Source organism: Eublepharis macularius, chromosome 6 (genome assembly GCF_028583425.1).
Source record: "Eublepharis macularius isolate TG4126 chromosome 6, MPM_Emac_v1.0, whole genome shotgun sequence".
Classification (NCBI taxonomy): domain Eukaryota; kingdom Metazoa; phylum Chordata; class Lepidosauria; order Squamata; family Eublepharidae; genus Eublepharis; species Eublepharis macularius.
The window spans coordinates 262604-384499 of record NC_072795.1 but is presented as its reverse complement, the minus strand read 5'-3'; the positions used below and the strand labels follow the sequence as shown (position 1 = coordinate 384499).

General features: G+C 47.5%; 1 protein-coding gene and 1 long non-coding RNA gene across 3 annotated transcripts; one reads left to right on the top strand and one right to left on the bottom strand.

Annotated features, from left to right (window-relative positions):
* Positions 1–228: 228 nt before the first annotated feature.
* On the top strand, positions 229–64712 carry MELTF (melanotransferrin). The gene is made up of 16 exons (XM_054984175.1): positions 229–473; positions 2718–2872; positions 27259–27358; positions 33731–33913; positions 35044–35194; positions 43431–43498; positions 44526–44713; positions 46415–46595; positions 48504–48655; positions 51919–52015; positions 52412–52606; positions 54247–54403; positions 56684–56751; positions 56838–57025; positions 60771–60969; positions 63768–64712. Exons 1-16 carry the CDS (start codon positions 425–427, stop codon positions 63836–63838), a joined length of 2202 nt encoding a protein of 733 aa, XP_054840150.1. The 5' UTR covers positions 229–424; the 3' UTR covers positions 63839–64712.
* On the bottom strand, positions 63350–68079 carry LOC129332876 (uncharacterized). 2 transcript variants are annotated; one of them, XR_008597346.1, is made up of 3 exons: positions 67517–68079; positions 64649–64841; positions 63350–63660 (listed from the first exon to the last, which is right to left on the bottom strand). It is a non-coding gene; the product is annotated as an uncharacterized LOC129332876 (long non-coding RNA). The 2 variants fall into 2 exon arrangements; XR_008597347.1 differs by having other exon boundaries at positions 67733–68079.
* Between the last annotated feature and the right edge of the window lie 53817 nt (positions 68080–121896).

Sequence of the window (121896 nt, the reverse complement as noted above, 5' to 3'; positions counted from 1 at the left end):
AAACCCTGTGAGGTCTCCACAAGCCAGCCGTGGCTTGATGATGGCACACACACACACACACACACACACACACACACACACACACTGTCTACAGGGGCATGGCATGACTTGCGCTTTTGGGTTCTCAGTCACTAGGTGGCACTGAAGTCATGACCAGCTCCCAGACTCCTTCCAGCCACTTCTGGTCTTCTACCAGAGGTTGCATTTCCCTCTAAGGCGGTCATTAAGGTGGCCAGAGACTAATTTTTTCCTCTCCCTGCTGACGCGTAGACACGCAGAGAGACGACAGTGCTTCTTTTGCCAGCCTGGCTTCTCCCAAAGGAAGTGGTCTGGAGAGGGACTGTGTAACCAGGGCCCTCTGTAGAGCTCGCATTCCTTCGCAGAGAGAGAGAGAGAGAGCGCGCAAGTACTGCTGAGCGCTGCCATGAAGCACTTTGTGCCTGCTTGTGCTCTTCTAGTCTGCTTTCCTACAGGTATGTTCTAAATAAAATAATTGCGATCATTTCTCTTTGCTCTGGGGCAGGAGATACCTATGAAGATGTGACAGCGGCCTGCTATATGTTCTGCTGGAGATGTTGGGTGAGGTTGGGCCAGAAGAGCCCATTCTTTTTGTTTAATTTCTGGGCTTGGGGGGTTCCCTTCCACTACAGGGTTTTTTTTTTTTTAGCATTGCCTGCTTCCCTTTGATGTGTTCTCTCACAAGCTGACATGCAGGAGGAGAGGGAAGCAACTTTTCAGACAAGAATGACTAAAGAAGCCCTTCTGGATGCCTCTGCCCCCACGCTCAGCTGCAGAGCAACACGCTCAGCAATTCAAGAGTGGTAGCAGCGCCCGCCTCTCCATCCTGTTGGGAGTCAGGGTCTGGGTCCCTCTCCAGAGCAGTTGGGTTTCCAAGGCCAGACGGGGCTGGTTGCTGCGCTTGCTGACTGCTCTCAATCCATCGCTTTAGGGAGGAGGAGGAGGAGGAGGAGGAGGAGGAGGGAATGGGATCTACAGGGCCAGCCTCTCCTCAGAGGGTGCCGAAACGGTCCCGTCATCTACTGTTAGGGGTGGGAGGCTCACATCTGGGCAGATGTTGTCAAGAATTCTGTTTGTGAAGCTGCCCCTCCAGATGAGCTGCAATTGCCCATCCCCATAAAGAGTGCACAGAAAATGCCTTCCCTTCCCTGTGAAGAACTGAGAGGCAGAAGAACTTGACCATTCCCCCTCTGCTCTTTGGCATGAGTCTATTTCACCGTGCCTCTTTCTCATACCCACATCCAGATACTTCGTTGGAAGATTCCCCATGCCCAGGTAATAGCAGATATTTGATATATGGAGGAAAGTATAAGAACAGCAAACCAGCTACCGCTGTGGGGGGGGGGCACCTGCCTAATAGCTGAAAATAATCACTGCGTTACAGTGATAAGGCAGTGCCATATGAAAGGTGAACGGTGAGACAGGGTCTCTGCCCTTAGGCAGAGAGAATATGCTGTTCCCTGTGACGTGTGTGAATGCCTTTGTGGAGCATCCTTCAGCCAGCCAGGTTGCGTGGGCTGAGTTCTGCCAAACTCCTTGCTCTGTCTGCCTGGAGGCCTGGGGTAAAAAGGATTCTGTTGGTTGTGACCCTGACTTGGCCCTCTGATGCAGAAGGTGTCTTTCTCATGCACACACACATGTGCATGCTTGATGTGTGCTAAGCTTTGTGCTAATGCCCTCCACGCAGCTGCAGGCTGCCAGGCTAAGGAAAGCTACAAGAGGGCTCCTCCGAGTTTGGAAAGCTACCCAATGAACAAGAAAAACCTCGGCGGTACACTAAAGAGAAATTGAATACTTTTTTTTTTAATTGTGCAAAGTGCCAAAGTACTAATGGACATCATCCAATAAATATTATATATAAATATCCTATAATTACATACAAAAATATATATATACAAATTCAATCAAAAGTCCAACCGGTATAGCTTCACCTCACGGTGGTTACTTGCAGTTCACGTTCTCCAGCGATGCAGTTCACGTTGCCGGCAACAGTCCGTCGGATTACTCAATGACCTTGAGATGTTATGGTGTTGGAGTAACTTGGATAATATAGTTATGAGCCTTTGAAAAAGCCTTTTGCCGAAACGGGATTACAAGCTGGCAAAACCTGTCAGGCTCTTCAGCCACGTTTTTGGCTTCCAACTATAACCATTAGACCACATTGTCTCCTGGAAAGACCACACAGAAACCAACACAATTTACAAGAGAACAACAACAAAAGGATTGATTCATTGTGAACTGCATCTCTGGCGGTTTCAGGTAACCACCCTGTGGTGTGGATATTTATATATAATATTTATTGGATGATGTACATTAGCACTTTGGCACTTTGCACAAAAAATTTTAAAAAATAATTTATCTTTAGTGTACGTCCGAGGTTTTTCTTGTTCATTGGGTGGCTGTCGGGCTAAGACAAACACAGAGTTGGTTATCTGAAGAAGCGGGAGGATGAGACTGGCCCGGGTGGCTCTCTGGAAACAGGTCGAAGGCTTGGAAGTGTTGCCCAGGAGTAGCAGGTGGTTGGAGCACACCCAAGGGTCCCGCCAGATGCTGTCCAAGGAGCCTGCCAGCTGGGCATGGGAATGGGCCTCACTACCGCTTGGCAGTGGTCTCAAGCTCTGTCCAGCACTGAGGCCCAGGCCTGGTCTGCTGCTGCCCCGCTGATTCCTCACGGTATCACTGCTGCTCTTCCTTTCCAGGCTTTGCCCTGAGCCTCCTGCGTTGGTGCACGGTCTCTGATCAGGAGCTGGCCAAGTGCAGCGACATGAGCAAAGCCTTTGCCAAGGCCAACATCCTTCCCTTGCTGGCCTGTGTGAATGGGGGCTCAGCCAGCCATTGCACCTCCATGATCAACGTAAGTCTGATTTAGTTGGGTGTGGGTTTGCGCTCAGTTTGAACAGCAAGGGGACTGACAGCCACTCTTAATTCCCAGGGACTTTCTGATCCTCCCTCTCCTTCATGCTCTCACACCATGTATAGTTTCTTCTTATATCTTAAGGTATTGTATTTTGGGATCTCAGCTAATTAAAGAAGCTCCAGTTGATTACGCACATCTCTTAGCGAACCTACTGGGTAATCACTTAAAGTTGTGTATTGCCAAAACTTTGCTATTGGTGAAGTATAATGTGTGTTAAATTGTAAATTACCAGCTGTTTTAAAGAAGAAAAGGTGGTTCTTTTTTAATTCCCTACCACAGATACTCTCCAGAACCGAAACTGCCTCAAAAACCAAACAAGTGAGCACACCCACATTTGGTAGCATCACCCAATGAGCTGCCCCCGCTGGTCAGTCAACTAAAGCGTTCTGTGAGCAATCCACTGATTGGCTCTCTCAGCCCTGTTGTGATTCGTGGGGGGCTCAAAGGCCTCTCTTCCCCCCTGAAGTTCTTCTTTATGACAAGTATTCCCTGATGGCAGGGAGGGCCCCACAGAGAGAGAGAGAGAGAGAGAGAGAGAGTGTGTGTGTGTGTGTGCGCGCGCACGCGCGCGCGCGCGCGCGCAATGGAAGTCATCTTCTGTCCTGGGCGCTCTCTGAAGAAGCCTCTGTGATTTTGGCACGTGGTAGTCTGAGGCCTGGTCCAAGGTGAGACGGAACCTGGAGCACCTCATTCCTCCCCAGGCATGTGTCAGCCCCTGGCAGTTAGGCTCCTTCAACTGCTCCACAGTTAACACACATTTGTTCCCATTGAAGCCACTTTATTAGAGATCCATTCAGTTCAGGGTGTTCGCACAAAGGTAGCAATTGGCAGAAGTGACAATTCAAACAAAGGCATTACTAATTATAGGGAAACTTCCCACCCTTTGGGTCCATTGACATTCTGGCGCAAAAACCCAAAGAAGTTACTTGGGAACTGATTAGTTTAGGCTAGCCAGAGTACAAAGTGAAATTATCCCAGTCTCTGGGAAAAGATACATCGTTCATTGCTCGCAGCTCGCCTTCAAGGACACTTGCTAGAAAAGTGAAAGTAAATATTTTCACCAGATAATGGAGAGGCCCCACTGGCTCTCCTGCATTTCATGTTAGCAGTTTACACATTCTCAGATGCCACATACAGTTTACAACTTTAGCCAAACAGTAATGATCAGCACAAAATGCAGAATACAATATTGGCAGGTATGCCGGCACACATGACAGCATGGATCCCATCAAGGTGAAGAGCCAGTGGATGTGCCCAAAGCCTCTCTGGCATTTGGGGGGGGGGTTGGGGGTTGGATGGAGGAGAAGGAAGCAAGGGTGTGGCAGGAGAAAATGGCAGGCAGGCAGGCAGGCAGCCATCCTTCAGAACCCCTGAGATACAAAAGCCGCCTGTAAATATTTGTTTATGTTATTTATAGTCCAGCTTTCCCTCCCGATACTCAAGTCAAGACAACCAACAGGACGGGACATGCAGCTGCTTGGACTGCAGAAATCTGAAAACAAGCAGAAGTCTAAAACAATGCATAACATTTTAAACACGACACATTAAACAGTGCAGGCATTGCACTGTAGAAGTATACTTACAGCAGCACAAATATGTTCTATACACAGTAGTATAGTCTGCAATTCCTAACCTTTTACCCAAGCATCTTTCTGAACCGTTTCCAAACAGCACAGTACTATTACCTGTATAAAAAAAGCCCTCCAGAATAATTCAGTTTTGCATAGAAAGCCAGGAGAGAGGGAGCATTCCTGAGCCCTTCAGGCAGACGATTCCATAAGGTGGAGGGCCGCAAGAGAGAATGCACATGGACAGTCAACGATTGGTTTTTGAATGAGCAGAGTTGTCTTAGCAGAGCATAGGGAGAGAGAGAAGAGAGACAGTCCTGCAGATACGGGGATCCAAGGCCACGAAGGGCTTGGTATGGGACAGCCAAAACCTTGGATTGAGCCAAGTAACTGATGGGCAGCCAGTGGAACAACTGCAGAATGAGAGCCATGCGCATATTGTGATCATCATCAAGCTGCAGTGTTTTGCACTAACTGGAGTCTCTGAGTTGACTTGGAGGGGTGACCTATGGGGAGAGTGTTTGCTTTCAGCCCTTTGGTCACAGCAGTCAGGCAGTGGTTCACAACCCCTTCAGCATTATGAGGGGATTTGGATACTGAGCTATAGATCTGGGTTTCATATGCACATAGATGGCCATGGATAGCGATATGTGCTTGATATTACTCTGTGTGTGTTGGCTTTGCGTCCGGTTAACTGAGGAGGAGAGAGAATGAGACACTAGCAGGGCTTATTCAAATGAGGCTTAAATAATTAGTGCAATTAGCGGATTGCATTTGTGATGCCTGTCTTCCTCTGCATGTTGTAGATGCAATATTGGGCTTCTGTGTATGGAGCAGAGAAGGCTGTTGTGGAGCTAGAGAAGGGCAGAGCCACAAAGCAGCTTCTGTGAGCAGACGTGGGCCAAGAAAGCTTTCTCTAGCCAGCCGGTACAGACAGGTCCCTTTGCTTTGCTGCCGCCGTGTGCTTTTTCTGTGCTGTTCCCAGCTGCTGATGCAAGGGAGAGAGAAAGAGAGACAGCCTCTGACTTGAGAGACGGGCCTTTTTGGCCTTGTGTGCCCCAGAACCGGACAGGACCGTCAGCTGTGAAATGCCTGCAGAAATAACTCAGCCTAACCCACAATCAAAAATCCAGGCAGGAGGTACTCAGAGCCGGGGCTGCAGGAAGCCTTCACTAAAGGGTGGGGTGAGGGGGGGGTCGAATCTGCCACCCAGCTTCATTAAGTGTGCCGGAATTCTAATATTCAGGCGAGGCTAATGGGGCTTCCCATTCCTGGTGATGGACTCACGTTTCCTAGTTTCTTAGCTGTAAACTCAACCACAAATACTGATGATACTTAAAAAGCTCTGAACCCCAAATTAAGCTTTGGACCACCTGAAACCATACATCCTCATGGGACCCTCCTTTGCACTGGTGTCCTGTCCAAATGGTGGTTTTAGCACAAACTGCTTCAAAGCAGCTGCCCCTCGAGACAAATGGGGGCAGGTGCCCCACACAGCAAGCTTTAAATCGTACACCACCAGACTTTGTGTAGGGGGCCCTGCAGGAGAGATCTGCCCCGTTGCCCTGCTCAAAGCCTGGTTGTGGCACCCAACTGGGGTGCACTAGGCACTGGATAAGGAGCTGGGGCAGCTGGCCCTGTGCTTGGGATCACTGCTAACAAATACAGTGTTTGAACCCGGTCCCCTTTTAGCAGCCACCTCAGAGCTCCAGCCCAGAGCCAGGAGAGGTTTGACTTGAGGTGGTCCAAAGTTCTTTAGGGATGCAGAAGAGATGCGACTGCCTCAGTTCCTTCTTCAGTTCATCTTAGCAACATAATCATAGAGGATTCCTAAGGGCCTCCTCAAATGGAGGTCCTTGTGGCTGGGACCAGGCTTGGGACCAGGCCTTCGAGTCTTTCAGGTATCATCGATATTCATGAATAGAGAATTAGAAACAGCAAATATGTTACCAAGAACTAAATTGATAAAGAACTAAAATTATAAGGCCAAGGAAGAAGACGTCCCCTCTAAGCACCTGTCTTCGCTCATCTGCCACCTCTCTTTTCTATACACCCGACTGCTGATCATCTGGCCCAGTCCAGCCTGCTGCTGTTGTCAGCTGTTCTCCAAAATCTCAGGCAGAGAACATTTTTCCTACCACCCGAGATCCTTTGTACCAGGGACCTCCAGGGTTGAACTCCTAGGGCCTCCTTGCAATGCAGACAGCCCTGCCCCTGATCTGCGGCCTCCCCTCAAATCCAAAATTCCCAAGATGTTGTTTAGAACAATTTCTTTTAAAGCTTTTGTTGGAGGACACAATTCTCCAGTGCAACCTGAGGGCTGTGCAACCAGTGGGGGGGGGGGAGGATATTACATTCTGCTCTGCTGAATCAAAACCACTCTTTGGAGGGCTTTACTCTGCAACTCCCTTTTGAGAAGGTGTTACTCTTTTGCCCTTTTGAAGGTGTTAACCCTGCAGCTCCCAAGGGACGTATTTAAAAGATTCTGTGAAGACTCCTTACTCTTCTTGTCCTGACTAGGACATGGTGCTTGTGAGTCATGTCTGTAATCATTAACAAAGGCACTTCTCTCTCTGTATTGATGAAGTACTGATTGGGAAAAGATAAACCCTAAATTCAGGACAGCCATGACTCAGACACAGTTCATACATTTGCTAAAGAAGCTGCAGAGTTTGGGATATACACAATTCTTTTCTCCTCTCCAAACCCAGTAGAGGATTTTTCCAGCTGGCAAGCCCCTCTCTCCTTCCCACTCACGGCCCTACTGTGGTCTGCCTAAGTTGTCTGATGTTTTCCTATTGCAAGCCATGTCTCCCCTGCATCCTTGGGTTCTGGACTTTGTCCTGCAGCAGTAGGGAGGGGAGGGGAGGCCTCCACTTCTCTCAAGGGCTGCCTGTCACAGGCACATTGCCACACTACAGCACAGCCACCTCTCTCTCCCAGATAAGGGGGAGCGAAGTGCAATGCAACTTTCCCCAGCTGCCCCAGGCCAAGGACAGGTGCCCTGTTCCAAGAAATCACCATTCTCCGAGTATCCTGACATTCATACCCCCTCCTGTTTGTGTCTTTCACGCTGGCTGACATAGCAAGAATTAAAAGCAGCGCAAGACTTTTTAATCCACCCCCACAAATGAAGGAAAGCCTATCATGTGGCAATTATCCAAGCTAGTCATTCATTTGCTCAAGTTTATTCCTATTCCTTCTACTTAAAAAGCCATCAGGACAACTTACAGAATAAAAAGTTAACACTCACATGTGATAAATAAGCTACAAGTAGATTAAATGATAAAGCAACGAAATCATAAAAATAACAACAAACAGGACTTCCGGTTTGGGGGACTTCCGGTTTGGGATCCATGGAGGTCTAACGCAGCTCTAATCGTGGAGCTGACCGGGCTGCCGTTTAAGCGGCCAGCGGGGCAAAATCAAGCTCAAGCACCTCAGGGCGCGTTGATCTCGGGCGAGGGGGGGTCCTACGCAACGGATCCTCTCCCAACCCTTGAGGTCCCACCCTAAGACAGGTCAGCTATAATCTCTGCTGCAGTCCTGGTGCCAATGCGGTTGGCATAAGACCTACAAGCCCAAGCTTCAACAGGGGAAAGAAGAGTGGATGGGAATCTAAGATTGAAACAGCGATTACAACCCAAGGAAAGTGAATGAGAAGATAAAGATCACTATCTCTTGAAATGGGACAGATTACTTAAAGTAAAGAAGAATTAAAGTAGACTTTTAAACTGCAACAGACTAAGTATAAGGAGGGGAGGACCCGGCAAGAATTATATTAGAAAAATGACTAAGTTAAATGAAGTTATTAAAGAAATTGGACTATTGTTTTGAATACCTGTGGCTATAAGGAGATATCAGGCTGTGAGAAAGTTTCACCATCGCGAGAACTGCTGTGGGAAGTCGGGAAACAGGAAGTACGTAACAACAATAGAGTTGCTGGAGAGAAGCGGCCCTTGCCGGAGGGCAGGAAGTAGGGAATCGCCATCTTTGAAAGGGGAAGAGCCGCGGCTTCAGCGAAAGAGGAAGTAAGTCATATTGGATTACAAAAACCATAGAGGAACCATAGAGAAAAGACACCCGACATTTTGGACTCTTTGAAAGTTTTTTTTTTTGGAAAGACCGGGACATTTAAACTAAAAGGACATTAAATTAAATGCCACGGAGCTAAGGAAGAGAGCGGACTCGTGGGAGCGAGCCAAAGCAAGCCCCATGATGTCGAAAAAAGAGTGGCAATCGGCGATAGAGAATCTGGATAAAAAAACTTTTAGAAGTGATTAAAGAGCTCAAGGACATGAAACCGGAGTTGGTGAAAGAGGTTAAAGAGGTTAAAGAGACAGTGAAAAATGAGCTGGCAGAAGTGAAGAAAGGTATGGAAACAATGCAAAATGACCTGCAGGGAACACAGCAAAGAGTCAAGGTAGTGGAAGGCGCGGTGGAGAACTTAGCAGACACGCAGCGAACAGAGATGAAGGCGATGAGGGGGAGAATGGCGGTTGCGGAGAGTAAACATATGGAGAAGCAGCTGAGGTTTCGTGGCTTGCCGGAAGTGGAAGGAAAGACAGCTCAAGGACAGATCACTGAGGTGTTAGCTGAATACCTGGGGAAGGAGGAGGAGGAAGTTGTGGCTATCCTAGATGTGGTATACTGTGTAAATTCAAGAATCGCGACCCAGAGGAAACTACCAAGAGATGTGATTGTGCAATTCACAACCAGAAATATAAAAGAGAGGATTGTGACTAAACAGTTTCAAGATCCATTGGAGATTGATGGCAAGACGATTATTATCATGAAGGAATTACCCAGATCGGTGTTGTTAGATCGAAAAAAATATAAAGCTCTAGTTTAGATCCTGAAGGACATGAAAATAAGATACAGATGGGAACTACCAGAAGGAGTGTCCTTTGAATTTGGAGGAGCGAAAAAGCGCATTAGATCTGAATCAGAGATGGAACAGTTTATAAGGGACAATGAAAAGGACTTACCAGCAACAAGATTATGAATATGGAGTGCAAAGTTTTATCTTGGAATGTAAATGGACTTAATTCACCGAATAAGAGAAAAAGTATTTTCCACTGGCTATTAAAACAAAAATGTGATATTGTGTGCCTGCAAGAGACTCATATTAGAAAGCAGGATGTAAAGTATTTAAAATTGAATAAATTGGGCAGTGATTTTGTAGCGGCCTCCAATAAGAAAAAAAGGGGAGTGGTATTGTATATAAAAGAGGAGCTACAGCCAAAGTTAGTGATGAGAGATGCGGAAGCCAGATTTTTAGCAGTGGAATGTATATGGAATTTAAAGAGAGTATTGGTGATTGGAATTTATGCACCTAATGGAGCAAAAGAAAGCTTCTTTGAGGACTTGAGGAAGCAATTAGATGAACTTTCCTATGACCAGATAATTCTTGCAGGAGACTTCAATGGAGTGACAAACTTGGAATTAGATAAAAAGTCAGCAACTGCACAAAAGAAAAGAGGACTATTACCAAAGACGTTCTTTGTATTGACGCAACAGGAAACTTTAGAAGATGTATGGAGAAGACAAAATCCCAAAGGCAGACAATATACGTTTTTCTCCGCGAGACACTCTACGCTATCAAGAATCGATATGATCTGGGCCTCAAAAGACTTAGCGCTTTGGACTAAGGATGTGGAAATAATGCCTATGGTAGGCTCAGATCATAATCCAATTATGTGGAAGTTGGGGAAAAGGAGCAAAAGGAGAGGATGGAGAATAAATGAGGATTTGCTGCAAGAGGGAGAAAATATGGAGACGTTGAGAAGAGAAACAAAGTTTTTCATACAATATAACATGAACAGAGAAGTACCAACCAATAAGGTATGGGATACCTACAAGGCAGTAATTAGAGGCATATTAATGGACTTAAACGGAAGAGCCAGGGAAAAAAAAGAGGAGAAGAGACAGGAGATCACGGAGAAAATAAAAGCCAAAGAAATACAGTTAAAGAAAAGACCAGGGAAAAAGAAAATCTACCAGGATATTAAAATTCTTCAGGAACAGCTGACAGCAATGAATAACAAAGAATTGGAATGGAATCTTAAGAGAATGAATCAAAAGGCGTTCGAAGGCGCAAATAAACCTGGGAAATATTTGGCATGGCAATTGAAGAAGAGAAAGGAGAAGAAAATAATAAATAAAATCTGTGAGGACAATAAAGTGTACCTGGAACAGACAGCTATCAGCAGAGCCTTTTATAAATTTTATGCCAAATTGTATAATAAAAAAGAGGTGAATAAAGACTCAATAGCGACATATTTGGAGAAAATGAAGCTCCCAGTAATTTCGGAAGCTTGGAGAGATAAATTGAACAATGAAGTAACAGAGGAAGAAATAAGAAAGGCAATACAGTCAACAAACTTGGGAAAGGCGCCAGGACCGGATGGACTTACAGTCAAATTTTACAAGGTAATGGCTAATGAACTGGCACCATTCCTAAAAGATGTGATTAATGGTGTTTTAAAGGATCAACGGATCCCAGACACTTGGAGCGAAGCCAATATATCACTGATCCCTAAAGAGGGGCAAGATTTGACTAATGTGAAAAATTATAGACCTATATCGTTACTTAATAATGATTACAAAATTTTTGCGAAGATACTGGCGGAAAGAGTGAAGGGATGGCTTTCTGAAGTTATTGAGGAGGAGCAAGCCGGTTTTTTGCCAAACAGACAAATCAAAGACAATTTAAGGACAGTTATAAATGCTATTGAATACTATGACAAACGTTGTGACAAGGAGGTTGGTTTCTTCTTTGTGGACGCTGAAAAAGCGTTTGACAATTTGAACTGGGACTTTATGTTTGCCACCATGGAAAAGCTACAAATGGGAGAAAGATTCATAAGAGCAGTAAAGGAAATTTATAGAGACCAGAGTGCAGCAATTCTGGTGAATGATGAGGTGACCAAGAAATTGACTATAGGTAAAGGAACAAGACAAGGTTGCCCGTTGTCTCCACTGTTGTTTATTTTGGTTTTGGAAATATTGATGATACAGATACGAGAAGACAATGCAATCCGTGGAATAAAAATAAAGGACTTTTCCTACAAGGTCAGAGCATTTGCGGACGATATAATGCTAATTGTGGAAGATCCAATGGAGAATATGCCAAAAGTAATAGAGAAGATTAAGGAATTTGGAGATTTGGCAGGATTTTATGTAAACAAAAAGAAGTCAAAGATACTATGTAAAAATATGACTAAACAAAAGCAACAACTATTAATGGAAATAACAGACTGCGAAGTAACGAGTAAGGTGAAATATCTGGGAATTGAACTGACTGCAAAGAATATAGATTTATTTAAAAACAACTATGAGAAATTGTGGACTCAGAGCAAGACTTGATTAAATGGAATAGGCTGAACTTGTCATGGTTGGGAAGAATTGCAGTAATTAAGATGAATGTGCTGCCAAGAGTGATGTTTCTGTTACAGACAATACCAATTATCCGAGACTAAGCAGTTTGAAAAATGGCAGAGGAAAATATCAGATTTTGTTTGGGCAGGCAAAAAGCCTCGAGTGAAAATGCAAGTGTTACAAGATGCAAAAGAAAGAAGCGGAATGCAACTGCCCAACCTAAGACTTTATTATGACGCAATTTGTTTAGTGTGGTTGAAAGATTGGATGACGCTGAAAAACCGGAAATTACTGGCCTTAGAAGGATATAAAAAAATATTCGGATGGCATGCATACTTATGGTATGATAAAGTAAAAGCGGACTCTATGTTCTTACATCATTATATTCGGAGAAGCCTATTCACAACTTGGAAGAAGTACAGAAATTACCTACAAGATGGAATCCCCTCATGGGTGGTTCCATATGAAGTAATAGATCCGAGAACTGTCGATAATGAACAACAGTGTTTAACATACAAGGAGATAACCCGAATGGAATTTTCTAAACCCAAAATAAAGACGCAGGACGAGTTGTCTCCAAATTACGATTGGTTTCAGTATAGACAGATCAGAGATCTTTATAATTTGGACTGTGCGAAGGGAGGGATAAGAATGGAGAATTCGGAATTAGAACAGGCACTTTTACAAGAGGACAAAAAGGAAATCTCTAAGGTATATAAAGTGCTGTTGAAATGGTATACTGAAGATGAAACAGTTAAAGTGCAAATGGTGAAGTGGGCTATAAACTTTAATAAGGAAATAACAATGGAGGCGTGGGAATACTTGTGGAAAAATACATTGAAGATCACGACATGCACCAATATCAAAGAGAATGTCTACAAAATGATTTATCGTTGGTATATGACACCAAAGAAAATTGCGCTAGGGAATCTGAACACGTCTAATAAATGCTGGAAATGTAAAAAGCATGAGGGATCTTTGTATCATATGTGGTGGACTTGTGAGGTAGCTAGGCAGTACTGGGGGGAAATAATAAGAGCAATAAGCGAGATTTTACAATTTCAAATTAATAAGAACCCAGAACTCCTGCTACTGAACTTGGGAATGGAGGACATTCCAGCACAATATAGGACATTGCTATTTTACATGACAGCAGCGGCTAGACTTTTGTACGCGCAAAAGTGGAAAGTGCAAGAAGTGCCAACTAGGGATGTGCGTTTCGGCATTCAGAATGCCGAAAGAATGCCGAAATAAAAGTGTTTCGGCTTCTTTCGGGGAATGCCGAAACGTTTTGGGGAATGCCGAAACGTTTCGGGTAGCCGAAAGAAAAAAGCCGAAACGTTTCGGGATTCTTTCGGCTTTCTTTCGGCTTTTCAATGGGAAAATGCCTCCGTCTTCCCGGACGTCTGGGGGAGGCATTTTCCCACCGAATAAGCCCAAAATTAGTGGGGACCTTCCTCTACCCCTTCTCTAACAACCACCCAAGTTTCAGACAGATTGGACTTTGGGGGGCCATGTTATGGCCCCCCAAAGCAGGTCCCCCCATCCTCCCATAAGAAAGCGAAGGAGCAGCATATTGTTAGCATGCTGCTGCTAATCTTCTTCATTATTTCCTATGGGGAAAAAATGAAGAGGCAGGCTTCCTTTGCCAGGGGTGGCATTTTGCATGCAAAATGCCCCCTCACCCTCAGGGGCCCTTCTCCCACCCCTCCTCCCACCCCCCACCAAGGCTCAGCCTGCTCCCACTTGGGGGGGCATTTCATGGCCTCCCCAAGTAGGTGCTCTTTTCTCTACCACTGACAGCTGGGGAAGGCTTGTCTTGCCAGGGGTGGCATTTTGCATGCAAAATGCCCCCCAGCCCTCTGGGGCCCTTCTCTCACCCTTCCTCCCACCCCCCACCAAGGCTCAGACTGCTCCTACTTGGGGGGGCATTTCATGGCCTCCCCAAGTAGGTCCTCTCAGCCCCTAAAGTCCAACCCTTACAGCCCCACACAAACCCAATTCCCCCCCAGCTGCCACACACAGACCCAAATCCCCACATTAGCCCCTCACAGACCCAAATCCACCCCCACCTGCCCCACACCCATAACCCCAGGAACAGGCTGGCAAAGGCCAGCCCTCTCCCTTTGTTCCCTATGCTGGGAACTTCTAAACTCTCTTTCCCTGGGCAATTCTGCACAGCCCAGGGGTGCCACAATGGTGGGCACACTTCTGAGTGCCAGCTGGTCCCTGTGAAAGAGCACCTGAACCACAGACACCCTCCCTCAAATTCCCCCACCACCTACAGAGATGGCTGGCCAGCCAGCCCCATTGTTCCCTATGATGGGAACCAACTGCACAACAAAGAATAAAACAAGAACAACACAAAATAAAGTTTTTAAAAAATTATTTTCTCCCTTCCAAAGTACAAGTAGGCAAAGCATTATGACACATTACACCAGCAGTCCCACACACAGAAAAATAACACAACTCACTTAACATCAGAGAATCACAAAGCACGATTCCTGTCAAAAACACTTTATTTCTTGAACAGCTTTAGGTTACACAGCAGGGGGGAACACCAAAGGGCATGGCAGCACTATCTTACACAAAAATAACACAACTCACTTAACATCAGAGAATCACAAAAACACAATTCCTGGCAAAAACACTTTATTTCTTGAACAGCTTTAGGTTACACAGCAGGGGGGGGACACCAAAGGGCATGGAAGCAGTATCTTACACAAAAATAACACAACTCGCTTCACATTAAAGAATCACCCCAAAAAATTGCTGTCAAAAGAACTTTATTTCTGTAACTGCTTTAGGTCACACAGTAGGAAGGCACAACAGAGCAGGAAAGCAGTGTACTACACAAAAATAACACAACTCACTTCACATCAGAGAATCACACAAACACAATTGCTGCCAAAAACGGTGAAGTGGGTTGTATTATTTTTTGTAGTACGTTGCTATCATGCCCTGTTGTGCCCTCCTACTGTGTAACCTAAAGCTGTTCAAGAAATGAAGTGTTTTTGCCAGGAATTGTGTTTTTGTGATTCTCTGATGTTAAGTGAGTTGTGTTATTTTTGTGTAAGATACTGCTTCCATGCCCTTTGGTGTTCCCCCCTGCTGTGTAACCTAAAGCTGTTCAAGAAATAAAGTGTTTTTGACAGGAATCGTGTTTTGTGATTCTCTGATGTTAAGTGAGTTGTGTTATTTTTGTGTAAGATACTGCTGCCATGCCCTTTGGTGTGCCCCCCTTCTGTGTAACCTAAAGCTGTTCAAGAAATAAAGTGTTTTTGACAGGAATCGTGTTTTGTGATTCTCTGATGTTAAGTGGGTTGTGTTAATTTTTCTGTGTGGGGGACTGCTGGTGTAATGTGTCATAATGCTTTGCCTACTTGTACTTGCCTACTTGTACTTTGGAAGGGAGAAAATAATTTTTTTAAAACTTTATTTTGTGTTGTTCTTGTTTTATTCTTTGTTGTGCAGTTGGTTCCCATCATAGGGAACAATGGGGCTGGCTGGCCAGCCATCTCTGTAGGTGGTGGGGGAATTTGAGGGAGGGTGTCTGTGGTTCAGGTGCTCTTTCACAGGGACCAGCTGGCACTCAGAAGTGTGCCCACCATTGTGGCACCCCTGGTCTGTGCAGAATTGCCCAGGGAAAGAGAGTTTAGAAGTTCCCAGCATAGGGAACAAAGGGAGAGGGCTGGCCTTTGCCAGCCTGTTCCTGGGGTTATGGGTGTGGGGCAAGTGGGGGTGGATTTGGGTCTGTGAGGGGCTAATGTGGGGATTTGGGTCTGTGTGTGGCAGCTGGGGGGGAATTGGGTTTGTGTGGGGCTGTAAGGGGTGGACTTTAGGGGCTGAGAGGACCTACTTGGGGAGGCCATGAAATGGCCCCCCCAAGTGGGAGCAGTCTGAGCCTTGGTGGGGGGTGGGAGGAAGGGTGGGAGAAGGGCCCCAGAGGGCTGGGGGGCATTTTGCATGCAAAATGCCACCCCTGGCAAGACAAGCCTCTCCCAGCTGTCAGTGGTAGAGATGAGAGCAGAGCACCTACTTGGGGAGGCCATGAAATGCCCCCCCCCAAGTGGGAGCAGGCTGAGCCTTGGTGGGGGGTGGGAGGAGGGGTGGGAGAAGGGCCCCAGAGGGTTGGGGGGCATTTTGCATGCAAAATGCCACCCCTGGCAACACAAGCCTCCCCCAGCTGTCAGTGGTAGAGATTAGAGCACCTACTTGGGGAGGCCATGAAATGCCCCCCCCCAAGTGGGAGCAGGCTGAGCCTTGGTGGGGGGTGGGAGGAGGGGTGGGAGAAGGGCCCCTGAGGGTGAGGGGGCATTTTGCATGCAAAATGCCACCCCTGGCAAAGGAAGCCTGCCTCTTCATTTTTTCCCCATAGGAAATACTGAAGAAGATTAGCAGCAGCATGCTAACAATATGCTGCTCCTTCGCTTTCTTATGGGAGGATGGGGGGACCTGCTTTGGGGGGCCATAACATGGCCCCCCAAAGTCCAATCTGTCTGAAACTTGGGTGGTTGTTAGAGAAGGGGTAGAGGAAGGTCCCCACCAATTTTGGGCTTATTCGGTGGGAAAATGCCTCCTCCAGGCGTCCTGGAAGACGGAGGCATTTTCCCTTAGAAAAAAGCCGAAAGAATGCCGAAATAATGCCGAAAGAATCCCGAAAGCCGAAAGCCGAAAGAGATTCTTGTTTCGGCTTTCGGCTTTAACGATAGAGAATCTTCTTTCGGCTTTCTACTTTCGGCTATAGCCGAAAATTTTTGGCTTGCACACCCCTAGTGCCAACTATTGAGGACTGGATTTATAAATTGCTGTACATGGCGGAAATGGAAAAAATGACAAGGAAACTGAGAGACCTTGATCCAGGACAGTTTAACACGGATTGGGAGAAGCTGAAACAATATTTAGTGAAGAAATGGGAGGTGCGAGGAGAACTGTGGCAGTTTGAAAATTACTGAAATACAATAAAAGTAGAGGGAGGTGACTTTACCGGGGGGTGGAGAGATAAGTGAGAATTTCTAAGCAACTATTTTATTAGACTATTATATATAGCATTAAGTATTATAGGTGTTATTATAAGAATTATAATGATAGAAATTAACTAACTATAAGGATAGAAACTAATTAATTTCATTTTTGGCAATAATTGTATAATGGAGATAATTTTATAATTGCAATGAAGAAATTTAAGCAAGGTGGGAAAATATATATTAATGTATAGATCATGTATTAAATTGATTGACTTAGTTTGGAGGTATATATGGGTCAAATTGGTTGACTACTTTTGGTGGATAGTTGCATAAAGGAAGAATTATATAATTATATAATTAAAGCAGTACGAAGATAAGATATGTAGAAAAAGTAATATATAGAGTATAAGTTAAATTGGTTGACTTATATTGAATGTACTGTTTATAGAAGTATCTAAAATTATGCTAAATGAGGGATAAATTGTTTGTCCCATATTGAAGATGAGATTATAAAATAGAGTATAGAGTACCAAAATTAGCTAAATGATTATTATTAGAAGAAAATATGCCGAGAATGTATTATTTAGTTATGCATTATTTAGTTGTTAAAGTAAGTAGGAAGACAGAAGGAGCACTGTGTTATATAGATAAGCTTAGAAGAAAGTGAAAGTTTACGTTTGATAGATAGAATAAATTTGAAATGAGTAAGGGAAAAGGGACAAGGGGTTGGAAAACTGTTGGAAGTCAACAAAAGGGGGGGAAAGGGAGGGGGTTAGAATTGGAAAAATTAAAGGAAACCGATTGTAATGTACAATTTAATGATATCTAATCCAATAAAAAAACTTTTTAAAAAATAAATAAATAACAACAAACAAAGCTAGTGTGGTGTAGTGGTTAGAGCGGCAGATTAGGGCCTGGGGCAGCCAGAGTCATTCCCCGTTGCACCATGAAAGCTTGCTGGGTAACCTTGGGACGGTCACATGCTCTCAGCCTAACCTACTTCATAGGTATGTTGTTAGGATAAAATGGAGGAGAGGAAAACAAAAATTTGGGGGGGTCCCCACTGGGGGGAAAGGAGAAGTTTAAATGAAGTCAAGAAGGAGCAGCCGTTAAAATACATCCTGCAGCCTCTCCAAATTTAACTCAAAACCATAAATTCAGCCATAACATTCTACTTCAGGAAAGGAGTAGAAGCAAAGGAAACAAAAATACAACATATGTAAACTAAAACCTAACTTACATATAGACATAGAGCTACAAGGAACCTCAAGGGACATCTAGTCTAACCCCCCATACAAAACAGCAAATTCACAGCTCTCTCCCCCCGCCCTGATTCCCCCATTGACCCTGTTCTATACCCAGAGGAAGGCAAAAAACCTCCAGAATATCAGGCCCATCTGGCCTGAAGGGAAATTCCTTCCTGACTGCAAAGCAGCAATCAGCATCGCCCTGGGCACGCAAGAAGGGGCTGCGAGAGCCAAGCGCCGCCTCATCCCTTCTGGCCCTCCCTCTCACAATCTGCCTAAATTCATATTGAGCCATAGAACCAGCCTTGCTGCCAGGTGGCCACCTGGCCTCTGCTTAAAATCCTCCAAGGAAGGAGAGCCCACCTCCTCCCGAGGAAGCCTCTTCCACTGAGGGACCGCTCTAATTGTCAGGAAGTTCTTCCTAATGTTTAGCCCTGTGCTGTTAGCCACAGCTTAGAAGCTTGTATTAGCTCTATTAGAAATGTGTGTTGCCTCTTTAAGGCTTTGAATGATGGGAATTGTAGTTTACACTCCCACCAACGAGACGAGGGATATTTGAATCTTTAATGACCTTGTTCCTGTTTTTAGTGTGATGTTTTACAACCGCTCTTCCTCCCTTTGTCTGTACTGAGCTTCTCCCATGAGGAAGGGGAAAGATGACCACTTTTACCGCACCTTAAACAAACTACTGCTATAACACACAGGAAGCATCCTTCTCTTGGCTGAACTGGAAGTTGGTTCTGGGTCATTTGCAATGGAATCCCTTGGGTCAGCAGGTAGCTAAAGAGGAGTGGTAACCTGGAACTCCAGGATAGTAAAAGCAGTCAAAGCTTCTCTCCCTTCCCCTAAAGAGGAAAAGTGCAAAGGGATGGAATTTTAGAATTCCCCACCCACCACAGATTAAGTCAGGGCGTGAGAATTACCATTCCACATACCACGCACCTATGTATCAGTATCACCTGCCCCTAGGGGACAAAGGGTTGGAAAGCTGTTGGAAGTCAACAAAAAGGGGGGGGAAGGGAGGGGGTTAGAGATGAAAAAATTGGGGAAAATTGAATGTAAATGTGGAAATAATGGATTCTAACCCAATAAAAATTTTTCAAAAAAAAAAAAAGTATCACCTGCCCCTAGGAAACGAGATCCAGTGTAATGTCAGGTACCTAAGGTTAGTGAGGTGCGTCAAGATAAGCCCAAAACTCTTGCTTTAATTTTAACCCAGTGTTTTTGGTTTCTTGGTAGGAAAACAGCCAACTTAGTTTTTTTCAGACTGCCCCCCCCCCAAGGACCGTCTTAAACTATTTCAGGAAGGCCATCAGGAAAACAAAATAAAATAGAATTATAAAGCTATTGAGTGGATATGGCTACAAAGGGTGATCTTAAAATGTATCCATTTAATGTCAGAGGAATGGGTAACCCTATCAAACAAAGCAAATTATATAAGAGAATCACATCCAGATGTCAATGCTTCAAGAGACACATAACAGTTGAAAAGAAAAAAGATTATTGAAACTTGGATATGATGGGCCACATTTTACAGCACCAGGGAATAGCAAGTCAAGGGGAGTAGCAATTGTTTTCTCAGCAGCGCTGCCATTCCCAAAACAGGAAATAATTAGAGACCAACAGGGTCACTCTATCATTGTAAAAGGACAGTATGCAAGTAAAACAATTACATTGGCCTCCATTTATGCACCAAACGAGAAGCAAATTATGCTTCTAAGGGGTACATGTAAAAAGTTGGACAAATTTAAGGAGGGGAAACTTATAATAGGAGGAGGCTTAAACTGGACTCCTCATACAGACTAGTTGGATAAAAGTGGTAATAAAAACATCAAGGAGAAAATAGGAGAACAAACTGGAAAAAATTCTGCAAGAATTTAATCTTATTATCAGCCTGGAGATCTGATAATCCACAGAAAATGGACGTTACATATCATTCACAGAGACATACCATTTTATTAACTAAACCAAAATCCAGAAAAAATACAGGAAAGTATACAAAACTAATTTAAAGAAAACACAACTGAAGGGATGCCAATGAATGTCATATGCGATTCATTAAAACCAGTAATAATGGGGATATGTATTCAAGAAATGGCCAGATTAAAGAAGAAATCTAACTGTGAAAAATTTAAGTTGCAGATAGAAATAAAAGTGTTAGAAGCAAAACATTAAAAAAGGATCAAAAATATATGACAAATTGGTAAAGAAAAGGAAAGAATTAGACACTATTGAGAAATTGCTGTATGTAAAACAGGATCATTATGAATTTGGCAACAAGAATTCAAAATTACTAGCAAACGCTCTGAGAAAACAGAAACAGAACAGCAATGATTGAATGTAGTAATAAAAAATACACAATACAGAACAAATAGCAGAACAGTTTGCTAAACATTTTGAAAAACTATACTCTTCAAAGAATCCATCACAAAAAATGATTAATACTTTAAAATGTTGCATATTCCTGAACTGAGGAGTGAGCATAAGAATACTTCAAATAAGCCAGTGGAAGGCAAAGAAATAGATGAAGTAATAAGAAAATTTAAAAATGGAAAATCCCCAGGCATAGGTGGATATGGCCCAGAATTTTACAGACAAGTTAAAGATTTGTTACTACTGCATATGACAGGTCTATTTAACCAGGTAATGAAAGACAAACCAGCACCACACTCATAGGAAGATGCAAGAATTATAGTGATTCAGAAACCTGGCAAGCAAATTGATCAACTAGATTCTTACTGCCCAACAGCATTATTAAACCAAGATGCAGAATTATTCCCCGCAGTCCTTGCATCCTGAATGAGCTCCATAATAAAATATTACGTCTTTTTAGACCAGTTGGGATTTATACCTCAAAAGCAAACAGTAGATTCAGTACACAGAATATTAAATGCCATCTATATTAGTTAAAAAAAAAGAGACACCATTAGCCATCGTATCTCTAGATGCACAGAAAGCATTTGATCATTTGGAATGGGATTTTATATTTGGACTTTTAAGAAAATTACACGTAGGGCAATATTTCATGAATGCAACGCAATACAGTCAGTTGATCAAAAATCAAAAGCTAGAGCGCGAGTAAATGGATTTGACTCAGAAAGCTTTCATCTGGCTAGAGGAACTAAACAGGGCTGCCCTTTACCACCATTGCTGTTGTCATCTCACTAGAACCTTTGGCAACTGCCAGAAAAACCAATTAGTGTATTAGAGGGCTAGAAGTAAATGGTCAAATAACACAATATGTTTGCTGATGAAGTGGCAATATTAATGCCAGAATTGATGAGAGAGATTCATGAATATGGAATAATAGCAGGATTAAACATCAATGTTAAAAAATCTGGAGCATTATATATAAATATCAAACCTAAAACTATACAAAATTAAAAATGATTTGGTATTCCAATATTTCATAAATCTTTCACATTTCTAGGTGTAAATATCTCAAAGAATTTAAATAAACTCCAGCAACTAAGTTTTACCCAGTGATTAGACAAATAGGAAAAAATATTAAGAGATGGGCCCAGATACATTTGACAATTACTGGCAGAATCAATGCTATTAAAATGGTAGTGCTGCTAAAATTAAGCTATCTTTTTTAAATACTTCCCATATCTTTTTCAAAAACTTCCCATAGCTAGCAAAACGGCAAAAGATACTCACTAATTTCATTTATCAAAGTAAAAGACCACGATTGACAAAGGCCCTCAGACAAAAAAATTGAACCAAGGGGGATGGGGAAAACCTAGTACAAGTAAATATTATGAGGCAAACCCATCAAAAACATTGATAGCATATCTGGAGGCTACTTCTGATAAGATGTGGGTGGGTATGCAAGCAAATAAGGAGCACTTGAAATCAATTGGAAAAAACTTTTCTCACATAGGTAAAACAGAAGAATGGAAAGGAAAAGGCATTTATAGAATGAGAGATCTTTATGAAAATGAATCTCCCCTTATTGTAGTACAAGGGAATCCCAACGAATTGGATCCTTCTTCATCAATTATATTATCGAATTGTGAATTCTACAGTAAGCTGAACAATAATCAGACAGATGACCAAATTTGAACAGATCTTAATGCAACGCATGAACAGCACAAAAGGAATAACTTCCAAAATATATTCACATTTAATTGAAATAGATACAAGTATTTTAAATGGATTAAAAACAATTTGGGAAAATGACACAGGGATAAAAATAGAACAAAATGCATGGGAAAAATTATAGATAACTCAAACAAGGACAACAGAATCAATAACCCTCACGGAAAATTACACCGATGGTATATCACCCCAGTACATCTTGCCAGAATAATCAACACAAATAATGAAAACTATTGGAGAAATGGTAGTCAGCAAGGCGGCTGTATCCACATGTGCTGGTCATGGCCAGTAGTGTCAAGATTCTGGGGAAAAAATCATAGAGATATTAATAGAAATCGAAAATATCACACGGCAGGTTATTTTTTGCCACACCAGCATTGGCCCTATCTGGGGAACAAAATCAAAAAGCGTCATCAAAGGGGCTGATGGTGTTAATGCTGATGGCAGCATGTAAGCGTATAGCGAAGTGCTGGAAGTCGGTTGACTCTTTATCAGTGCATCTTTGGTACTCTGAACTATGGCAAATTGCAATGGCGGAAAAATTGACGTACCAACTCAGAGTTGTCAAAAATAAAGCTAGAATGTTGGAGTTTTGGGAAACGTGGCAAGACTTTATTACATATACTAATCAGAAAAATACCCAACACCAACATTTATCTGAACCCTTCCTCAAACTGAGGAAAAGAGATTAGATTTGTAGTATACATGGAAATACTCTAGAAAAGGGGGGGGGGAATACATTAAAAATTTCCTCTCTGAGTTCTATATAGTACAAGATAAAGTTGAAAAGTCCTTCATTAATAGGTTGATTCAACATTGCCTGTTTTATTTCTCTCTTTTCCTTTTATTTTTTCTCTTAATTTTTTATTTTTATGTTTTTTCTTTTATCATATATAGTTTTCTTTTTCTATTCCCTTATGTAACTCTGAATGTTATGTCTGTAGTCTAGAAGGTGGTTATGTTGGGTGTGAAATTTAAAGCATTTGAAAAGAAAGGCCGTCAGGACAGGGGAACTTTGTGAACATCCCTAGGCCAGCTGAATACCATCTGGACAGTGAGTCTCTCTATACAAGGCACTATGGCGCAAGTTCATCAAGTGTAGGGAGAAACAATGTTAGCTGGGAAGCGTAATTTAAAAAGACAGAGCCAGCTGAGATCGCTCCTCAAAGGGTTTGTTAATTTCATCTTCGCTTTGTCAATTTCACTTCTCCAGTCTAAAACTGGGTGGGATCACAACCAGAGGGCAATGAGGAATGGAAATGGGCTGGAGCTGCCTTCCAGAGCCAGGTTTGGACCTGGAGAGATTATAATGGGCTGAAGTTTCCCTTCTGGCATTTCACAGCCCCTTCACACAACTCCAATATATAGCAAAGCCTTTGCCCTGCCGCTGGCTCTGTCTTTTTAAACTACCCTTCCCAGCTACCACTGCATCTCCTGATATGTGTTCTTCACATGTCAGATGTCTTGAGAGAGACTGAGTTCATGTTGCAAGTAAGCCCAGGCATGACCAGAGGCTCTTCTGACAAAGTGTGGGGTGGGGAACATGTCTGACATCTTAAAGTCTAGGCTCCTGTTTCACTTCCTATTGCAATCATTTAAGACTGGGCGTGGCCAGAGGCACAAGCCAAAGAGCCAGTTTGGTGTAGTGGTTAAGAGCACGGGACTCTAATCTGGAGAGCCGGGTTTGATTCCCCACTCCTCCACAAAGCCAGCTGGGTGACCTTGGGCGAGTCACAGTTCTCTTGAGCTCTCTTAGCCCCACCCACCTCACAGGGTGATTGTTGTGGGGTAATAATAACACTTTGTAAACCGCTCTGAGTGGGCATTAAGTTGTCCTGAAGGGCGGTATATAAATCGAATGTTATTATTATTGTTATTATTAAGGCATAGCCCAGTGTAATTTTATTTGTGTTTTGTGATGTCAAGTCGCTTGCAAGTTATGACACCCTATAAATGAAAAACCTCCAAAATGTTCTATCATTGACAGCCATGTTAAGGTCTTGCAACCAAAGCCAAGGCTTGTTTTATTGAGTCAAGCCTTCTCATTTTGGGGTCTTCCTCTTTTCCTACTGCCTTCCACTTTTCTTAGCATTATTAACTTTTCCAGAGAGTCTTGTCTTCGCGTGATGTGGTCAAAGGACAATAGCTTCAGTTGAGTCATTTTGGTGCAGCGGTTTAAGAATGGCAGGACTGTAATCTGGAGATCCAGGTTTGATTCCCTACTCTTGTTAGAAGCCAGCTGGGTGACGTTGGGTCAGTCACAGCTCTTTCAGAGCTCTCTCAGCCCCCCACCCATCTCACAGGGTGATTTTGTGAGGATAATCATAACACACTTTGTAAACCACTCTGAGTATGGCATTAAGTTGTCCTGAAGGGCAGTATATAAATTGAATGTTGCTGTCGTTGTTGTTGTTTAGCTTTCAGGGGGAATTCAGGCTTGAGTCGATCTAGAACCCACTTATGTCTTTTTTGGTAATCCCTTACATCGGTAAAACTCTTCTCCAAAACCAGGTTTCAAATGGATCAATTTTCTTCCTGTCAGCTTTCTTCACTGCCCAGCTTACACATCCATACATAGTAATGGGGAATACCATAATATGAATTATCTTGATCTTGGCTCACAGCGACACACCTTTAAGGACCATTTCTAGTTCCTTCATATAGATGCCTTTCCAAGTCTCAATCTCTTTCTGATTGCTTGGTTATAATGGAGACATTTTGGTTAATGATTGAGCCAAGGAATAGAAAACCATTTAACAATTTCAGTATCTTCACTGTCAACCTTAAAACTCTGTAATTTCTTGGTAGTCATTACATTTGTCTTCTCGATGCTCAACTGTAATTCTACTTTGGCACTTTCTGCTTTAACCTTCATCAGTAGTCATTTCAAGTCTTCACTATTTCCTGCCAGTAACATGCTGTCATCTGCTTATCTCAAATTATTAATGTTCTTTCCACCAATTTTCACTCCACTTTTTTCTAGATCCAATCCAACTTTCCTTATGATATGCTCTGCATAGAGGTTGAATAGGTAGAGAGATAATATGCATCCTTTGCCAATTATAATAACAATATTCGATTTATATACTGCCCTTCAGGACAACTTAATGCCCACTCAGAGCAGTTTACAAAGTATGTTATTATTATCCCCACAACAAAACACCCTGTGAGGTGGGTGGGGCTGAGAGAGCTCCAGAGAGCCGTGACTAGCCCAAGGTCACCCAGCCGGCTTCAAGTGGAGGAGTGGGGAATCAAACCCGGCTCTCCAGATTAGAGTCCCGCACTCTTAACCACTACACCAAACTGGCTCTCAAATTGGAAACTATTCTGTGTTCCCATATTCTGTCCTAATAATAGCCTCTTGTCCAAAGCACAGATTTGCACATCAAAACAATCAGATGTTGTGGACCCCCCCCCCTTTAACACCTTCCATAGCTTTCCACGATCCACACATTCAAAAGTTTTGTTGTAGTCTATAAAATATAGGCTAATTTTCTTCTGAAATTCCCTGATATGTTTCATTAGTAATTTTTAATTTTCAGTATGATATCTAGTGCCTCTTCCTTTTCTGAATCCAGGTTGAATATCTGCAATTCCTTGTTTCACGTATGGTATGAATCTTTGTCATAGAATTTTGAGCGTCGCTTTGCTTGCATGAGAAATTAATGCAATGGTCCAGTTGTTGCTGCACTCTTTGGCATCACCTTTTCTGGGGACTGGAATGTGGCTTGAGCGTCTCCAGTCTCTGGGCCATTGTTTTGTTTCCCAGACCACGGTTTGAATTAATTAGCTGCCAAGAGGTCCAGGAGAGTTAGCAGGTCACACACACCCTGTCCATCTCCTGGCGTGTTTCATCCATCCGGACAACTGAGGCGGCTTCAGTCTCGTAACCAGGCCTGAAAGATTGGAACAGATCCAAACAATCCGCTTGGTTCTGGAATCCACTCATTCAATCACCTCCCTCAGGAATGGTACATTTGAGACTAGGGGGCAGTTATTCAGCTCTCCTGGGTCTAGAGAGAGAGAGAGAGAGATGCACCACTGCTAGTTGCCTCAAGGCAAGAACGAACGCTTCCTCTCCCAGGGAGGCGTCTCCTGGCTGCCCAGTCCAGCAGCCCCCTTCCATCAGATGTAAGCAGCCAGGAGGAGCAAAGGCGGGTCTCAAGCAGGTGGCGGGTCTCAAACGTCCAAGAATCCCGCCCCCACCCTCAGACTGGACAAGCTGAAGTGTCGATGGCTTTAAGAAAGGATCGGGCCACTTCACAGAGGAGGCATCCCTCAACGGCCGCTAGCCAAAAGGGAACTTCCATGTTCCGAGCAGTTAACTCTGACTCCCAGGGCTAGGAGGCCAGGTCGGGGGAAGGCCTCGGCCTCTCTGCCTGTTTGTTAGCCCCGCAGGGCTGCTGGTTGGCCACTGTGTGAAATAGTATGGTGTGCAGCAGGGCTTTTCTTACATCCTTACGAGGCTTTAGTGCAGAGGGCATTGGGGAGGGGGGGAGGCCCAAACAAGCAGCCTCCGGGAATGCAACACCAAGGCCAACTCAGCCAGCTGAGGCAGGAAGGCTGTGGGGCAGCAGGGCAGGCGGCCCCCCGGCAAGACCCCCACCCTCTCCCAAGAGCCCAGATCAGATGCACGAGCAGGGTGCCTGGAAAGGGAGGTGGCACCCCCAGGGACAGTCAAGGCCAACTCTCCACCTGCACCAGGCCTACGTGCCTGCCTCATACAAACCAAAAGTCTGGCAGGCAGAGCTAGGGAAGCCCGGCCCCGTCCTCTTCAAGCAGCCTGGTCTCCCTGAGGCACCTCAGGACCACAGGTTCACCCCAGCAGGCGGGAAGCTGCTTTGCCATGGTGGTTGATCATGGCAGAGTCCGTGAGCTTTGGCTTCATGGGGTGCCCAGAAATACCTTGGCCTGGATGTGCTGAATGACAGGGCCAGGAAAAAAGACACCAACTTTACTTTAGAATCAATTCTTTCTCATTCATATGTTCGGAGGGAGACTGTTTGTGAGATGCCAGGGCTTGGCGCTTTGTCCTTAATACCCGCTTCTTTTGCACACAGGCAAGCTTGGCAGATGCAGTAACCCTGGATGGTGGCGCCATTTACCAGGCTGGGAAGGAGTACAATCTGAAGCCAGTGGTTGGCGAAGCATACGGCCAAGGTAAAAGGCTCAGCCCAGCGCCTTTCCCCCTTTTCCAAGAAGACCCCCAGCGTTAGCCTAAAGGATATGGGTACTGACAGCACTTGGGAGGGCCAGTGCTGTCACACACCCCTGGCAGGAAGCAATCCCTGCTGGTGATTTTTATGCTCCCTGAGCTTTATCGAGACACTTTCACACAGCTTAACATGCTGCTGGTAGCAGCAGACTATTCCTTATTTGCTTGTGCCCGTCATTGGGAAAGCAGTGAGAGAGACTCATGTCACATAAGGCAGCAAAAGAATTATATTCCTTTGATCAAGGATGAGAGGAATATAATATATACTGGAATAAACTCACTGTTGTGTTAAGTTTTATTTCTGAATTGTACAGTGGCAGCTAAAAGCCCTCAGAAAAAGCATTTTTCTCACCGTGATTTCCATGTTTGGTTATTACTCAACAGAAGCTTCTTGCTGAATATTTATGTATGAATGAAATTAAGTCAGTGATAAAGAATATGAAAATTGGCAAATTTCCAGATCAAGATGAGTTGCCTATTGAAGAGCACAAAACCTTTTCAAATGTTTTAATTCCAAAATTTGAGTCCAGTCCAGTCCCTTGCCGATGTGTTGTGATGCTTCTGTTAACCATATACTGACCATGCAGCAGCTCACGTCCTTCCTGTGCTGTGCCATCTGCACGGGCTCCCAGTGGAGTTCCAGATCCCGTTCAAGGTGTTAACCTTGGTGTTTAAAGCCCTTCATGGAATGGGACCTGCATACCTGCGAGACCGCCTCTCCCATTACGTCCCCTGCAGGGCATTGCGCTCTGCAGACAAGCAACTCCTGGTGGTCCCCAGCCCAAAGGACATCCGTCTGGCCTTGACCGGGGCCCGGGCTTTTTCTGCCCCGGCCCCAGCCTGGTGGAACACTCTCCCGCTGGAGATCTGGACCCCACGAACCTCTTTCAGTCACCCACCGGGATGGAAATGATCCCTGGTTAAGAACTCATGTGCTATTGAGAAGGGTGAAAACCTCAGTGGATTATGCAGAGCTCCACAAAGTCCTCTCCAGACTGGGTGAAAAGGCAACATCACAGCAAATGAGCTTGTATGTAAATGTCAAGTAATGCACAGTGAGGCAAAAAATCTTGACTTTCCAGATAGGACCTGAACTGGTTGTGACTGATCAGGAATGGTAGACAACTTGATGAAAATGTGGAGTGGGTGTCTGGCAGCAGTGGGGAAGTCCATGCTACAAATTACCAGGAAAAAGACTGAATAATAGCATGGTCAATAGTGTAGTAACCTTGTATAGACTTCTGGAGCGGTCCTGTTGGGAATAGCACATCCAGATCTGGATGCTGCATCTCAAAAAGGTATCACAGAATGGGGAGAGGTACAGAAATGAGCCCGCCAATCAGGAAGTGGGAGAATCTCCCCTGTGGGGAAAAGCTAAAGTAACCCTCGGAATGCCAGTCATGGGGCGGGGCACGGGGAGGTGTGGGTCTCCTTGGTCAGTGCTTCTAGTGACCAGCTACATATTGTGTGAGCTGCAATGGGCCCTTAGGGTGTGAGAGAGAGTAAATAAATAAAATTGTTAACAAACCTTTGTCCTAGGGACTCTTGAGAGATTTGCAGAGTGAATGTCTTTGTGGCCTGGGACATTTTCTGTCTTGCATAGCCTTTCTAATAGAGCCTTTCTGTTATTCTAATAGAGAGCTGGGCTCTCCTTCTTTGGAGGTTTTCAAGCAGAGGCTAGATGGCCACCTGACAGCAGTGCTGATTCTGTGAACCTGGGCAGATCATCATGAGGGGGAGGGCAGGAAGGGCTGCATCAGGGCTTAGTTCTCATGGCCCCTTCTTACATGCCCAGGGTATGGCCGATCGCCACTTCGGGGTCAGGAAGCGATTTCCCCCGGGCCAGTTCGACTAGGGATCCTGGAGGTGTTTTGCCATCTTCTGGGCATGGAGCAGGGGGGTCACTGGGGTGGTCGGAGGGCGGGGAGGAATTGTGAATTTCCTGCATTGTTGAACTAGATGACCTTGGGGTACCTTCCAAACCTATGATTCTATGCTTCTATTCTATGACATCAAATGGCTGAAAGCAAACAAATTGAAATTGAGCTGAGACAAGACAGAAGTGAAGGCAAAGACTTTGGAGGATGTTGTACTGCGCACTCGCAATGGTGTTTGTCTCTCCCTCGTACACTCAGTAAAGAGCCAAGGGGTTATACTGGATCCAGAGTTAGTGCTAGAAAAGCAAGTTAAGGCAGCTGCAAAAAATGTTTCTACATACTCATTCTAGCACGGAAGATGGCCCCTACCTCAACACAGCTGATCTGGCCACTAGGGTTCCCAAATGGGGTTCAGAATAATACTGGACCCTGTTTGAGAGGGCAGGGGTGGCACTTACCTTAGAAAAAATAATTTATCACGTACACATGCAGCACACACACACACACTCCTAACCTGTATGGTGATACCACTAACTGAGGTGAGGCCGTCGCACCAGCCTCATTTCCGGGCGCCCAAGCTGGCTGGCTGCTCTTGCGGGAGCTGCATAGTTGCAGGAGGCCTGGCAGGAGCGTTGCGGAGGCTGCTGGGGCTGACTGGCCATTCCTGCCAGGGCCACGCGGCTGCAAGAGAGCTGTAGAGGCCGCGCGGGTTGTCACATTCAGCGCTTTGGTCTAGCATATCTGCAGGACCGCTGCTGCCAGCCCTTGCTGACAGCTTTTGAAGAAAAAGCCTCTCTGCGGGAAGGCAACAGGCAAAGCAGGACTAATGAAATCAAGCCCCACCAGTTCGGAAGAAAGAGGCACTCTCCCTGTGTTATCTGGCACCTGGGATGCAATCACTGGCCATCAGTGTAGTCTGGCTGTCAAGTGCTCGCTTGGGATCTCCCATTCAAGTGTTCCTGTTATTCCCAAAACTACTGCCACAGGAATGACTTGGTGGCATGCCTTCAGTTTTACTTACTTCCCAACCAGACTTTTTGCTAAAAGATTTTCTCTGTGTCATTTTCTAGTATGTGCTTTTGGATCAGAATTACTTGTCCATTTATGACGGGCTGTGCAGGTGCACCTGATTATTTTTTATAAGCTAATAAGAGCTGAACGATAATTTTGATAGTTTTAGCTGTACAAATAGTTTTAATATGATTTCTGTGGAGCCTAACCAGCTTGGGTGAGGAAATCACCTGCTCTTACTCCTTTCTCTTGCTCTCCCTCCCTCCCTCTTTTCTGTCTCTGCCGTCTCTAACACGAGTAAAGGCCACCTCTCCCTTGCCCCAGTAAGCTCCCGGCCCCGCTTATTATTTCCCTGCAAACCAGGTTATCCCAAATTGTCCTCAGAAATTAGCACTTTTGGCTAGCTAAGACTCTCAGAGGCCGTGGAATTAAGAGATCCCAATCCGACCGAAGGCAGCGGCTCCTGACCCCAACAGGTGTGTGTGTGTGCCCAGCTGCAACCCTGAAAGCAACCCTGGGCAGGAGCCCTGTTTTCTGGTCGCCTCCTTGACTTCTCGGACCATATGATGTCTGGGATGGCAGGAGAGAGGGGGGGGGCATGCTTGATACCAAACTGAGACACGTCAAGGTAAGGCTGCAGGAACAGAAAAGCTGACCTGCTGAAAGGACGGTAGCCATGGCAATAATCCTATTCTTCGGCTTGCTAAAGGTCATCTTCGCAGTTCAGGCCATCTTTAAAGATCAGAGTTTGCTGGGCAATAATTTTCCAGGACCATCAAGAACTCTGCTTTACAATGCAGAGTTCCCTGAACGAATTAATCATAAGGCTAGGACATTTGTCAAGTCAATCAAGCTGCTACCCAGTCTTTGTCCAACAGGCCTGATCTGGTCACCCAACAAGTAAACAAACCGTGTCCATATTTGGAGTCCTCTTTACCTTGAAGTTCAAACCTCCCAATCTGGTCCAAAGTTTCTAGCCTGGGCCCAATCCTGTCACAGTACAGAAAATGCCCTCCTCTCCATGCAACTAGAGGTGCAGTAAAGGCGACGCTCAGGCCCCAAACATTTGTAGTTGGTTTCTGGATATCCTACCTGCTACCTCAGCCTCAGGGCTGACTTGCCTTGGCTGAAATCACTTGGTCCCTCTGGCTGTCCCCAAGACTGCAACAGTCTCCCTCCCTGCACACTGGATCCTTCCTTCCTTCCTTCCTTCCTTCCTTCCTTCCTTCCTTCCTTCCTTCCTTCCTTCCTTCCTTCCTTCCTTCCTTCCTTCCTCCTCTTTATTTCTACGCAGACTAGGAAGGAAAGGTGCCTCTTCGCTCCCTATCTTCAACCCCTCTCTCTCCTTGTTTTCCAGTTCACACTACACCACACACACACAGAGCTGGCATTCTGCTTCTCTCTGCTAGTTAGACGCCCTAGACACTCGCTCCTCTTCTGACCGGTTCCCCATTTCCCCCCACATCTACACTTCAGGCTGAGAGGTAACTGTGGCTCCAACTGGAACGGGAATGTTTTGGTTGATATTTTTGGGGTGTTGTTAGGACATGCTAGTTGCTTTGGTTAATATTTACTAGTAGGAGAAGTTCCTCCACCCCCTTCCTACTATTGTGGCCAATCCCCCAATAAACTCAAGCTTCCCTTTTAAACCTTTAAAACCTGTTTCTGCTGCCCTTTTCCTGCTGAGCCACTCTCCTCCCAGCCGCCTCATGAGGTAAAGATCCACGTTCCCACCCCCCCAGCACAAACAAGCAAGCAAGCGAATTCCCCATGCCTGCCTGAATGTGCAAGTTTGCAGGGCTGTAGTAACGCTGCCCCTTTCCTTATGTCCTGCCGCTGCAGCTTTGCTCATCCAAGCAGGGCCTTCTGCACGTACGCAGGCACTCTCTGTGGTGGGCCCGGCCGCATGGAATGGTTTGCCTGAGGAGGTCAAGAAAGCCCCCATTCTCCTGACTTTCCACAAACAAAGCAAGCCTGCATTATTCTGATGGCTTTTTACTCAGATAAGAGGGCTGTACTGTAAGGAAGCTGCCTCAGGAAGGAGATAGGGACCATAGACTTTACGACTGCATATTACTATGTACTGTCTGTTGCTGTGGGTACAGTCCTACTGAGTAGTTCAGTGTTGGTTAATGTGCCAGGCTTAGAATTGACTGGGCTCTGTTTCAGCATTTCTTCAACTCTGTATTGAATTTCTGCCAGTATTAAATCTTTGCAAATTTGCATTTATAGACCCTATTATGCTGTTTATTGAAGTGTCCTTGAAACAGACTGTACTAAGTCACTCTGTGTAATCTTCCTTGAGTCTCAGTGAGAAAGGTGGACTTATTAAAATATGTAAATAAATAAATTTATTTCACTGTACATGACTGCTATGAACACACACACACACACAGCTCATGACTCTGGAGATCCCTGGTTGTGCAGTTGTCGTTGGCTCCTTTTATTGGGAATGCTGGCCCTGCCAAGGGTGGAGGCAGGGAGGGGGGAGATGCCCCAAAGAGCAAACGTGGAATCATCACAACAAATGGAGCCCCACTGAAAACATCGACTTGTCTGATACATGAGAGCGTAGGGTTGTCTTAGAAACAGGTCAGTTTCTTTGCATGTTAACTAGCTATGAATTTTTTATTTCACTCGTCCTCTGAGGCACTCGGAGCATCATGCGTCATTCTCCACTCCTTGATTTTACTCTCACAACAACCCTGCGAGGCGAGTTAGGCCAAGAGACAGTGTCTGGCTCAAGTTTCCCAGCGAACTTCCACAGTAATGTGGAGATTTGAACCTGGGTCCCTCAGATCATAGTTCAACATTTTAACCCAGGAGTTAACAATCTTTTATCATTAAAGAGCCGAACTATGTCAAAATTCAAAGCAACACAGAGCCAGTATGAGCAAGCCTGTTTGCATAACTGATAATATACAATGTTATTGATAGTTGTCATGTTCCTTAGTAATCTATAAAGTATAATCTATAGTTTAAAAGTATAAGCTATAATCTAGCTTCTGCAAGACTTTTATCAGGAAATGGCACACGTGTGGTCTCATCAGGACTGAGAAAGATACAAAGGCTCACCCTGGGTGATGGTTTCAGTGCCCTGGTATAAACCTGCAAATGGTTCTCACTGAGAAATGCCTGGCAACTCTTCCCCGCTATCATCTCCCTGTCGGTAAAGCTTCTTCAGAAACCTCTTTAGTCCCATTCAAGTCTTTGCTTGGCATTCCCTTCACACACTGGTTATTCTAGCATCCCGCCTACTGCTCCAATGTGCTTTAACTTTTCTTTGTTAAAGAGCCATCATTGGTTCTGTACCGACCCAGGTTTGGCTGTAGAGCTGTAGGTTGCAGACCCATGGTGTCGGCAGGAGTACAAATGTTAAGGCCTAAATCATGCACTCAAAAGGTTTCCCTCCAACCTTTCTCTGTACAGATCTTGGCACCTCCTACTATGCGGTGGCTGTGGTGAGAGCACATTCCAGCTTGACCATCAACAGCTTGAGGGGAGCCAGGACGTGTCACACCGGCATCAACAGAACAGTGGGATGGAACGTCCCCATTGGCTTCCTCATGGACAGTGGCCGGATGGCAGTGATGGGATGTCAAGTTCCACAAGGTGAGCGTTGGCTGGGCCACACCCTGCCCTGCAGAGACAGGCTTTGTTCTGCACCCTCAAACCTCCACCTCGCTGCTCTGAGTGGATGGGCAAATGTCCACAGTTTTCATTACGATTTGGCTGATACTAAACAGTTAAGGGGGAGGATATTCTGCCTATCTATAAAAGCTCCACTTGTTTCATTTGGGGTCCTTTGTGTGCACTGCTAAAGGTTGCAAAAGACCAATTCACAGCAGCCAATTCACAGAATCATAGAGTTGGAAGGGGCCATACAGACCTTCTAGTCCAACCCCCTGCCCAATGCAGGATGAACCTAAAGCATCTCTGACAAGTATTCGTCCAGCCTCTTCTTGAAAACTGCCCATGAAGGGGAGCTCACCAACTCCCTAGGCAGCTGATGCCACCTTTGAACTACTCTGACCGTGAAAAAGTTCTTCCTGATATCCAGCCGGTACCTTTCAGCATGTCATTTAAGCCCATTGCTTCGGGTCCTGCCTTCTGCTGCCAACTGGAACAGCTCCTTGCCCTCCTCCAAACGACAGCCAAAGCCCCCCTTGCAGAGGACCATCTTCAGCACAGACTGGGGCACTGCCATACGCTCTACTGGGGGCCCTCCCTGTGCAGAAGGCTGCGGCTAGACTGCTGGGGTTGGGGCCAGCTAACAGGAGCAGGTGACCCTGATAGTTAGGGCAGGTTCTCTGGAAGGAGTTGCATGTGGGTGAGACAGAGAGGACCTGCAATGTCAGGAACTGGCAAGATCTTGGCACGAGCCACCACCTTAGGCATTGAGCGAGAATCCCATCAGGCCTGCCTGCTTGTGCATTTGTGCTGGTCTGGAGCAGCCGGTCTGGAGGCCTCTCACTCCCTGATACGCTCTTCGAACACAGCCCTGCCTTGGCAACAGGCTTTTGAAGATGTGAGACAGAGCGTGGCAGTTGGGGCCCCTGTGGAATGGGGCTCCTTGGCTGGTTCCTGAGAGCAGACTAGGAGCTGGGCATTCATGCTGGTCGGGATCTCCTGAACAGCAGAAGGCGATCACTTCTTTAAGATGAATCCACAAAGTGGCTTCTTAAGCTGTCAGTTTTTCCCAGGGATGTTGTGTGTCACTCCAGTCCATTTTCCCCTTCCAGCTGTTAGTGAGTATTTCAATGCCAGCTGTGTTCCTGGAGCCCGCGGGGACAGATACCCTCCCTCCCTCTGTGACCTCTGCAGAGGGAATGGACAATGGAAATGTGAGCCGAGCCCCAAGGAGCTGTATTATGACTACACTGGAGCCTTCAGGTATGGCGTGGGGAAGTGGAGTGGAGTGGGGGGGGCACCAGCTCCTTTTCTGCCTCAGTTTACACTGCACTCACCGTGGTATCTAAGCCTGTTGCTCGAGGCTTTCTTGGGTAGTCTGTGTCTTGCTGAAGGGCATCACCTGTCCATGACCAGTGCTTCTGAACTCAGGGGAAGGAAGGTGAGAAAGGAGGGCCCCTGCAGCTGTGCTTGGCACTGACCACTGGCCCCACGGAAGCCAGGAGCGGCAGGCTGGCCCAGGTGGACTCTTCCCCGCCCTCCGCTTCCTTCCACATGCCATTCGGGCTTTCTACCCGTTCTGCTGTTCTCTGGGCCTGCTGTGGGATCTGCACCCTCGCCTAGCGATGCCCTCCTGTTTCCTCAGCCCCTAAGCCTGACCCTCTCCCTCTTATGTAGAGATTGGGACTCGTGTAGGTGGTTGGGAGGAGCAAAGCATCTACTTAATTTGCATATGCTGTTATAGGAATGAACAAAGCCCCCCACCTTTTAAAGGGAGGAGTGCGTGTAGCGTCTCTGTTCCCTGTAACCTGGGTGGGTGGGTGGGTGGGTGGGTGGTGGGGCAGGAGGGCTGTTCGTTGTGAGCTGGGAAAGGGGAGCATGGGGACCCCTTTGGAAGTCTGCTTGCGCCTGCTCCAAGCAACTGCCGTATCACTGGGAAGGCCTCAGCTGAAGAAGCCGCAGGCAGGTGCTGCCACCAGAGCAAGTTCTACTGGACTCTCATCCAGGCCTTTGCCGCTGAGCTCCTTTCTTTGGGTGCGGGACTTCTCTCCGGATCCCTCTTTGCCGAACTCACTTCCGGGGCTTGAAGTTGGCTCCCAGATGGTCTCCTTTTGGATTGGGGCTGATTGCTTCTGGCGTGGGCTCTCCTTGTCTCTGCTGATGAACTGAAATGAGCTCTGAGATCTTTTCAGATAGGTGGCCTGGAACATAGGGACTGTGGCGCGCTGCACCGTGTGCTTACGGGACAGCAGCTGCAGGTCAACACAGGCGTTAGCTGAGATTGAACACGCCAGCTCTGCACTATCCTTTTGGAGATGCAACGATCCAAATTGTGCACAGTACCAAATGGGACTGTACACAAGGGCGATTACAGCCGTGCAGAAGGCAAGGTGATCGATCACCTCTGGCATTGTACCTTTGCACCCTGACTCCCCTCTGTTGCCACACCTCCCCCCCTCCCCCCGCCGCCGCCGCCCGACTGTGGGATAGGAAGGCTCTGGGATCTCCATTCCTACTTTTTGTTGGCAAAGGGAGCTTTGGCTTTTGAAAGGTTACACCCTGGAACTCTTGTTAGTCTTTAGGGACTGGACTCACATCTTGCTCTTCTTCTTCTGCACACCAACGATAGTTGACAACTCACCCAGTTCAGCGCGATCCTCCTATGGCTCTTCACAAGCCACCTTGGTTTGTGCTGTCCTGAATGTTTTGGTATCATCCACAAACTTGACCCCTGCAGTGCTCAACCCCAGTTCCAGATCACTTGTGAACAAATGAAATAGCACCAGCCCCAGTGCCGATCCTTGTGGGGCCCAACCGCTTACTTCCCCTCCATTGGCCAGGCCAGTCTTTGAGTGGCACCTTAAAACTGTCGCTGGAATCAGTGGCCCAACACCAAGGCTTGGCACTGGCATGGCGAGCCCAGGAGCAGGCACCCCCTGGGTGGCATGCCATGCCAGCCCAGGCACTCCGGCTGCAGCCAGGACCTTCCCTCCTTCGCCCTTGGTCTGAAAGGGCAGGAGGAGATGCTCCTTTCCCCCTGCCCTCCTCCCTTTTGGGGGAGCAGCCAGCAGGTCTGCGTGGCTTTCCTCCTGAAGGCTCAGGGCCGCGTGCAGGAGGCCAGCAGGAGGCCCTGCCAGAAGGGTCAGTGCTGCTGGCACTGGGGCTTTGTGTGTGCTGAGCAGGCGCTGTAGATTTTCCCATTTCCTGGGGGGGGGGGGCTGGGGCTGGGCCAGAGACATTGCTATGCCAGGTCCTTAAAAGAACCGGGGGCCCATTGACATCACAGGGAGGAGCCAATGATGTCACAGGGAGGGGCTTCCATTGCCACTATCTATGGAGGTGAGGCCATGAGGGATTTAGGGAGGGGCTCCCCACAAATTTAGGGAGACCCAGGTACCCATGGGGACCCGCCTAGCAACACCCTGGGCTGGACCAAACCTAAGAATCTCAGTGATCTCAGTGGTATCTCAGTGATCTCCTACTGTGTCCTGTTTTTGAAATTCACTTTTAGGATAGTAAAGAGTCCAGTAGCACTTTTAAGACTAACCAACTTTATTATAGCATAAGCTTTTGAGAATCACAACTCTCTTTGTCAGATGCATGGAATGTATGAAGAAACTGGCCAGAGATATATAGGTGGTGAGGCTATATAAAAGTCATGACTTTTGCAACTGATTTGCATTTACATGGCCCTCACTCCCTGCACCCTCTCCCGCCTCCTCTCACCACCTATATATCTCTGGCCAGTAACTTCATACCCTCCTTGCATCTGATGAAGAGAGCTGTGGTTCTCAAAAGCTTATGCTGCAATAAAGTTGGTTAGCCTTAAAGGTGCTACTGGACTCTTTGCTATTTTGCAACTACAGACTAACATGGCTCATTGTTGTGAGGATAATAATGGCATACTTTGTAAACAGCTCTGAGTGGGTGTTAAGTCATCCTGAAGGGCGGTATATAAATCTGTTGTTGTTGTTGTTGTTATTAACTACTATGGAACTTTTAGGATAGTCACTTTAAGATCTATACATTTAGATACCATGTGTATAGGACAAACTAATGGTCACAAATTTGACACTAAGAAAGGCCACACAGAAATGCTTGTAGGGGAACATTTTTAAAGTTTTCATGGATGTTCATTTACAGGAGTCTTGATTCTGCTTTATTCATAAGGGTGACTTAGTACTGATGCCTTCATTTGGTAAATGCATGGTTGAAGTCTGAACCAGGGCAGAACATAAAACAGTTGCTGTGCACTCAATTTCTGAGCAATGTACAGAGTTCAGAATAGTAGCAATTTCCTTCTTCTCATTTCAAACTCATATCGTATAAGTGAGTACAAGCACATTTTGAGGCAATTCAGAACAGTGCTAGTCATGACCCCAAAGAAAACTCACAGTTATACTACCTAGGATTTTATATAATTGCTTTCTTAGTATACTGCTTAAACACCCCACCTTAAAAACACAGACATTCAAAACACATTATTAACAAAATCACATAATTAAGTGCACATTCCTTGCCAATGTTCTCTCTGGGCTGCACACAGGGCAAAAGGAAACTTAAAAGGCCTCTGATCTGCACCCCCTCCCTCAAATCTTGTTCATGCAGATGGGCTTTCTCATTGTTTCAGAGAGATAGCACTCAGGCTGCCATTTTAGGAATTGTCCTTTTCTGCAATAGATACCACCTCTCCATTTAAAAATGGTATGGAAATTGAAAGAGGAGCTTAGGAGTGGCTGAAGAACGCCCCCCCCCCCACACACTACCATGAAAAAACTAACTGTTCTCCCATACTCAGCAAAAAAAACAGCAGCAAGCATACAAACAAAGCTATTTCAACAAGGAAACATAGGGCCTACGCTTTCCCAGTGTTACATTTCCAAAATACAATTTAATGATAATGTAACTGAAAAGTAACATAGACTTACTTTTTCCCTATTAAAAGGAACAGAAACTGTTCCTTAACAGAGTAGCATTGATTGCAGAGAAAACATGATGATGGGTGGTTGGAGTGTGCTGGCTGGTGTGATTGTGAAAGAGAAAGAGAAAATAACAAACTTACACTTGCCTTAGTTTTAGAAAAGAAGCAAGAGTTCTTTATTGTAGAAACTCCATACGTTGATAGGAAAGTGGAGAGAGAGATTCCTATCTACTGATCTATTCCTGGGGAGGAAGTCCTAAGATTAGTGATCTATACATCAAAGGATAGTTCAGGGCAGTAAAGGAGTAAACAGATGCCCTGACCTGTCTATCTTTCTAACTCTCTGGTTTTTCCCCTCTGAAACCTGAGGAAAGAGACAGTGTTAGAAGTGAAATCTTCTAACATTCCCCAAATGTAAATTGGAGCCAAGCAATTATGTTGCAATTATGTCCAACTGAGGTCTTGCAAGCTGACTGTTGCTACATTGAAAGTGGGTAGAGCCAGCCAGGGTTAAAGACTAAGCTACTTAGTGTGGGCCATAGCCATAGGTATTTTAAGGCAGTGTATAAATTCTTTTTTATATAAAATTTATTTTTATAAATATAAGCAGAACAGAAAAAAAAAATAAAAACGATAGCACAATTATAATTACATCAAAAAAAGAAAAGAAAGAGTAAACATATTAAACAATATAAATAACTTAGGTTTCTTATGTCCAGCTCATATCAATTTTTGAATGTGTTTGGTGTCTGTCAAAAAAGAAAGTATAGTCTCCGGTATTCAGATTTTTGATCCTCCAAGCATCTTCCCATTGTAACATTTCCATATAATTAAACACATTTTTGGGAAGTTTGCCTTTGTTTTTTTTCACCTTTTTTAAAGATCCATTACCCTATTAATGTCTCTGAAGATCAGTATCTTCTTGAAAATCTAAAATGGATTGGAAAACATTTTCATAAACATTTTCTTTTGCATTGCTTGGCGCATATATTCTTGCTAGTGTGTAAATCTTGCCTTCTAGGAACCTGATTTTTCAAAACCATATATCTTCCATCAGAGTCTCTTAATTCTTCTATAACATTTATTTATAAATTGTTTATATAAACCACAATTCCTTTTTTAAATTATAAATTAATAAACACACAAAAACATACGAGCAAAAAACCAGGAACAAATCCCCAAAGAATCCCCAAAGAATATGATACAACAGGAAGAGTGTTGTATCTTAACAGAAGCAAACTGATCTCCATATCAGAAGCTACTGTTTGCATCTACTCCTCCCTCCCCTCTCCACCTATATATCTGACCAGTTTCTTCTTGCCCTCCATGCATCTGACGAAGAGAACTGTGATTCTCGAAAGCTTATGCTACAATAAAGTTGGTTAGTCTTAAAGGGGCTACTGGACTCTTTTTGATTTTGCTGCTACAGACTAACACGGCTAACTCCTCTGCAGGAAGAGTGGACAGTCCTGTGCTTCGTCTCCCATTGTAACTGAGTCCCTCATGTGAGTTTGTCACTAATTGCCCCCCATTCAAATCCGGAGGGGGGGGTTGAGCCCCTCAGCCTCCTGCCCCCCCCCCCCGTAGTTTACACTTGTGCCTTGTGGCTTCTGCCTTCCTCACTCTCCTCTGGTTGGGCTGAGGGCAACTGCCACCCCCTCCCCAGTCTCTCCTCCTGCAGGTCCACAGGATCCCACCCTCTCTTTTGTTCTCTTGTTATTCTCTATCTAGTTGGCTCCTTAACAAAAATTCTCCCTCCCTCATTCTGCCTGAGTCTCATAGAACCACCGACTCCTAGAGTTGGAAGGGGCCTTGCAGAGCATCTAGTCCAACCCCCTGCTCAGTGCAGGAACAGCCTAAAGCATCCCCGTCAAGGATTTGTCCAGCTGCTCCTTGAAGACGGCCAATGCAGGGGAACTCACCACGTCCCCACCCAGCTGATTCCACATAGTCACTTACTAATTTCTTTTTTTTTAAACAGAGGTTTTATCTGTGGAAATGGCATAGAGGTAAATAGCAATACTTCCCTTCCATTCTCAAGAATATGCAACTGCCCTCCTCGTATCCCAGCATTTTGTTCCCTGTTCAGCACTTCTCTTCCTTTCTGTCTTCCACGGCCATTCATTCCTCTTCTTTCCCACCTCATTTCCCATCAGCTGTGCTTCTCCAGCTCTCTCACTTCCCTGGCTCTACCCATTCTTTCCTGCTGCCCCTTCCTCCTCAAATACCTTTCCAAATGTAAGCCTTTTGACTTGACTTTTTACTGCCTTTAAACTCTCAAATTCATTTAAATTGGACCAAAATACTCAGGGTGTCTCTAGACGTGCAAGTTATGAAAGAGGGTTTCCTGGACCCAAATCATGTTCGGTGCAGCAGCACAGCAGCTGCGGGGAATGGCTGTCAGAAAGTAAAGGAGAGCCCAAACAGCCTCAGCACATCTCTGTGTAGGGAGGAAGGGCTCTTCCCTCCTCGCTCAAGCCATTTTACAAAATTGTGAGGGGTGTGTGTGTCTCTGCTTTTGCTGCTCCACATGGAATATTTTGTGCCTGTGGAACAGTAAAACAGGGGGGGACCCCCCCCACATGCTATTTTGTCACAGGGAAACGGCTTGAGAGGGGAGGAGGAGGCCTTCCCACCCCCATGGAGTCACTCTAAGGCTGTTTGGGCTCTCCTTTATTCCCCACATCCGCTGTGTGATTGCAGGAACCCAAGTTGGGTCTAGGGAACCCAGACCGAACTCTCTAAAAACCTGCACACATAGAGGGACCCTCAGACCAGTCCTACAAAATGTCTAGTCCTCCAGGCAAGAATTGTTTGTGATTGCTGCTACCAGAATATCAGTGAGAGGCAGACCTGGGTCAGGAGTCATAAAGCAATCATACGTCATGGCGGCAGCGGTGGCAGCAGCAGGGGGGAGGGTTGACGACAAACCAGAAACATTGATAGGAAGAATCCAAAGATGTTAGATTTCAGGAGAGATGTGTTTCATCCTACTAACCTTGGGGGGTGAGGGATAACAGTCTGGAGTAGTTTGTGGTTGGGAGCACAGTGGTTGCTCGGAGTGAAATTGCAATATGTTCCCTCTTGCTCACTGCAGCCAAGTAGCAGCCTTTTGGACCCACTGAAGTTTCTGGGCAGTGGTCAAGAGTAACCCCACAGAGGATACGACTCAGTTGTAGAAGCTCGGAGTTGCCAAGGCATGCATGAAACACAGAAGCATAGAGCTGGAAGGGACCCCCAAGGGCCATCTAGTCCACCTTCCTGCACAATGCAGGAAATTCACAGCTGTCTCCCACTACTCACCCCCAGTGACCCTTGCTCCGTGCCCAGAGGAAGGCAGAAAACCTCCATGATCCCTGGGCAATATCTAGTTGTGAATCAGCCAGAGCTGCCGTCTCCCAGCTGGAGCAGAACCTGCATTTCTTTATGCTGTCAGTAACACATCATGCACAGCGATGGCACCATATAAACAGATGCATTTCTTTCAGAAACTCAACCTGCCCCTCGTGGCAGGCTGCAACTGCCACAGGCACGTGAACAAGCTGCAAGACAAGTTAACAGCCTCTTTAGAAGTGCTAAAAATAATTCAGGAGCCCCAAAGAGTGAAATCTCTAGCAATCGATCATGATTCCTGTAACCAATTTAATCAAATTATGATGTTTAGACTAACGGTTTCATCTTTGGGAGTCTGATCAGTGATTCTGTAAGCTGCTTCAAGGTTTTTTACTGAGAGGCAGGGCACAAATAGGATTGATTGATTGATTTGCTCCAAGCAGACAAGGAGCAGGGGAAAATGGGCAAGCAAAACTCCAACCCTTTAACCTGGGAAAGAAGAGACGTTTTCCTTGGAGTCCTCATGCTAGAGACATTCAGCTAGATGCTAGAGAACGTGTTCCAGAGCTCAGGTACCAATGCTCACGAAGGCCCTGTCGCTGGCCTCTGAGGGCAGGAGGACACAAAGCTAGGCCTGCTGTCGTTACCCGATCTGCTGAGCCGGTTCAGATTGGAGATGCTAACCTTTTCCATAGGCCACTTCCCAGCCATTAAAGATATTAAAACGTCAATGGCCAGTGTTTTGAACTGGGCCCAGAACTGAATTGGCAACCAGCATGTCTCTTTCAAAACTGGCAAAACATTTATCCTGAAACAAGCACCCGCCAGGAGTCTTGCTGCTGCATTTGCAATAGTTAAAAGCAAGGCAGCCCTACAAAAATGCATTATAGTCATCTAATCTGGACGGGATCACAGCACTGCAGCCTGGCTGTGTCTAGCTAGGAGTGCTTTAACTGGAATGCTTGATTTTGATCACAAAAGTTACCTGGTGCCTTTGAAAACAAATTGGATTCTTTTAAGCATCCTGCTGATACATAAGGCATGGGGGCGGGGTGAGGTGGGAGGCAGCACATCACACTGAGCCTGATGCAGATACCGCACCCTAAAGTCTCAGGGAAGGAGGAAAGGGACTCCTGCATTGCCACGGCCCATTTACAGTTTGCATTGCAACCACAGCTACGTACAGCTGCTGCTGCTGCCTCGCTGATAGAAAGGGTTGACTGGAACAGGCTCGGTTTCCTGCAGGTGTCTGGCAGACGACGTCGCAGAGGTTGCCTTTGTGAAACACAGCACAGTCACTGATGCCCTCAGTGGTAAGTCAGTCTGCCACAGGTGGCTTCTTTTACTGCAACAATGTGAAATGCAAAACTGGAGCCACAGAAGAATCAACCTGATCCAGTGGCATGGGCTCTCAGGAACCTGGCACGGAGGGGCAGAAAATGCTTTCCGCTTGGCAGGTGGGTATAGCTGTAATGCTGGGCACCTGGAGCAGCGGCCTGCACGAACCCTCTCCGTTAAACAGCACCGATGGACACTGGCCTGCACCAGGCCTGGCCTTTGCACTGCAGGTGGGATCAGTTCCTCCACTCACAGTCTTCACACATGCAGTTTGTGGCAAATAGATCCCAGGTGGAAAAGGTGAAGACTGGTAAAGAACCAGGTGCCTTCCCGCATGCATTTTTCCCATAGCTAAAAAATAATGTCATATTAATAATCTAAAACAAACCCTTTTATGTTGGTATACTCTTACTTGTATGTCTTGTAGGAATCACGGTTCAGGTACAGTAGCATCTTAAAGGACAGCTAGGCTCCTAGGGTATGAGTTTTCGAGAGCCAAAACCTCCCTTCTTTCTTAAAGCTCATACAGTGGAAATGAAGCTGGTGCTACTGGACCAGAGTTTTCTTCTTCTACTGCAAACCAACACGGCTGCATTGTCATTACTCTAAACTGAAAATTCTGTCTGGGGAAATACGAACTGACCATTTTTAAGCATTTAAATGTCTCTTTGCTTGCAGTGTTAGAAGGAAATGGAAATGCACTGTGGCAAAAGGGTTGCCAGCCTCCAGGTATGGCCTGGATTTCTCCTGGAATTACAACTGATCTGCAGACCGCAGGGGTCAGTTTCCGTGGAGGAAACTACTGCTGTGAGGGTGGACTCTAATGGCGTTTTTCCCTGCGGAGGTCCCTCCCTTGCCCCAAACCCACCCATCCCAAGATCCATCCCCAACTCTCCAGGAATTTCCCAACCTGAAGTTGGCAACCCTATGTGGAATTGAACAGGTTATTTTGGGTTGGCTTTTATTGCTCATGAGCCTGAGCTGTGCTCCTCCTGGTTCTAGGCCAAGCTGTCCCCTTGTGGGCTCAGAAGCTTCGGCCAGAGGAATTCCAGCTCCTCTGCCGGGACGGAACCAAGGCAGAAGTCACCGAGTGGCGGAGGTGTCACTTGGCACGTGTTCCCGCTCATGCTGTGGTGGCCAGGCAAGAGACTGCAGGGAGCCTCGTCTTTCAAATGCTCGACCAGGGACAGGTGAGTGTTGGCCTTGGCTGCCTCCTTCCAGGCTGGGATCCAGATCTCTGGGCTGGTTTCTTGGGCAATGCAGCTCCACAAGAACTGAAACAGGATGACATTTCAAAGAGGCTGTATTCAGCAAAGAGGTGATCACATCCTGTAATTCCTTTGGTTCTCAGTTAATAGCAGATCATGAATGTAGGAAGGAAGTGTCCTGGTTACAGCATTTGCAGAAACGGGGGAGAGAATGGAGAGTTCCCCCTGCGTCATAGTAATCGCCTTGCAGGCCAGAGATCCCCAACATGGTACCTCTAATGGGCTTTCCTCCAATTCACAGGAGCAGAATGTTCTTCATAAGAACATCAGAGGCGCAATTTTGGGTCTGCAGGGACCACACATTCAGAAGCAGGGTGCCTTCGTTATTGGGAGATGCTTGACTTTGCCTACTACCTTTCTCAAATTTGCAAAATGCCCGTAGGATCACCAAGTTTGGGATCCCTCTTGTAGGCTGTCTTGGTCTCTTGCAATGCAGTGATCCCATTTTCTCTGGAAGAGCTTCTTTCTTCTCTTAGTTGCTGCAAATCAGACACACCCAAGCAGTACAGCTTTTATTGACCATAGTTATAGGAATGAAAAAAGCTTCACTGATTGAATATCTGTCTGTCACCCACATTTTTCCTGGTAGGTCTCTGAGAAAGCCATCGTGGTATAGTGGTGAGAGCTTGGACTAGTGTCTGTAATATCCAGGTACAAATCCCTGCTTTGTCTTGGAAGTTTTCTGGGTGAACTTGGGCCAGTCACACACTCATGGCCTTACCTACCTTATAAGGTTGTCATGAATAGAAAATGGAAAGCGAGAGCTTGTTGTAACAACAACATTCAATTTATGTACCACCCTTCAGGACAACCTAATCCACACTCAGATCAGTTTACAAAGTGTGTTGTTGTTATCCCCATAACAATCCCCCTGTGAGGCGGGTGGGGCTGAGAGACCTCTGAGAGAGCTGTGACTGATCCAAGGTCACCCAGCTGGCTTCAAGTGGAGAATCAAACCTGATTCTCTAGATTAAAGTCCTGCTGCTCTTAACCACTACACCAAACTGGGGGACTTTGGGTCTGCATTGAGGAGAAAAGTGGAGTAAAATGAAATAAATAAATAGCTAAATAAATAAATAAATCACTCCTCAGAGTCAGAAAGTCAGCAAGTAATTTTCAGATGAAAGCCTCTAAGACACCAGAAGTTTTGAGGTATAAAATAACTGTTATGGGTTAAAATCTCTCATGTATTTATATTGTTTTTCTCCCTAATGCAGACCCAAAGTGCTTTACAATATTGTTCTCCACTTCTGTATTTTATCCTCACAATGACAAGTTTGTGAGGAGAATTAGACTGTGAGAAAGCGACTTTCCCATGGCAGAGTAAGGATTCGAATCTGGGTCTCCTAGAGCCTTGTCTAGCGCTCTAACTGCTACACTGTACTTCTGTCGACATTAGTCAAGGTCAGGAAGTGAGGTATGGGGTTGAGCCAAAGAAAGGTATACTCAGCCTCTGCGTGTCAATGGCAGAGCTGAGGGGACCTGGGCAGAGCCTGGACTTGTGGGCCTCTTCCCTCTGAAATAGCCACCTGTAAGTGCCCCGTGCCCCCAGATGTTGCTGAGTTCACATGGCTGTAGGAATACAGATTTTAACAGATATTTGCTTGTCTGTCAATGTTACAGCAAAAGTTTAACGGTGAAGCCTCAAGTTTCCAGATGTTTGACTCCACAGCCTATGGTGGGAAGAATCTTCTCTTCAAAGACTCCACCACACAACTGGTTCCCATTAAAGAGCAGACCTACCAGGCCTGGTTGGGGAATGAGTATCTGCATGCTGTGCGAGGCTTGGATTGTGACCCCACAAGTACGAGCAGGTTTGGCTCCATAACAAGGATGGGGGGCGGCCTTGGCAAAGAAGTTGCCACTGTGCCCCAGGCCAAGGGAGGAGAAGGCCCGGGCTTGGGGACTGGAAGGGGGGGGGAGCACAACAGCACCCTGTGTGTCCTCAGGATTTGTGGGAGGTGGGAATGTTACTTCAGGCAGGCAGAGAAGAAAAGAGGGGCCAAAGAGGCCAAAAAATAAGTCTGGGAACTGGAGGGCCGCTGCTGGGAAGTGAGACTTGAGGAAGTGAAAATACAGGGGTGGGAGGGAGGGGGAAGGCAGTAGGTGCCCGTCCTCCTCCCTGTGAGACCCCAAGTCATCCACTGTCTTTCTCATCAGAAAATTGTTACTGTCCTCCTGCTTCCCTGAACAGTGAGAAGTTTCACATAACTGGACTAGATCCTTTGGAGGAGAGAGCACTTAGAGCAATTTTGTGGTGTTTATTTAATATATGAATATCAAGACTGAGCACAGGTTGGGGGGCACTGAGACTTTCATGCAGGGGCAGCTGCTGCCCCACATCAGATCACAGAAAGAGGGGTCCTGACCCCGCACTGTGCTCCGACCTACTGACAGCAGCATCCGCCAGCTTCCCTCTCTGCCCCCTTAAGTGCTGTTCCTTTTCACACAGACACTTGCCCCATCCCTTCAGCTAGGAAGGATCTCGCAGGGCCATCCCATGACACTGGAGGCCCACTGAAGGGAGGACTATCCACTGTCACTAGAAACTTTTCTTTTGCTGTGGTCTCACTTCCCAAAGCCAGCTTGAGCCAAGAGGAAAGATGCAGTATAAATATCTTAGTAAATGTAGGAGGACTTGCCACTTTAGGTTAGGACAAGAGGATAGAACCATTCAAGACTCCAAGCTGTAACGCCATAGAATAACTGGTCTGCCTATTTTCAGCATCAGCCTGCCCAACGTCCCTGGAAAATTCAGCCCAGTGAGCTAGTAGTTAGAGGTAGACTGCTTTTGAGCATGGAAGTTCCTCTGAGAGATCATGGCGAATAGCCGTAATCCTTTTTCTCCTTATTTGTTTCGTTTATACCTCGCTTCCCCTCCCCAGTGGGGACCCAAAATGGTTTACAGTATTCTTCTGTTCTCCATTTTACCCTCTAAGACTAACCCTGTGAGGGAGGGTGAAGGTGAGAGTGTGCAGCTGGCTCAAGGTTGCCCAGCAAGTTTTCGTGGCAGAGTTAGGATTCAAACCCGGGTCTCTGGGATCCTGCTCAGGAACTATGGGCATTTTCTCTCTGGCTCCACTTGGCTTTATGAACTTCTTTTGTGGCTCTCCTTAGTAGTCCTCTCTTATCAATTAAAATGTGCATTTTCTGTTCCTGCAGCAGATCCTCTTTCTTATGCTTTTAAAAAGATGGGATAACCATAATAATATTTAGTATACTAAATATGGAGTCTACACAGATTTATATGATATTGTTATGGTATTTGCCGTCTTGTTTGTTTTTTCTCTTTCCAAACCCTGAATTTGCCTTTTTCACTTCTGCGTCCTCTGTATTTTCTGTGACATGCTCACAGTGACCCCCGAAACCTCTTTCTTGAGTCCTGTTAACCGACTCAGGCTCCGCCTGTGTAGATATGGTTAGGATTTTTTAAATGCCCCGACTGATCTGATTCTACTGTGGGACTCCGAAAGAGAGGCCAGAGTAAGAACGGGTCAGTGTACTGAGGCGTGCCGGGGACAGGCCAGTGACCCCACGGCGAACATTTGCTTTGAGTGCCCGTGTTCCCTGGTTCGTTCTCTGATGTCTCCCCCTAAAAGATCCCAGGGTCTAGGTCCTGCCCACCCAGAGCAGGAAGTACTGAGGATGTTAACGCCAAGATGAATCATTTGAATTCTCCCTCAATCCTCCCATTGTTTATGTATCAATGTAGGATTGCCAGAATTCCTGCGCTGGTGTGTCTTGTCTACTGAGGAGATCTGGAAATGCAGTAAAATGGCTATTGCCTTTAAGAACAAAAACTTGAAGCCAGAAATCCAGTGTGTTTCTGCAGAGAGTGCGGAGCAGTGCATGGAACGGATCCAGGTGAGAGCCCAGCTGTGCCCGCCAAGGGCACCAAAGAGTCTGTCTTCGGCTGGTTCCGACCACCAAGGCCTGCAGTACAGGGCTGGGAAGAGGGTGACAGAGTCATTTTCCTTGGGCATTTTCAGCATCACTCCCGGCTGAGGGTGATCGGTGAGCATCAGGCCAGCGGACTATGCGAGCCACGTGCCACAGCTGGTGCTGATCACACCTAGCCTAATCCGTAGACCGCAGGGCTACCAGGGTTAGTGCCGGCAACCCCAACCATCGTTGCTCCCTGCTGAGCTGGGGAAGGTGCCTTTGGGTCACAGCCCGAGACTACACTACAAATGTAAGCTGCCCCCTCTCGTTCCCATGTAGATCTTTCAGAGGGCCCTCCTCAGCACCCCTCACAAGCACGGCTCTGAGACCCTTGATCAAGCTGTGGCTCTTAGGGCAGCTTACTGGGGGCGGGGGGCCCAGGGGCTTTGCAAAGTACCATGAGCGCCAAGGCTGCTTCCCCACAGGGGGAGGGGTCTCAGTATTTCCCTCCCTACCCCTTAATATGCACACAGACACATGCATGCATATACACATGCTGTGTGCGTGTGTGTGTGTATATATATGGGGGGGGGCAGGAATACCTCAAATTATCCCAGAGCACCATGGCAGAGGGGGGCAGGGGGGGAGCAGGAGACGTGATGGACATGCAGCTGCCGTGGCTGAGGCACACCTTGGGCAGCAGCTCTCCAGGGTCTCAGGCGGAGCTCCTTCTCAGCACCGGCTGCCCCATCTTTTAACTGGAGATGCTGGGGGGGGGGGGTTACAGACTTATTTACTTTATATATTCTCCCCAATGGGGACCGAAGGTGGTTCGTATGTATTTCCTCTCCTCCATTTTTTCCTTACAACTACCCTATGAGGCAGGTTAGTCTGAGAGTGCACGGCTGACCCAAGGTCACCCACGCGAGCCTCCATGGCAAAGCGGAGATACGAGCCTGGTTCTCCCAGAGCCTGGCCTGACACGCTTCCCCCTCCACCCGGCTGGCTGTCACTGGCTGTCGTTCAATGAGGAACTGAGCCTGGGCCCTTCTACATGCCGGCAGTTCCCTGCCACTGAGCCATGGCCCCCTTCGTAGCATTATGCACCCTAATCCGCTTCCCTCCCCCTGTATGTTGATGGGCAGGAATCTGGACTTGATCCCATCTTGGGACAGTTATTATCTGTTTGTTGATTTTATGACAAACTGTTGTTTTATGAATTGTTTTAATATTTGTATTATATTTTTATAACTGCTGTACCTCGCCCTGAGCCCGCTTGCGGGAAGGGCGAGTTGGAAATGTAATAACTAATTAATAATAATTGGTTGGAGGAGAAAGTAAACCGTTTCTCCTTCCACAAGCCGAGGAGGTGCCCAGGCGCTTGCTAGCGAGGCCTTCGTGGCATTTCCACGGGAGTTATCGGCCCCGGGTTCAATGCTGCTGTAACCAGGTTTCTTTCTTGCTTTCATGAGCCTCCTGGGTTCCCCCCCCCCGCCCCCAACTTTGCTCCAATCTTTCTCAAACCTCCTTTGCTACGAAGTATTGGGCACAACTGTAGCAAAGCCTGGGTGGCTGCAGTGCAGGTGTGAATATCCAGATTTCCCCGGCCACTGCCCATACGGCATGCCGGTGGCCTCCTGCCCCCAGGTAATTAAATTTGCCATGGAGGATATTATGACATTCAGTTGTTGTTTTGCTTTTTGATGGAAAAAAAACAGCAGCTCAGGGGAGGAGGGGGTGGCAAGTGCCAGGGAATGAGACAGGGGAACCGTACGGAAACCTGCTCCCTGGAAGCCCCGTTGCTGCCAGCCACCACACCGGCAGTGTGGAAACCACACAAGCCTGTCCCTGCATAGAAATCTTGGGAGTAAAAAGCCCCCAAGGGCCTCACGTGGAAGAGGGCAGACACTTGTTCCCTGCTGCTTCAGGGGCAAGACCAGATGAGCAGGAAGATAAAGTTTGGTGGAATAGCACGAGACCCTAACCCTCGCAGACAATGTGAGGACAATGAAGCCCACTGCTTGGGGCTGGGGCGGAGGTCTTCTAGCAGAGGCTGGGCAGGCACCTGTTAGGGCCAGGCTGCCATTGACCAGGCAAACTCTTGCCCCTGGACGCCAAGCCCCGCTGGGCCTCTTTGTTCCCGTGGGAGCCAGGGGCAGGGAGAAACGTCGTGTGACGATATGCAGCGTCACGATGTCACTCCTGGTTTGAACCTTGAATGCGTTTGTTTGTTTGTTTGTTTGTTTGTTTGTTTGTTTGTTTGTTTGTTTGTTTGTTTGTTTGTTTGTTTGTTTGTTTGTTTGTTTGTTTGTTTGTTTGTTTGTTTGTTTGTTTGTTTGTTGGGCTTCTATCCCACCCTCCCCGCAAGCGGGATCAGGGCAGGATACAGCAATAAAACATATAATTTACAATAAAACCATAGCATTTCCATAAACTACTACCTCCAGACAGTGACTCTATAACCCACCCCTGCCAGTAATACACGGGGTGGGAGAAAGGAGGGGGGAACAGGCCAATTCAATTTGAATTGCAACTCACATAAGGGGGGGCAGATGATCAAATGGCCCCCCTGACAAGAGGCTGGCTGGGAGGCTCTCTGGATGACTGCTGGACTGGCCTCAACCATATGCCTGGCGGAACATCAGTCTTGCAGGTCCACGAAAACGAGAGAAGATCCTAGCGGGCTCACGTATCCACCGATAGAGAGTTCCACCAGGTTGAAGCCAGGACTGAAAAGGCCCTGGCTCTGATCGAGGCCAGTTGAGCCTCCCTGGGGCCTGGGACCACCAGTCGATGTTTATCAGCTGATCTCAGCACTCTCTGGGGCATGTATGGTTGGAGGCGGTCCCGTGAATGATGTCACAGCACTCTGAGGATGGGAAAAAAATACCACCCCGGACAAAATCCTAGAGCATTGTGATATCACTTCCAGGTACAAGCCAGAAGTGGCACCATGGCATTGTGCATCTGGACTCTCAAGCTCTGAAACTCTAAGGAGCTCCTGCTGACTGGCTCCTCAGCCCTTCGTTACCTTTGGGGTTTGGGCCGGTCCTTGTACAATGGTTTGCTTTTGAGACCCTTTATGCTGCTTCTGTGATCTGTTGGCAGAAGACAACAGTCCCCTTTGGTTTGAAGTGTACCATTCCAGGGCAGCTAAGCCTCTCCTACCCCCCATCCTCCAGTGACTCAGCTAGGTCTTCAAGGGGCTGTTTTCCAGCCACACCCTTGTTTTTATTTTATTGCAGAAAAGAGACATTGATGCTGTAGCTTTGGCAGGAGAACATATTTACATGGCTGGGAAAAAATATGGCTTGGTGCCTGCTGCTGGGGAACGTTATGCAGGTAAGGAAGCCGGAGAACACTGGCTTGTGTGTCTAATTCATTGAGCGGCTGCCAGGAAGCGAAAGGTCCCCAAGGAAGTGGGGAAACACAGGAGAGAGTTGCAAAGGAACCAGCCACGTAAGTCTGTTTCTCGGTTCCTCTGCTCAAGCTCACGGCTAGTCAGGCCCCCACCCCTTATGACATCACTCGTATGCCCCAGTTTTAGTCCCCCATCAACAGAAGCGGGGCTTGCTCAAGTCCTTAACTTCCAAAGGAGCAAGCAGGAGTAGAAATAACTTTTCTGTGATGTATCTTCCCCAAAGTGTATGACTGTGAAGCCAGTGTAGCTAGCACTCCTATGGGAATTGTGTGCCAAGGGAGTAGGGAAGGCCTCAGGGTGTCTCTCTGTTCCTCCAGAGGGGGACACGAAGGACACATACTTTGCCGTCGCAGTTGTGAGGCGGGAAGATTCCAATGCTTTCACCATCCATGAGCTCAAAGGGAAGAAGTCCTGCCATACTGGCTACGGGAGGATGGCTGGGTGGAACATACCTGTTGGAACCCTGCTAAGAAAGGGATTCATTCAGCCGCAGGGCTGCAATGTCCTCCAAGGTAAGTGGAAGGTTAGGGCCCTCAGGCTACAGGCCTACTCATGATCTTCTGGGGGTGGGACCAGAATTTTTGGCGAGGGACTTGTCAAAAGCCTTTGGGAAGTATTTGATGTCTGCCGGATCACCCTTGTCCATAGGGCTTGTTAACTTGCTCAAAGAACACCCAAAAGCTGGTGAGGCAGGACTTCCCTTTGCCAGAGCCAGGCTGGCTTTGTTCCTCAGGATGTCTTTAGTTTCCACTAACCTGCCCAGAACAGACGTGAGACTCTCTGTCCTGTAATTCTTCGGATCCCCTCTGGACCACTTTTAAACTGTGGCGTCACACTTGGTATTTTCCGGTCCTCTGGTACTCAAGCCAGCTTCAGCAACAAGCTATATGCAGTGAGCAGTAGATCCACAGTTGCACACTTGAGTTCCTTAAGATCCCTTGAATGGATGCCACCTGGATCCAGAAACCACCCGTTTTTAATTTTCCCAATAGCTGTTTCATTACTTCCATTTGACTCAGTTCTTCAGAAACCCTTCCTGAAAGTATCCATTCAGTTTCTCCACCATTTCCTCATCGCCCTTAAGCGACCCTTTCAGTCCCTTGTCATCTAAAGGCCCAACCCCCTCCCCAGCTGGTTTCCTGTTCCTGGTATATTTGAAAAATTACTTACTGCTTTTCTTAATATTTTCATTCATTTATTCTTCAGAGTCTCTTTTTGCTCATCTTACTGTCAACTTTTTTTGTTAGGACCTATGCTCTTGTCTGTTTCACCTCCTTCAGATAAATTTTCCACTTTTTAAGTGAAGCTTTTGATGGTATCCTAAGACTTGGGTTGTTAACGTATCCTTTAAGGCTTGATGCTCCCTTTCATAAACCCTCAGGAATGCATTCTGTGCATGCCTTAACTAGTGTGTGTTTTCACAGTTTCAAAGTGTCCTGGGAGGATTTGACTATATTGCGTTTCTGTTTTAACTTCCTTCTGACTAGCGCCCTCATTTTTATAACCATCCCTCTTTTAGGAATCAAATGTAATTGTTTTGGACTTTTGGGAAACTTCTCATTCACATCAGTGCTGAGCTTGACAGTTGGAGGGTCTCAAGCAGATGATGTGGGGAAAGACTGTTCTCTGCCGCAGACCCTGGAGAGCCACTGCCAGTCACAGCAGTAGACTAGGTTGATGGGCACGAGGGACTGACTTGGTATAAAGGAGTTTCATGTGATACTAGTGGGGGTAACTAATAGCAGTAAAACATCTGCTTTGCATCCAGATAAAGATATTCAGGTAGCTGGTGTTGGCAGGAAGTTGCTACCTGGCAATATTGAGCTAGATGGTCCAGTAAGGTGGGCACTTATACACACACACACACACACACACACACACAAAGCATGCATGGCTGAAAGAGAACAATTCTCCCACGGCCAGCCTGTGAGCTCAGTGGCTGACTGGGTATTTGACCTCCTGGCTCGAGTCCCTCCAGCCATGAGACCGACTTTAGGATGTCCGCCTACCGGTCACGAGAGAGCCTCAGCAGTCCTGGCTGGGTGAAGTCTAGGCTGTTCTGTCCGAGAGGTCTCTTCCTCCCCCTTCCACTCTCACTGGGCCCCAGGAAGCACTGCCATGTTGACACCAGCAACGCCATTTCTCATTCCAGCCGTGAGTGCCTTTTTCTCGGCCAGTTGTGTTCCTGTTGCCAGGAGGAATGATTACCCCGCCAGTCTGTGTGAACTCTGCGTGGGTGATGACAACGGGCGTAATAAATGCAGTGCCAGTGAAGAGGAGCGCTATTATGGCTATACTGGAGCCTTCAGGTAATGGGAAATCACGTGCACAGAACCATGGCTATCTATTGCTGGGTTTTTTGAGGGTAAAATGGTGCACTTCCCTAGGCATTGGTTAATAAAATGCATGAATGATTGCTGTCAATATGCTTCCCATAGCTGCATAACTCATTTCTCAACTTCTTCCTACTTTGTTGGGCTAATTAATTAGGATCATCAGAAATTGATTTTCAAATAGTCTACATTTCTAGAAATTGTAGAAGAGAATACTGTTAACGAATGCCAATCAAATAAATTGTCAATTGGAAATGCTGAAAATTTTAACAGAGAATTTTTTTTTTACCTGTAAAGTCAGGTCATGAAAAACATTTACCCATTCCAAGAACAAATCTTTCTTGCATCCTGTTGGCGTAACTTAAATATATTAAAGAATTCTTTAAAATTATATTTTAGTTTTATAAGAGACCCACACAAAAACTAACCTAAATTTTGTTTTCTCCTTTTCTCTTGTTTAGTGTGTTCAGTGTTTTTGTCAGGCGTGTTGTAATTTTAACAAATTCATTGTGTGGTGTTAGTATGGAAAAAATTCTAACTACTAAGGAAGGCCATACAGAGGAAAAACGTTTGGTTTGATACACATGTATTTTATGCCACAAACAATTGTACTTGGTCATATGGAAGTTTTCTATTAACAACAGGATTCTTATCCCACTAGAGATGTTAATTTCTGATCCAATCGGCTGCATTGTGCTTTTCCATCCTGACTCCTTTCTTTGCTTCACCACTCCCACCTCCTGAGTCGGATGTAAAGGAGCAGGGATCTTCATTTCTCCCTGTATCTGAAGAAGGGAGCTTTGACCCTTGAAAGACCACACACTGAAAATCTGGTGGGCCTCTCCGGTGCCACTGGACTCAGATCCGGCTGTTCAACTGCAGACCAACATGGCAGCTACCCACCTAAAACTGTTTTCACAATGGGATTTTTTATGGGCACTTAATCAACCATTCGTCATCGTTCTTTGTGTTGAGAGCTAGTTTAATGGAAGATTAATCTTTTACTACTTAGTCTAACAATGAACAATACATTCCTACATTTTGGCTAGCCTGTTCAAGGTGGAAGAAAACTTTCACAAGAAACCTGAAAAGTTCTATAAACAGAATGCAGTTAAACCTTGCATATCAAACTTATCTATACATTTCATATATGAACTGCACAACATACATGATTAATACTACATTCAATCAGGCTAAAACTGTTACTTTTTTAACAAGGACATAGAAATGAACTCATTCAGGAGAGAGACTTGACTTCTTAACATATTTAAACTTACATATCTGATTAAAAAACTACATTAGAAATGAATGGATTAATATGCATAATAAGAATTATATACCAAAAATGCCACAAGGTTATCGAATCTCTTCCTCCCTGGGATGAAGTACCTTGTTGTTCTTACATGAAGGCTTTGAAGGTTCATTTGCTTACTCTTGCATTTGATGTGCAAAAAGTATAGTGCTCTTAATGACTGATTACAGATTAATTTGCACTCATGTTTAAATTGCAGTATTGGTTTTAGTGCCTTCTTTTTTTGTTATATTGTTATAATGCATAATGGGAACTTTTTTTTTCTTTTTTTTTTTTAAATAAACCGGAATTATCTAGACTAAAGCAACCAGCCTTCAAAATCAAACAATGTGATCTTTGCTCTCACACCTGACTCTCAAACAGGTCTGGCACCAAATCCTTTCAATCTTCTCCTTTGCACCACTGCCCTCTGCTGGTTGTTGCTCAGATGATCTTAGCCAAGAATCATAGGGTTGGAAGGACCCTCCAGGATCATCTAGTCCAACCCCCTCCTCTCTCTCTCACGCGCGCACGCAACCCTTTCTCCAGGCCCAGAAGATGGCAAAACACCATCAGGATCCCAAACCAAACTGGCCTGGGGAAAAGTGCTACCTGACCCCAAAGTGGCAATCGTCCTTCCCTGGGCATGTAAGAAGGGGCTGCGAGAACTAAGCACTGATGTAACCCTTCCTGCCCTCCCTCTCATGATCTGCCCAGGTTCACAGAATCAGAATCACAGAATTGGAAGGGGCCATACAAACCTCCTAGTCCAATCCCCTGCTCTTCCACACACACACCCACGTCCGCAAAGTAAATCAGGGAAGGCCTTCAAGTGCAGACTTCAGCGTCACACAGATTTAAGAAAGTTTTGCAAGTGCTCGGGTGGGGAGGAGCTCCAAGGGTTTAATTCTTCTACATTTGTAAACAGAGGAAGTGCTGCAATTCATGGCTGTATCTATTTGCAGGTGCTTAGCAGAGGACCGTGGTGACGTGGCCTTTGTCAAGCATTCATCCGTCTTTGAAAACACAGATGGTACAATCCTTTTTGGAATGTTGTGGCCCCTAAATTTCTCCTTTCCATTTTCTGAACTATTCATTGAGCCTGTTTTCTCCTTGCAGGTAACAATACGGACCGCTGGGCCTCCCAGCTGCGGTCCAGGGATTTCCAGCTCTTGTGTCCAAACGGGGCCCGTGCTGAGGTCAGCCAGTTTGCAAAGTGTCACTGGGGGGAAGTCCCCGCTCGTGCTGTCATGGTCCACCCAGATATCAATGCTTTGGCGGTGTACGGACTTCTCAGCAAAGCTCAGGTACCAGTCAGGTGTTCAAGAGCACGTAGGCGGCTTTCCGAAACAGTCCATGGTTATGATTAGGAGCCCAGCTTTCTCCCTTGCTGGCCGTACGCTGTGTTCATCTTTGGTGACTCTGCCACAGCCCTCAGAGGTGAGGCTGGTGGCCACAAAGGGAGTGGCTGTAGCGCTGTCACCCCCAGCAGGATTTGCTAGGCTCCCTCGTTGCTGGCTTTTGGGTCTAGGCTGAAAATGTGTTCGTTTTTTAAAAAACGTTTGGCTGTTTTCTTTTGCCGCTGGTTTATCTGATCTTCCTGTCTGCATTCATTTAACATATTAAAACTTTCCATGGAGATAGATCAAGATGGGGAGCCGTGTTAGTCTTTCTGTAGCAGTAGAAAAGAGCAAGAGTCCAGTAGCACCTACAAGACTAACAAAATTTGTGGTAGGGTAGGAGCTACCCTACCACAAATCTTGTTAGTCTTGTAGGTGCTACTGGACTCTTGTTAGTCTTTGTTAGTCTTGTAGGTGCTACTGTTAGTCTTGTAGGTGCTAGGGTATGAGCTACCCTACCACAAATCTTGTTAGTCTTGTAGGTGCTACTGGACTCTTGTTAGTCTTTGTTAGTCTTGTAGGTGCTGCTGTTAGTCTTGTAGGTGCTAGGGTATGAGCTACCCTACCACAAATTTTGTTAGTCTTGTAGGTGCTACTGGACTCTTGTTAGTCTTTGTTAGTCTTGTAGGTGCTACTGTTAGTCTTGTAGGTGCTAGGGTAAGAGCTACCCTACCACAAATCTTGTTAGTCTTGTAGGTGCTACTGGACTCTTGTTAGTCTTTGTTAGTCTTGTAGGTGCTACTGTTAGTCTTGTAGGTGCTAGGGTATGAGCTACCCTACCACAAATCTTGTTAGTCTTGTAGGTGCTACTGGACTCTTGTTAGTCTTTGTTAGTCTTGTAGGTGCTACTGTTAGTCTTGTAGGTGCTAGGGTATGAGCTACCCTACCACAAATTTTGTTAGTCTTGTAGGTGCTACTGGACTCTTGTTAGTCTTTGTTAGTCTTGTAGGTGCTACTGGACTCTTGTTCTTTTCTAGTGATATTAACACCTAATAGCATTCCTAATCCATTAATGTTGCAGAGCAATGTAGTGGTTGCCCCAGAGTACACGCAGAGGAACGAATTTCCACACAGAGCCTGGCTTAAGCTTCAGAAAAGAAATGGGAGTAGTTCATTTAAGGGACTCCACTGAGGACAGAAAGGAGTAGAGACAACATTCTGATCTATCTAGTCAACAGTGTCGAGAGCAGCAGGATGGATGACCTGTACTCACGGCTGCAAGGCAGAGAAGAGTGTGAGGCAAGAGAACTGGCAAGTAGAAGGAAGCCTTGAGAATAACCACCCGACACCTCGGAAGGGTCCCACCACCAGGACAGTGGAGAGAGGGGGACACACCCCTGACCCTTCTGTCTTCGTGACTCGGTTGTGTCCCCTGATGAAGGGACAGCATTCAGTCCCTCACTTCTCACAATTAAGTTCCCAAGTCCTACTGCTGCTTAGTAGTTTATTCTTGGGAACAAATTGGCACCCAGTGTAAGCGTGACAACACCAGAGATAATGAGGCCAGCCCCCTTTTTATTGGGTGTCTTATTTTATACCAGCTGACATTTCCAGACCATTTTTTAAAGCAGCCCCATGGGTAATACGTTTTTCACTTTATTTTATACCCCACTTTTCTCTCCAATGCAGGCCGCGAAGTGCCTGACAATGTTCTCCCGTTCTCCATTTTATCCTCAGAACAACCCTGTGAGGTAGGTTAGGCTGTGAGTGACTGACCCAAGGTTATCAGCAAGCTTCCACGGCAGAGTGGGTATTCAAACTGGTGTTGCTCACATCCTAGCCCGGCACTCAAACCACGACACCATGCTGGCTCTCTCCAGGTATAGTCGTAGCTGGCTAACCAGCCAAAGCAGGAAAAGGGGACACCTGGCCACTAGGAATTATCAGGTACCAGCCAGTTGGGCCCCCATCCTGTTTGTCAGCCACATGATCGATGGGCTCTTTGGGTATTCTCAGCCGATGTGCAGGAACGGGTCCTTGCAACTATCAGAAGCTGTGGGAATGGCTGGGAGGCGACTCCTGTTCTCCTGCTGGGGGAATTTTGCTCTGCATTCCGCAACTTTTTTTTTTTTCTGGAGAGGGATCCAGATCCTCCTCCCAGGTGAGCAGCTGGAAGTTGAATTCTTCTTATCTCCCACCCAGGAAACTTTACTGCATTTCAGACTTGCTGAGAGGCAGCAAGGTTGGTCTGGGTACACCTTGGATCGTTCCCAGCAGGTTATTTTTCCCCTTCCTTCAGTTAACATACCAAGTCCCACTTCTTTGTACACCTGCACATAGGCCGTGAACCCTGACCCTTGTCTGTGGAGGGCCCCCGTGTGTGACTTCTGTTATCCACACCAGCTACAGCCACAGTAAAGCTCTCGTAGGGTGCCCTTTTGTCAGATACCCTGTTTTTGCAATTAGTGAGAGTAATAACATTATTCCCATTAAATGCTGCCTCAGGATAGCGAAATTTTAAATAATGTTTATTTTAAACTGTGTTTTGTCCTTATAATCAACACTGGAGTTCTACGGGTAGAAAAATGTGGGAGGAAGTTTAACCTGCACTGTGTGATCTGCTTGAAGTCTCAGTGAAAAAGGCAGACTATTAAGTAAATAAGAAGGCACGCTGATTCAACCTCCCTCCCAATTGTTGGTCTGCGTAGAAGAAAAGGCTTTTTTTCACCAGGAGCCGAGTTAGGAAACGCTTTAAAAAAACATGTTGTTTTTGCCCCAGCCATTCGGACCTAACGTAGGCACGGCACACTCCACATCCTGGGCAGCGTTTCAAGACCACCTTTCAAGTACCACTTTTAAATGTTGTCTTTGTTGCCTCTTTGCGCCCTTATTGTAAGCATTTATTCTAAGCCCCTTTATGCACTTTTATTGTAAGACCCTTTATGCGCTTATTGTAAGCATTTTTAAATTACTTGATTTAAATTTGAAGACCAGTGGAAGGAAAATCAATCAATCAGCTACACAGAACTTTTCATTGCAGAATGTTCTTGAAGTTCAAAGTAGTTTATGTTTAGTTATTATGACAGAACAAGGTACTTAGTAATGCCAAACATCTTGTTTGTTTGAAACAACTCATGTTGTACCTAGAACTGGTAGAATGTAGGACTAAGCAGGGAAGAAGAATCTTCTAGTCTTTGTAAATTTAGTGACGCTACAAGCTTTAATTCCCAGCTCTTGAAAGTGTTTCTGCGCACAAGTGCCTGCTTATGATAATGTTCAAGAGAGTTTTTTAAACGTCTAGCAAATGCTCGCGTGAGAAGCCCAGGGCTCTTTTACCCGCTCTCCTGCATCCCTATTTCCAGAACAGCCAAGAGAGGAATCTCCATGTTTGGAGGCACTCAGATGCGGACTTAACACGTGGAAGTGCCTCTCAGTGCTGCTTGACTTGTTCACTGCGTGAGGAGCTTGGGCTGCCAGCTGCAGGAGCAAGGACATTCTGTTAAACAGAACCCTGCGTGGCTCCCCAGGGCAGCACTTCTGCTCCGCGGCCTGTATTCTCCCTTTTGTGGAACCATAAATCAAAACCACCTTTCATGTAAGAATCTGTCAGCCAGAGGAATATCTATGGCACTTCCTAGGTCAGAAAGAGAATGTTTTGAAAATGTGTTGAGAAGTTTCCTAATATGACCAGAAATCTCTGCTTGAATTTCAGGATTTCTTTGGTGATGACAACAATGAACATGGATTTAAAATGTTCAATTCCACAGACTTCCAAGGGCAAAATTTAATCTTCAGAGATTCCACCACAGAAATTGTGCCTGTAGGAGAGAAAACAACTTTTATGTCTTGGCTGGGGAAGGAATTCCTCGAGTCTCTTGATGGCATGGAGTCTCTCCAGTGTGCCGGGGAAGGTGAGCATGGCTTGCTACTCTGATCTCTTACTTTCTTGTTCTAACAGCAAGGTTGGCCTTTCTGGGATGAATAAGAAGAGGTGGAACTTCAGCTTCAGCTCTGGGATGGTTAACCCAGAGGGAAGCTCACCAAGCCCTGCTTTCTGCCTCCTGCAGCCGTGCTTAGTTTCTACCACATTTACAGTGTGGTTCCCCTCTCTGTGTGGTACTATCTGTGATGACAGGCCCGGGGCAGACTTTAGAGCCATCTGTCTATGCTGCTGCTGCTGCCATACCATAGCAAAAACCACTATTCCATTCTTATAGGTAGGAAGCCATATTCTGCCCTTACATTTAGCAGCACAGGGTATCTTCTTCCTGCAATGAGTGAGTGGCGGACGGACAGTTGGATTGTGTTTTAAGTCAAGACATGATACTAACTGAAGATCTGAAACCTTTCTCATGAACAGAAACAAGTGCTTCCATGTTGTGTGTATAGGTGCAGTGTCACAAGCATGCACTGAGACTCGCAAAGCTTATAACAGTGAACTGACAGGACTCTGGAACAAAGGAGACAGGATCAATGGGGTGCTTCCAGGGCACCACACAAATGATAGTGGGCTGGAAGATAACAATAACAATCTAAAGCACCTCAACACACATCCTGTTCTGACTTAAAGTGTTGCATGTGTGAGAGGCTCCTAGAGATTCTTGAGGATGAAAATGCCTTGTTCCAAACAGTATTTTCCATGCAATTGTTCACAGTTCTTATAAATCAAGATTGAATTCTTTTTCATATCTCAATGTGGTTAACAAAAACCAATTTTATTTATTTGAGTTCTTGTTCCACCTACACTGGCTCCCAATTTGCTTCCAGGCCCAATTAAAGGTGCTGGCATCGATCTTTTAAACCTACACAGCTTGGAGCCAGCATTTAAGGGCCACTGCCTCCCATATAAATCCAACCATTATGATCATCTTGGGAGGCCCTGCTTTGGGTTCTCCTGCCTCCTCGCTCATGGCACCCAAATTATGGACTTCCCTCTCTAGAGAGACTTGCCTGTTCGCTTCTATCATTGTCTTATAACAAGTGAAATATTTTCTATTTCTGACCCTCTTTCTGTTTGTGTGTGTGTTTATATGTTTTGCTTTAATTATTTAAATTGGTTTTTGTGTGTGCGTGAGTGTATATTTTTAAGTTTGTTTTAATGTTTTTAATTGTTTGCTATGTTGGGGATCCAAGTTGAGAAGAAAAGCATCTTAAAATGTTTTAGATAAAAACAAACAAAATTTCCTTCTGGCTGAAAGCAGCTTACAAATCACAATTAAAACATTCCAACTTAAAACCATCCAAAATAAACACCCAGATCCCCACACTCCCAAAAGATCACTGCAGTTCAGATCCTATTTAAAGCCCTGGCAAATAAAATGGCCTTGCAGCGCTTCCTGGAGATGGCACTCCCCTTGCCTCCTCTGGGAGCCCCTTTCATAGAGGGGGAGCTACAGTGGGACACTGGCTCTGCTGATGCCAGCCCCCACCCCCACCCCGCCTTAAGTGGGGGAGCAATATCAACAGGCATGTCTGTCCTCATGCCAGCTTTGAACGAAGTTTATGCACCAGAGCAACTAAAGCCATCACAGTTCGGAGCCCAGACTGGAATGGGTCAAAGGTAGATCTATCATGAACCCCTGGTGCTGACCCCCCCCCCCAGCACACACTGCGTCTCCTTCCCTAAAAAAAGGTAAACTGGAGACTGGCCTGTAATTGGCTACCTCATCCCTAACCAAAGGAGTTTTCTTAAAGCAAAGGTTTAATAACTGCCCCTTCAGACAGGAAGACTAGTCAGGGAGCTCCCATATTCAGTGAGGCAGTAATGATTTTAAACAAAGGCCCCAGCACCTTTTTCTAGTATGATTTTACAAGCCAAGACAGGCACAGATCCAGAATGTAAGTGGTGGCTTTCACCGGCCCCTCCTCCAGAGTGTGTGTCTACCGGCAGGATCAGTCTGAACTGATACATAACAGCCGCAGGTGCTTTGGACACCCCAGATACCAGACCAGCTCTCAGCTTGGCCTCCGAGCTGGAATGGATACGTGAGATTTTACTGGCAAAGAACCAAAGAATTTGGGCCTTTTTAATTTAGAGAAATGGCAAAGATGTGACATGACTGTAACCCGCTGAGCCCGCTTGCAGGGAGGGCAGGCTAGAAGCCTAATAAATAAAAATAAATAAATAAAGGAAGGACCGTGGCTCAGGGGTACAATGTTTGCTTTGTATGCAGAAGGTCCCAGGTTCATTCCTGGCACCTCTAGTTAAAAAGGGGTCAGGTAGGAGGTGATATGGAAGACCTCTGAGACCCTGGAGAGCCACAGCCAGATTAGATGAACTTCTGGACAGACTTCTGCACAGAACACAATTTATTGAATGTATAGCGACAAGAAGTGATCACAGCCATTGTTTTTAAATGAGGATGAAACAAATCCATGAATGAGAGCAGCGAAGGCTGAACGGGACCTCCGCAGTCAGAGGTCACTTCCCCTGGATGCCGCTTGTGGTGGGAGGAGAGCAGGGGAAAGCTGTTGCTGCTGTAGGGGCTTCCCAGGGGCTCTTGGTGGGCCGTTGTGGGAAACAAGAGGATGGACAGTCGACTCGATCCAGCAGGGTTTTTCTTATCTTCTTAAAGATATCTGCTTGGATCCCTGGAAAGCCACTGCAGGTCAGAGGAAGTAATTCCAGCACAGACAAATTATTTGCCTTAGAATATTGCAGTTTCATATTTCAAAACGAATAGATAATACTGCTCATTTGTTTTTGCAGCTACGGAGTCCATGAATGTTTTTCTTCTGTTGATGGCAAGTCTTTGTCTCGTTACATTCTGCTCCTCATGATCGATACAGCACCATACAACAAAAGAAAACGCAAGTGGGGGGACCTAATGAAAGCAACAATGACGACACCACTGGACCAAGCAAGTCATGTGATCTGCTTGTTTGCTTCCCCTGTGCAGAGAGGGGGTGGGGTGCTGGGACTCTCCACCCACTCGCACTCTGCTTTCCACCCACACTTTCTTTTGGCCTGGCTTAGCATTCCCCCTCTGGCTCCAACGAATCACAACAATTTTCTCTGGTACATTGAGGGGGTTTCTGGGTTTACTGCAATATCACAGCCGTAAGAGTTAAATTGTGCACTTTATGATAAGCATGAAACTGAAAATATATGAAGGATACCATGATGCTCCAATTTAGATAGTAAAGCATTTCTAATGTCTGCAAAATTAAAATGGTAGCCAATTCCTTAACTGGTGGGAGAGGTAATTATCGATGGCATATCTCAGGTTTTCAGGGTCCAATTTGCACTTAATATTTTGCCTCAAGAGCAACTATTTTTTCATTACTGAGTTTTGCTAGATGTTTGCTGTCTTCCAGAAGTACTACACTGGGCCAACAAACCGAGGCAAACTATGGAAACCTCATAGTTTGTCTGCTGCACTGGGCAAGCCCCTCCTCTCAGCCCCAGCTCCCCAGCTGTATTGTGGGGATAATAATAACACTAACTTGTTCACTGCTCTGGGTGAGGCACTGATGTGTCTAGAAGAGTGGTATATAAGAGCAGTTATTATTATCATTATAAATCTTCACCCATTATATTTTAGCAAGCCCACGTGTGTGTTCACGAAGATATTCCAGGCAGCACTATACCTTTTCCAGCGAAAGCTTCAGACTCCTTTTTTTGCTCATTAAAACACGTTCATGTTCAATTTAAGCCCGTGTGTTTCATGCCATTTTGCTGTAAGTAGGACCAATGTAATTGCATGTCCTTCACCTTCATCAGATCCCTCGGGTCAGAGCCACTCTTTCTCGGGCTGAATTACATCACAGGGTTGCTGCGAGGCTGAGATGGAGGAGAGGAGAACAATGTGGTCAGCACCTGTGTGTCCCCATCAGAGAATCTCTACAAGAACAACAATGATGTGCAGCATGGCCCTTTCAATGAGATGCCTCACCAGGCACTTTTCACCTCCCGTCAATGGGCAGCGCTCCTCTTCCCCACGCCATCTGGCTCCCTTAGCACCCTGATTTCAAAGCTCTGAATGCAGCCGTAGGGCTGCAGCCTGCAGGAATACCTTGGACCCTCTGAGGTTCCTCAAGAGGAAATACACAGAACCCAACGAGAGGAAGAGCAGTAGGAGTCCTAGAACAGCCAAGACTGAGTGGCTGCCCCTTTCCCCTCTTCATTGAGCAGCTGCTGCAGATCAGCCATTTCCTGTGCGGCAAAATCCCTAAGAGGAGGGGCTGAGTGCCCGGAAGGAGAAGCACCTGTGCAGAGCAGCAAGCAAAATTGTGCTGGACCACAGCTAGTGAGAAACTAAAGAGTGAAGAGAGAAAAAAGTGTGTTGAAACAAAGCTAAGAAAAAGAGGAGAGCCAAGGAGAGAGGGGGGGCGGGATAAAACCATGCTGGGGCAAAGGGGGGGGGGAAGCCCGAGAAAGAAGAGGGGAGGCATCGTACTGGAGTAGGGAAAAGAGAGGACAGTGTTCCACAGTAGTACCAGCCACCTTATGACTGGAGAGTAAGTTTGGTGAGAGCTTTTGGTGGCCTGATTGCAGCAATCCTGCAGAGGGAAGCCTGGCTCAGGCTTCCTGCTCCAAGGCCATTAGGCTACCTTGGTGCATATGGTGGGCTGTGCTCCTGAACATACTTGCTTGTGAGAAATCCACCTGGATCGCAAAGGAGCTGATTTTTGAGGAAAGTTTTAGGTGGGAAAAAAGTAGCTCACAGCATCCTCCTCTCCTACATTTTATGCTCACAACACCCGTGAGGCAGGTTAAGCTGAGAGTGACTGGCCAAAGGTCATCCAGCAGCTTCCCTGCCAGAGTGGGGATCCAACCTGGGCCTCCCAGATACGAGACTGACACTCTAACCATTACACCACAATGGCATTTGATCTGTGAAACTGCAAAGGGGGGCGTACGGACTCTGGCTTCCTTTTAAGCTATGTTATTTTAAGCTTCGTTATCTTATTTCCCATGTTATTCAACCTCTATGTAAAACCTTTAGTAGAACTTATTTGCAGCTATGGAGTTGGATGTCATCAATATGTAGATGATACCCAACTCTATATCTCGCTATCCAGGTCCCCACAGGATGCAATTGACATCTCAGATCGCTGCCTGACAGCCGTGGTGAAATGGCTGAAAAATAACAAATTGAAATTGAACCCAGACAAGACTGAAGTGATACTTGTTGGGAAGTTAAGAGATCTTGAAAGACACTGGATGGAGTTCATCTGACCCTTGCAGACTCAGTTAAGAGCCTAGGAGTTATACTGGATCCAGCACTACTACTAGAAAAACAGGTTAAGGCAGCCACAAAAAATGCTTACTACAATCTCACTCTAGGTTGGAAAATGGCTTCTTACCTCGACACAGCCGACCTGGCCACCTGCTACGGTAACAACAAAACTTGACTATTGTAATGCACTATACATTGGTTTCCCTTCTAAGTTAAGTAGGAGGCTCCAAATGGTGCAAAATGCTGCGACTCAACTGTTAGCAGGAGCATGAACATCACTCTTATCTTACAGTCACTCCATTGGCTACCTATCAGTTACTGTGCTCAATTCGAAGTACTGGTTATTACATACAAAGCTCTTCATGGCCTTGGTCCAGCATACCTACGAGATTGTCTCACTCCTTATGTCCCTTCATGGCGACTTCGAAATCAACAGCAGCCCACATATGGGCTTTCTCTGTGGTGGCCCCCACCCTATGGAACGGGCTGCCTGAGGAGGTCAGGAGAGCCCCCACTCTCCAGGCTTTCCACAAACGATGTAAAACCAAATTATTCAAAACTTTTTTTACTCAGCTTGGAGGGAAGTATTATAGGGAGGGGTCTCGAATGCTTTGCTAATGAGTTAGGGACCATAGACTTCACCACTACGTTGCCTTGCATATTACGTTGCTCAAATACGTACTCTGATACTACCTGTACTTCATGAGCCAGTTTGGTGTAATGGTTAAGAGCAGCAGGACTCTAACCTGGAGAGCCGGGTTTGATTCCCCACTCCTCCGCTTGAAGCCAGCTGGGTGACCTTGGGCCAGTCACAGCTTCTAGGAGCGCTCTCAGCCTCACCCACCTCAAGGGGTGTTTTGTTGTGGGGTAATAATAACATACTTTGTAAACCGCTCTGAGTGGGCATTAAGTTGTCCTGAAGGGCGGTATATAAATTGAATGTTATTATTATTATGTTTATCTAATGTCAGTCCTAGAATTATGTCTGTTTCAGCAATTCTTCAACTTTGTATTGGATCCTTACTAATCCTTCATCTGTGTAAAACCCTATGACATTGGTTTGGAAATGTCCTTAACACTGTATAGAAATGTCCTTGACGTTGTATGGAAATGTTCTCGCTACTGACTGTACTAATCTCACGCTATGTAATCTGCCTTGAGTCTCAGTGAGAAAGGCAGACTATAAATAACATAAATTAATAATAATAATAATAATAAATAAAACTTTACGGACGCTTGACCCAACGGAAGCTTAATTTTAAAATACGCGTTTTACTTGAGCGCCTGCTCTCGATCTGCCCGCCAACGGCGTCTGCGGGTTCCCCGCGCTCTCCAGCGGGCCACCTCGAGCACCTGCTTCTGCCTCGCCCGCCGGGTGCCGATTACCGGGCCCGTGGAACGAGGCCTCGGCTTCGTTGTTCAGGCCTGACCGGGGCTTCTGAAGGAACCCTGGCCGGGATCAGCAGGGGCCCCACCCTCGGCCCCGTTTTACCTCCTGCCAGGAACAGCCTCTGCTCTGGCCTTCCCGCTGCCCGGCCAGCGAAGCCGGGAGGGCCACGGGGCTGCAACGCCAAACAGCCCCCGACCCCCCCCCCCACGCGGCCGCTCCGGCGCCACCTCTGCGCGGGGCTTCGCGTGAGGGGGCGGGGGGCGCCGACCGCCCTCTTATTCCTGAGGGGGACGAGGCGCGGGCGAGGGGGCTCCAGCCGCGTGACGGGCCAGCCACGAGCCTGTCGCCCGCCCAGGGGGCTCCGCATGCGCGAGGGGCGCCGCGGCGGGGAGGGGGTGGGGTGGCGTCAGCGCCGAAGAGGGAAGCGCGCCCCCCCCCCCGCTCGGGTCCCGCCGCGGGGGGAGGAAGAGGGAAGCCCCCGGCCCCGCCCACCGCCCCGCCCACCTGCTCGGCCAGGCTCAGCGTTGCGCGGAGACGCCTCAGCGGGGGCCCCGCCCCTTCTCCTCCTGCCGCCCCGCCCCCTTGCCGCGGGGGCCGCTGGGCCACGACTCCTTGGCGCGCTCGGCTTCCTCTCTCAGCTCGCGCAGGAAGGCGTCGCGCAGGCGCAGTCCGCGGGTGAGGGTCGAGGCCGTCAGGCGCGCGGCCGTCCGGATGGGCGGCGCTTCCGCCAGCCGGTCCAGGAGCCGCGGGTCGTTGAGGAGGGCCAGCAGCAGCCGGCGCAGCACCATCCTCGCCCCCCGCTGCCGCCGCCGCCGCCGCCGAGGGAGGTGGGAGGGGCTGGCGGAGAAACCCCGTGACCCTCGTCGAAGCGCAGCGATTGGCTCTCGAGGAATGGAGCGGCCGCGCCCCAGTCACGTGAGGGCAGGCGCTTGGGGCGAGCGGCGCATGCTCAGGGCGGGGAGTGGGCGTGGCAGTCTATTCCCCGCTCCTGGCGTGCTCCCCGCCGCTCCTTCGCCGAGGGGGCGGGGCTAGCAAATCAAGTGGCGCCTCCTGGCGTCTTCAGGGGCAAGACTCGCATTCGGCTAGTGGCTGCTTATCTTGCAGGTGTCTACTTTCGGTTTTGCAGCCAGCGTGAGAATGTGTCCTTGAGTGCCAGGCTGAGCGTGGGAACTGGCATGACTTCATTCCTTTCTCCTTTTCTTCCTGGTTCTTTTGCACCAGAATCCTAACCATGCCTATCCCAAAGGCAGGAACTTGCCCTGTAACTAACACAACCATCCCTATCCATGTCACTTCCACTCATGCTACTATCTGTGTGCATTGATACTAATGGATTTCTAATAAAGCAACTTTTAACTCATACATTGGAGTGTGTGCAGTGAAGTACTTGGGGATCTGCCTGGCAGTACTTTACAAGATGCAAGGGCTGTCGTTGCACTTGGGTTTGTCATTCCAATCCCAAAGCGTTTCTGCTACACTAAGTGGCTGTCATTCCAATTCCATCCCCTTCTGCTGTACCCTTAAGCCCTTATTCCACTCTGGCACCTGTCATTCAAGTCCCAGAACCATTCTGCCACACCCTGGGGAAATTATACCACTCTGGACCATTCAGGTCCCAGAGCGTGTCTCCTATTCCCAGGGGGCTGTCATTCTACTCACACACCCATCATTCCAGTCCCAGAATGCTTCTACTACTACCTGGGTGCATCATTCACACAGGGGCCTGTTATTCCTGTACCAGAGTACTTCTGCTATATATAGGGATTGTCATTCCAGTTAAGGGCCTGTCATTCCAGTCCCAGAGGCCTTCTGTCACACCCAGGTGCTGTCATTCCACTCTGAGGCCTGACATTCCAGTCCCAAAGCCCTTTGTCATACCCAGGGTCCCTCATGCCAATCAATGGCCTGTCATTCCAGTCCCAGAGCCCTTCTGATATGCCCAGGGGCTGTCATTCCAGTTAGAGACATGTCATTCCAGTCCCAGAGCCCTTCTGCTACACCCAGGGGCCGTCATTCCACTCATTCCAGTCTCAGAGCCCTGCTGATACACCCAGGGGCTGTCATTCCACTCAAGGGCATGTGATTCCAGTCCCAGAACCCTTCTGATACACTCAGGGACTGTCATTACAGTCCCAGAGCCCTTCTACACACCCAGGGGCCATCATTCCACTCAGGGGCCTGTCATTGATTGAGTGACCAGCTTACTGGATCAGGGGAACTCTGTTGACGTGATTTGTCTGGATTTCAGTAAAGCTTTTGATAAGGTCCCCCATGACATTCTGATGGGCAAACTGGAAGACTGTGGACTGGACTATAGGACAGTTCGGTGGATAGGGAACTGGTTAGAGGACTGCACCCAAAGAGTGGTGGTCAATGGCATTTCATCAGATTGGAGGGAGGTGTCCAGTGGGGTGCTGCAGGGCTCAGTTTTGGGCCCGGTACTTTTCAATATTTTTATCAATGATCTGGACGAAGGAGTGGAAGAGCTGCTCATTAAATTTGCTGATGATACCAAATTGGGAGTAGTAGCAAACACCCAAGAAGATAGAATTAAAATTCAACAAGACCTGAATACTCTAGAGAAGTGGGCAGCTGTGAATAGGATGCAATTCAACAAAGACAAGTGCACAGTATTACATCTGGGCCACAAAAATGGGAAGCACAAATACTGGAGGGGGGATACACTTCTGGGCAGTAGTATATGTGAAAGGGATCTTGGGGTAAGAGTGGACTGTAAACTAAATATGAGCAGTCAGTGTGATGCAGTGGAAAAAAGGCTAATTCAATCTTGGGTTGTATCAAAGGGGCCATAGCGCCGAAATCGCAGGAGGTCATAGCCCTTCTCTATACTGCCTTGGTCAGGCCGCACCTGGAGTATTGTGTGCAATTCTGGAGGCCTCGCTTCAAAAAGCATGTGGACAAAATCAAGAGGGTGCAGAGAAGAGCGACGAGGATGATCAGGGGTCTGGAGACTGAGCCCTATGAGGAAAGGCTGAGGGCCTTGGGAAATATTTAGTTTGGAGAAGAGGAGGTTGAGGGGGGACGTGATTGCTCTCTTTAAATATTTGAAAGGCTGTCATTGGGAGGAAGGCAAGGAGCTGTTCCAGTTGGCAGCAGAGGGTAGGACCCGAAGCCATGGGCTTAAATTACATGCACAAAGGTACCGGCTGGATATTAGGAAAAACTTTTTCACAGTCAGAGTAGTTCAAAGTGGAATCAGCTGCCTAGGGAGGTGGTGAGCTCCCCCTCACTGGCAGTTTTCAAGAAGAGGCTGGATGAATACTTGTCAGATATACTTTAGGCTGATCCTGCACTGGGGTTGGACTAGATGGTCTGTATGGCCCCTTCCAACTCTATGATTCTATGATGATTCCAGTCCCAGAGCACTTTTGCTTCACCCAGGGTCCGTCATTCCACTCGGGCCTGTCATTCCACTCCCAGAGACCTTCTGTCATACCCAGACTCCGTCATTCCACTCAGGGGCCTGTCATTCCAGTCCTAGAGCCCTTCTGTCACATCCAAGGGCTGTCATTCCACTCAGGGGGCCTGTCATTCCAGTTCCAGAGCCCTTCTGTCACACCCAGGGTCCCTCATTCCAGTCAATGGCCTGTCATTCCAGTCCCAGAGCCCTTCTGATATGCCCAGGGACTGTCATTCCAGTTAGAGACATGTCATTCCAGTCCCAGTGCATGTCTGCTATACCCAGGGGTCATCATGCCCTTCAGGGGCCTGTCATTCCAGTCCCAAAGCCCTTCTGCTACACCCAGGGGCCGTCATTCCACTCATTCCAATCTCAGAGTCCATCTAATACACCCAGGGGCTGTCATTCCAGTCAGGTGCCTGTCGTTCCAGTCCCAGAGCACTTTTGCTTCACCCAGGGTCCATCATTCCACTCAGGGGCCTGTCATTCCAGTTCCAGAGCCCTTTTGTCACACCCAGGGGCCATCATTCCACAAAGGGGCCTGTCATTCCAATCCAAGAGCCCTTTTGTTATACCCAGGGGCTGTCATTCCACTCAGTGGCCTGTTATTCCAGTCCCAGAATGCTTCTCCTTCCATCAGGGGCAGTCATTCCACTCAGCGGCCTGTCATTCCAGAATCTTTCTTCTGCACCCTGGGGCTGTCATTCCACTCAGGGGCCTGCCATTCCAGTCCTAGAGCCTTTCTGTCACACCCAGGGGCCATCATTCCAGTCAAGGGCGTTGAATAGTCCCTGAATAGTCTTTCTGGGCCCGGAGAACTTCCTTCAAAATCCGTTCCATATGGAGACCCAGTTTGGTGTAGTGGTTAAGAGCGCGGGACTCTAATCTGGAGAACCGAGTTTGATTCCTCACTTCTCCGCTTGAAACCAGCTGGGTGACCTTGGGTCAGTCACAGCTTCAAGCTCTCTCAGCCCCACCCACCTCACAGGGTGTTTGTTGTAGGGATAATAATGACTCACTTTGTAAACCGCTCTGAGTGGGTGTTAAGTCGTCCTGAAGGGCAGTGTCAGAGTGTCAGTTTGCTTGTTAGTTCTCTAACCAGAGCTACGCCATGTTTACATGCTGTGATCGGTAGTTGCTAGTTTTCTCACTCCAGGCCCAGGTGTTGTTCCAAGCTGCCTATATCCATAGGATCGAAGAATTCTTATCAGCCCGTTCCGGCTGACCTTGACGTCCTCACCTTCCCAGGCCTTCTAGACAGGACTAAGGGGGGAGGCTGGGAATAGGTGTTTAAACTGTTGTTACTTTCATTTTATGTGTCATTCTCAACAAAGCTTTGGTTCAGCCAAGGGCCTCAAGTCCTTGGATCGTGGACCCCTGTATCCTGAGCCTAATCTTCCAATAAACCTTTTGAAACCAAGAGACCTTGTGCTTCTTGCAGAAGGGGGGGAGACGAACTCTAGATAACTGGGATTCCACAGTCTGACAGGCAGTATATAAATCGAATGTTGTTGTTATCTTTGCAAATTTTTTTGCTGTAAAGTGTTTCCGTGGAGCCCATTCAAGTAAATGGGCATTCCTGGTTCCCATTGTTTCCAATGGGCCTTCAAGCCTCTCACATTATTTTCAATGGGCAACCCTGTCATTTCTTTTAGTACATCCCAGCCGCTCAGGCCATTGGCAAACAAGGCTTTTTTGGCGGCTGTGATGGCCAGTCACCCCTGGAGAATCAGGGTCCTGCTTTTATTGCTGTGCAAAGTGCAGGGACATTCTTGTGAAATGGGGACGGGGGCTGCTGTGGGGAAATTTGACTTCTTTACTCTCTTGGCCCCTTTTGGGATTGTCTCCTCAGCCACCAGAATATCTTTTGCTTTCATTTCCTATCACTTTGCTCTAGAATGGGAGACGTTTGCAATGACGCTCTCTCCAAAGAACTCTTTTGTGCATGTTGCTTGCTTTGCATTTTCCAAAGTCTGCGCTTGTCCTTGATTGGTCAGTTTAAAGTGGGCCCTGGTCATTCATTGGTACAGTCTCTTCCTCCTCCCCTTCTGTGGGTTGCTATTGAACAGCCCAAATTGCTGGTTCACAAGGCAGCCTCCCTGTCCTTCCTGGGAGGAAGTGGGCGGGGAGGAAGTTACTTTCACTTTAGCAGAGCCTCATGCTGGGAGCAGCTGCTGGGGCGTGGCTGCTTGCTGGCTGGCTTGCACTTTTCCCTCTGTGGCTTGTAAGGCTGAAGACCCTGTGGACCGGGGCCAGGGCTTGGCTGGGCCCTTCTTCACTGGGGTCCTTTCTCGCCTGCAGGAGCAGCCCTGCAGTCAGCCAGGGACATGGAAGGACAGCCAGTTGCAAATGCCACGTCTCCTGTGGGCGTTCCTTGTTGTGCAGAGACATCCAGTGAGTCTGAGCAGGAAGGGTGGCGGGAAGAGCAGAGGGCTCACCTGTGAATCCAGACAATGGTGAGTATTCTATGTTGGTCTCTCCCCCCCTCCCTCGTTGGTTTGTTGGACTTTGGCTGCTTGTTGGACCCCCACCCCTTGGTGCTCCTCTGCCTGTGCCCCTTTCTGTCCCTCTCGGCCCCCTGTACATTCTTTGCCTTCCTACCAGTCTATTTTTGTGCACCTGTAGCACTTGCTCTGCCCCAGACATTGTATGTGCCTCATCTTTCTATGTTGTGTGCTGATGTGCCAGAGGAAAATGGGAAAGGAGCTGTAGAGCGCAGCAGTGGCAGCTGACCATGTTCTCTGGAGGTGGACTTGGGATCCGGGTGATTCCCGCTTGGGATTCCTCAGCTATAAAGGGGTACTGTGGGACTCCTGCGGGTGGCCTCTAACCTCTCAAACCTGTAAGGTCCTTCAGAGTGAACAGGGCATGTACCTGGGTTGTGTGTTGGAGGCTGAAGCTGGCTTGGCCTGCTTTTGCATGTGCTCTCCAATGCCTGATTTTCACATAACGGGACATCATGTGCTGCCCCCCCTCCATCTAGTAATGGCCTCAGTTCCAATAAGGATGGAGAAATTTGGGAAGGTCATGTGCTTATTCAGGATTCTCGCCCAGTCACCTTCCGATAGTCCTCCTTCCCAAGGGCCCTGACGCTGAGCCCATCTGCAGTACGATAGTGCAATGGCAGGTCTGTTGAAAGCCTCACTGAGACGCTGCTGTGTCTCTGTTTTAGTAATGCAGAGTTGCATACAGCGTAAAGATATACAGGCAGCAGTGAAGGAGGAGGCTGGCCAGAGGCTGAGCTGGCATCAGGCCTGTATTAAGTGCCCTTGTGCTGTTAGTGGCCGTTAAGCCCCCATTCCAGATCGAGGTCTTGCATTTGGCACCAAGGAGTCCAGAGAGTAAACTGTGCTGCTAGCTCTGTGCTGACAGTCACAGAATTAACTGAGAATCCCCTTCAGGCAGTACGGAGGGATGTTTGGCAAGCCCTCCAATAGTCCAATAAGAAGGGACACGTTTTCCCCTAACAAGGCTCCCCTCTCCAATACGCTGTCAAGGTGCTTTTTCAGTGGACAGTTCTGCTTTGAGATCTGATAAGGGGTGTGTGTGTGTGCGCGCACATGCCTATGAAATATTGTTGCTGGCTTCTGCTTACAGGCAGGGATTTCTTTTTCTTTTATATTTCTGGGTACTGAAAGTCTTCCCCTTCCCCTCTCGCTTTCAAGAAGGGTTGGCTTTGGAAAATAGAAAGTCTGATGAAACAAACTGAACACACATAAAGAGAGAGAAAAATATCTTGGGGGGGAGGGGGTGTTGCTGAGACGTGGCTGCTTGCTGGTTTGCTTGCTCTTTTCCCTCTGCAAGCTGGTGAGGCCTGGAGAGGAGCCTGTGGGTCAGGGCTGGGCTGGGCCCCTCTTCCCTCGGCTGGTTGGATTCCCTCCCTCTCTGTAGCTGCTGCAGCAGGGGCAGCACTGGGGGGCAGTCCAGCCCGTGGAAGGACAGGCTTCTGTGAAAGCAATCTCCTGTAGGCTTTCCCTTCTCTGCAGCAACGTCTGGTGAGTTTGGTCAGCAAGTGTGGATTGTGTGTGTGTGAGGTTGTGCCTCTAGGGCAGCGATGACGAACCTATGGCACGCATGCCACAACTGGCACGCAGAGCCCTTTCTGTGGGCACACGAGCCAAGTCGCCGTCACTAGGTCCAGGGCTTATTTGGAGGGGGAACGCCTGCAAGGGCGTTCCAGTCGCTCTGAGTGGAGATCACATGGGGTTTGGCCCTGCCCACGTGATTTCTTTTCCTCAAGGCTGCCTTCCTGCTGCCCTTCTCTTTAGCAGCAGGAAGCGGAGGCGGCAGCCAGGCTGCTGGGGCTGGCTTTCTAAAGAAGAGTAAGCTGCTTTGATTTAACTTGCTTTACTTTCAGTGGTGGCTCTTGAGTGAGTGAGAGAGAGAGTGCTTGCAAGCAGGGCTACTGGTTTAAAGAAGGGCAAACTGCTTTGTTTTAACTTGCTTTACTTTCATTCGTGGCTCCTGAATGAGTGAGAGAGATGTTAATTAGTTGCGACAACTGTATGCGTTGTTGTTTCTTAACTAAAACCTCAATATTCAGGTTTAATTGCAGTGCTGGCACTTTGAAATAAATAAGTTGGTTTTGTGTTGCAGTTTGGGCACTCGGGCTCAAAAAGGTTCGCCATCACTGCTCTAGGGAATGGGTCCCATGGTGTCTAGGTAGGGGGTGGATGTTCCTGGTGTCTGGCTGGGTTGAGGTGAGTGCCATCCCAGCCCCTGTTCTTGGTGGCAAGTATGGTGTTGACTACCGTTGTGGGGAGGGTTGGAGTGGCGGCATGGGGGGAGTTTCCTCTGCTGTAGGATGAACTGGGGCTGAATATTTGGGGAAAGAACTGGGGCAGTGAAGCTGATGGCCCAACTTGAACCCGGTGGGGAAAACTTTGTATGCCTTGAAAGCTTCTGAGTGCCGCAGCCCTCCCTGTATTTCAGGTGTGTACCAAGAGGCACTTTCTTTATTTTGCAGTCTCAGTCTGTTTAATCGGAGGGGGAGGGGTCCCCTGTGTTTGTGGCTAAGCTGGAGCAGGGCTGTGGGGACTGCCTGGCATGATGGAGGGCATGAGCTGCATGTCTGTGGACAGGAGACGGTGCTCTCTTGTGGATAGGCAGTATTTTGAACACCAGAGAAGTGTATCTACTTGCACTTTATTTGCAGCTAGCAATAGCAATTGGAGCCCTCCTCTCTTCTTTTTTTTCCTGGCTGCCCCCCCCATACCACTCCTCCTTCCCTTACCCAAGGTGCCCTCCTCACCCTTTGCATCCCCCCTTCCTACGTTCTCCTCAAGGCAGGGCTAGCAGGAATGTGGGTCTTTTTTTCACATTGCCTTTCCAAGCTGCCCTTTTGGGGCAGGGCTTGTCCTTTGAGGGGGGAGTGGAAGCAGATGGGCCGAGGGAAGGAATGGGAGGGGTCTGAGACATTCCCACTGCCTGCCAGCCAGCCAGCCGGGGTGGGGGGGCTTGTCAGGTGGGCTGACACAGGTGAGCACTTCTCAAAGGGAAATGCTGGCAGGCTTAAAAGAAAAATGGGTTATACAAAACCACTCTATGAAAACTCATATATATTTAAAGTTCACAAGTGCTCAACATTTACAAAAATATATGCAGTCAATCACAATCAATGAAAAATGCATAACACATAATGGATGCTCAGGAATAACACTAGTCAATGCTAGAAAATCACTCAGAGTCCCAGGAGACCTTTGAATGCCCACGGTGAGTGGAGTTCTTCACAAACAGCTTGCACAGGGGAATACTGCACCTACTTTTTTTTAGAAGAACTTGTGGTTTGGATTGGACTCCTGTGGTTGATATTTGGCTATACCTACTGAAAAACTGCATAAATTTGACGGACTCTGAGTGATTTTCTAGCATTGACTAGTGTTATTCCTGAGCATTCATTATGTGTTATGCATTGTTCATTGATTGTGATTGGCTGTATATATTTTTGTAAATGTTGAGCACTTATGAACTTTAAATATGTGTAAGAGTTTTCATAGAGTGGTTTTGTATGGCCTGCATTGGGAGTTCTTTTGTTCTAGTTTTCATTGTACTCCCACATTTTACCATTTGTTACAGTTAAAAGAAAAAAGAGCAGAGAAGTGCCACAGGTTCCCTCACTGGAGATGGGCCCCTGTTTTTGAGCCAGAGGCATTGTTCATGATGGCCATGGTGACCTGAGCAGCCATACCCGAGGGCTCCTGGGCTCTGCTGAAGGTGAGGGGTTGCCCACTGTTTCCCACTGGCATGACCCCCCCTCCCCCGCCAAATTCTCTCTTGTTGCCAGTTGAGGATTTATTTTCCTCCTCCTCCTATATAATGGAGAAGACAGGCTGTTTAAAAAGACTGACTTTTACAGTCCCTTTTTAAAGTAAAGAGTTTGATGCTCGGCCTGCATCCCATTGTTATTTTCCTTTTCACCTCTGAGGCTTTTCTGAGCCCCTAAAGCCCCCTGTGAACCCTGCAGCTGACTCGGGCTGCTCCTCGCTTCCCTCTCCCTTTAGATTTCTCCTTGATTAGAAAGAGTGCAAAGCACTGTGGCTTCTTTCCTTTGTGCTTCCTTGAGAGTAGCTTTGATTTCCCGGGTTGCTTTTGCTTTAGCAGCTGCTAAGCTGCTGCTGAAGTATGGTCCCTTGCTTCTTTGCTTGCTCTTTTCCCTCTGCAAGCTCGTGAGGCCTGGGAGAGGAGCCAGTGGGCAAGGGCTTGGGCGGTCTTTCTTCACTGAGCTCCCCGCCTTTTTTGAAGCAGCAGCACTGGGGTCAGGCAGTGGAATGAAAGGACAGCCCTTTGCACATGCAAGCTGCTCTTGGCTTTCTCTTCTCTGCAGCAATGTCAGGTGAATTTGGTCAGCAACAGTGGGTGGGAGGAAGAGAAGATTTGCTGTATGTTGGTGTGTGCAGATGGGATAGAGTGGGTTGGGGATGGCAGCCAGATTAGGGGAGGGGATGTTGCTGGTGTCTAGAGAAATGCTTGGGTGAATGCCTCAATAACTGCTGGAGTTGGAATTGGGGAAGGGAGGTATTCTGGCTTGTTTTCATAGGGTTCAGGTAGGCCGTGTGGGAATGGCCTTTATTATTTCTCCAATTTGTGTGCGTGATTATGAAGCAGGTCCTTGGTGGAGGGTGTCCAGCTGAGTGGAGTAAGGAGAATGGAGGGTGGGGCTCAACCCAGTTTCTCTTTCCTCCGTTCCCAGAAATAAGAGGATGAGCCAAGCGCTGGAGAGGGTTGCTTCTCCCTCTGAGGCGGAGGACATCTTGGGTGATTCCCACCATCCAATCAGGGAGGCAGGAACTAACTTTCTTCCTCTTCCTGTCTAGCCTGTGGGACCACCCTCTCTCTCCAGTTCTGTTCCTGCCTCCAGGGAGAGAAGTTCTTCAGAAGACTAGCTCTGCTGCCTTTTTCTCTCTCTTATTTATCTTCCTTCTTCCTCAAACCATTCTTTCCCTTAATCCTTACTTACTTCATTACTTTACTCTCCTCCCATTTCCTCTTCTTTTACTCCTCTTGCCAAAGAAAGAAAAGAAGAGGACGATATGGTCTCTAGAGAGTCATCGGACTCTGAGAAAAGCTTCATGGAGGAGCATATGGGCTGTTCCCACGAAGCCGTCCCTACTGGCAGCGGGAACAGGCCCAGCCAGCACCAGCATGCCTCTGGGGCTGTATGGGTTCCCTGGTGAGGAAATGGCCTTGGAAGAGACGCAAGCCTCTCAACAGCCCCATCTTCCACAGAGGGCGCTTGTTAAAACAACGTGCCTCAGTCAGCCAGCTGAGAACAGCGCCACCTGGCAGAGCTGAATTTTGGCGGGAAACAATGCGATGACTGACTTCCCGCCTAATCTCAAAGACTCGCTTGCCAATCTCCTGGCAGGAGAGAGACACGGCAGAAGCATAATCCAGACACCCAGAGCTCCAGCCGACAAGCCCAGGTGGGCCACAAAAATTTGTACAAAGTTTTAGTCCCCCATCCTTTTTTTTGACAAAAAGTACTGGAGCCGCATGTGGGCTATTTGCGGGTCAGATGAATTTTTTTTTGAAGATTAGTGTTAATGAATTTGCGGAGCTCTTTCTGCTTGTTAGGACTTATGGGATACAGTCTGCCTTTGAGTAAAGATGCACCCAGTAAAATTTTTACTGCACAATCCATCCTCCTGTGGGGAGGTTAAGAGTTGGCTTCTTCTTCGGTGAAGGCTTGGACATAGGCTTGGTACTGTTTAGGTATTTGGTTAAGTTTTTTTTTGAGTTATAAGGAAAATTGATTTTTTTTTTTTAGGAAAATAGATTTTTATTTATTACCTGTACCTGTCTTGCTCAGCACAGGAGACTGCCAGGTCTTCCCAAGATCTCTAGGAGACTTAGCTAGGTCCATATAAGTTTCCAGATATTCCTCAAATTTTCGAAATCGTTCTTCAGCATCCTCGGAAACGTTAAGATCAGGATCAGGACAATCAGGGTTAGGGTTAGGGTTTCTAGGGTTAGGGTTACTAGGGTTAGGGTTAGGAAAATAGATTTTTTTTTTTTTAGGAAAATAGATTTTTTATTTATAAATACCATTCTACATACACACGAGAAAAAGCTTTAAAGAACAATCAAGAACATTAAAGAACAATAAAAACCAATAAAGAACATTAAAACTTTGCACTTTGCACTTTACACTTTTAAATTTGAACGTTACAGTAACGAAGAATGCAGTAATGAAGAAAACAGTACTGAAGAAAAACAAGGTACATAAAAAAAGTACATTAAGACTTCAACACTCGTAAGAATAAACTTACTTTACTTTAATTGTATTTTCTGCTTCTGTCTCTTTATTTCCACCCCCTACTAAATCATAGCAGGTGTGGCCTAACTTAAAGGAGTAAAGGGTAAAGGTAAACTTAAGTTCCAGGGGGGTTACCAAGGGGTTCCCCTGTCTTACGGGGGGGAGGCGAGGGTCCGAACTTCACCGTATAGTCCTTTTGTAAATTAACAGAGGGGGAAGACTCCCGGGATGACACTGCTGAGGCACCTCTTTGCTCTCTTTCCTCTCCTTGCTCCCTTTCCTCTCCTTTACTTGGTTCCTTGTCTTTACTTTGTCCCTTGTTTCCACCTCTCTTCTGTTCCTCCCCCTGTTCCTCTACTACCATCTCCGAATCCACTTCCTGTGTCTGTGAAGATTCACCTTCTCTCGCCCTTCGTTCCATTCTTTTTTCTATTTCACATCCTAAAAAATTGATCTCATCCCTCCAAAATTGCTGTTTGTCCTTCAACCTCTTTCCCTCCTCCTGAGACCCTCCAGATTCCTCCCACTGCCGAAGCTTCTGAGTCACTCCCTCCAACTTCTCCTTAGCCTCATTATGCCACACCTCGAGTTCCTTCTCACTCATATCCTCCATGGTACGGAAAAGTGACTTCTTTGCCTCAACCTGAGCCTCCCTTTTGGTCTCCCTTTTTGTCTCCCTTCTAGCTTTGGGCCTCACAGTCTGAATCTCACCACCTCCTCCTCCTCCTGCTTGTGACTCAGTCTCCATCTCCTCGCACTCTCCCAGTATTCCAAATCTATTTGTTATTAGGTGCTAACTTCTGGGTAACAGAGTATATCCCTCTCCTCACCTTACCTCGGGATGATCCTCTCACCTGTGTCCAGCCTCCCTCCTCCCCGTCATCCTGCCTCTGTTTTTGCATTGTGCTTTCCTGATTCACAGAGGGTCTCTCCTCCTCAGTAGCTGTATCCCGAGGGGACTTATGTTTATGGACATGGGCCAGCTTAAGTTTTTCGTAAGCCTCAGGGTAAGCCCGGTTATAATAGGCATCTGGACACAGTAAATAAATATGCCCCTCCCCACCACACAAATTACAGGTAACCTCGTAAGTACAGCGGATTGAATCGTGGCCCCTCCTTCCGCAAGCGGCACACAAAGACGACGTGCAATATTGTCGAATGTGATCAAAACCTCCACACTGGAAACAAGCAGGAGGCTGCCCACTATATCTAGTTACACCTCTGTCACCCCCTAAGTAAAAGTACTTTGGAACGTGTCTGATGTTGCTACAGTGGTCCCTCTGTAATGACACGACTGCCTTATACTCCCCTTTCCACACATTCCACGCATTCATGGCTTTCGGGGGGGGGGTAGCAACACCTTGCAATGTCTCTCTAGCCATCGCTCAACATCCTCCTCTGGAATGTTAGTGGTCCGAAAGGCAACAGTGAGAACTCTCGACTCGCCTCTAAATAAGGGCACCACATCAAAGTCAGAAAAGGGATTCCTGTCAGATTTTTGGAACGCCTTAAGTACTTGCCAGAAATATTGATAAGCCCGCTCAGTCACAAAGCATACGTCTGTTTCTTTCAGACCAGGGGGCATAAGAATAGCTAGTATGTCCTGGGGGGAAACTTTTAAACATTCTAGCAGAGCATCCATCATGTATTCCTCTGTCAATTTTGTAGGGTCTGTTCCTTTATATCTAAACCGAACCACGAATCTCTGCCTAGGATCAAATTCAGACTCTTCTTGTTCCCTCCTATTAAAGAACTCTTCCAGGAATTCCTCATCCTCCAATTTCTCCTTTTCAAACTCTACCCGACGTCTAAGAGGCTCCCCGATATTCTCTCCTCCCCTTGGTCCCGTTGTCCCTTTTTGTTTCCCTGCTGGGCCCTTAAGCATTTGGGCATAAGACGACCCTGAGGCTAACACAGAGCTTCTACCTGATGTGGTTGGAACTGCCTGGGGGTTCAAATCATCTGCAGTAGTCGTAGTTGACCCTATACTCAATCCCTCCCCAGCCTTTGTGCCTTTTGTAACATTATTAACCTTATTCACAGGAGGTTCTTTCTGCAAGGCTCCCAGAGGTCTTGCAGGCAGGTCCACATGGAGATTACTTACAGAAAATAATGCAGGAGAACTAATGTCCATTGCCGTTATCTCCCCCGAACCAGTCCCGTGCAGTCCCATTGTATTTGTCCTTTCCACATCTTCCAAAATCAAAGGAGCAAACGTCCCAGGAGCAGCAGTCCCAGGAACAGCAGTCCCAATAGGAGTAGTCACAGGGTCAGCAATCATATTTTGGTTCCTCTCATCATGAGTAGAAATTGCTCCATTTAGTCCCTTTTGGTCAGGAGCCGCTCCATCCAAAATTCTGTTCCCTCCCGCCTCTGTCTGTGACAACCGAGGCTCAACTGTAAGAGAAAAAGCAAAAACGCCCGCAGGCCCAGTATCTTTCCTATCAACTACCCCTCGAGGGGGTTGTGCCTTTGTCAACCCCGGTACCCCCACTTTTTGTATTTCCCTCCTTTCTTCCCTGTCACACCCACCTTCTCCTTCATTGCTTTGAATATCTAGTCCTTCTGTTCTCTCTGCATACCCTCCTTCAGGAAACTCTTGCACACTTCTTTTCCCAAGGACGAGTCCTTCCACTTCCCAATCTTGTTTCGCTCCCCTTTGTTCATCTTCCATACCCTCTAGTTCACCATCTGAGGCAGGAGCAGACTCCACCCCTGACAAACCCCCATCATTCTCACTAGTGCCCTCAGCGTCCATTCCACTTCCCCTCCCACCCTGACCTCCCCCGCCTTTTTCTGTAAAAAGCATCTTGCTGTTTCTGGGCAAGGAAACGGCAAATAAAACCTCACCCGTTTCCGGGAGACCCTGTAAACCAGAGTCTCCCTGACTTCCAATCTGGGCCTCTTGTATCTCAGTCATCGTGGTCATCTGGGCCTGTGACGGAACGACCGCCGGACCATCCGTCTTTACCGCGGCCTTCCCTTCAGATGGTACCTTGTCTCCAGTTTTGTTTCCCGTTCCCGTGGGTTCCATCGCCCCATCCATCCTCCGAAGTCGAACGTCGATCCAGTAGAAACCCTGCTCGCACGAGGCTGCCCAGTCCTCATAAGTAAGTTCAGAGTTTTCATCATTGGGGCAGTCGTAAATGCCCGCAAACTCCTCCTGTACGCTTTCCTCCGCATACCTCTGAAAAATCCGCAAAGTATCCTTAAGCCCTTCTTCAGACAGCCAATCGGGATAGGTTTCCGTAGATGTACGACCTTTCCGACCAATAACAAACCTATCAACGACTTTCACAGTCAGAGATTTAGCGTAAGCGGCTTTCTCCAAAGCTGGAGGCTCGGGTTCTATCTCTCCGGTCAAACAGTCCACAAGCACTGTCCTCTGCTTGTCCAGCATACCAATCATAACATCTTTGCTCTTCTTCTTCAACGTCACAGTGTCCACTATAGGCAAAGCCATGTGCCTTACCATAAAGGCCCAAAACTTGGCTAGATCTATTTTCTGCATCTGTTTGGGAACTAGGATGTCAAAGGCTTTAGACATCGGTTGCAGCTTTACTTTTTGCCAGGCGTCCAACAGATTCGCCTCCCTCGTATTTCGTGATGCATTTTTAAGTTCCCCGTCTTTTCCCATGTCAGTATCTGTTCCCGTTGTAGAGGGTACCGGTGACCCATTTTGCTTGGATGGCACTGGAGACTGAGTCATCTGATTTCTCATCCTCTTCCTTTCTGGGTGACCCTCTGGGGATACCCGCATCCTCTTCTGCGCAAGGTATTGAGCTGCCTCTTCATGAGCCGCCCTCTCCTCCTGTCGGTCGTATGCTTGCACTAACCGCTTCAGTTCCTCACGACAAGCCACACTCAGTTCGTATGCTAAAGACTTTGTATCTCCATCCATTTGCATCAATGCATCCACCTCCTTCCACTCCTCCATCAGTTCGGCCCGCTCCTCAGGGTCCGTAGAATTCTTCAACTCACCCTCAATATCTTCTCGCCTTGAATACAAGTCAAAACTGTATGACGTCTTCTCATCACATTCTCTGGCCAAACGTTTCTCTTCTTCTTTCATTCTAAGGTATTGTTCTCTCAATACCTTAAGTTTATCCTTTTCTGGTGTAGGTATCTTAACTATAGCTGTCTTGCTCAACACAGGAGACTGAAAAGTCTTCCTGATATCTCTAGGAGACTTAGCTAGGTCCATCTTAGTTTCCAGATATTTCTCAAATTTTTGATATCGTTCTTCAGCGTCCTCGGAGACGTTAGGATCAAAATCAGGACAATCAGGGTTAGGGTTAGGGTTTCTAGTGTTAGAGTTACTAGGGTTAGGGTTAGGAAAAGATTTTTTAGGAAAATAGATTTTTTATTTATAAATACCATTCTACATACACACAAGAAAAAGCTTTAAAGAACAATCAAGAACATTAAAGAACAATAAAAACCAATAAAGAACATTAAAACTTTGCACTTTGCACTTTACAGTTTGAAATTTGAACTTTGAAATTTGAACTTTGAAATTTGAACGTTACAGTAACATAGAATGCAGTAATGAAGAAAACAGTACTGAAGAAAAACAAGGTACATAAAGAAAGTACATAAAGACTTGAACACTCGTAAGAATAAACTTACTTTACTTCAAATGTATTTTCTGCTTCTGTCTCTTTATTTCCACCCCCTACTAAATCATAGCAGGTGTGGCCTAACTTAAAGGAGTAAAGGGTAAAAGGTAAACTTAAGTTCCAGGGGGATTACCAAGGGGTTCCCCTGTCTTACGGGGGGGAGGCGAGGGTCCGAAATTCACCGTATAGTCCTTTTGTAAATTACCAGAGGGGGAAGACTCCCGGGACGACACTGCTGAGGCACCTCTTTGCTCCCTCTCCTCTCTTTTACTTGGTTCCTTGTCTTTACTTTGTTCCTTGTTTCCACCTCTCTTCTGTTCCTCCCCCTGTTCCTCTACTACCATCTCCAAATCCACTTCCTGTGTCTGTGAAGATTCACCTTCTCTCGCCCTTCGTTCCATTCTTTTTTCTATTTCACATGCTAAAAAATTGATCTCATCCCTCCAAAATTCCTGTTTGTCCTTCATCCTCTTTCCTTCCTCCTGAGACCCTCCAGATTCCTCCCACTGCCGAAGCTTCTGAGTCACTCCCTCCAACTTCTCCTTAGTCTCATTACGCCACACCTCGAGTTCCTTCTCACTCATATCCTCCATGGTACGGAGAAGTGACTTCTTTGCCTCAACCTGAGCCTCCCTTTTTGTCTCCCTTTTTGTCTCTCTTCTAGCTTTGGGCCTCACCGTCTGAATCTCACCACCTCCTCCTCCTTCTGCTTGTGACTCAGTCTCCATCTCCTCGCACTCTCCCAGTATTCCAAATCTATTTCTGTTATTAGGTGCTAACTTCTGGGTAACAGAGTAGATCCCTCTCCTCACCTTACCTCGGGATGATCCTCTCACCTGTGTCCAGCCTCCCTCCTCCCCGTCATCCTGCCTCTGTTTTTGCATTGTGCTTTCCTGATTCACAGAGGGTCTCTCCTCCTCAGTAGCTGTATCCCGAGGGGACTTATGTTTATGGACATGGGCCAGCCTAAGTTTTTCGTAAGCCTCAGGGTAAGCCCGGTTATAATAGGCATCTGGACACAGTAAATAAGTATGTCCCTCCCCACCACACAAATTACAGGTAACCTCGTAAGTACAGCGGATTGAATCGTGGCCCCTCCTTCCGCAAGCGGCACACAAAGACGACGTGCAATCTTGTTGAATGTGATCAAAACCTCCACACTGGAAACAAGCAGGAGGCTGCCCACTATATCTAGTTACATCTCTGTCACCCCCTAAGTAAAAGTACTTTGGAACGTGCCTGATGTTGCTACGGTGGTCCCTCTGTAATGACACGACTGCCTTATACTCCCCTTTCCACACATTCCACGCATTCATGGCTTTCCGGGGGGGGTAGCAACACCTTGCAATGTCTCTCTAGCCATCACTCAACATCCTCCTCCGGAATGCTAGTGGTCCGGAAGGCAACAGTAAGAACTCTCGACTCGCATCTAAATAGGGGCACCACATCAAAGTCAGAAAAGGAATTCCTCTCAGATTTTTGGAACGCCTTAAGTACTTGCCAGAAATATTGATAAGCCCGCTCAGTCACAAAACATATGTCTGTTTCTTTCAGACCAGGGGGCATAAGAACAGCTAGTATGTCCTGGGGGGAAACTTTTAAACATTCTAGCAGAGCATCCATCATGTATTCCTCTGTCAATTTTGTAGGGTCTGTTCCTTTATATCTAAACCGAACCACGAATCTCTGCCTAGGATCAAATTCAGACTCTTCTTGTTCCCTCCTATTAAAGAACTCTTCCAGGAATTCCTCATCCTCCAGTTTCTCCTTTTCAAAATCTACCCGACGTCTAAGAGGCTCCCCGATATTCTCTCCTCCCCTTGGTCCCGTTGTCCCTTTTTGTTTCCCTGCTGGGCCCTTAAGCATTTGGGCATAAGACGACCCTGAGGCTAACACAGAGCTTCTACCTGATGTGGTTGGAACTGCCTGGGGGTTCAAATCATCTGCAGTAGTCGTAGTTGACCCTATACTCAATCCCTCCCCAGCCTTTGTGCCTTTTGTAACATTATTAACCTTATTCACAGGAGGTTCTTTCTGCAAGGCTCCCAGAGGTCTTGCAGGCAGGTCCACATGGAGTTTACTTACAGAAAATAATGCAGTAGAACTAATGTCCATTGCCGTTATCTCCCCTGAACGAGTCACGTGCAGTCCCATCGTATTTGTCCTTTCAACATCTTCCAAAATCAAAGGAGCAAACGTCCCAGAAGCAGCAGTCCCAGGAGCAGCAGTCCCAATAGGAGTAGTCACAGAATCAGCAATCCTATTTTGGTTCCTCTCATCGTGAGTAGAAATTGCTCCATTTAGTCCCTTTTGGTCAGGAGCCGCTCCATCCAAAATTCTGTTCCCTCCCGCCTCTGTCTGTGACAACCGAGGCTCAACTGTAAGAGAGAAAGCAAAAACGCCCGCAGGCCCAGTATCTTCCCTATCAACTACCCCTTGAGGGGGTTGTGTCTCTGTCAACCCCGGTACCCCCACTATTTGTATTTCCCTCCTTTCTTCCCTGTCACACCCACCTTCTCCTTCATTACTTTGAATATCTAGTCCTGTTCTCTCTGCATACCCTCCCTCAGGAAAACCTTGCACGCCTGTCTTCACAAGGACTAGTCCTTCCACTTCCCAATCTTGTTTCCCTCCCCTTTGTTCATCTTCCAAAGCTGGAATACCCTCCAGTTCCCCATCCGAGGCAGGAGCAGACTCCACCCGACAAGCCCCCATCATCCTCACTAGTCTCCTCAACGTCCATTCCACTTCCCCTCCCACCCTGACCTCCCCCGCCCTTTTCAGTAAAAAGCGTCTTGCTGATTCTGGGCAAGGAAACGGCAACTAAAACCTCACCCGTTTCCGGGAGACCCTGTAAACCAGAGTCTCCCTGATTTCCAATCTGGGCCTCTTGTATCTCAGTCATCGTGGTCATCTGGGCTTGTGACGGAACGACCGCCGGACCATCCGTCTTTACCGCGGCCTTCCCTTCAGATGGTCCCTTTTCTCCAGTCTTGTTTCCCGTTCCCGTGGGTTCCATCGCCCGATCCATCCTCCGAATTCGAACGTCGATCCAGTAGAAAGCCTGCTCGCACCAGGCCGCCCAGTCCTCATAAGTAAGTTCAGAGTTTTCATCATCGGGGCAGTCGTAAATGCCCGCAAACTCCTCCTGTATGCTTTCCTCCGCATAAGTCTGAAAAATCCGCAAAGTATCCTTAAGTCCTTCTTCAGACAGCCAATCGGGATAGGTTTCCGTTGACGTACGACCTTTCCGACCAATAACAAACCTATCAACAACTTTCACAGTCAGAGATTTAGCGTAAGCAGCTTTCTCCAAAGCTGGAGGCTCGGGTTCTATCTTCCCGGTCAAACAGTCCAGAAGCACTGTTCTCTGCTTGTCCAGCATACCAATCATAACATCTTTGCTCTTCTTCTTCAATGTCACAGTGTCCACTATAGGCAAAGCCATGTGAACTACCAGAAAGGCCCCAAACTTGGCTAGATCTATTTTCTGCATCTGTTTGGGAACTAGGATGTCAAAGGCTTTAGACATCGGTTGCAGCTTTACTTTTTGCCAGGCTTCCAACAGATTCGCCTCCCTCGTATTTCGTGATGCATTTTTAATTTCCCCGTCTGTTTCCATATCAGTATCTGTTCCCGTTGTAGAGGGTACCGGTGACTCATTTTGCTTGGATGGCACTGGAGACTGAGTCATCCGATTTCTCATCCTCTTCTTTTCTGGGTGACCCTCTGGGGATACCCGCATCCTCTTCTGTGCAAGGTATTGAGCTGCCTCTTCATGAGCCGCCCTCTCCTCCTGTCGGTCGTATGCTTGCACTAACTGCTTCAGTTCCTCACGACAAGCCACACTCAGTTCGTATGCTAAAGATTTTGTATCTCCATCCATTTGCATCAATGCATCCACCTCCTTCCACTCCTCCATCAGTTCGGCCCGCTCCTCAGGGTCCGTAGAATTCTTCAACTCACCCTCAATATCATCTCGCCTTGAATACAAGTCAAAACTGTATGACGTCTTCTCAGCACATTCTCTGGCCAAACGTTTCTCTTCTTCTTTCATTCTAAGGTATTGTTCTCTCAACACATTAAGTTTATCCTTTTCTGGTGTAGGCATCTTAACTATAGCTGTGTTGCTCAACACAGGAGACTGACAAGTCTTTCTAATATCTCTAGAAAACTTAGCTAGGTCCATATTAGTTTCCAGATATTTCTCAAATTTTCGAGATCGTTCTTCAGCGTCCTCGGAAACATTAGGATCAAAATCAGGGCCATCAGGGTTAGGGTTACTAGGGTTAGGAAAATAGATTTTTATGTTCTCAGTCTTCTGGGCCTCCTGACTTATGAAGGTCTCCTCATGAGTAAGAACATGTGTAACAGCATCCCCAGCATTCAAGTTTTTCATAGGAGCAAAAGTCTCCTCATGAGTAAGGACACATGTAACAGCCTTCCCAGCATTCAGGTCTCGCTTAGGAGCAAAGGTCTCTTCATGAGTAAGGACACGTGTAACAGTATTCCCAGCATTCAAGTCTTGCTCAGGAGCAAAGGTCTCCTTGTGAGTAAGGACACGTGTAACAGCCTTCCCAGCATTCAAGTCTAGCTTAGCAGCAAAGGTCTCCTCATGAGTAAGGACACGTGTAACAGCCTCCCCACCATTCAGTTATCGCTTAGGAGCAAAGGTCTCCTGATGAGTAAGGACACGTGTAACAGCTTCCCCAGCATCCAAGTCTTGCTTAGGAGCAAAGATCTCCTCGTGAGTAAGGACGCGTGTAACAGCCTTCCCAGAGGCCAGGGTGTTCTTAGAAGAAAAGGTCTCCTCAAGAGTAGGGCCACGTGTAACAGGTTTGCGAATGCTGTGGGTCTCCTCATGAGTAAAGGTGTCATTCAAGCTCTTACACCCCACGTCCTGGTCCAGGTGATCCCCAGGGCCCTCTGAGGAAAAACCTGTCTCTACTGTTGCTTGTTCCATTGAAAGCAATAGGGAAAAGGGTTGCTCCTTAAAAGCGGCAGGGGTCTTCTGGGAGGGGTCAAACCCGAAAATGGAGGTCCGGTCTACTTTCCCCAGGGGCCCTTGAACATCCTTACCATCTGTGGCGTCAGAAGGCGCGACTCCCAAAGCGGATGGCAGCAGATGAAGTTGGAAGCCTTTTTCTTGTAGGCCATGCTGGGAAGCATGCTCTCCATTGTCTCCATTGTCTTCTATAGGCAAAAATTCGATCTCAATTTGGGGGTCCCCCCCAGGAGGGGGGGCTCCATATTCGCACCCCCTGATGGGGGTACCCTTAGGAACAAAGTCTGACCAAATTTGAAATTTTTCTCAGAGATATAATAGGTAAAAAAAGCGAAAATCCAAACCAGGAAGTGAGAGCTCCTTGATCGCACGTCCGCTATTCAAGGTGGGTGGGGTTAGGGTTAGGGTTAGGGTTAGGGTTAGGGTTAGGAAAATAATTTTAGGAAAATAATTTTTATTTAAAGTATTACCATCCTACATATAAACATCAACAATAATTTTTCACCATTACAATAACTATCAGTTTTATCAAACATTAACATTAACATTAACATCATCATCATATTAAAACAATTGAAACAATTGAAACAATTGAAACAATTGCCATCAACATTCTGGCATCAAATACAGCAAAAACAGCAAACATTATTATCATCATCATCATTAATTATAAATTATAAATTATAAATTATAAATTATAAATTATAAATTATAAATTATAAATTATAAATTATAAATTATAAATTATAAATTATCATCTCTACATTATAATCTAAGGAATATACAGTAAAAAATAAACAGGAAACAGGAAACAGTAAACAATAAACAATAAGCAATTCTATAAATACACACACACACACACACACTATCCATCCTGAAGCTGCCTGCGCTCTGCTGACCAGGGAGGCTACTCCATCGAGGGCTGAGCTTTTCCACCTGCTCAGCCCCGCCCCCTGAGTGCTCTGGCCTTAAAGGAGCTGCTGCCGGGGACTGCTGCTGCTGAAGCTGCCTGCGCTCTGCTGACCAGGGAGGCTACTCCATCGAGGGCTGAGCTTTTCCACCTGCTCAGCCCCGCCCCCTGAGTGCTCTGGCCTTAAAGGAGCTGCTGCCGGGGACTGCTGCTGCTGAAGCTGCCTGCGCTCTGCTGACCAGGGAGGCTACTCCATCGAGGGCTGAGCTTTTCCACCTGCTCAGCCCCGCCCCCTGAGTGCTCTGGCCTTAAAGGAGCTGCTGCCGGGGACTGCTGCTGCTGAAGCTGCCTGCGCTCTGCTGACCAGGGAGGCTACTCCATCGAGGGCTGAGCTTTTCCACCTGCTCAGCCCCGCCCCCTGAGTGCTCTGGCCTTAAAGGAGCTGCTGCCGGGGACTGCTGCTGCTGAAGCTGCCTGCGCTCTGCTGACCAGGGAGGCTACTCCATCGAGGGCTGAGCTTTTCCACCTGCTCAGCCCCGCCCCCTGAGTGCTCTGGCCTTAAAGGAGCTGCTGCCGGGGACTGCTGCTGCTGAAGCTGCCTGCGCTCTGCTGACCAGGGAGGCTACTCCATCGAGGGCTGAGCTTTTCCACCTGCTCAGCCCCGCCCCCTGAGTGCTCTGGCCTTAAAGGAGCTGCTGCCGGGGACTGCTGCTGCTGAAGCTGCCTGCGCTCTGCTGACCAGGGAGGCTACTCCATCGAGGGCTGAGCTTTTCCACCTGCTCAGCCCCGCCCCCTGAGTGCTCTGGCCTTAAAGGAGCTGCTGCCGGGGACTGCTGCTGCTGAAGCTGCCTGCGCTCTGCTGACCAGGGAGGCTACTCCATCGAGGGCTGAGCTTTTCCACCTGCTCAGCCCCGCCCCCTGAGTGCTCTGGCCTTAAAGGAGCTGCTGCCGGGGACTGCTGCTGCTGAAGCTGCCTGCGCTCTGCTGACCAGGGAGGCTACTCCATCGAGGGCTGAGCTTTTCCACCTGCTCAGCCCCGCCCCCTGAGTGCTCTGGCCTTAAAGGAGCTGCTGCCGGGGACTGCTGCTGCTGAAGCTGCCTGCGCTCTGCTGACCAGGGAGGCTACTCCATCGAGGGCTGAGCTTTTCCACCTGCTCAGCCCCGCCCCCTGAGTGCTCTGGCCTTAAAGGAGCTGCTGCCGGGGACTGCTGCTGCTGAAGCTGCCTGCGCTCTGCTGACCAGGGAGGCTACTCCATCGAGGGCTGAGCTTTTCCACCTGCTCAGCCCCGCCCCCTGAGTGCTCTGGCCTTAAAGGAGCTGCTGCCGGGGACTGCTGCTGCTGAAGCTGCCTGCGCTCTGCTGACCAGGGAGGCTACTCCATCGAGGGCTGAGCTTTTCCACCTGCTCAGCCCCGCCCCCTGAGTGCTCTGGCCTTAAAGGAGCTGCTGCCGGGGACTGCTGCTGCTGAAGCTGCCTGCGCTCTGCTGACCAGGGAGGCTACTCCATCGAGGGCTGAGCTTTTCCACCTGCTCAGCCCCGCCCCCTGAGTGCTCTGGCCTTAAAGGAGCTGCTGCCGGGGACTGCTGCTGCTGAAGCTGCCTGCGCTCTGCTGACCAGGGAGGCTACTCCATCGAGGGCTGAGCTTTTCCACCTGCTCAGCCCCGCCCCCTGAGTGCTCTGGCCTTAAAGGAGCTGCTGCCGGGGACTGCTGCTGCTGAAGCTGCCTGCGCTCTGCTGACCAGGGAGGCTACTCCATCGAGGGCTGAGCTTTTCCACCTGCTCAGCCCCGCCCCCTGAGTGCTCTGGCCTTAAAGGAGCTGCTGCCGGGGACTGCTGCTGCTGAAGCTGCCTGCGCTCTGCTGACCAGGGAGGCTACTCCATCGAGGGCTGAGCTTTTCCACCTGCTCAGCCCCGCCCCCTGAGTGCTCTGGCCTTAAAGGAGCTGCTGCCGGGGACTGCTGCTGCTGAAGCTGCCTGCGCTCTGCTGACCAGGGAGGCTACTCCATCGAGGGCTGAGCTTTTCCACCTGCTCAGCCCCGCCCCCTGAGTGCTCTGGCCTTAAAGGAGCTGCTGCCGGGGACTGCTGCTGCTGAAGCTGCCTGCGCTCTGCTGACCAGGGAGGCTACTCCATCGAGGGCTGAGCTTTTCCACCTGCTCAGCCCCGCCCCCTGAGTGCTCTGGCCTTAAAGGAGCTGCTGCCGGGGACTGCTGCTGCTGAAGCTGCCTGCGCTCTGCTGACCAGGGAGGCTACTCCATCGAGGGCTGAGCTTTTCCACCTGCTCAGCCCCGCCCCCTGAGTGCTCTGGCCTTAAAGGAGCTGCTGCCGGGGACTGCTGCTGCTGAAGCTGCCTGCGCTCTGCTGACCAGGGAGGCTACTCCATCGAGGGCTGAGCTTTTCCACCTGCTCAGCCCCGCCCCCTGAGTGCTCTGGCCTTAAAGGAGCTGCTGCCGGGGACTGCTACTGCTGAAGCTGCCTGCGCTCTGCTGACCAGGGAGGCTACTCCATCGAGGGCTGAGCTTTTCCACCTGCTCAGCCCCGCCCCCTGAGTGCTCTGGCCTTAAAGGAGCTGCTGCCGGGGACTGCTGCTGCTGAAGCTGCCTGCGCTCTGCTGACCAGGGAGGCTACTCCATCGAGGGCTGAGCTTTTCCACCTGCTCAGCCCCGCCCCCTGAGTGCTCTGGCCTTAAAGGAGCTGCTGCCGGGGACTGCTGCTGCTGAAGCTGCCTGCGCTCTGCTGACCAGGGAGGCTACTCCATCGAGGGCTGAGCTTTTCCACCTGCTCAGCCCCGCCCCCTGAGTGCTCTGGCCTTAAAGGAGCTGCTGCCGGGGACTGCTGCTGCTGAAGCTGCCTGCGCTCTGCTGACCAGGGAGGCTACTCCATCGAGGGCTGAGCTTTTCCACCTGCTCAGCCCCGCCCCCTGAGTGCTCTGGCCTTAAAGGAGCTGCTGCCGGGGACTGCTGCTGCTGAAGCTGCCTGCGCTCTGCTGACCAGGGAGGCTACTCCATCGAGGGCTGAGCTTTTCCACCTGCTCAGCCCCGCCCCCTGAGTGCTCTGGCCTTAAAGGAGCTGCTGCCGGGGACTGCTGCTGCTGAAGCTGCCTGCGCTCTGCTGACCAGGGAGGCTACTCCATCGAGGGCTGAGCTTTTCCACCTGCTCAGCCCCGCCCCCTGAGTGCTCTGGCCTTAAAGGAGCTGCTGCCGGGGACTGCTGCTGCTGAAGCTGCCTGCGCTCTGCTGACCAGGGAGGCTACTCCATCGAGGGCTGAGCTTTTCCACCTGCTCAGCCCCGCCCCCTGAGTGCTCTGGCCTTAAAGGAGCTGCTGCCGGGGACTGCTGCTGCTGAAGCTGCCTGCGCTCTGCTGACCAGGGAGGCTACTCCATCGAGGGCTGAGCTTTTCCACCTGCTCAGCCCCGCCCCCTGAGTGCTCTGGCCTTAAAGGAGCTGCTGCCGGGGACTGCTGCTGCTGAAGCTGCCTGCGCTCTGCTGACCAGGGAGGCTACTCCATCGAGGGCTGAGCTTTTCCACCTGCTCAGCCCCGCCCCCTGAGTGCTCTGGCCTTAAAGGAGCTGCTGCCGGGGACTGCTGCTGCTGAAGCTGCCTGCGCTCTGCTGACCAGGGAGGCTACTCCATCGAGGGCTGAGCTTTTCCACCTGCTCAGCCCCGCCCCCTGAGTGCTCTGGCCTTAAAGGAGCTGCTGCCGGGGACTGCTGCTGCTGAAGCTGCCTGCGCTCTGCTGACCAGGGAGGCTACTCCATCGAGGGCTGAGCTTTTCCACCTGCTCAGCCCCGCCCCCTGAGTGCTCTGGCCTTAAAGGAGCTGCTGCCGGGGACTGCTGCTGCTGAAGCTGCCTGCGCTCTGCTGACCAGGGAGGCTACTCCATCGAGGGCTGAGCTTTTCCACCTGCTCAGCCCCGCCCCCTGAGTGCTCTGGCCTTAAAGGAGCTGCTGCCGGGGACTGCTGCTGCTGAAGCTGCCTGCGCTCTGCTGACCAGGGAGGCTACTCCATCGAGGGCTGAGCTTTTCCACCTGCTCAGCCCCGCCCCCTGAGTGCTCTGGCCTTAAAGGAGCTGCTGCCGGGGACTGCTGCTGCTGAAGCTGCCTGCGCTCTGCTGACCAGGGAGGCTACTCCATCGAGGGCTGAGCTTTTCCACCTGCTCAGCCCCGCCCCCTGAGTGCTCTGGCCTTAAAGGAGCTGCTGCCGGGGACTGCTGCTGCTGAAGCTGCCTGCGCCCTGCTGACCAGGGAGGCTACTCCATCGAGGGCTGAGCTTTTCCACCTGCTCAGCCCCGCCCCCTGAGTGCTCTGGCCTCAAAGGAGCTGCTGCCGGGGACTGCTGCTGCTGAAGAACTGGTGCTGTTTATTGCTGCTTAGGATGTTTGTATGCTGTGATAAGGGGATGGATATGAGGAAGGCATCTGAGATAGGGCCAGGGATACCAGTCCTCTGGGGACGGGGGAGGTATGGCGGTGGGGCCTGGTTTAAAGGGAGAAGGTCACGGAGATGTGGAAAGGCTCGGTGCCCTTCTAACCTACGCCCCATCCCGAGGCACGCCGGTGTTGGAGCTCGGAAAAATCCTCCTTCGACACTGATGTTGTGCAATGCCAGGTCCATAAATAATAAGACCAGTATGCTGCATGATACTTTTATGGCAGCTAATATGGACCTGGTATGCGTGACCGAGACTTGGGTGAGGGAAGGAGAAACAGTTGCTCTTGGTGAGCTGACCCCCCCAGGTTATGCGGTCCTTCATCAGTCATGAACTGAGGGTCGGGGGGGAGGGGTGGCAATCCTTGTCCGGGAGGGTTTCTCCTTCAAGCCGCTTCCCGCCCCGAAGATCTCTGGCATTGATTGTGTGGGCCTGGTGTGGAATGCCGAGGAGAGTTTGGCTGTCTGCTTGGTGTACCGACCGCCCAGCGCACCAGCAGACGCCTTACCGCGCCTGCTAGAGGTGGTTGCTGGGTGGGCCTTGGAGTACCCCAGGTTGATGGTGCTGGGGGATTTCAATGCCCATGTAGATGATGCCACCTCGATACAGGCCACGGACCTGGTGTCAGCCATGGCAACACTGGGACTCTCCCAATTTGTATCGGCACCCACACATGAAGCAGGCCACACGCTAGATCTGATCTTTGGGATGGGACTGGATGTGGTTCTGGATAAAGTAGAGTTGGTGCCATGGTCAGACCATGCGGTTGTGAAGGCCCGGCTGGGCGTGCCACCCCCCTCCTGCAAGGGTGGTGAGCAAATTTATGCTCGCCCGCGGAGACTGATGGACCCAATTGGGTTCCAGAATGCTCTGCGGGAACCAATGCTCCACGGTGGTTCATTAGATGAGCTAGTGGAGGGCTGGCAAGTCCGGCTCTCTGAGGCCATCGATGAAATGGCCCCCCGTCGTCCTCTTCGCTGCCGGAATCGCCGGGCTCTTTGGTATACGGAGGAGCTGCGGCAACAGAAACGGGAGCTAAGACGACTTGAGCGCGTGTGGCGGCGATCTCGTGACGAGGAAGCAAGAACATCTTATAGGCTGTTTATGAAGTCCTATGAGATGGCGGTGAAAGCTGTGAAGAAAGAGTATTATGCAGCTTCCATCGCATCAGCTAGCTCTCGCCCAGCTAAATTATTTAATGTGGTCCGTTCATTGGTCTCCCAATCAGGTGGAGACCATCAAAAGTTGAATTTGGAGATAAGCTGTGAGGCTTTTGCGAGCTTTTTTACTGATAAGATCTTGCTTCTCCGCCGCGACTTACCAGCCACAGTTGATACAGTAAATGAACTAGAGGCCCCTTGGCCGTCTTCGGGACCCATATTAGATCATTTCAGCCCTCTTTTCGGGGAAGAGGTGGACAGGATTCTGCAGGTGGTACGGCCTACCACGTGCCCCTTGGACCCGTGCCCGTCATGGCTGGTGAAAGCCAGTGTTGACGGGCTTCGGAATTCCTTGGAGGCGATTATAAACCTGTCCTTGAGCTCTGGGGTTTTTCCCAAGGCGCTGAAGGACGCTGTGGTACGGCCTCTTCTGAAGAAATCATCATTAGATCCTGCTGACCTGCTCAATTACCGACCAGTTTCCAACCTTCCGTTTTTGGGGAAGGTGATTGAGCGGGCGGCAGAGAAGCAACTGCAGAATTTCCTGAAGGAGACCTCAGCCCTAGATCCCTTCCAGTCTGGTTTCCGCCCGGGACATGGGGTCGAGACATTGTTGGTCGCCCTCACAGACGATCTCCGCAGACATCTGGATCAGGGCGGATCAGCACTGCTGATTTTGCTGGATCTGTCAGCAGCGTTTGATACGGTCGATCATGAGCTTTTGACCCACCGCCTTGCCGATGTGGGGATTCAGGGGACAGCACTGCAGTGGCTGGTCTCCTTTCTCCACGATCGGGGACAGAGGGTGGCGCTCGGGGAGAGGGTGTCATCTCGTAGGCCACTGGTTTGTGGTGTGCCACAGGGAGCGATACTCTCTCCATTATTATTTAATATCTATATGCGCCCCCTCGCCCAGCTGGTGCGGAGTTTCGGGCTTGGGTGTCACCAATACGCGGATGACACCCAGCTTTATCTGTTATTGGACGGGCAGCCTGGATCGACCCCTGATGCCCTGGAGCGTGCTTTTGAGGCTGTGGCTGGTTGGTTGAGACAAAGTCGGCTGAAATTGAATCCCACGAAGACGGAGGTCCTGTATGTGGGTCGTGGGGAGATGGCTTTGGGACCCCGGCTTCCTACACTTGATGGGGCAGCACTTACACTGGCCCCGAGGGTTAGGAGCCTGGGGGTGATTCTGGATTCCTCCTTGAAGATGGAGGACCAGATCACTGCAGTTGCCAGGTCTTCCTTTTATTATCTTCGGCAGGCCAGGCAGCTTGCCCCTTATTTGTCTCCCCGTGACATGACTACAGTGGTCCAAGCAATGGTCACCTCTAGGTTGGATTACTGTAACGCGCTCTAGACTGGGCTTCCCATGGGCCTGATCCGGCGGTTACAGCTGGTACAGAATGCAGCAGCGCGGGTCATTGCTGGAGCACTGGTGTGGGAGCATATTACACCGGTGCTACGCCAGCTGCATTGGCTGCCAGTGGAGTACCGAATCAGGTTCAAGGTTTTGGTGTTAACCTACAAAGCCCTACGCGGACTGGGACCGACGTATCTGAGGGACCGTCTCTCACCATATGAGCCCTGGAGGACTCTCCGCTCTGGCGGAAAACATCTTTTAAGTGTCCCTGGCCCTAGGGAGGCCCGCCTGGCATCGACCAGGGCCAGGGCCTTTTCAGTCCTGGCCCTGACCTGGTGGAATGCTCTGTCTTGCAAGTCAAGGGCCCGGCAAGATTTGCTTGCATTTCGCCGGGCCTGTAAGACAGAGCTATTCCGCCAGGCATATGGCTAACGCCGGGCGGTGCCCGCCCCCCCCCCCCCGTGAAGGGGGGGTTAAACCATCACCCCTATGCAAACACAGAGGCATGTATGAACCACTGGGCAGCATGAATTGTTATATTTAATGTTTTTAAATGTTTTTAAATGTATTATTTAATGTTTTTAAATGTTTTTAAACATGTTTGTATTTGTTATCCGCCCTGAGCCTGCGAAAGCAGGGAGGGCGGAATATAAATATAATAAATTAAATTAAATTAAATTAAAATTTCTATAAAATACCTGTAAAAAAAGATACTTATAATATACCATTATTTTCATCAAATCCCATCAAATTCCACCCCCTTCTGAAAACGGAAGGTGTGGCCTAACAAACACTCATATATCTAAGAAGAAGGTAAAGGAGGTAAAGGAGGAGGTGGAAGAGGAGGAGGAGGAGGATCTACTTGTTCCAGCATTAAAAACTCTTGCTCTTGTTTTTGTTCATTTCCCTCTCGTTCCTTAAGTTCTTCAACAGCCATCGCGCACTCAGCCTCTTCTTCTACTCTTTTATCAATCTCACAATTAATAACCAGTACTTCATTCTTCCAATATTCTTCTTTATTCCTCAATCGTATTTCCTCTTCCCCAGATCCCTCCGGCAAAGACCTAATTTGATCCGATACCTTTAATATTTTCAGTCTGATCTCCTCACACTTATGTTCTAACTCCTGTCTTGTCAAATCTCCCAATGTTCTCATACTCGCTCGAAGTGTTTTTTTCTTCTCCTCTGCCTCCTCCCTTTCTCGTTCTAACCGTTTTTGTCTTTCGCTCAAAGCCTGTTCCTTTCGTCTACGAGCCTCTTCTTTTCGTCTCTGTCTCTGCTCTGTTAACAAAGGTAAGGAAGCTAACGAACCACTTAAGGCAGATCCCGTCACAAAATCTTTCTGAACAACATCTTCTACCTCTTCCGTATCTTCTTCCATTCCTTCATCTACTGAAAGTCCTTGAAAACGATTACTCCTATTTTCTTTTGTTAAACAATACACCCCCTGTTTAACCGAACCTCTAACATTACTCCGGGACGATCGCTTTACCTGCTTCCATTCTGCATCTTCTTGATGTTGCTGATTAACCTGCTTCCTAACAGTTTCTTCATTCATTCCTCTGTTATCCTCGGTTTGTAAATTATCTTCCATAGAAACATCTACAAATGAATCCTTAGTAGGTACTGATTCATCAGTTGTCGTTTTTTGAAAAGGCTTATAAAGATGAGGGTGAACACATTTAAACTTAGCATACGCTTCTGGCCAAACCTTATTATAATATGCTTCGGGACACAGTAAATACGAATGACCTTGTCGTCCGCATAAATTACAGACTATTTCCGAAGCACATTGAGCTGACACATGTCCTCTCTTCCCGCAAACAGAACACAGATGTGTTACACAGTGTTGACGAACGTGATCGAATCCCCCGCATGAAAAACAAGCAGGAGGTTGTCCGCTATACCTCGTGATACCTCTATCTACTCCCAAATAAAAGTACTTTGGTACATGTCGGAAAGTACTACGAAAATCCCTGTGAAGCGTTACAACTGCTTTATACTCCCCATTCCATGCCCCCCACTCATTACGGACTTTTTGAGGAGAAAGTAGCACTCGACAATAACGACCCAACCACTTTTCCACGTCCTCCGCTGGTATACTAGTTGTCCTAAAAGCCACGGTTAGTACTCTAGCTTCTCCCCTAAATAAAGGTATAACATCGTAATCTTGAAGAGGATTTGAACTCAAACGTATCAGTTCACGAAACTTAGCCCAGGCTCTCTGATATCCTCTCTCTGAACAAAAACAAATATCCGTTTCTGTAAACCCGGGTGGCATAATTACAGCCAAAATGTCACCTCGAGGGACCTGCATCAATTCCAGAAGCAACGTTTCCATTACAAATTCCTCCGTTAATTTTCTCGAATCCATACCTTTATACCGAAGTCGAATAACATACCTTTTCCGAGGATCAAAGTCATCTTCCGCTGCAGCAGCATCCCTCTCATCAAAAAAAGCGTCCAAAAATTCTTCATCCATCAATTTTTCTCTTTCAAAATCAAATTCACGTCGAGGAATCTCCGAATCAGTTCCTCCTCTTCTTTTAGAATCCGTTCCCCCTCCTCCTTCCTTACCATTACCTTTTAACTTCTGAGCATACGACACATTAGCCGTAGAAGTCGTAGGATTCTCTGCCAATTTTCGCGTAAGTGCCTCTGTAAGTTTCTCCTCTATACCAACCCGACTTGTCTGTAAGACATCACCTCTCCATACTGTTTTTGAACTTTGAACAAATGTTCTTATAGATGACCTTATAGGTCTTTCCACTACACCACTTACTTCTCCCTGTGTCTCTACCTCCATTTGAATTAAATTTACATTTACATTTACATTTGCATCAACATTTACATTAGCATTAACATTAGTATCAACATTATCCTGTAAATCAGTGTTCACTTCTGTAACAGTTCCGAAACCTGTATTAATTCCAACTTCTGTACTCACTTCTTCCTCATTCAGTTGCAACTGCTGATTCCGCCCAGAAGGTAGTAACAAAAGTTCCTCATGCTGATCACACACGATCTCTGAGTTCACTGAGTTCACTGAGTTCACTGAGTTCACTTGTTGTCCATTTATTAACATCAAGCAAAGTGGTGATGATGCTACAACAGAAGAAACAGAAGAAACCGGAAAGCCAGTATCCACTTGCACAGAATCAGTATTAACATTAGAAAACTCCGTTCCTCCACTTAACTTCTCTAATCCCCCTTTTCCTTCTACTCCACTCCCTTTCCCTCCATATTCATCTTCATTCTTCTCCCTCATCTGTATGTTTCCAGAATACCTATCTTCTGACCCAAATCCTTCTTCCCCTTCCCCTTCTACCTCACACTCAGAACTCAATAGAGACTCCACCCCCGAAAAGGTTCCACCCCCTTCTTCCATTTCCGCATCTTGCCCTTTCCTAATATCTTTTCCGCATCCCTCTTTGCCCAGTTCATCAAAAAGTTTCCTGCTAACTGGACGAAAAACACCATCTCCCTCACCCGTTTGTGGGAGACTCTGTGAATCAGAGTCCCCCTGATCACGTATTCTGGCTCGTCGCCCTTTAGGCATTTGACGTCGTCCTGGAAGCGATCGCGCCGCTCTATCCGAAGCCACCTCTCCCACCTTTCCTTTGGATACGACAGTTCTCCCGCTAACCGAATCCATCCCAGCCGACAAGTCTCCATCCGTCTTCTTTTGGATCCGAACTTTAAAGACATGCAAAGCTTGAACACACCAAGCAGCCATTTCCGCATGTGTCAATTCAGTTTCTTTCTTGCCAGGAATATCACATACTCCTGACAATTGTTCGGATGAATTTCCTTCCATATGACGAAGAATGTCTTTAAATAAGATCACAAGCCCTTCTTCCATCAACCAAGACGGATAAACCTCCCTTGACGTTCGACTCCGCCGTCCAATCACAAGCCTATCCACAATATTGATCGATAAGCTTCTAGCATAGATCACCTTTTTCATTTTTTGAGATCCATCCCAATCTTCACCAGTAAGATATCTCACCAGTATGTCTTTCTGCTTATCCAGCATATCGATAATAAAATCCTTACTACGTTTGTCCAAAGGCACGGTAGGAACAAATCTTAAGTTCAAATGGGCTAAAAAGAAAGCCCAAAACTTTGCCAAATCCAAATCTTGAAGCTTGTCAGCTACTAAAATATCAAAAGCTTGTGACATAGACGCAGCCTTGAGCACTTCCCAACGATCCAACAGACTTTTCTCTCTTCGATTCTTACCAGTCACGACGTGTTTGAAAGAACCTTGACTCCTCATCGAAAAAGCAGAAGACACTCCACAAGCCTGTTCACCCTCCGCTAATTCCGGATGGTTCGAATCGGTCAAAAATTCCATCATTTCTTCCTCAGTAAGTCCTTGAAAGGGTTTATCACCGCCTTGAAAAGCAGTAGCCATTGAAAATGGGCCTTCTTGCAATCTTGTCTCCACGTTTTCCTTTTTGGTCTTCTTCCTGACAGGCTGATCCTCAGGAGAAGATTCCAAATCTACGATTTGTGTCCCTTTGCCCTTCTCTTGTACAATCTCTCCAGTCAGTAGGTGCGTTATCTCCCCCAAATCTTTCTGGATAACTTCTTGAGAGGAAACTTGCCCTCCACTCTAAGTTGCCAATTCCACGGACTTTTGAAAGGGCCCAAGTTCAGAGGTCAAGTCAGTCGCTTGCGATCCGAGAGACAATCGGTTCTTGTTTTCTAAATCGTCCAAGTTTCCAGTTTGCGAGACCTTTGCAGTTTGCGAGACCGAAGGCAAGACGTCTTGATTTAAAACAATAGAAAAAGGAGAAAGCGAAGAAACGGAAGCAGTGCTCTCAGAAGAATCGCTCTTAGAAACATGAGGCGTAACCGGAAGACTTTCCATCTTTTGGTTGTTTTGGTTGTTTTCGTTCCTTTGGATCTTTCCGAAATCCCTTTCCCGTTCCGATTCCTGCAATTGCGCCTTTGTTAATACTTCTATCCAAGCAGTCCAAGTGCGATGGTGTTGTTTAGTAAGCACAAGCCCCTGATTATAAAGTTCTACCACAACATCACAGGCAGCATCCCCTTTGTAAAATTCCGCCAGCACTTCACTTAATTCTTGCCGAAGCTGATCATGAAGATACGGATCAACAGAGCGAGAACACAATTTCAACCTTTCCAGTAAGGATTTCTCCGCCTGCATGAGTCTTATCCTGTTATTTTCAATTACTTCAAATTCCTTTTGCCATCGTACGAAATGTAGGACCCATGCATCTTTCCGCTGACTAATCCATTCCTGCAAAATCTGAATAGCCTCAGTAAGCGAGGCACATCCAGCTACCATGGTACGAATGGCGGAATCCAAAACATCGACCTGTTGATTAATATCTGCAGCACTCTTTCGAAAATCATCTTGTAAACCTTTCCTAGGAACTCCTAATTGCAGAATAACAGGCGAAATAAGCTGCGCCTCGTCAAAATCTCCCCGAACATCTGGCACATCTCGCACAGATGTGGCAACATCTGGCACATCTGGAACATCTGGCACATCTGGATCAGATGTGGCAACACCTGGCCCAGTGACACCTCCAAGCAACTCAGGTGTACTCACCATACCTTCCTTCTCTTCAGTTGCTAGGCAGACTTCTTTCCTCTCAGTTGCTAGGCAGACTTCTTCTATTTTAGACAATGCGATGCCAACTTCTTTTTCTGACGATGCGATACGATGTAATACTACAACAGGCTTCAATTTCAAGCTTTTTCCTTGTAGGCCCAAACTGACCTGTTCTTTTCCAGCTGAAGACCTATTTCTGGGGTCCCCCCCAGCCGGGGGGGACTCCATTCCTCACCCAAAAGTCGGGGAGCACCACTCCCAACAAGGATCTCCAAAAAAATCCTTACAAAGTCCAGAATAAACTGGCCAAATGGCCAAAAAGAAAACTTTGTGCCAGGAGCCTCTCAAAAACACGACCGGCCTCTTCCACTATCAGGCTTAGGCTTAGGCTTAGGCTTAGGCTTAAGTTTAGGAAAATAGATTTTTAGGAAAATAGATTTTTTATTTATAAATACCATTATACATACACACAAGAAAAAGCTTTAAAGAACAATCAAGAACATTAAAGAACAATAAAAACCAATAAAGAACATTAAAACTTTGCACTTTGCACTTTACACTTTGAAATTTGAATGTTAAAGTAACATAGAATGCAGTAATGAAGAAAACAGTACTGAAGAAAAACAAGGTACATAAAGAAAGTACATAAAGACTTGAACACTCGTAAGTAGGGATGTGCGTTTCGGCATTCAGAATGCCGAAAGAATGCCGAAACAAAAGTGTTTCGGCTTCTTTCAGGGAATGCCGAAACGTTTCGGGGAATCCCGAAACGTTTCGGGTAGCCGAAAGAAAAAAGCCGAAACGTTTCGGGATTCTTTCGTCTTTCATTCGGCTTTTCAATGGGAAAATGCCTCCGTCTTCCCGGACGTCTGGGGGAGGCATCTTCCCACCGAATAAGCCCAAAATTGGTGGGGACCTTCCTCTAACCCTTCTCTAACAACCACCCAAGTTTCAGACAGATTGGACTTTGGGGGGCCATGTTATGGCCCCCCAAAGCAGGTCCCCCCATCCTCCCATAAAGGAGCATCTTCTTCATTATTTCCTATGGGGAAAAAATGAAGAAGCAGGCTTCCTTTGCCAGGGGTGGCATTTTGCATGCAAAATGCCCCCTTACCCTCAGGGGCCCTTCTCCCACCCCTCCTCCCACCCCCCACCAAGGCTCAGCCTGCTCCCACTTGGGGGGGCCATTTCATGGCCTCCCCAAGTAGGTGCTCTAATCTCTACCACTGACAGCTGGGGGAGGCTTGTGTTGCCAGGGGTGGCATTTTGCATGCAAAATGCCCCCCAGCCCTCTGGGGCCCTTCTCCCACCCTTCCTCCCACCCCACACCAAGGCTCAGCCTGCTCCCACTTGGGGGGGCCATTTCATGGCCTCCCCAAGTAGGTCCTCTCAGCCCCTAAATTCCACCCCTTACAGCTCCACACAAACCCAATTCCCCCCAGCTGCCACACACAGACCCAAATCCCCACATTAGCCCCTCACAGACCCAAATCCACCCCCACCTGCCCCACACCCATAACCCCAGGAACAGGCTGGCAAAGGCCAGCCCTCTCCCTTTGTTCCCTATGCTGGGAACTTCTAAACTCTCTTTCCCTGGGCAATTCTGCACAGCCCAGGGGTGCCACAATGGTGGGCACACTTCTGAGTGCCAGCTGGTCCCTGTGAAAGAGCACCTGAACCACAGACACCCTCCCTCAAATTCCCCCACCACCTACAGAGATGGCTGGCCAGCCAGCCCCATTGTTCCCTATGATGGGAACCAACTGCACAACAAAGAATAAAACAAGAACAACACAAAATAAAGTTTTTTAAAAATTATTTTCTCCCTTCCAAAGTACAAGTAGGCAAAGCATTATGACACATAACACCAGCAGTCCCCCACACAGAAAAATAACACAACTCACTTAACATCAGAGAATCACAAAGCACGATTCCTGTCAAAAACACTTTATTTCTTGAACAGCTTTAGGCTACACAGCAGGGGGGGAACACCAAAGGGCATGGCAGCAGTATCTTACACAAAAATAACACAACTCACTTAACATCAGAGAATCACAAAAGCACAATTCCTGTCAAAAACACTTTATTTCTTGAACAGCTTTAGGCTACACAGCAGGGGGGGGACACCAAAGGGCATGGAAGCAGTATCTTACACAAAAATAACACAACTCACTTAACATCAGAGAATCACAAAAACACAATTCCTGGCAAAAACACTTTATTTCTTGAACAGCTTTAGGTTACACAGTAGGAGGGCACAAAAGGGCATGATAGCAATGTACTACAAAAAATAATACAACCCACTTCACCGTTTTTGACAGCAATTGTGTTTGTGTGATTCTCTGATGTGAAGTGAGTTGTGTTATTTTTGTGTAGTACACTGCTTTCCTGCTCTGTGGTGCCTTCCTACTGTGTAACCTAAAGCAGTTACAGAAATAAAGTGCTTTTGACAGCAATTTTTGGGGTGATTCTTTAATGTGAAGTGAGTTGTGTTATTTTTGTGTAAGATACTGCTTCCATGCCCTTTGGTGTCCCCCCCCCCTGCTGTGTAGCCTAAAGCTGTTCAAGAAATAAAGTGTTTTTGACAGGAATTGTGCTTTTGTGATTCTCTGATGTTAAGTGAGTTGTGTTATTTTTGTGTAAGATACTGCTGCCAAGCCCTTTGGTGTTCCCCCCTGCTGTGTAACCTAAAGCTGTTCAAGAAATAAAGTGTTTTTGACAGGAATCGTGCTTTGTGATTCTCTGATGTTAAGTGAGTTGTGTTATTTTTCTGTGTGGGGGACTGCTGGTGTAATGTGTCATAATGCTTTGCCTACTTGTACTTTGGAAGGGAGAAAATAATTTTTTAAAAACTTTATTTTGTGTTGTTCTTGTTTTATTCTTTGTTGTGCAGTTGGTTCCCATCATAGGGAACAATGGGGCTGGCTGGCCAGCTATCTCTGTAGGTGGTGGGGGAATTTGAGGGAGGGTGTCTGTGGTTCAGGTGTTCTTTCACAGGGACCAGCTGGCACTCAGAAGTGTGCCCACCATTGTGGCACCCCTGGGCTGTGCAGAATTGCCCAGGGAAAGAGAGTTTAGAAGTTCCCAGCATAGGGAACAAAGGGAGAGGGCTGGCCTTTGCCAGCCTGTTCCTGGGGTTATGGGTGTGGGGCAGGTGGGGGTGGATTTGGGTCTGTGAGGGGCTAATGTGGGGATTTGGGTCTGTGTGCGGCAGCTGGGGGGGAATTGGGTTTGTGTGGGGCTGTAAGGGGTGGACTTTAGGGGCTGAGAGGACCTACTTGGGGAGGCCATGAAATGGCCCCCCCAAGTGGGAGCAGTCTGAGCCTTGGTGTGGGGTGGGAGGAAGGGTGGGAGAAGGGCCCCAGAGGGCTGGGGGGCATTTTGCATGCAAAATGCCACCCCTGGCAACACAAGCCTCCCCCAGCTGTCAGTGGTAGAGATTAGAGCACCTACTTGGGGAGGCCATGAAATGGCCCCCCCAAGTGGGAGCAGGCTGAGCCTTGGTGGGGGGTGGGAGGAGGGGTGGGAGAAGGGCCCCAGAGGGTTGGGGGGCATTTTGCATGCAAAATGCCACCCCTGGCAACACAAGCCTCCCCCAGCTGTCAGTGGTAGAGATTAGAGCACCTACTTGGGGAGGCCATGAAATGGCCCCCCCAAGTGGGAGCAGGCTGAGCCTTGGTGGGGGGTGGGAGGAGGGGTGGGAGAAGGGCCCCTGAGGGTAAGGGGCCCATGCAAAATGCCACCCCTGGCAAAGGAAGCCTGCTTCTTCATTTTTTCCCCATAGGAAATAATGAAGAAGATGCTCCTTTATGGGAGGATGGGGGGACCTGCTTTGGGGGGCCATAACATGGCCCCCCAAAGTCCAATCTGTCTGAAACTTGGGTGGTTGTTAGAGAAGGGTTAGAGGAAGGTCCCCACCAATTTTGGGCTTATTCGGTGGGAAAATGCCTCCTCCAGGCGTCCTGGAAGACGGAGGCATTTTCCCATAGAAAAAAGCCGAAAGAATGCCGAAATAATGCCGAAAGAATCCCGAATCCCGAATCCCGAAAGAGATTCTTGTTTCGGCTTTCAGCTTTAACGATAGAGAATTTTCTTTCGGCTTTCTACTTTCGGCTATAGCCGAAAATTTTTGGCTTGCACACCCCTACTCGTAAGAATAAACTTACTTTACTTCAAATGTATTTTCTGCTTCTGTCTCTTTATTTCCACCCCCTACTAAATCATAGCAGGTGTGGCCTAACTTAAAGGAGTAAAGGGTAAAAGATAAACTTAAGTTCCAGGGGGGTTACCAAGGGGTTCCCCTGTCTTACGGGGGGGAGGCGAAGGTCCGAACTTCACTGTATAGTCCTTTTGTAAATTACCAGAGGGGGAAGACTCCCGGGAAGACACTGCTGAGGCACATCTTTGCTCCCTTTCCTCTCCTTTACTTGGTTCCTTGTCTTTACTTTGTTCCTTGTCTCCACCTCTCTTCTGTTCCTCCCCCTGTTCCTCTACTACCATCTCCGAATCCACTTCCTGTGTCTGTGAAGATTCAACTTCTCTCGCCCTTCGTTCCATTCTTTTTTCTATTTCACATGCTAAAAAATTGATCTCATCCCTCCAAAATTCCTGTTTGTCCTTCAACCTCTTTCCTTCCTCCTAAGACCCTCCAGATTCCTCCCACTGCCGAAGCTTCTGAGTCACTCCCTCCAACTTCTCCTTAGTCTCATTACGCCACACCTCGAGTTCCTTCTCACTCATATCCTCCATGGTACGGAAAAGTGACTTCTTTGCCTCAAGCTGAGCCTCCCTTTTTGTCTCCCTTTTTGTCTCTCTTCTAGCTTTGGGCCTCACCGTCTGAATCTCACCACCTCCTCCTCCTTCTGCTTGTGACTCAGTCTCCATCTCCTCGCACTCTCCCAGTATTCCAAATCTATTTCTGTTATTAGGTGCTAACTTCTGGGTAACAGAGTAGATCCCTCTCCTCACCTTACCTCGGGATGATCCTCTCACCTGTGTCCAGCCTCCCTCCTCCCCATCATCCTGCCTCTGTTTTTGCATTGTGCTTTCCTGATTCACAGAGGGTCTCTCCTCCTCAGTAGCTGTATCCCAAGGGGACTTATGTTTATGGACATGGGCCAGCCTAAGTTTTTCGTAAGCCTCAGGGTAAGCCCGGTTATAATAGGCATCTGGACACAGTAAATAAGTATGTCCCTCCCCACCACACAAATTACAGGTAACCTCGTAAGTACAGCGGATTGAATCGTGGCCCCTCCTTCCGCAAGCGGCACACAAAGACGACGTGCAATCTTGTCGAATGTGATCAAAACCTCCACACTGGAAACAAGCAGGAGGCTGCCCACTATATCTCGTTACACCTCTGTCACCCCCTAAGTAAAAGTACTTTGGAACGTGCCTGATGTTGCTACGGTGGTCCCTCTGTAATGACACGACTGCCTTATACTCCCCTTTCCACACATTCCACGCATTCATGGCTTTTCGAGGGGGTAGCAACACCTTGCAATGTCTCTCTAGCCATCGCTCAACATCCTCCTCCGGAATGTTAGTGGTCCGGAAGGCAACAGTGAGAACTCTCGACTCGCCTCTAAATAGGGGCACCACATCAAAGTCAGAAAAGGGATTCCTCTCAGATTTTTGGAACGCCTTAAGTACTTGCCAGAAATATTGATAAGCCCGCTCAGTCACAAAACATACGTCTGTTTCTTTCAGACCAGGGGGCATAAGAACAGCTAGTATGTCCTGGGGGGAAACTTTTAAACATTCTAGCAGAGCATCCATCATGTATTCCTCTGTCAATTTTGTAGGGTCTGTTCCTTTATATCTAAACCGAACCACGAATCTCTGCCTAGGATCAAATTCAGACTCTTCTTGTTCCCTCATATTAAAGAACTCTTCCAGGAATTCCTCATCCTCCAATTTCTCCTTTTCAAACTCTACCCGACGTCTAAGAGGCTCCCCGATATTCTCTCCTCCCCTTGGTCCCGTTGTCCCTTTTTGTTTCCCTGCTGGGCCCTTAAGCATTTGGGCATAAGACGACCCTGAGGCTAACACAGAGCTTCTACCTGATGTGGTTGGAACTGCCTGGGGGTTCAAATCATCTGCAGTAGTCGTAGTTGACCCTATACTCAATCCCTCCCCAGCCTTTGTGCCTTCTGTAACATTATTAACCTTATTCACAGGAGGTTCTTTCTGCAAGGCTCCCAGAGGTCTTGCAGGCAGGTCCACATGGAGTTTACTTACAGAAAATAATGCAGTAGAACTAATGTCCATTGCTGTTATCTCCCCCGAACGAGTCCCGTGCAGTCCCATCGTATTTGTCCTTTCAACATCTTCCAAAATCAAAGGAGCAAACGTCCCAGAAGCAGCAGTCCCAGGAGCAGCAGTCCCAATAGGAGTAGTCACAGAGCCAGCAATCCTATTTTGGTTCCTCTCATCGTGAGTAGAAATTGCTCCATTTAGTCCCTTTTGGTCAGGAGCCGCTCCATCCAAAATTCTGTTCCCTCCCGCCTCTGTCTGTGACAACCGAGGCTCAACTGTAAGAGAGAAAGCAAAAACGCCCGCAGGCCCAGGATCTTCCCTATCAACTACCGCTCGAGGGGGTTGTGCCTCTGTCAACCCCGGTACCCCCACTATTTGTATTTCCCTCCTTTCTTCCCTGTCACACCCACCTTCTCCTTCATTGCTTTGAATATCTAGTCCTTCTGTTCTCTCTGCATACCCTCCCTCAGGAAACTCTTGCACACCTGTCTTCCCAAGGACTAGTCCTTCCACTTCCCAATCTTGTTTCCCTCCCCTTTGTTCATCTTCCAAAGCTGGAATACCCTCCAGTTCCCCATCCGAGGCAGGAGCAGACTCCACCCCTGACAAACCCCCATCATCCTCACTAGTCCCCTCAGCATCCATTCCACTTCCCCTCCCACCCTGACCTCCCCCGCCCTTTTCTGTAAAAAGCGTCTTGCTGATTCTGGGCAAGGAAACGGCAACTAAAACCTCACCCGTTTCCGGGAGACCCTGTAAACCAGAGTCTCCCTGATTTCCAATCTGGGCCTCTTGTATCTCAGTCATCGTGGTCATCTGGGCTTGTGACGGAACCATCCATCTTTACCGCGGCCTTCCCTTCAGATGGTCCCTTTTCTCCAGTCTTGTTTCCTGTTCCCGTGGGTTCCCGTGGGTTCCATCGTGCGATCCATCCTCCGAAGTCGAACGTCGATCCAGTAGAAAGCCTGCTCGCACCAAGCCGCCCAGTCCTCATAAGTAAGTTCAGAGTTTTCATCATCGGGGCATTCGTAAATGCCCGCAAACTCCTCCTGTATGCTTTCCTCCGCATACCTCTGAAAATTCCGCAAAGTATCCTTAAGTCCTTCCTCAGACAGCCAATCGGGATAGGTTTCCGTAGATGTACGACCTTTCCGACCATTAACAGACCTATCAACAACTTTCACAGTCAGAGATTTAGCGTAAGCGGCTTTCTCCAAAGCTTGAGGCTCGGGTTCTATCTTCCCGGTCAAACAGTCCACAAGCACTGTCCTCTGCTTGTCCAGCATACCAATCATAACATCTTTGCTCTTCTTCTTCAACGTCACAGTGTCCACTATAGGCAAAGCCATGTGACCTACCAGAAAGGCCCAAAACTTGGCTAGATCTATTTTCTGCATCTGTTTGGGAACTAGGATGTCAAAGGCTTTAGACATCGGTTGCAGCTTTACTTTTTGCCAGGCTTCCAACAGATTCGCCTCCCTCGTATTTCGTGATGCATTTTTAACTTCCCCGTCTGTTTCCATATCAGTATCTGTTCCCGTTGTAGAGGGTACCGGTGACTCATTTTGCTTGGATGGCACTGGAGACTGATTCATCCGATTTCTCATCCTCTTCTTTTCTGGGTGACCCTCTGGGGATACTCGCATCCTCTTCTGCGCAAGGTATTGAGCTGCCTCTTCATGAGCCGCCCTCTCCTCCTGTCGGTCATATGCTTGCACTAACCGCTTCAGTTCCTCACGACAAGCCACACTCAGTTTGTATGCTAAAGACTGTATCTCCATCCATTTGCATCAATGCATCCACCTCCTTCCACTCCTCCATCAGTTCGGCCCGCTCATCAGGGTCCGTAGAATTCTTCAACTCACCCTCAATATCATCTCGCCTTGAATACAAGTCAAAACTGTATGACGTCTTCTCATCACATTCTCTGGCCAAACGTTTCTCTTCTTCTTTCATTCTAAGGTATTGTTCTCTCAATACCTTAAGTTTATCCTTTTCTGGTGTAGATATCTTAACTATAGCTGTCTTGCTCAACACAGGAGACTGAGAAGTCTTCCTAATATCTCTAGGAGACTTAGCTAGGTCCATCTTAGTTTCCAGATATTTCTCAAATTTTCGAGATCGTTCTTCAGCGTCCTCGGAAACATTAGGATCAAAATCAGGACAATCAGGGTTAGGGCTAGGGTTACTAGGGTTAGGAAAATAGATTTTTATGTTCTCAGTCTTCTGGGCCTCCTGAGTTATGAAGGTCTCCTCATGAGTAAGAACATGTGTAACAGCGTTCCCAGCATTCAAGGTTTTCATAGGAGCAAAGGTCTCCTCGTGAGTAAGGACACATGAAACAGCCTTCCCAGCAGTCAAGTCTCGCTTTGGAGGAAAGGTCTCCTCGTGAGTAAGGACACGTGTTACAGCCTTCCCAGCATTCAAATCTTGCTTAGGAGCAAAGGTCTCCTCGTTAGTGAGGACACGTGTAACAGCCTTCCCAGCATTCAAGTCTTGCTTAGCAGCAAAGGTCTCCTCATGAGTAAGGCCACGTGTAACAGCCTCCCCACCTTTCAGGTCTCGCTTAGGAGCAAAGGTCTCCTCATGAGTAAGGAGACGTGTAAGAGCTTCCCCAGCATCCAAGTCTTTTTTAGGAGCAAAGGTCTCCTCGTGAGTAAGGATGCGTGTAACAGCCTTCCCAGAGGCCAGGGTGTTCTTATAAGAAAAGGTCTCCTCAAGAGTAGGGCCACGTGTAACGGGGTTACGAATGCTGTGGGTCTCCTCATGAGTAAAGGTGTCATTCAAGCTCTTACATCCCACCTCCTGGTCCAGGTGATCCCCAGGACCCTCTGAGGAAAAACCTGTCTCTACTGTTGCTTGTTCCATTGAAAGCAATAGGGAAAAGGGTTGCTCCTTAAAAGCGGCAGGGGTCTTCTGGGAGGGGTCAAACCCGAAAATGGAGGTCCGTTCTATATTCCCCAGGGGCCCTTGAACATTCTTACCATGTGTGACGTCAGAAGGCGCGACTCCCAAAGCGGATGGCAGCAGATGAAGTTGGAAGCCTTTTTCTTGTAGGCCATGCTGGGAAGCATGCTCTCCATGATCTCCATTGTCGTCTATAGGCAAAAATTCGATCTCAATTTGGGGGTCCCCCCCAGGAAGGGGGGGGCTCCATATTCGCACCCCCTGATGGGGGTACCCTTAGGAACAAACTCTGACCAAATTTGAAATTTTTCTCAGAGATATAATAGGTAAAAAAAGCGAAAATCCAAACCAGGAAGTGAGAGCTCCTTGATCGCACGTCTGCTATTCAAGGTGGGTGGGGTTAGGGTTAGGGTTAGGAAAATAGATTTTTTTTTTTGGAAAATAGATTTTTTTTATTTAATAATAACCATTCTACAACAAACTGTAAGCAACAAAATCCGAGATACAAGATACATAATCACTATTGAAACAATAAAATACAGTTAAAGTACAAAAAAACTAAACTGCTCAAAAAACTAAACTGCTCATATATACATACATATATACATACGTACATATTAATATATGCCTCTGAATATTTCTAGTATTAAATATTACGATTAAATATTAACCATTAAATATTAACATTATGCATCGACAGAAATGTAAGCCATCAACATTCAGGCTGTTCATGTTTCAAACTTTATTAACATTTTAAACTGTATTATCTTTATTAACTTTATTAATTATTAACTATTATTCACTATTAACTATCAGCTATTAACTATCAACTTTCCTCTTTATACTAATAAAGGAAATAAAGGAAAAAGAAGAATTAAGTTATACGACAGAAAAAGAATTAAATTATACAACAGATGTCTGTCCAACCTGAGAGAAGTCAAGGTAGGAAGTAATTATATCTGACTTCAAGGAACTGGGGGGTTGATCTCATGAAACCACCTCCACCTGCTCAGCCACTTCATGCCCTTCATGCTCCTTAAAAGCAGCAGGGGTCTTCTGGGAGGGGTCAAACCCGAAAATGGAGGTCCGGTCTATATTCCCCAGGGGCCCTTGAACATTCTTACCATCTGTAGCGTCAGAAGGCGCGACTCCCAAAGCGGATGGCAGCAGATGAAGTTGGAAGCCTTTTTCTTGTAGGCCACGCTGGGAAGCATGCTCTCCATGATCTCCATTGTCTTCTATAGGCAAAAATTCGATCTCAATTTGGGGGTCCCCCCCAAGAGGGGGGGGCTCCATATTCGCACCCCCTGATGGGGGTACCCTTAGCAACAAAGTCTGACCAAATTTGAAATTTTTCTGAGAGATATAATAGGTCAAAAAAGCGAAAATCCAAACCAGGAAGTGAGAGCTCCTTGATCGCACGTCTGCTATTCAAGGTGGGTGGGGTTAGGGTTAGGGTTAGGGTTAGGGTTAGGAAAATAGATTTTTTAGGAAAATAGATTTTTTATTTAATAATAACCATTCTACAACAAACTGTAAGCAACAAATTCCAAGATGCATAATTACGATTGAAACAATAAATACAGTTAATACATACATACATACCTACATACGTACATATTACATATTAATATAGGCATCTAAATATTTCTAGCATTAAATATCACCATTAAATATTAACATTAAGCATAAAGCATTAAGCATCAAGCATCGACATAAATGTAAGCCATCAACATTCAGGCTGTTCATGTTTCAAACTTTATTAACTTTATTAACTTTATTAACTGTATTAACTTTATTAACTTTATTCATTATTAACTATTAACTATGAACTATGAACTATCAACTATTAACTATCAACTTTTCACTTTTTACTAATTAAGGAAATAAAAGAAAAAGAAAAAGAAGAATTAAGTTATACAACAGATGTCTATCCAACTTGAGTGAAGTCAAGGTAGGAAGCAATTATATCTGACTTCAAGGAAGTGGCGGGTTGATCTCTTGAAACCACCTCCACCTGCTCAGCCACTTCACGCCCTTCATCCTCTTTTCTTCCCACCTTTTAATTTTCGCCAAATAATCTGTTACAGTATGTACCGTTTCAACTAAGGGTACTGCCTTTTTGGTATACACCTCCTCCCTTCTGTTTTTCATCACAGTACTAACAAAGATGAGATTCACTAACCTAACCAGTGCCCAAGGAACCTTAATACCAGCCTTCTCACCCGGACAGCCCCCCTGCTCCCTGGGATTCCCAAACCCTTCTGTCGGCTCCAATCCCGAGACAATCGTTTCCCAGTGTTGTGATATCAGAAAAGGCCATTGCAATGCTCTGGCTACTCCTGCCCACGACCTCCTTACAGCTACACACTCCTTCACAACATGGGGGATGGTCTCAGGAATGTTGGTATGTGGATTCAAAGACCTACAAAGCACCCTGGGGCAACGCTGTTGATCTTCTGTCGCCCCAAACATTTTACTTCCCACATATAATATCTGATGGTAAGTCCTCCAACGAAGATCCCGTAGGGCATAAGGTATGGTCCGGTCACCGAAGGTGGGGATAGGAAAGATCTGGTTCCTCAAATACGAAGAAAGCGTCTCCTTCTTCCGTCTCTCTTCATCATAGGGTACCAACCGACTTCGGTGCATAACAGTCCAGTACAACTTTCCGGTAACTCCTTTAGTTCCCGGGCTAGTTCCCTTGACTTCTGAGGCTTCGATGCCATGTTTCTGTATCCCCTTTGCTACCTCAACCATAAAGTCAGGAAGCTGTACTTTCATCGAAGCCGTCAAGCGGGTCGGCAGAGAGCCTTCTATCCACCATCGTTTTGCCCATCTGGTGTCTACCCAACTGTCCATAAAGAACTGTCTGGTGTACATTTCTTGCGTAATCAAGCCCGTCGCATTCTGCTGCCAAGTTCCACAGTTAAAAACTAGAAAGATGGATAGGAACCACAGTCCAATCTCCGGTAACCCAAGACCTCCTTCTCCGTGTCCTCTCTGAACGACTACTCTCGCAAGCGGTAAGTGGAGCGTCCCGAAAATCCACTTAAAAACCGCTCTGGTGATGATGGTTACTGTAGATTCCGGCGGAGGGTAAACTGTCGCTAGGTAATTGCCAGCTGGAATGCAATATATGGCAAAATATTGAACTTTTTGTGCTGTGGATAATCTCCATGTCTTCCACTTGTCCAGTCTTTCCAACACTCGCTGTTGCCATACAATCCAATTATCCCTCCAGCCATCAGCTCTCAAAGAAAAGGTGACTCCCAGGATCTTCAGAGACAGCATCCCCGTTCCTGTCCCGCTCGCTCCTTCGTCGTCATGCTGTCTGTTCTCCTTTCCTTCTACCTGTCCTTCCGGCTCCTCACGGTCTCTATGATCCTTCTCCGTAGGCACCATGGGAGTCACTTCCATTCTTCCCGTCCGCCCGTCGAGATCGTAAATCTGACTTTTAAGCTCGTTCACCTTTGCTCCGGAAACAATTTCGTAGCGCCGTAAATGTTCTCGCACCTTTAGCAGTTCCTCTGTGTTCCGGAGGATGACGTAACAATCGTCAGCGTGGGCTAGACTGGTGATGCGATACTCCGGACAACCGTGGGGGAAAATTCCTCTGATGAACCGATCTCTCTGCAACGCCCTAAGAAGAGGATCTAGTGTCAAGACGTACAGGAGAGGACTGAGAGGGCATCCTTGTCTAACCCCCGTGGGTACTGGAAATGGCGACCCTCGACACCCTCCGACGTTTGGGGTAACCTGCGCGTTCATGTAAAGTGCCTGTAGGAGCTTGATCAGCTGTTCTGGCAATCCATGGAATTTTAAAACAGCCCACATGTAGCCTCTGTCAACCCGGTCAAACGCTTTACTCTGGTCCAGCTGCAATATGCATAGATGTTTCTTTTCTTGCTGTAACCGGTCAAAAATCTGTCTGAAAACACAGGTGGTATGCGCCATTCTCCTTCCGGGTACAGAGCTGGTTTGTCCAACCTGCACTAGTGCATTAGCCAGTTTTTTCAACCTATTATTGAGGACCCTTGCTAGTATCCTGTAATCGGTGTTGTTAACCGTGATGGGTCTCCAGTTGCCTATCAGAGTCGGATCTCCTCCTTTGTACAATAGACTCATTGATCCGTGTAAAAAACTCCGTCCCACCCTCGCCCTCTGCAGCATCTCATTAAAAACCTCCGTCAAGATGGGAACTAAGTGATCTTTAAAGTTCTTATAGAACCCATACGGTAACCCATCCGGTCCCGGCTTAGAGTTCCGTTTACCCGCCTGAATGGCTCGCTGGATTTCTTCTTGCTCGAAGGGCCGAGAGAGTTCGCAAAGATCTTCTTCGTTTGGCGGTAACGGTTTCTGCCCAAAAGCACTTTCTAGATAGGACTGAATGCGTACTTCATCAGGAGAGGTTTCCGAAACCGCGTAAAATTCTCTATAAAATCTAGAGACCTCTTCTGCTATCTCGACCGGTTCTTGAAGTAGTCCATCTGACGGACCTCCTTTTAACGCGGACAGAGTCTGGTTGTATCGAGGCAGGCGCTCTTTTTGCCATTCTCCCTTCTCAATTAACGGCCCCGATGCTCTAGCCACCCGTGCCATATGACGCCGTCGACGTTGGGTAAGGCGGTAAGTTTTAATAAGTTCTTGATTGCGTCGAAGCCGTTCATTGTCAACGTCAAGGCCCTTGTTCATTCTCCATCTGCATGCAAGTACGTTCTGGATCGCTCTGTGATATTGTGACAGTTCATAACTGCCCTGCACTCTCCTGGCCCGAACCGAAGCATATCGTATGGCATCTTTCGTCCTTTCCCACCAATCGAGGACATCCATCCCAGACTTTATACGCTTCTGGCATTCAAGCGTCAGAACAATTTCCGGTTCCATCCGAAAGGTCCTGAGGTCCGCTTCACTGAGTCGCCAAGCTGGTTTGTGTTTCCTCCTATTGGGTTGTCCTGCAAATAATACTTGAAGAATAGCGTGGTCTGACCACGGCGTCAAAATAATCTTACATCCCGTAAGGGGGAGAGCCGCTGGGGCCCATATTCTGTCCAGCCTGCTTGTCGACAGAGGGTGATAATAAGTCATCTTACACCCTAAGGTTGCTGTGAATTTACGTCGGAACGTTGCCCGGTGATGCGTAGGGAGAAAATCTAATTCCCCATCATTCTGTAGCCCCGCATCCATCAAGCCAAGGCGATCTTTAAGAAGGGCTTTCAGTCTTTTTTCCTCCATTGTCAGCTGTTTAAATACAGGGGCAGACGTTCCCATTTGAGCACCGGCTCTCAAATTAATTCTATCCTCTCGCTCGGAGCGAACATTGAAATCTCCCGCCACGAGTAGAGCCCTCTTTGTACCGATATGATCCTCCAATGTTTGCCACAGCTGTCGTCTATGAATTGCCTTCACAGGAGCATAGAGGGCACACAACCTAAACTTGCTGTCTAACGCTTTTGCCGGGTTTTTAAGATTGAAGTCCACTATTATAAGATGACCCGGCATAGCGTCGATGGTCCTCACAACTTGAAGATCAGGATTGCATAAGAAGAGAACCGCAACACCTCCCGTTCCTTCCTCTTCTTTCAAAGACCAAATTGAAGGCCCCCAAGTCCAGGAATTCTGCGCTGCACTCCTCTCCCTAGGAGTACTAATATTAGTTTCTTGCAGGACAAAAACATCAGCCTTTAGCCTCTTAATGTGGTAATAAACATCTTCTCTCCTCACCGACTGCCGTAGCCCTCTACAATTCCAGGTAAGTATGTTCAACTCCATTGGTATTGTTAATGAATATAAGATAGCAGCAATAGCAATAAAACCATAAGCCATCTTAAATCCAGTTCCATTGAACTTATCGACTGTCATTTTATCTTTGCCTATTCCTATTATTTTCCTACAAACCTCGCCGGTCTTCCTCCATGCCTTCCACTACAGTTTCTAAACTCATCGTCTCCACCTCCTCCTGCGGATCAGGAGGCGTGGCCTTACACGGAAATGACGCGCACGGCGTCAAAATGTTTCCACTTGAGTCGGGTAAGCTAACAGGAGGAGGATACTCGTGCTGTTGAGGAACCTTTTCCTGGTCAGGAGGAGAGTCAGACCGGTCGCCTGTCACAGGGTTCTTTTCCACCAAAGATATTCCACTTATCCACTCCATCGATTCCGTCTTCCCTCCTTCAAGGTCCTCGCTTATCTCTGCAATTCGCTCTCTAATTTGTTCTTGTCTTTGTCCATCTGTATACATAGGTATCTGTTCCTGGTTCTGTGTGTCTCCCTGGTTCAGCATCGCGTCCTGTTCTGACGCTTCTTCCACCATCATCATCTGGGAGTCACTTAACGGTTCCTCGGTAAGGTTTGGGTCTCGGTCCCTTCTTCTAGCCAGTTCACGTTGTATGCAGGTAACCGCATCTCTCCAATAATGCTCCTTTTGACTTAAACGTAGTTGTACCTCCTCAGATGCACCTTCTGCAGCGGAAAGTGCTTGGGTCACCTTTTGGATCTTTTTGTTGAGTTCTTCAGTAATTACCTGGAGTTCCTTTTCTGTAAGGTTTTCGTATGTACGGAATATGGCTTTCTTCGACTCTTTCCTTGACTCTTTCCTTGACTCTTTCCTCATCTTAGGTTTCTCCGATCCCGCCTTTCTATCAGTCTGCATGTCATCTCTTTGTTTTTGTTCCGGGTTGATACATGATCCGGTAGTAAGGGAGGCCAGAGGCGTATCTTGCGTACCTTCCTCTTCTGTCACATTCAAGGCTTCAAATCGGTTGCTGACCATCGTTCGTATCGGGTTATACACTCCCCGTCTTACCCTGCCTCTAAGGACATCGTGCGAAGTCCTCTTTACCTCCTGCCAACCCCCTTCATGTAAACATTCGTTACTGTCCTTCTCCCCGTGTTTTGCAGTAGCACCCTCTGAAAATTGGCCAGTCGATGAATCCTCATCTGTTCGATTTAAATGAGGGTGACAGCGAACGAGTTTTGAGTACGAGTTTGGATACCACTTGTTATAATGCGCGTCGGGACACAGAAGGTACGTGTGGCCTTGGCGGCCACAAAGGTTACAGACCACTCCAGTTGTACATTGTGTGGAGTTATGGCCCCTCCTCCCACAGACAGAACACAAAGGTGTGGCACAGTGTTGCCTAATATGGTCAAACCCCCCACATTGGAAGCATGCTGGGGGTTGCCCACTGTACCTGGTGATCCCTCTATCTCCTCCCAGAAAAAAATATTTAGGAATATGTTGTAGTTTACTCCTGAAGTCTCTTTGCAAAGAGACGACAGTCTTATATTCTCCTTTCCAAATGCCCCACGAATTGAGGGCCTTTTGGGGGGGTAACAACACCTTGCAAAATCTGCCCAGCCATTGTTCCACATCCTCTGCTGGAATATTTGTCGTTCTGAACGCCACCGTCAGAACCCTCGATTCTCCTCGGAAGAGGGGAATAATGTCATAGTCACCAAAGGGATTCGGGGTCGACCTCATGATTTCTCTCAACCTCCCCCAACCCTTCTGGTATCCTCGTTCTGACACAAAACAAACATCGGTTTCCCTAAGCCCCGGCGGCATGATAACTGCCAGTATGTCGCCTCGTGGAATTCCCATTATCCCTAAAAGCACCTCCTCTATCATGTATTCTTCTGTGAGCTTTTGTGGATCTGAGCCTTTATACCTGAACCGAATAACAAATCTTTGCCTCGGATCAAATTCTCCTTCATCTTCTCTCATATTGAAGAAATCCTCTAAGAATTCTTCATCCTCCAGTCTCTCCTTTTCAAAATCCGTCCGACGGCGGGGGGGGTTCTCCATCCGTTTCCCCCTCCCTCCGTGATCCCGGGTCCCTTGGCCTCCTACCGGTTCCCCTCAACATGTCTGCATAAGACGTTCCTGCGCTCCCAACGGAAGGTGTGTGGGCTGGTAAGGATTCGCTAGAACCCGTTGTTAGAGGTTCCCTAGAATCTGTTGTTAAAGATTCTCTAAAACTTGCTGCTGAAACCTTAGGCATTGCGTCAGGAAGAGTATTACTCGTAGGTAACCTAGGTGTTGTTACAGTTACTCCCGGGTTTCTAGGAACCGGTAGGACCACATCCCTCTTAGGTTCTCCTTGGTTTCCCAATGCTATCCACACTGGCGTACCTTGTGACACATCAGCATCTCCTACTCCAATTCCTAAACCTTGGGCTCCCTTTTCAACCCTAACCGTGCATACCGATATTTGTGTATCACGTTCCCGCTTTCCGTTTGTCTCTGATGTTACAAGATTGGAAGGATCCTCCTGCAAGATCACTGAAGTTCCTGCAGAAGGATTTACATATGTCTCAAATGTCTCATGTATGTTTTCTTTACTCACAGGTCCTGTTTTAAGTCGCAGTTCAATCAATTCCGAATCCGTGTCCATGACGAAGTTCCCTATCGATATATCTTCAGTCGTCACAGGTAAGTTTCCTTGCACGGTGATCAGAAGGGAGTCCTGTTCTGATTACATGTCTGTCTGCATCGGTAGAACTGTCTCGTTCATAGTCCTAGTCATTGAGGTCAAGCTAACAGCTTCTCCCTTCCCTTCAGATGACAGGCTGGTCTGTGCTGTATCGGGAAGAGAAAGAAGACCCGAAGACCCAGTATCCACTTGCGAAACATTCCCCCGCAGGGGTGCCTTGTCCCTAAAGTTTAATTCCCTGCTCTCCTTCCTTCTCCCCTCCCTTCTCCCCTCCCTCTGCGGCTTCCCTCCACATCTCTCCGAAGAAACTACTTCCTTTCTCTTAATATCCCTATCTGATATACATCCACCTTCCTTAGTAGGGGCTAACTCCATCTCCTCTTCTTCCTCCTCTTCCCTTTCGGAACTAGAGAGAGATTCTATGCCAGATAAGCCAGATAACCCCCCGCTGTCCTCATCTCCTCCCGCTCCTTCCTTTTCAGTCCCCTTTTCATCTTTCATCCCTCTCTCTCCTTTCTTCCTACGTCCCTCTTCATCTTCTAGAAAGAGCCTCTTATCCACAGAACAAAAACGACCGTGACCCTCACCCGTTTGCGGGAGACTCTGCGAAGCAGAGTCTCCCTGGCGACACATTCGGGCATCTTGTGCTGCTATCATGGCAGATAATTCAGCATGCGATGGAATCGTCACAGGATTAGCCAGCTGAGTCGTATCCGTCATCATCTTAGACACAGTTTTCCGTTCAAGCCTTCCTTTCCTGGGCGCGACACTCCTTCCAGTCGACGTCTCCGCCTCTCCCTTTAGTCGTTGAACACGGACTTTGAAAACATGCAACGCTTGGATGCACCAGTGTATCAAATCTTTTTGTGTCATTTCTGTCGCTCTCTTGCCAGGTTCGTCAAGAAATCCCGTGCCTTCCGCCGGCGGTCTTTCTTCAGCACGACGACAGATACCTTTGAGAAGTTTCGTAAGTCCCTCCTCCGTCAACCAGGAGGGATAGGTCTCCGTCGAAGTACGACTCCGACGTCCTATGACAAGCCTATCAACGATGTTGATCGATAGGGATCTGGCATAAAGAAGATTTTGCGACGGCGGCTCTCGTCCGGTTTCCTCTCCATCAGTAAGATATGTAAACAACACCTCCTTTTGTTTATCCAGCAAGTCTATCGTCGAGTCCTTGCTTCTCTTAGTTAAGGAAGGCGTGGGTACCATCACCCATCCCACATGAGTCAACAGAAAACACCAGAACTTTGCCAAATCGAGCTTATTAGTTTCTTCTGGAACCAAAAGGTCCAGACCCTTAGACATGGGACCAAACTTTATCTTCTCCCAGGCATTCCTCAATTGAATCTCTCTAACATTCCGGACAGCATTAGATTCTATCCCTGGGGTTCCGCATTCCACAGACAGGGCCGGAGAC

Excerpts from the sequence above, each read along its gene's own strand:
- MELTF (XM_054984175.1), top strand. The coding sequence starts at position 425 with ATGAAGCACTTTGTGCCTGCTTGTGCTCTTCTAGTCTGCTTTCCTACA. Across the intron at positions 46,596-48,503 it reads CTTGGATTGTGACCCCACAA|GATTGCCAGAATTCCTGCGC; the intron begins GTACGAGCAGGT and ends GTATCAATGTAG. Across the intron at positions 54,404-56,683 it reads GGCTATACTGGAGCCTTCAG|GTGCTTAGCAGAGGACCGTG; the intron begins GTAATGGGAAAT and ends ATCTATTTGCAG.